The 144,179-nt window shown below is 42.2% G+C and overlaps 1 protein-coding gene across 1 annotated transcript; it reads left to right on the forward strand.

Annotated features, from left to right (window-relative positions):
• Nucleotides 1-2,909: 2,909 nt before the first annotated feature.
• Nucleotides 2,910-79,547, forward strand: LSM8 (LSM8 homolog, U6 small nuclear RNA associated). The gene is made up of 4 exons (XM_044088726.1): nt 2,910-3,109; nt 4,972-5,012; nt 36,316-36,443; nt 77,780-79,547. The coding sequence occupies exons 1-4, from the start codon at nt 3,079-3,081 to the stop codon at nt 77,868-77,870; spliced, it is 291 nt and encodes a 96-aa protein (XP_043944661.1). The 5' UTR covers nt 2,910-3,078; the 3' UTR covers nt 77,871-79,547.
• Nucleotides 79,548-144,179: the final 64,632 nt, after the last annotated feature.

The raw sequence follows: 144,179 nt of genomic DNA on the forward strand, positions 1-144,179 counted from the left end.
GCATAGTTTCCATCATTAACAAATTCCCTCCATTTCCCTCTACCCTCTCTCATTCTCCTATTACCTGCCACTCCACATTTTCCCTTCATCCAGTTTCTACTTCCTTTATCAAATCCCTCCTGTGCAAGCTCAGGTCACGTTCCGCCTCTGCAGACAATCTTCCTAATGAGTTTCTAAAAATGTCTGCTGACTCAATTACCTACCCTGTCTCAATAATCATTAATAGATCTATCAAGGAGCCTTATGTCCCTTCCCTGTGGAAAAAATCCTTCATCTTGCCTTTTCACAAAGGTGGCACCTGCACAGAAATCTCTAGCTATAGGCCAATTGCTATTATTTCACCACTATCAAAAATTCTAGAAAAATGTATCCATAAGCAAATTTTTCAATACCTGCTTGACAATGATCTTCTCTCTTCCACCCAACATGGATTCAGACCAGCACACAGCACTATCACTGCTCTACTATCCTTTACTGACACTGTCAACAAAGTTCGTGACTCAGGAAATGTTGTCTCTTCTCTGTTCTGAGATCTAGCCAAAGCCTTTGATACTGTCTCCCACCCCCAACTGTTATCCCAGGTATGTCTTCTGGGCTTGACCACAACATCCTTACAATGGTTCACTAGCTATCTCTCTAACAGATATCAATCTGTCAAATGGAACTCTAACTTCTCTCCTTACTTACCAGTTAGCACTGGGGTACCCAAGGCTCAATACTAGGTCCACTTCTCTTCAACATTTTTATTAACCATCTTAATACTGCCAGCAAACAAGCCACCCTAATTCAATATGCTCATGACTCTACATTAATCTGCTCTGCCAGGACTCTCTCTCATCTACAGAGTTTAATGTAAGAAACATTCAGTTCCATTGAGTCTTGGCTCCCCAACAACCATTTACCATTTAACCCCTAAAAACTACACTTCTATTTTTACCAAAACACTTTTCTCCAGATGCCTCTAACTTTGCTATTACCTCTTGGAACAGTACTTCAATTAATGTGATGTCACATACAAAACTGTTAGGTGTAACTATTGACAACAATCGTAAGTTTGACCTACATATCAGCAACATCATAAAAAAAAAAAAAAAAAAATCAAAAATTGGCATGATGTATAGGGCTATGAAATTCATCTCCAACTCCACAAGAGTAACCGTTGCCACCACCTATCTCTTACCCTCCCTTCTATACGCTTCACCTATCCTAACCAGTCTTCACTCTTCCCTCAAAGCAAAACTTAGTCAATGTTATAATAAAGTAGCTAAATTTGCCACAGGGCAGTCCCACTACTCTCACCATTGCTCTCAAGTGCATAAATTGGCTCGAACTACCCCACCTTCTCACCTTTAATCAACTAACATTAACTCACAAATTACTGTACAGCTCCTCATTTTCACAGACTACATAATCACTGCTACAACACTATATTCCATCTCGTGACCTACGCTCCTGTCACAGGTATCTACTATCTATTTACAAACCTCAAAGATCTAACAGGGTTAATCTGTACTTTCACTGTGTTGCCATATCATGGAATAACATTCCAGAAGTAATCAGACTTATACCGTACTACTATTCCTTCAAGTCTAGTCTGAAAGAACATCTAACCAATAATTGGATCTGCCCATGCTCCCTGCCATCTTAGTGCTCCGTTCTATTCCCTTCTTCCACACTCTTAATAGACTTTCTCTTGATGTAGCCTACTTCTCTTCCTGCTTTACCTACTTTCTAGCGTCACCTCACTTTAATTCCTTAACATTCTAATGTCTTTTCTTTATTCTTAAATTAAGCTTTCTCTATCCCAGTATTTGACTGAAATTTATTACCTAGTTCTCCTGCAACAAAAAGTATATGGCTTTTATGGCGTGCACATTAGGAATTCACTTCCACCTTGCATATAATGTATGGTCAAGTTTATCGCTTGCCTTTATATTTTGCTTATTACCTTGTATATAATGTATAGTCAACTTTATTGTTTGCCTTTATATTTTGTTTATTTTGTATTTCACATATTGTAATACTTTATTATTGTCTTAATATTTGTAACCATTCTTTAATTTAATTCTCTTTATGTGTACTGTGGAGCTTTTCTCCCCGGGTCACCACTGAAAATGGGCTCATACCCAGTCGGACTTTCCCAGTAAACAAATGTTAAATAAATAAGTCGGTCCACCCTGTACTTGTCGCACTTGCAGCTACACTTGCAGTGCCTTTCCTTACATTGCTTCACATCTTTCATAATGTAATACTATTCAACAGAGCCTTTTTCTGTTTTAGTAATAACAAACATGTCAGCTATTAACCTCTTAGCTCAAGAAATCTGGACAAAGCTTAAAATACAGGTGGACAAAGACTCAAAAATAGGGATAAAATGTTAAATACTGCTCTGATAAATGTAGAAAGTTAACAGGTTTTGTGTCTGCATATATTTAGTCTGAAAATCAAATCTATGTCAATATTTACTGACTTCAAACCTCTGTGACTTGCCAGAAAATCGCAACTTTTATGAGCAACAGACCAAAAACAGGCAGAAATCTGTACAGTTGAGGGGTATGAGCGTGATCATACCTCTCAACCATTTAGTGCAAGAAATGTGTACAATGCCAGACAAACTTGGGGGACAAAGGCATGTTTGCTTTAACATACATTTTCTGAAGGATCCGAAGTCTTAAACACATGGCATTACTTATGGACTTCAATCTTCAAATCATCCTAGTGATATACCAGAAAACCACAAATGTTAAGAGGCACAAACTAAAAATATGAGCCAAAAAATCTGGACATTCTGCGAAAATCTGGACAGTTAAGAGGCGAGCAAGCACACGTCACTCCACATAAAAATTGTCATATCTCTCTTCCACGGACTCGTCAAATCAGCCCTTAGCGTATCTCGGAAGTCGGAAATCATTTACTTTTGCCTGCAAACGAGCTAATCCTCTGCTAGTGTAGTCTGTGATTACCGGAAGTCCCTGAGTAAAAGCTTGTGTCAAGTCGTGTTGAAATCGTTGTCGGTGTTTCAGCGTCAGTAGTTACTATACTGTGGATGAATAATTGTAGGCGGCATTACAATATAGCATGGCATCTGCTTTGGAAAGTTATATAAATCGTATCCTTTTTATAAATGTGGATTTCTAGTGTTTTACAGTAAAAGAGCTTGCTTAAATTTGAATAGTGTATATGTTTTACTTTATGTATATAGTGGATGTTTCTTTCCTCGTCATTTTATAGTATGGTTTCTGTAAAACTTCTCATAAAAACGTTTGCTGTTTTGTTCTTAAAAATTAAAAGAAAAAAAACAGTAAAGCTGGCCTTTTGAAAGAAAGTTTACTTTTCTGCATTTCGTGCATTTAACACAAATGCATTCATTTGTATCACTTTGTGGCTTGGCTTATTTGCAGGGTTGCATTGTTTTGTCAGTAAGTGCAGTTTCTCTTTAAGCAGTATACATTTCAAGCATATGTTGGAGTAAGAGTATCAGCTGACAGTAGCTGTAGTTTACAGCCTCGTAGCTTTGTGGTAAGAGCTCACAACTCCGTAGTTCAGTATTTATCTCTGGGGGCTGTCTGTGTACAGCATGCATATTTATCCCATTTGCGTGATGTGAGTTTTCCTCTACCTTCCAAAAAACACTGACAGGTTGCACTAAATTATCATTGTATGTTGTGTTTGCCATTTACCTTGTGTCACGTCTGAAGGGGTGCCAAGAACGCAATTTAGCTTGTTTAATTAACAGTAAATAAACTAAAAATTAATGTCAAATTCTCCACTTTGGTGAAAGAAGATGGATGCATAGTCTTCAAAATCAGTGTGTCATTGCCATATAAGTTTTCCTTTCAGATTATTATTGGCGTCTTATGAATTCAGTTTTCAGTTCTGTGTTATTTGACTTCAAATGGAAATCAAAGCATTTGTGCAAGTCTCTTTACATGAAGTCATTTTCATATTCATAAATAAGTATAAGCTGTATCTAAAAAAAACTTACAAAAATTTGGAGTGTGTGCAAATAAGACTATATTTCTTCTTAAAAGTAATGTTTGTGATACTTTTGTTCATCACATATTCTAATGGAAGGCCTTGTTTGGGACAGACAGACCAAATGCCCATTGATCTTGTATCCTTTTAAGTATGTTTGTCCTCCCAGAATGCTGGTTGAACTGTTGTGGTCTAAGTTGCTCACAATAACCTGTTGCTGTAGAAACACTCCCTGCTGAGGCCCCCACCCCCACAGTCGTGGTAGCAAGTGTTTATTTAAAAAGAAAAAAAAACTTGGATTCCAGTACAATGTATAGGGTTATATTTTTAATACTGTAGCCCATGGTTATTCTCTGACCATCTGTATATTACTGTGATGCTTTACTGCAGCATGCAGTCAACATTATTGTGGTGGTGTCTGAGTAGCAGCACTACCTCCACATCAGGCTTGGCATGAAGTTCTCTCTGCATTTCCTTCTTGCCAGAAATGTTACTTGAGTCAAATCACCTTCCCCTTGCAGTCTATTACTCCTCTTTCCCTTTTAATTTTCTCTGCAAAACCACACTTTGTATGCCTGCGTGTTTAGGTAACTTGCGTTCATGTATTGCCATGTACATTTCTCCTTTATCGTGCTATACTATTTCACTAACAGCATATTTTGTGGTATCCTTTGCTCGTATGTCTTAGATCAGCTTCGTTTTTTTTATCACTACACATTTTGTCTGTTGTTTATATTTTTGTCACATGGGGATTCATTCTTTTGTACCTACCCGACTTTTTCTGAGTGTGTGGTGTATGTATGTGTTTGTGTATATAATTTTCTAACCATTTCTTTTTTGTCTTTTACCTGTGTGATGTTTATTACAAAAAAAAATTTTTTTAAGTAACTTAAAAAATTGCGTTGTAAATGCATAGAGCTTCGGCATTTATAGTTTTAAACAAAAGCATGTATTGCTGATGCTGGTGTGTTATGTTCCTTAACTCGACAATTTCAGGCACTGTTGCTGTAATTACATCAGATGGGAGAATGATTGTGGTAAGTTTAAAAAAAGTTGGTTCATTACAGAATGAATACCACTGTTTTTGCTGATTTGAACTTTGAATAACTCCAGTTTATCCATTCAGAATGGAAGGAAATTTATAGTATGCTTTGTTTTAAAATGTAGCTCTGATATTACAAAAGGTTTATTTTTATTCCCACACATGGTAAAAGGCTGATTTCTTACCCTATCTAGACCACCTGGTCACTAATACATATTCTTGTTTAATAGTGTGCTTCTATAATCATGGAAGCTCCCAAACGCCCACGAGCTGCTATCATGCGGTCACTCTACTATTTCTATATTCATGGCACCCCTCCTTGCTGTCAGTGCAGCTGTTTTTTGAAATTGTTTCATAATTACTTCACAGTTGTTTTGAAGTAACTTTTTTTGGTTAATGTGCTGTGTAAGAATTGTAGGAAGTGTTTGTGTTTCATAAAATATTACTGCTGTTGATATATTTTGCAGTTATTGCCTTTGGTAATTTGTTATGCATGGTCTGTTCTGATAAAGAATTGCGAATTCCAGGAGCCAAACTATTTACTAGACGGGTATACAGTTAAAAATAATGAAGCTGTTTTCTGGACTTCAATGATTTGTAGGTAGTCATTGACTTTGGAATGCAAAGTGAGAGTGTAGAAGTGTTTGACTCGTAATGGAGTTTGATTGCAGATGCTGGATGTCTGTGCAGATAAATAAGTTGTAAAGCAAAGTAATAGCTGTAATCTGCTTAAGATTCAGAAGTAAAGTTAGAGCAAGTGATGCCAGTGTTGCAGGATAGGAGAATGGTGTATAATTCTGTTAAGCTCAAAGCCCTGCACTTTACTCTCCATTGACAGAGTTTAGACAAGTTAAACAGGATTGAATCCATGTGATGCAGATGGAGCTGAGTATAGGGAATATGGAGAAAGCTTAGTTTAAATTCTCATTCTGATGCTTTAATATCCTTTCAAAGGGATGCAAAGGAATCCTTTACTTGAGTAAAAGATAATAAGGTTCTCATCGAATCCTTTACTTGAGTAAAAGATAATAAGGTTCTCATCGTGCAGTTGGAGACCCACATAACTGGTTTAGAAGACGGAGTGCAGGAAGAATGTTTTCTTTATGGGGATATCAGAAGGACCGGAAGATCAAGCTCTTGCAGTTTATAGGAGAGCATTGCTAAGTTAGTGGGCAGAATTGTTAGAATCTGAATTCTCTTTTGAGCATGCGCACAGGATTTTTATCCTGAGGTCGCTGGCCATTTAAAAAAAAAAGCCTATACAGATGGTTGTATATTTTGCTACTTGTACATTAGAAGGGTTTTAGCACTTCTTTGGAAACCTGGATTGTTGCACTTAGAATGATCGTAGCACTACCTTGGAAATTATTTGTTTAATTATTTGTCTTTGTTGATCAGGGAAAGTCAAACTGGGAAAAACTCATTTCAGCAGAGGTCTGGGGAGAAAAGCTCCATGTTTAAGTTACACATGATGTACATTTTATAATTGCAAGGTAAAACATCTGTTCATGAGCTTATTTACATGATTTTTAAGTACTTCTTAAAACATTTTAACACAAAAACAAGGGAAAAATTAACAAATTGGCTAATTATTGAATAAACAATGTAGTTATAACATGGTGGCTGCAGGGAAAAGATCAAATTGGGGTGTTTTGTAGTTTTGTAATAATTTGCAGACATATGAGTAGAATAGCTTAAAAAATGATGAGAGGTATGAAACTTGGTAAGTTTTCAGAGTGATGAAATGTGTATTTATAAACTGGATGGTTGCACCTAAGAGACAAGAACTTTTGTGCCTTCACTCTGGAATAAAATCCCAGTCCAGGTTAGGCAGAGTCCCTCATTTCCTCTCTTCAAGAGGAATCTTGATGAGTGGATGGGAGATCGTAGGTTTACCCCGGGTATCACTTCTGTGTCACTGTTAGACAGAGGCACAGTATACTAACCTCGAAAAAGGGCATAGCAAAATAAATTTAATATGGGTGGCGAAAGCCATACACACTCTGGCTAGGCTTATAAATGCCCTAGGGCAGATAGCCTAGTATGAACCTATGAACCTATTATGCCAGTCTAGAAAGATTCTGTTGGATTTATCCAAGTCTTTTTACTACTGGTGCACAGATCATTTGTTGATCCAATGGAAACAAAGGAGATGGTGGGGAAGTGGAAGGGTCAGACAGATGGATCTCGGAAAAAGTTTAATCAGAAGGTCAAGACGGCAATCCTGTTAGTTTTGAAGCAAAAACTGAGAAAATGTCTGTCATACCAGGAGAGAAGAAAGTAGACTGACAATAAGAAGGCAGGCTTTTCTGCGCAACTTAATGTTTATTTTTTTATGTCTTTTGATGATGTTAACTGGGTTTAGTCTGGTCATCTGTGGTGTACCAAAGACACTTGGCTGGTGTTATGGGGTAGCCTCCAGTCCTGTAGTCTTTAAAGTTTGTCCACTGTTGAAGCAGGTATGTGACCTCAATATGGTTGTAATGTAGTGGTAGCTGGATCAATCACTTGTAGTTTGAATGGAAACTTTATATTCTGCACTGAATGGTGTGGACATTCTGATGGCTTTTGAAGACCATGTATTCAGGATTTTGAGCAGTGATGGTGAACTATCTGGAATTGTGTGTGGGCAAGAGACATAAAAATCAAAGGAAAAAAAAAGGCAGTAAAAGGTACCTGGCTTCTTTGTTTTCTTTTACAAAGTTGGTCAGCTCCTGATTTTTTTTTTTCTTTTTTCCCACAGGCTGGGATTTTTGCCAGTTTCTCCCAGTTGTGGGGAGGGGCTGTACTTTGGCATGGGATCCATCTTCCCGCCTTTTATTATTATTATTTTTTTTTTAATGTGCTAAACCATAGACCTTGAAGATTTGGTGTAGGAGTAGTAGATCTGAGAAGCTCAAATATTGATTTAAACAGTCTGGAGTTACTGCATGTGTTTTTATGATGGTTCTTGACATCCAAGGAATACACAGTAGAGGGAGAGGATCAGGGATGATGATCATTGGAAATAACGAGTGGTTTATAAGAGATTGCAGTCTGTGCAAGTTTTAGTTTAAAAAGTTTATTAAAACTTTCCAACTGCAGTACATTTAAAGGGACAGTCACTCCTATCCTGAATGATGAGCCATGGATTATGGTCGGCGAGTAGGGTTTGTTTAGCTGTGGGTCGAGTAACTCAGAAGAGCAAGAGCTTGGATACTCCTGCTGTAAGAAACACGCTCATCAGCCCAAAAACATGAACATGTGTTGAAGGTCAGATTTATTCCTAATCAATTGATGGTGCCAGGAGGCAGGGTGTGATTTTTGATAGCTCACAGAGTCCTGTGTTTCCAGTTATAAATCTTTTTATCAGACCAACAAAGTAGCTTTATGACCATCAAGGAGTCATTGGTGGGAATGCCTGATGAATGCTGTTCCACGTGACCCTAATTCTCAGGGAAATATTGTTACAAGTTGCACAGTTTCTTTTTGTGTCTGTGTGTGTCTACACCTTGGATCTATGAGACTTCCTGAGCTGGAGAAATATTTTACGAATTTCTGTTCCCTGATGGTATATGTCTACATGGAAGACTCTACTATTTTCCTGTTTATACCAAGTTTTCCAGAAGAGGTAAGATGGTAACATCAGTTGAATCAGATCACTTGGAGTTCTTTTAGGACATTGATGATCGTGATATCTAATCAAACACCTTTTAAGTTGATCATTATCTGTGGTGGTCTGCCCCCTGTTAGACACTGGATTTAATAAACATTTCTGCAATGTTTCCTTATCTAAAAGGGTGGTTTGCCCCTCAAGAATAGCCGTGATTTAAAAAAAATAAAGAACAGCAGTGACTTAGATGTGCTGCATGGAGAATAGTGAGAGTCCGTGTGGTGGTGAAATGCTTTTAAAGGCTCTCTAAGGAAATGGTATACCTACTCTGTTCATTGTTTTAGGCAAGTGTCAGGATCGGCTAGGCCTACTTCAGACACACCATGGGAGAAGGCTTAAAGGGACTGGATGATGATTTAGAAAAAGGCTAGAAAATACAGTGTAATAAACTTACCATAACAGTAGATGTTGAGGTAATCACTGCTGCATTAGTCTTGGCTATATAACAACTAGCTAGTTTCAAAGCACCTTACATGCACTCAAACTTTCAGGCAGCTCAAGGTAACCTGACTAAAAAAGTTTTGGTGCCAAGCCCTTCAGAGATTTCCTACCAACAGAGAGAGGGAGGCAGAGGCCTGAAAGGGCAAAGCTAGAAACAACAGCAACAAAAAATAAATGTCCACACCCTGGCATAAAAAGTTCACCAAAAAACAAGGGAGATGGAGTGAAGGTTGGATCATTTGATCATCTACTGTTCCGGTAAATTCACTTACACAGCTGTACTATGTTCTTTGTATTCATCGTTGCTTCACTGGCCTTAGCTATATGGGCAGATTACCCTATTTAACTACATCTGGGAGGTGGAAGGTAAGAGTCCAGGAGCCCCTAGAAAATAGTCCTTGCAAAATCTGATCTGGACCCAGAGAAGGAGTCGAGCTTATGTAGGCACAGATGCCCATGTAGAAGCTTCTAGGATACTTTTAAAATCTTAACCCTTTCCAAAAAGTATGGGTGAAGTCAAGGCCCTGGTACTGTGGGCCTTGAACGCTGCTGGAATAGTTTGCATAGCAGAAGGTAATAGCCTTAGACAATCATTTTGAAATGGTCTGTTTTGACAGATGATGTGCCTTCTTATCTTCACAAGAAAGGAACAATTGATTCGATGATCTGAAAGATTTAGTTCTGTCAAGATGGTACCGGAGTGTCCTTTCTCCATTTTTAGATTCAGGAAAGAAAATGGGGAGCTGTATAGTTTTGGCTTAAAGTAAAATCTGATACCACTTTAGACATAAAAGAAACATTAGTTCTCAAAGAAAGCCTGTTCTTATAGAAAACTAGATCGGGTTAAGTCACCTTAAGAGCTTGCAGTTCAAATCTGTAAAACTTATTTTCATAAGAGCCTCAAGTCATCTAGGTTAACTGGTTCAAATGGAGCAGATGTTAGCTTCTCTAACACAAAATTAAGAGCCTAAGGAGGAGCCACTGGTTTTCTCGGAGGCCTGTTATACAAGTCCCCTTTCAAGAACAACAAGCCAGTCTATTTCTTTGTGCCAGACCCAAGCCATGATAAATGGGGAGGGTTGCGTCAGGAAGGGCATCTGGTGTAAAACTTCACCAAATCATTCATGCGGACAGCAGTAAATATTTACATTCTGGATTGGTCGAGGCCTGGGTTAACGACCACCACCAGTACTGTTAGCCAACAGGGTGCTGGTGGAAATTGGGCTACTTTTGACCGAAGGAGGAGAAGAGGAGGAAGGCATGGCCGAAGGCTGGAAGAGAGGAGAAAGGCTAGGATTGTGGTAGTGAGGGTCGGAACTTTGAATGTTGGCAGTATGGCTGGTATAGGGAGAGACATGATGGACAGAAGGAAGGTTGGTATATTGTGTGTGCAAGAGACTAGATGGAAGGGGAGTAAGGCTAGGTGTATCGGAGGTGGATTCAAATTGTTTTATGGTGTGGCTGGGAGGAGAAATGGCATAGGAGTTATCCTAAGGAACAGTATGCTAAGAGTTTTTTGGAGGTGAAAAGCGTGTCGGATAGAGTGGTGTTTATGAAGCTGGAAATTGATGGTGTAATGATGGATGTTAGTGCATATGCCCCACAAGTTGGGTGTGCGATGGATGAGAGAGAAAAATTTTGGAGTGAGTTGGATGAAGTGGTGATGACTGATGACTGTACCCAAGGGTGAGAGAGTGGTGTTTGGAGCAGATTTCATCGTGCATGTTGGTGAAGGGAACAGGGGGGATGAGGAAGTGATGGGTAGGTGGTGTTAAACAAAGGAATGCAGAAGGTCCGATGGTAGTAGATTTTGCAAATAGGATGGACATGGCTGTGGTGAAAACATATTTTAACAAGGGGGAGGAGCATAGGGAGACATACAAGAGTGAAGGAAGATGCACACAGGTGGATTATATCTTATGTAGGAGGGCTAGTTTGAAGAAGATTGGAGACTGTAAAGTGGTGACTGGGGAAAGTGTAGTTAGGCAGCATAGGATGGTGGTTTGTAGGATGATGATGGTGATCAAGAAGAGGAGGAGGAGTGCGAGGGCAGCACCAAGGATCAAATGGTGGAAATTTGAAAAAAGGAGAATTGTGAGGTGGAGTTTAGTGAAGAGTTAAGACAGGCGCTGGGTGGCAGTGAAGAGTTCCCAAATAGCTGGGTAACTACAGCAGAGCTAGCATGGCAGACGGCAAGAAAGGTGCTTAGTGTGACATCTGGACAGAGGAAGGACAACAAGGAGACATGGTGGTGGAATGAGAAAGTACAGGAGAGTATACAGAGAAAGAGGTTGGCAGAGAAGCGAGATTGTCAGAGAGATGAAGAAAGTAGACAGGAGTATAAGGATATGAGGTGCATGGCAAAGGCTAAGGATAAGGCATATGAAGAGTTGTATGAAAGGTTGGACACTAAGGAGGGAGAAAAGGACCTGTACCAATTTGCTAGACAGAGGGACCGAGCTAGAAAAGATGTGCAGCAGGTAAAGGTGATCAAGGATAATGAGGGAAACATACTCGCAAGCGAGGAGAGTGTGTTGAGCAGATGGAAAGAGTACTTTGAGGGGTTGATGAATGAAGAGAATGAGAGGGAGAGAAGGATGGAGTTGGCTTTTGCAGTTACAAGTTGAGGTGTGTTGGCTTTTGCAGTTACAAGTTGAGGTGTCCAAGAAGGTATTGTTTGAGTGCTTTTTAGAATTAATGTGTAGTGGTTATTTTCTGCTCTCCTGTGGAAACTTGTTCCAGTTTGGAGCAGGGGAGTAGCTGTATAAGTTTTGGCCAGTGGATTTTTTGGTCTTAAAAATTTAAAGGTGGTATTGGTTGGAGCTCCTGAGGTTTTTAGCTGGAATATACAGAGAGACAAGAAGGAGGTGCTAGGACAGGTGGTGGGTTTGTAGAGGATAGAGTGAATGATGGATAGTTGAGAGAGTTGTAGTTGATGGGGGAACTGTAGCCAATTTAAAGTAGAGAGTGAGAAACCATGATATGAGTTAGGTGATTGATGAGCAGCAAACCAGGCAACTTTGTTGTGTAGGTGCTTTAGAGTTTGGTTTGTAGAGTGGTCTGTAGCTTAGTTAGGCTTTTTGAACCATAGAGGAAACTTCGGGAAAAGATAGGCATGAGCTAGTGAGACTCTGGAGTGTTGAGTGAGGAACTTATTATTTCTATAGAGTACTCCAAGATTCTGGTGTGTGTTTTTTTTTGTTTTTTTTTTTTTGTTTTTTTTTAATGCAGTGGTGGATATGGAGGTGGAATTTGATTATCTATAGAAGTTTTGTGTGGGGTTCTGCATTGATGGTGTTTAGTGAGGTGATAGAGAGGGTAGATTTGAGGTGGGAGAGAGATTTATGGGAAAATAATAGGTTTGGTCTTTTTGGGATTGAGGATGAGTTGGTTGTTGGCCACTTTTCAATGAAGTTGAATGAGTTTTGGGTAAGAGTGTGCAGGTCAGAGAGGGTATCGAAAATTAGAGATGATAGAGTTGTCAGCATATTATATGAGTATAGTGAGGACAGGATGTAATGAGGTGATTAGTGAAGTTGTTGAAAAGCAAGGGACCAAGGAATAGACCCTTGTGGGGCTCCCATCGGGTTGGGTAAGAAGGGATGTTGTGCTTTGGAAAGATAAGCTAACCACAATGCTTAATGAAGCACTTATTAGTGAAAGCTTTTTTTGAGTATTTGAGCACTCCTCGCCCTAGGTTAACCTTGTTTTTTTTTTCTGGATTCCCAAACCCCATAAGAATAGGGAAGATCCACCTTACAGACCTGTTATTGCAAGTGGAGGTTCCATATCAGAGGCCACTGCCATGTACTTGGATTTTATTATTCAGCCTCTTGCTGAAAAGAACTTGTCTTTTTATTTTAGATTCACTTCATTTTTTAAGAAAAATAAAGAAAAGTATGTATGAATGAATAAAGCATTTGGGTAACTATTGTAGTTGAAGCCCTACACACTGTTACACCTGTACTGTTTTGAAGCAGCTACAGAGGCTTATAGTAGAAATAATGCTACACAAGGGCAAACTGAATGCTTGGGAAAGCTAATAAACTTGCTGTTAAAAATTTTTTCAGTTTCAGTGGCCAGGCTTACAAACAGATGAGGGGGAGAGCCATGGGTGCAGCTATGGCCTCCAGCCTGGCCAGTGTAGCCTTAGGCAAGTGGGATGAGGAATGTGTACTGCAAAGTGAATACTGCAGTTTTATGACCAAGCTACCTTTGCTTTAGTGACTATGTATTCATAGTTTGGCAAGGTGAGAAATCTTCTCGCCAAGTTTATCCATTACATCAGTAACTCCACCTCCTTCCTGAAATTTACCACTTCCATCAGCTTGGAATCAGTGCTGTTCCTTGATATTGATATTGTCTGTCAGTATTGATAAAGACAGAGGAAAATTAACTTTTAACTTGTACAGGAAACCAACCGAAATGAACTGCTTACTAAGAAGAGATAGTATGCATCCAGTCAAAGCTAAGCACAATATAATAAAATCACAAGGCTACAGATTAGCAAGCATTACCACAGATTTGGCCCCTTTTCTCAAAAATGTGTGTGAAGTCCCCTCTCTGAGCCAATAATTAAGGAGCCTTAATCCTTACCACTGACACTAGAGAGGGTTGTGTACTTGGAACAAAAATAGATACACACGGTATTTCCAGATGCAGCTTGTCTGCATCAAGTATAATTTCCCTTAAGAGCACACAGGGAACACACTCAATCCGGCATCTGGAGTTCACTCTGTCTCCCTCCAGGTCCCCAGTAAGACTCCTCAGTGGCACAGCTATAGAGTTGAGTCCTCAGCGGAGTGTCCAAGCCAAGTTCTCTATAGCACCCTGTCCGTGAAACTAGTGCTTCATGTCCCTGCACCAAACAGTTGACGCACGCACTCTTTGAGATTTGATCTTCTCTCACACACACACACAGCTGTGAAAGGCTGGCACAGATTACTAGCTATGTCCCTTCTGCACAGTATATAAGGTAGTTACTGCCACCAGACACTCCAAAGCCACAAGGGTACCCAATTGTACCGAGCAAAATGTAATATCAGTGCAAATGGTAGTATTTTGACCAGTGCAGTAAGGTTATCAGGAGTGGCCAGAGTCACCAAATAGATATGAGTACTCTCAAAGGTTAAAATATTCTTCAAAGGACCAGCCGCAATAAAAAGTTAGTGATAAAAATTCTTCAAAGGACCAGCCGCAATAAAAAGTTAGTGATAAAAAATAAAAGAACATCTATGTATAATAAACACCAGATTTTCAGTCGCAGGAAATATTACAATAATGCAGACAAATAGATTCACACAGCTATAGAAAAACAGTACTTAACTAATCTCCCTGTATTTTCCTGACTGATCTAAAGAATTACTATCCCCTGGTCACTTTCTAGAGCAAGGCAAGATGAAATAGATGAGTGATCCTTCTTTGTCAGGTTCCAAAAACTGAGTGCCTTGAGACTCAGAATCATCTAGTATTAAAATGCCGTTACAGTGCTGGCTTAAAGAATGATTTCACACACCTGGTCATATGACTTCTGGTTCTCATACTACCCCCGTTTTTAGCATGTGTCAATAATACACACAGACACACACACACCTTTGCTAAGATCTGTTGCAGCTTCTGGAAGTTATAAAGTAATAAACACTTCCACTCTTTCTACAGGAGCTAATAAACCATTCTCTGGCACAGACATTTCGTCTTTGGCTGCAGTCAAAACTGTAAGATACTTAATTTAGACCATGAAGATGTAATTTAATCTCTTACTGTTTTTCAAAGTTAGCTGGGCTGAGATTAACCTCTTCTCTTTCAGTATCCTCTGTTAAAATATATACATTTAATGATTTTACAGTACAGTCAGGGCCCACTGTTATTACATTTTTAACACGAGCAGCTTTACACATGCATTGTTCAACACAAGCATTTGTACAAATCAGTTTGATATACAAATGGCATACAATTCTTTACAAAATTCCAGCTAGCTGTGCTGGATATGTTGCACTGCACTACTCTTGGCATAACTGGCAATACCTTACATTGTCACAATGTGAATGATCTTGAAAATGATTTCTTAACCAAAGGATATGAATCAAACATGTTACATATCCTGTATCCCATTAGCGGTTCTAAAATTAACAATGACCCTATGTGGAAAAGGTCTTTTGGTAGAATTATACAAGCAGGACATCTAACCCAAAAGAAGAGAAAAGGAAGGACAGTTGCATTTTAAGTTACACTTGGGATTTCAGTACAACTAAAGCCATTGTTAAGGAAAGCTGGGCCAGCCTTACTGACAGTCAGCAGCTTGTAAGGGTTTTAGGAGATTATCCCACTCTTGTATCTAAAAAGAGCAGAAGCATATGTAGCTATATGGAAAAGAAAAATAAGGAACCAGGATAACGAACGCCAAACTCTGTAGGCCACTTAACTGCACTTTCTGTGAATACTTGGAGTGTGACTCATGAGTGTCCCTGTCTGAAACAGATGGTGAAATCGTCAGCACGTGGTAACTGTAATACTGAAGAAGTTGTATATAGGTTAATATGTAATGACTTCCCTGCACTATATGTGGATAAGACTGTGAATAAACTGAAATGGAGGACTTCAGGTCATCTTTCTGACATCATACATAAATGCCAGAGGAACACGTTATCCAAACACTTATTAGAACACCCCAGACATTCTGGTTTTCATTATTCTGGACTGTGTGGAGATGGATGAGAGGACATCAGTGGTGTGTTGGAGAAAAAAGAATTATGCTGGCAATTGAAATTAAATGCATTCAGAAAACCGGGACTTGACTATTATTGCTGTATTAAGAGTGTGTTGAATTTACATAAACTGACACACAGTCTGTAAAGGTTTATTAGAGAATTTTTTCAGGAATATTTTTATGTACTAGAAATATTGTGTAGAATATGTGTGTTTATTGCATCACACTAGAGATTTAAACTGTAAGTTCAAAACACAACATTTTTTCATGCCGTTATTACCATGTAGTATAATTCCCCCATCTGCCATACTGGTAGATGCTCATGCTCACACTAGCACACTTTTATGTACATTACTAGTTTACTTTGTCCACTGTTTTCTGTATTGTTTTGTGTTTTTTCTACTAGTTTTCATTGTATAAACATGTTTTTGAGGCTGTAAACATGAGAACTATGAAACTTGCAAAGCACTGGCATTTTTTATGAGCTGTTGTTAACTTAGTTTGCAAATACACGTGGATGGATATTTACTAGGTAATGTTAGATGTATTTTTATGTTTATAGTGTTTTAGTTTAATTGTATTTATAATGTTTTAGTGTTTTTAGTTTAATTATGTTTATGGTTAGCTATGTGTTTTTTTTTTTTCCTTATTTTAGTTTTTGTCACAGACCTGATGAAGGCTTTATTACATTAGTTAGCCAAAAGTGATTTTAGTTAAAAAGTCTTTTTATGTATGTGATAGGCTTTTGTTAATACCTGATCTTGGAATGTGGGTTGTAAATAGTGTTTTTCTTAAGTAGGATTTAGTTTGTTCTAATTAGTAGCAGTGTGTGGTGGTGGGTACTTGCTGTTCTAAAATGTACTTTTACAGTCCTGTTTATATTGTTTGCCATGAATTCTGGTTTAAAATTAAACAATACATATTTCCACACCTACTTCTAAGTATATAAAAGCCAATATGTTTAACATTAATATATTTCTGATTTTTTGTTACTGAGGATCGCTTTTCTGTGAAGAATAAAGGCTTGTTGCTTTGGAACACTACCTAGGATTCATGATTTTTGGAAATTATTGTGACTGAGCTCATAAAAAAAGTTGTAAGACCACTAGTTTCTCATTTTATTATTATTCATTTTTCCCCCCATACCCGACAAGAATTTTCCCATTCTTATCAGAAAGAGTAAGATTGGAATTGACCAAGTGCTTAGAAGCAGTGGGATCAACTAGAGCTATAGCTGCTGGGTCAGATTTGGGAATAGTGTAATAAAAATGTAAAAGACTAAGCAACTTTATACAGCTTTAGCTGCCTTTTTTTTGGGACAGCTGGCTGACTATCAGTAAAATTGCAGAAAGTAGTACATGAACACACACACACACACACACACACACCTGGAGAAATGGGTGTAGGATCTGGAAATTCCTTCTGTAACAGCTTTTCTGAGCGACTGATAAACCTCAGTGTTCTCCCACTGAAAACCCTTGCAGATTCTAACAGTCTGAGACAGAGAATCCCCCACAGGGAGAATCAGAAACTGAGCTCACCTGGTATCCATCCCTGCATCTTCCTATTCAGAATCTTGAATCTCCTCAGAAAAGAGGGTACCCCCTTTTTTTTTACCAGAAACTACTTTGAGAAGGATCAATAGCCTGAATTAGACCCTGAGCCAGACTTTGTGAAATGCTCCTACCACAGAGATTTGAGGAGGAGTAAATACATGCTTGGTTTTCTGTTTCGTCTTGATGGGAACATTGGGCCACGTGTGTTACTGATGGCAGCAGCTTCCCCACAAATGGACAGCAATTTGACACTACAGGGAAGCCTTCTCTGTTCCATACCCAGGACTGATGACTGGTTTTCCTTTGGCCACTGAGGAGACCTCAACGGCCACAGATGTGGCTAACCCCTCTCCACAGTGGCTGTAAGTGCTACGCCAGGGGGATCTGGGGTAAAAGTTGAGTGGTCTGAGGTACAACAAGTGGCCACAGCAGAGTCACCCACATGGGGCTGAGGCAAATAGCTAGCCTGCTTTAGTAGCAAATGCTGTTTGCTTAATTTTTTCTTTTTGTGGCTGGAGGAAGAGCCAACCATTGGGGCAGTAGTTGTTCCATGGTCAAGAGGAAAATGGTACCCTTTTCCTAGGTAAGATCAGCAGCAAATGCCGGTAAACACTACCAGTCTACAAAAGTTAATTTTTTGAAAGAAAAGCACAGTAAAATGCACTTAAACACTATGCCAGCCCCACAAAAGTATGTTTGTTTTCAGGTACTTTTACACCACTTTTAAAATGACAGGAGAATTAGCATTCCATTTAAGAGTACATAACTGTTTTGGGACATCTGTTAAAATAACTTTTCTGAAGAGGAAAGTGTTAAAATAGCAACACAGATAAGAATACTGAACTTTTTTCTCCAAAGGGAATATCTTCCCAGCAAAGGAATAGCGCAGGCCTACTGTTAATCCTTGAAAGCATCAGAGGAGCGTACTGTTCAGTAAAGCTCTGAAGGGCTTCATTCCCAAACTTGGATTTTAGTCCGCTCTGCTCAAGCTACCTGACAGTTTTGCTGTATAAAAAGGTGCCCTGAAGCTTTGGAAACTATCTGGCTGTTGTATCCTTGGTAGGATATAACCCATATAGTTAAGGCTACTGCAGTAGAGATCAATATGATGAACATGAATTAAAACTACTGGCTACATCCTTTAAATGTTAGGAAGTATTGCATTGCAGTAAAGGGATTTTGATTACTCTGCTAAAGTCTGGAGAGAGAGGGCAGTCTGACTGCATCAGCTAAAGGCTAAGCAAGTGGCTGAGGAGATATGAAGTGAAAAACAGCAGCAGAAGTTTTTGTGCCCATTTAAAATTTAGAAGCTGCTAAGGGTTTTGTTAACCTGTATGCACAAGTAGTAGGGGCAAAATCCCGGGTTCTGCAGATTCACAGTTTTTTTTTCTGTCCCATTGATAAGTTCTGATCATGCAGTTAATTTTATCTCCTTTGCCTGCCAACCATCCGTCCTCCCAATGGTATATGGGCCCATTCAGTTTCTGGTGGTGAGGATCGTTCTCAGGTCTGCCAAGGTGAGAGGATGTATGGGGGAGGGGAACCATCATACTGGCAAGACATCAGGAACATTTGTGCTCTTGCAGGCATCTCAGTAATGAGTATATTTTGAAGTAAGGCCGTATCCCCTCCCCTTGTCGTCAGTTATGCACCCACATCACCATAGGGACTGCCAGTGTTCCCTCTTTGTCCACAAATGTGTGCTCCCTCACATGTGCGACCAAGAGTTTACCGTCACCAACTTGGGCGGTAACAGTACATACCCCTTCCTACACAGGTTCCTGCTTTCCATTCTTTGAGATGTCTGTAGTGCCACTTTCCCTTTTAAAAGATGAGAAAGGCTCATCCTGAGCTTATTGCTTTGCTCGAGTGTGTGCCAAGGAGGAAGTTACTAGGCCTAGATTACATATCCCTTGGCATTTGAGTTGCAGGAGGGAAAGAAAACTTGGGTGTTTTAAATGACATTTTAAAAGCCCTGGAGATAACCACCTCTTGGCAAGATGCTCTAATTTCCATAATCTGTAAAGCGAGGCAGGTAAGGCACCCATGTGTTGGTCAAGACTGTAACAATTTCATGTTTTAGTGTCCTGACTTGCAGCATTGCTGGCTGGGTTCATTCATATAGATCACTGCAGAGTTGTCACAAGTTGGCAAAGATTTGATAACATCCTTAAAGCTGTTCTGATACAAGAAGCAGAATATACTGGTACACCTTTAGTGGTAAGACTGCATGTCAAAAAGGCACTTCATAGAGTGGGGAATGGAGTACCTCTTTAATGCATTAAAAATGTATGTGTTTAGATAAATTAATTCTCCTGTTGCAAGCTGTCAGTACTAGGTCCTCAGTTTGAATTAAGGTGAGTGTAGGCCAGTTGACACCTTTTTTCATTGTTCAGGGGAGCAAGACTGTTCTGTCTGTTCTCCCTATTTATATTTGGAGCCTTTTGCCAAGTCCCTAAAAAAATGCAGAGAACATGGGTTTTTCATTGGGCTGGTCAGGAAATGAAGCTGTCCCTCGAGGCCTGTATGAAGCAGTTTTGTTAGCCTATGTCACAGAGCCAAGCAAAGGTTGTCTGAATTGTTTACTTTGTTGAATCAGTTGAGGAAACTTCCAGGATGTCAATTCAATTATTTGTGCCTAGTGCCTTGATGGAAAACACTGGGTAAACTTATGGAGGAGCCTGTGTCAATCCATGGAGCAGGCCATTTGGCAAGTTTTTGAAAGAGAAGAAATTATCATTGAAAATGTGGTTTTCTGTTTAGGAGGCCTTTACATGGGAAATAAAATCATTAACGTGAGCCCTGTATAGATGTGATGGCCTCTGCAGTGTTTAAATTTAATGCCTGCACTTGATCACGATTATTTGAGATGGTTGGCTAGGCACCTGCAAGTCATATATTGGATCATTTGCAGGATGGCATCTTCTGTCATGCGACCACTGTCAGCAGGTATTTGCTCTGACTGGAACAGTGTGGTTTGTAGAGGTTTAAACAATGTTTTTATTGAGAGAAAGAGAACTTACAAAGGATAATGGTATCGCCAAGACCAGTTTTATTTGTGATCTTAAAATCAAGGTTGGAATGCTGAAAGGTTAGTGATTTCTACTGCATAGAAGCAAATGTTGATCTATGAAAGGTGAGACCCAGCTAGATGATGGGGAGACCATTTGCTCACCTCAGTAAAACTTTGCTCTGCCTTGCAATGTCACAGATTTACAGTATTCTTTTATACTCCATACAACAAAAGTAAATAAAAAGTTCCCAGAAGACACAAAGTGCAAATAAAATGAATTAGAAATAAAAAAGATAAAAAGCACAACACAGCAGAAAAAGGCAACTCATTTAATCACAACAGGTTAGCGCTTTCACAGTCACTCAAACAACCGCTTCATCAGACAAACATTTCATAAAACAGTCAATATTTAAAAAACTATGCACCAATGAGAATGCCATACTAATTAACTATCTTATTAAATTTAAAGCAAGACAACACACACGCACATATATATATATATATATATATATATATATATATATATATATATATATATATACCATGACCCCCCCCCCCATTAATATTCCAAAACGTGCACACTGATTGGGCAGCGTGCACGTTGTAAATCGACTTATACTAATGGAAAAAGGTCCGGTCGCCCGGACTTTTTCCATTAGTACAAGTCTTTTTTTAAAACACTGTCTCGCTATGTTAAAGGAGTTTAACATAGTGAGACAGGTTTAAAAAAAGCAACGGAGATCTCCGTTGCTTTTTTTAAAGCTGTCTCGCTATGTTAAACTTATTTAACATAGCGAGACAGTGTGTAAAAAGCAATGGAGATCTTGTTTTCTCCGTTGCTTTTTTTTAAACCTGTCTCGCTATGTTAAATGGCTTTAACATAGCCAGACAGCTTTAAAATAAGCAACGGAGATTCTCCATTGCTTTTTTTATGTCTCGCTGTGTTAAACCCATTTAACATAGCGAAACAGTAAAAAGCAACAGAGATCTTGCTTTCTCCGTTGCTTTTGCCCACAGCTCTGATGTACTGCGTAGGCATACGCATGCGCAGTATATCAGAACTGCCGCAGAATACCAGACAGATGCGGAAGGGCAGCAAAGAGGCATAATACAATGCCATTATTTAAGAAAAGTAATTTTTTTTTTTTCTTAAATAATGTCATTGTATAATAGCAATAACCCACTTCTGGGTGTGGGAAATGCTGGATTTACCCACGGTTAGCTTTGTTTGGCCACTCGGGCTTCGCCCTCGTGACCAAACCACGCCAACCGTGGGTAAATCCAGCATTACCCACACACACCCAGGCATGGGTTATTGCTATATATATATAAAAACCTGTATTAAAAACTATAAATCAGTAAGTTAATGTTTCAAACATCTCTGACATAAAAATCCTATTTTAGTGTAAATAATCCAAATATCCCCTTAATATATGGTTTGCCTAAACTACACAAAAGTCTAGTAGATCCACCTACGCGTCCGATTGTGTCCGGAAGAGGGTGGGTCACTGAACCTCTCTCTCTTTTTGTAGAGAAGATGCTGCGACCTATTGTTGATCAACTACCTATTATTTTAAGGGACACAAAAAAATTTTCTAGAATAACTGTATTAGAGGGACTGCAGGACTGGATAGCACTAGAGAGCTATTACTTGCTACCCTGGACAGGCTCATTGTTTACTGTCATCTCCAATGAATGGGGTATTGAAACTATCATGACTATGCTCAATGGTATGAAATGTTACTCGAATTATAAGGTTTTTCTTATCTGTGAGTTACTTGGTATCATCCTTGATAACAATGTGTTTATGTTTGGTAATGACTATTACTTGCAGAAAGTTGGCATGGCTATGGGTATGTCTTGTGCCAATAGGTACGCCAACTTAGCTTTAGCTCAATAGGAGTCTGAAATAGGGATTTTAGCTCATCCTAGGGTGCTTTGGTATAGACGTTTTGTTGACTTATGTTTTTTTGTTATGGGAAGGTGATGGAACTAGTCTCTGAATTTATAGAGTGGTTGCATTCTACCACTTCATTTTTGAGATTTACCTATGAATATTCAGTGGAAAAGGTAAGCTTTTTAGATGTTTATATTAATAGGAAAGACATAGGTGGCTTTAAAACATCTCTATATAGGAAAAAGATTAGAAAAAATACTTTACTACCTAAAGGTAGTATGCATCCACGGCATGTGTCCAGGAATGTGCTTAAAGGTCAATTCCTTAGGATGATGAGAATACATAGTGATGAACGTGAATTGTTACAAGCTTTTAATACTTTGAAAATAGACTTTCTCAGCAGGGGGTATTTTGAGAGAGAAGTTAATAACTACATAGACCAAGTTATGAAAGAAAGGCACAGCATAGGTAAACCTTATTTTTTAGAAAAATCATACCCAGATGTTGTCATCTGATAGTAACAATATGAATATGAGGTGTTTGTTAACCTATGCAAGTGATGTCAGTATATTCTGTGATGTTAATTAGGAAACATTGGAATATTCTATACTCAGATAAGCTAAGAGAATGCATCTCTGACTCCACTTTTCTCTTTTAGGAATAACTTGACTTTAAAGAAACAACTTTGTGGTAATAAAGATGATGACGTAGTACTAGAATCACAACGTAAGGGTACATATCCATGCAGACATTGCCATGTCTGTAAATTTCTATATAGAGCCCCCCAGTTTAGACATCCCTTTCATGACTGCTTTGTTGAGTTTCCTTTTTATGCTGACTGCACCAGTCGTAATTTAGTTTATTACTGTTTCTGTACATCTTGTTTTCTGTTGGTAAGACCAACGGGTCCCTTGGAGAACGTGTGTTAGAGCATCTTAGGGACATCGGTAATAAGAAGAATACTAATGCATTAGCTAAACATGTAGAATGCAGTGGCAGAAGTCATGAATTTAAGTTTTTTGTATTGGAACTAATAAATGAAGGCAAGAGAGGTGGTGACATTTGTAATAAGACCAAAGCCATTGAGCAAAAATGTATTATCTTTGTTTAAAGCGGATACTTATCCAGGTATTAATGATATGGTTTCTTTGATACCATTTTTACTTCAGAGATGTTTGAAACATTAACATGTTAAGTTGTCTATCTCGCCTTCATTCTTGCTGGTTGGGTTCGGAGCCGATCTTCGGCTCCGACTCGGCCATCTACTAAAGCTCAAGAGTTATTTACTGGCTCGAGGCCTCCCCTTATCCCACAATGCTTGGCACTAGATACCCAGATCTCGTTTGCCGCTTCAGCTACAAGGTTGCGCTTTTACTGACTCAGGTCGTATTAATCCTTTTTTTTGTATTACTAGCTAATATTTACCTTGTATTTTTCTTAGATATAGATTGTCTTTCCCTTGTAGTGTAGTTAGACTGTGTATCCCGTAGTTTGTCCCACTAAGGAAACTCGTTTTCTGTTAGTTCCCCCCCCCTTGTTTCTCTCTATTAGTGGCTAACCCCACCCTTGTTGTACTTACAGGAGTAGTGTTTAGCGTTGCAGTATTTGTATATTTTTATTAAGGATAGTTGTTAAGTGTGTGTGTGAGTTTTTTGTGGTGGTTATTATCTTAACTAGTGCGGGTGTGTGATGATTCTGTGTGCCTTGTTTAAGCACTAGTTTAATTTTTCTCTCTTTAGTATCCCTGGGCCAGTATGTCCAAGGATACTAAAGTTTCACGCTTCAAGAAGTGTGACTCGTGCTGTCAGAAGATGTCTCTGACAGACGGTCACACTTCATGTGTTTATTGCTTGGGTTCCCTACACCTGCAGGATTCCTGCTCGGTCTGTCATGCCTTCAGCCTGAGAGTTCTGCAGGAGCGTAGGAACAAGCTTATTTTGAGAGGCTTACTTAAGCCAGAGGGATCCCCGGCGAAGCCTCAGTCAGGGAAATCCTCAAAGCCCGCCAAGCCGTCAGCTCCCAGTTCGGAGCCGTCACCAGGCGCAGCATCTGCCTCCTCTTCGGCTCCGGCTGGAGCAGACATCCCTAGACCTCAATCGGCTCTGACTTTAGTGTCGGAACCGTCGTTGGGCCAAAAACATTCCAGGTCCTCTTCCCTAGAATCCGTTCGTTCGGCTGCGAGGTCACCGTTGCTTCAGTCGGAATGAAGCCATAGGTCCCACTCCTCTCAGTCCTCCAGGTTATCCGATCATGACTTGGAGAGGGTGGTCAGTAGACTCCTTAAATCGCAGGCCCTGGCCAAAATGTTAACCAGCCCTTCTCAAAAGACTGTGGCTGTCCCGGTGTCTTCATCAGTTCCTCCTCCGACTCCCCTTTTGTGTTCGGAGCCGAAGCTGGTTGGGGCTCGAATCTTGGAAACGTCGGAGCCGATACCACATCTTTCGGCTCTGATCTCTTCATTGGTTCCTTCCTTGGAGGGATCTCTGCACCGGGACTCCCTCATCTGCTCCGAGGGGGTGAGTGGCATCGGACCCTTGTCCGACCCCGTTCCCCCTCTCGGGGCTTCGGCGCAGGTGAGCTCGGCCCCGACATCAGCCTCGGAGCCGTCCCTCTTGGTGCCGGGAGGGTTTCATGTCTCTTCGGAGCGGGGACCCTCTGCTCTGCCTGATAGGGGTGCCTTCGAGGTCATGAGGAGCATGCTGACACCTGAGTCGGCTCCTTCCCCCATGGTGCCTGCATCGGTCTCTGTCCACCCTCCTGACACCAAGCGTGGAGAACACATGCTCCAGGTCGCCCCATTGGGCGTATCTTCTGTGGCTTCCCCTGATCATTCAGAGGAGCCCCCTCAGAAGAGAAAATGTAAGAGGAAACATGTTGACTCCCCTGAGTCAGTCACGTCTGATACAGACTTGGAGGATTTGGAAGGGTCCCCAAGATCCCCCTCTGAGGATGTCTCTTTTTCAGACATCCTAGAGATCCTTAAGCAGAGGGGGAACTGGACTGCCCTTAACCCTTCTGAGGATGAGTCTGTATACCTAGACGCGTTGGTTCTTGCTCTTTCTCCACCCTTCGACCCGCTCATGGAAGTAGTGGCTCGAAGGGCATGGTCAGCCCCGGACACAGTGGAACCAACTCCCCACAGGCCAACTAAGTTCATTACAGCCCCACCCAACAAACAATTTTTGACAAAAGGTATCCCTGTTGATGCCATGGTGGCAGCAGCCACTAAGAAGGAGTTGGCTGACCCTTCGGTGCCTGTCCATCCACCTAATAAAGAGTCTAGGACAGATACGGGAAGCGGATGTTTTCCTCAGCGACCTTTTCCATGTGGTCGCTGAATTATCTGTGCCATTTCACCCGCCTTCAAAGGGATCTTCTCAAGGAACTGGGTGATACCCTTCAGGATCCATGAGCTGCGGGGGCTCAGGATAAGATTAACTCCCAGCTGGCGACCCTTAACTTTTATCGTCAACTCCTCCATACGGCTCATTTCTTATGCAGCCGATGGGGCGAGTAGGGCTGCAGGTACAGGCGTGGCTTTCAGAAAACATGCCTGGATGCGGTTATGTAACTTTGCTGACCCCTTTAAGGCGTCCGTCACCAATACCCCCTTCAGTGGTTCGGCTCTGTTTGGACCACAGGTGAAGGATACCCTTACCAGGTGTGAGCAGGAAGGCAAGACTCTCTCTGCCATGGGAGTCCGTTTTTCTACTCCCTCTAGACCATACCCTAAGGGTCAGAAGATTGGGAAAATGTGGTTTCGGAAACCCCAGGGAGTCGTGCCTGACACACGTGGTGAGTTTCCCTCCAGGGGCAGGGGAGGGAACAATAATAGACACCGCCCGAGGGGCAGAGGGGGTCCGCAAAATCAGGGTAGCGGAGAATCTTTCTCTAACAAACCCTTTCAGCACCCCTGAGGGGCTGCCCGACTGTCCACCTTCGAAGGCAGTCGGGGGAAGATTGTCACTGTACCCTGGCATCTCCTCACACAAGACAAATGGGTACGGTCCATCATATCAGAGGGTTACAAAATTCCCTTTGTCCACACCCCTGTACTAACAACCATGTCCCTTCCAGATGTTCCACCCAGTCTAAGGGAACAAGCAGTGCTAAAAATTTCAAAACTGCTAGAAAAAAGGGCCATCCAGGCAGTCCCAGCAGACCAGCAAGGATCCGGAATTTCCTCCAATTTCTTTTTGATACCAAAAAAGACAGGGGACTGGAGACCTATTTTGGATCTCAGCAGGTTAAACAAATCTGTTCAAAGAACAAAGTTCCGGATGGTCACGCTTCAGTCCATTCTACCCTTTTTGAGTCAGGACAATTGGATGTGCTCCATAGACCTTCAGGATGCGTACTACCATATCAAAATAGACAGGCGCTCCAGAAGGTTTCTCCGCTTCCGGCTGGGAGCCAGTCACTATCAATTCAGAGCCCTGCCCTTTGGTCTCACCCCAGGGTGTTCACCAAATGCATGGCAGTGGTTACGGCAAACCTGAGACAGCGAGGATTCCAGGTGTTTCCATATCTAGACAACTGGCTCCTTACTGCTTCCACCAGGCATCAGCTACTGTGACCCATGGATTATACCATCCAAACTTGCTCCGAGCTAGGTATTTCAATAAATTTCGAAAAGTCTGCATTGTTGCCTTGTCAGTCTATAACCTTTATAGGCGCAAGATTAAATACAAAAGAGCTGTCTGCAAAACTTCCTCTAGACAGTGTGTCAGACATTCGCCGACATGTGCAGGTCTTACTACAGTGCAAGAGGATTCAGGCCAGATTTGTACTAAAAACTTTGGGTCTCATGGCAGCAGCAATCATACTAGTTCCCCTGGCTCGTTTTCACATGCGGTTTCTTCAGTGGATGCTCTTTACCTAATGGTCTTTTCAACAACTTCCGATGTCTCAACATAATCACTCAATCATGCAAAGACCACCTGGCTTGGTGGATGGTCTCCCCTCTAGTACTCCAGGGCAGACCGTTTGTTCTTCCTCCTCCTCCTGTTGCCACGGTGACCACGTATGTCTCCCTGATCGGGTGGGGGGCATTTTCAGGGCAGGACTGTCCAGGGCACTTGGCAACCTCTAGAGTACCACCTGCACATAAACGTCTTTGAGATGAGAGCAGTGCTTTTAGCATTGCAAGCTCTTCAGGACTCTCTACCCACCGGGACTATTGCAATTCAAACAGACAGTATGTCTGTAATGTGGTACATCAACAAGCGGGGCGGTACCAAGTCCTATCCCTTATGTCGAGAAGCACTCAGACTCTGGCAGTGGGTGATCTCCTCTCAACGGTTTCTGATAGCAGCGCACATCCCCAGGAAGTCCCAACGTCATAGTGGACAGGCTAAGCAGAGCTATTCTCATGCCTCATGAGTGGTCTCTCAGTCAGTAGCGGACAAAATTTTCCGCAGATGGGGTCAACCTTGCTGCGACCTTTTCGCAACTCCTCTGAACAGCAAGTGCGACGATTTCTTCACTCTCTTCCCCCTTCCCGGGCACTCCCCCAGAGACGCTGTAGTTCACGATGGGCCCCGGGGCCTTCTCTATGCATTCCCACCCTTTCCCCTAATTCCCAAACTAATTCAGAAGGCGACTGCATTGGGATCCAGGATATTCCTCATTGCCCCTTACTGGCCTCGATATGTTTGGTTCCCATTCCTGCATCATCACCTACTGGAGCAGCCTTGGAATCTGGACCCAGTGCCAGACCTCTTGGTCCATCAGTCGGGCGGGCTGCACCAATCCCTTCAGTCTCTCAACCTCACAGCTTGGTTGCTCCACTTCCAACCTTAGCCAGGCTTCCACATATTTCTCAGCCGGTGCATGAAATCATCCTTCCTTCGCACAAATCTACCACCAGGAAGACTTATGCTAGTAAGTGGAAACGTTTCTCTTTCTGGGCAGAGGTTAGGAATATAGACCCCTTTACAGCCCCTGTCCATCACGTTCTAGATTTTATTAGCAGAACTTTTTCAAGCTGGTTCCTTGTCTGCCACCATTAGGGTCCAATTAACTGCTATCGCAGATTTCCACACTGGCCTGTCAGAAACCAGCATCATGTCCCACAAACTTTGCAAGGCCTTTCTTAACGGGACTATTTTGCTTAGGTCCCCGGTCAGAGATTCCCCGCCTCCGTGGGATTTAAACTTGATATTGGCTTCCTTGATTCTCCCTCCTTTTGAACCTGCGGCTTCCTGTTCCTTAAAATTACTCTCCTGGAAGACTCTCTCTTTTTAGTAGCCATCACCTCAGCTAGGAGAGTTTCGGAACTTCAAGCCCTCTGTATATGTCCTCCTTACCTTGTGTTTCACAAGGATAGTCTCACTCAGGACTAATCCTTCTTTTCTGCCCAAGATACCTTCTGAAACAAACCTGAATCAAGCTATTGATCTACCTGTCTTTTTTCCTAACTATTCGAACAAAGCTGAACAAAAGTTGCACCAATTGGACGTTCATAGGCAATTACATTTTTATTTGGATAGGAATAAGCATACAAGAAAATCAGACCAACTCTTCCTGTCCTATGCTGAGGGCAAACAGGGCCTGCCAGTTTATAAAGTAATCTTATCCAGGTGGTTGTCCTCTATTATTACTTTGATTTATCAGCTGAGACATAAAGAACTCCCTACTAAACCTAAAGGTCATTCCACCAGAGCGTTAGCTACTTCGGTAGCTTTTCATGCTAGACTACCAATAGAATCTGTTTGTGCTGCAACCACATGGACCACTCCTCATACCTTCATTTCACATTATAAGTTGGATATGGCCTCTAGGAGTAGAGCTGATTTTGGTTCCACTGTGCTCAAGAGTCTGTTCCGATGAGCCACCCAGGACTAAGGTGCTAGGGACGCTGTCCCAACCAGCAAGAATGAAGGCGAGATAGACAACTTAACATTTAGAAGTTATGTACCTACCATAACGTTCCATGTTAGTTGTCTTCTTCTCGCCTTCTTTCTTGCGTCCCACCCTCCATCCCCCTAGCCTGGACAGACCGAAAAGAGTCCCTTTTTGAGGCCTTCTTCCTCTGGCTGAGTCTTATCTGGGTTACTTCCTCCTCTGTTTTAGTACTGTAGGTAAACCTTGTAGTTTGGACAAGTGTCCTTAAAATTTTTTCTATGGTGTTAGCTCTGCCAAACGAGATCTGGGTATCTAGCACCAAGCATTGTGGGATAAGGAGAGGCCTCGAGCCAGTAAATAGCTCTTGAGCTTTAGTAGATGGCCGAGTCGGAGCCGAGGATCGGCTCCGAACCCAACCAGCAAGAAAGAAGGCGAGAAGAAGACAACTAACATGGAACATTATGGTAGGTACATAACTTCTTAATACTGATTTATAGTTTTTTATATATATTTTTTTTATATAGATGATGTTTTGCTTAAATGTAATAAGATAGTTAATTAGTATGGCATTCTCATTGGTGCATAGTTTTTTAAATATTGACTGTTTTATGAAATGTTTGTCTGATGAAGTGGTTGTTTGAGTGACCATGAAAGCGCTAACCTGTTGTGATTAAATTAGTTGCCTTTTTCTGCTGTGTCAAAGTGCTTTTTCTCTTTTTTTACTTTTATACTCCATGCCAGTTACAGCATATATGTCCTAAAGCATCATGTCCTGTGTTGGAGACTGATAGCCTAGTATTTACATATGAAAAAGACCTGTGGTTGACCAAGTTTGTGGTGCTGGCATTGACTTCCCAGATGATGATAACATATTGCAAGAGGGTCTTGCAGCAACAAATAACTGATGCCAAAGTCATGGCCTTAAGTTAAATGCAAAAAAAATATATATATTGTCATACCATTCAGCAAAAACACAGCCCCTACTGATTATCACATCAACAGCAACCCCCTAAGCACACAACCTGTGATGAGAGACCTAGGTACTCGGTTTACAACAATCTCACAATTGACATCATGTAGCGACAGTGATCAGAAATGGATTTTACTAGTTATTTCTCATAAGTAAAGTGATTGCATCCAGAAAAACGAGGTTATTACCTCTCTGCACTCTCTCTCATTAGACCAACAATTGAGTATAACACCCCATTTGATATGTACCTCTCCAAACACCTATGCCAACTGGAAAAGCCACAGAAATACTTCACAAAGAGATTTTATGGCCTCCAACACCTGTCCTATGTGGACAGGTTGAAATCACTATCACTGTACTCGGTCTCATACAGATTGTTCAGAGGTGGCCTGTGTCTCGCCTACAAGTCAATATTGGACCCTGCCCTATTAGAGATGCTCCATATCCATAAGTCTTAACTTCTCGCGCATTACCTAAATCTAATGTGTGACCTCAACAGAACCTGCTGGAGAGACAGGTTTGTCTCCCAGAGGCTGCCTCATCTGTGGAATAAAATTTCCATACATGTCAAACACATAGTACCTTGCTGAACCTCTTCAGGCGCAACCTTGATAAGTGGATGGGAAACCACAAATTTGTCCCAGGGGTTCCACCTGTGTCCCTCATTGATAGGGGTGAGAGGTGCTGACTGGGGTTTCTTTTTTGGGGATAAACTCTTGGCTAGGCTTGTAAGGGCCCCAAGGCCATTAGCCAAGTAACCTCCTATGAACTGTGTGTGTGTGTGTGTGTGTGTGTGTGTGTGTGTGTGTGTGTGTGTGTGTGTGTGTGTGTGTGTGTATGTAATGTAAATATACAGTACGGTGGTCCTGATTTTGGTCTAAATGCAGGTTTGTTGAAATCTGTTTGACAGCATTTGGCCGATATATGCAGATGTCTGACAGGTATGTGAGATTGACCATCCCCATGTAGGGAAATATTCCCTTTCCCCAGGCATTTTGTAATCTCACAGTTAGTATATATAATTTACAGGGGATGTAGGAGGCGCAGGTGGACTTGCCCCCCTGCAAAAAAGTTGTGTGTGTATGTGTGTCTGAATTGTATGCATTGAGGTTCTTCCTCTGTACATGCGTGGTAACGTCTCAACCTTTTGCTATTGACATTTCTGCCGTTGACATATGGGCTACTCGACTAAAGTGAGTAGACCCATATATGTGAACCTAAGATTACTTTATGCCAGATCCATTTATTCTGGAATTCCACCACTGTTTTGATTTACATCATTCTTGAGGAAAACTTTTAAATTGTCTCTGTGGGAAAAAAAATGCATTTCGAAACTTCTTCCCTGAAATGTCCTTACCCTTTTTATACTTTTACCCCTTTGCTACTGACTCCTCTGAACAAGGTTTCCTTTGCAGACTTCTCTTTTCCAGTAATTGTTGTGCCTCCTTTCCCTTGAATTATTTTGTGCCTTAAACACACTAATCCTGATCCTTGTATTGAGGCAAGGATTAAGTTTGGGAAATATGGATCCCCTCTAAAGTTGGAAGGATAATAATTATGAATTTTCAACATTATGAAACTCAGGATTTTTGATCTGGCTATTTTGTCCTTGGCCTGAGATGCTGTGATCCCAGAGCTGTTTAAGGTGGGGGTGGGGTATGGTGAGAAGGGGAATTCAATGCTGTTGTCAAAAAAAATAAAGAAAGAAATAAGGGCCTTACTGCTTATCAAAGGAGTAAGTTCATGCTTGCCCATCTAGTTGTCAAGGCAGAAATTGAAGGAAGCTGAAGTATTCCTACTTGTAATGCAAAGGGCGGTTGTTCAATAGGTAGGGGATTCTTTGGGTGACAAGCCTATATCTGCAAGAGGTCCTGTTTATATCGCCATATTTCTAAGATTGAAGACTCCTAGTAGACAGGATCTCTTATTATTTGGAAGATGAAGCTTGGAGTGAGGCTGCCATTGTCAGCTCAGCTGGCATAGCTTCTGCCTTAAAGGAGGAGCCTTTAGAAGTGAGCCTAGTGTTCCACCCCTGCTGAGGAATCTCTGGTGGTAAACTACATTGGTAAGCTTGTATATGCTTCAGACACTTTTGTGTTCAAGCCCTCCATTGTCTGATGGCTGCACCCTGTTTTCAGCATAACCTGGCAGATATGCTAAACAAAGATGTCGCATGGTAACCTAGAGCACAAGTTAAAGTCCCAGGTGGCAACTTTAGTGAATATTGGCACGTATATGCAAATGTTACATTAAATAGTAGACAAAGCAGCCTGTGTGGCCAGGTCCAGGATCAGTCTCCCACATTCTGCACAACTCTGGCACTGTAGCTTTGTGGAAAACTTCAAGGCAAATTTCATTAATGCCCCTTGTCGTGGATCGTCTTGAGCCCCAAGTGAAAGAGAATTTACAAAAGAGTGAGCAGAACAGATAGCTGCTGTCAGCTATTGGAGTAGTTTTCCGCCCTCTCAAAGAAACTTCTTTTCTAATCAGAGGGGGTGTGCTTTTGTGTTTGAGATTCATTGTTCAAGAAAGCCTGACAGAAACCAGAACAGGAACCATCTTAGAGGTATGGATGGTCTGCAGAATGTGGTACTAAGAAAGTAGAACAAAAAACAACTAAAAAATCCAAAAGGAGAGCCAAACTGTAGGTAGACCAACGCACTGTCCAAACACAAAAGTGTTAAAGTGATAAACCAGCAACGGCCAAGCAGTGAACCACAAAAAATATATCCAAAATACGTTTAATTGAAGCGCTTTTCGTTTGCAACAATGTGCAAACTTCATCAGAATGAATGTGTGGTAGCAACAGTACAGGTTTTATACAGTCAGCTTAATTGTTCATATCAACATAATTGAAAACAATTAATAATAATTAATAGTAATTATTGACTTCCAATGGACGCATTGCTGTTAAAGGTACAAAACCTGAGAAATAATTACTATTAAATGCTAAAAAAATGTATATATACATATATTCAAAAGAACCACTAATGATCCTGAAAAGAAACTAAACTCAAGTAAATTTCAAAAATATTTAAAAATATTCAACATATATATGTCTAAATATTAAAATATAAAAAATATATATATTATTATTTAAATCAAACTGTCATTCACGAATTATACAAACAATTGCATGAAGTAGCATTTACCTAAAAAAAAAACATTAAAAACACCCATGTTCTGTGTACATAAGGAATTTAAAAGCTAATGTACTTAATACTGCTTACTATCTTTTAAGACTAAGAATACTTAAAAGACAGGCTATAGAGCATGCCTCATTTAGACCAGGGGAATGGTAGGATTCTAGCCTAATTTGCCACTGAAGTTCTAATGTTAGTAGTTTTAACGCAGTCTGACCACCTCTAATGTCATTGTATACCTGGTCAATTGCTATAAATTTGAAGTGGTGCGTAGGATAATCCAAAATGTGCTTAGCCAGTGCATTAGTAGTTTTTGCTTTCCTAATGGCGTATTGGTGTTCGTAGATGCGTTCTCTAAACTTCCGTTCAGTTTTCCCCACATAGTGGGCCTGGCATGACTGACACTGCGCTAAATACACCACCATCTTAGAGTTGCAAGTGAATCTATGCTTAAGTTTAAATAATTCATTGCTAACCACAAATCTATTAGATTCTACAATGAATTTACAGTAGTTACAGTTGTGGCATTTAAACATCCCTGGGCTCCTAGTTTGTAATGGTTTCATCTCAAACCATGATTTAAGATTCCTACCTTTTTTATACACTACCAGGGGGAAAACTCCCAGTTTCGAGGATACTAATGAGTCTGTTTTGAAGAGATGCCAGTTTTTCTTAACAATGGACCACACAATAGAGCTGTCTACTGCAAACGTTGTGATAAACCTAGGAGGATTTTCCACTGCTGCACAATTAACATCATCATTCTGTTGGTCAAGAATCATGGTAGAAGATGTTACTTCACTACTCCCCTTCAACTGTAGTAGTGGTACATATATGTTAAGATTTCTTTTCGTTTCGATTTCACTTATAAGTTCTTCAACAAGCTGGATGGGATAACCTCTACTGAGAAACATCTTTTTTAGTGTACCACATTCTACATGGAAATCTTCATCCTTACTGGTGATCCTTGCCGCTCTGACTAACTGACCTTTCACCACGGTCCGTTTCTGCTTAAAAGGATGACAACTGGTAAAATGAAGACATGTGTTGGAGTGTGTCGGTTTTCTATAAATTCTAGATGAAAAACAGGAAGCGTTCACATCCTTAGATAGCAAGATGTCAAGGTAAGCTAGTATACTATGCCGAAGGCAGAGCAGATCGGGAGAATGTCCAAAGTTACTTTTTCAATGGGTCTTTCATGCTACATTACCTTTAGTTATGATAAATGTAGCAAAACCCACTGTATGACCAGTTGCATCAAAAGCTATATTTAAATCCTTTTTTGTTTTCAGGAGGCCATCTGCTGAAATGAAGCTTGTTTGCATAGGTTCGTAAAATGCTGTAAGTTTGATGTGATTTCAACAAAACCCACTGTATGACCAGTTGCATCAAAAGCTATATTTAAATCCTTTTTTGTTTTCAGGAGGCCATCTGCTGAAATGAAGCTTGTTTGCATAGGTTCGTAAAATGCTGTAAGTTTGATGTGATTTCAAGGTCCAGGACAACTTTTTGAGACTCAGTTGTTGTTAATATTCTTTCATAATGTAAACAAAAGGCAGCAGCAGGGATTTACTTTTTTGAAATGAATGAACTGAATTGTGTGAGATACAAAAGTCTTGTACTTATTTAAATACCATTAGATTTTCATTATTCATGTCTGTTCATTTCAACATACCCACCATCATCATCACTAGACAAAAGTTCACGTGTGAGGGCATCTGAAAGGGTATGCCCTTAAACTATAAAGTATATAAAGATTTCCAGTTATGCTGATAAAAGGGCAGGGTCAGTGTGGGGAGACAGGAAAGTGTGGTGCATTATGAGAGATAGAGGAGGAGAAGGAATAGACTTTGAGCCTAGGAGAATATGAAAGGTACCAAGTGACTGTTGCCTGAAGCATACCAGTCCTGCTGCTGAATTGAACAGGCATGGATTTTGAATTTCTAATACTGTGATACGTACATAACCTTTATATCTGTATAGGTAGTTTCATCTCCATTAACACCCCCCCCCAATAGCACTTGTTATTGGAGAGTTCTGAGTGGAGAGAAACATTTTCTGGCTTAATGTTTTAATTTTCTTTGCTATTTGAAATATAGAGATGGACTCCATAGATGCCAAGCATTATGGGTGAAGCATAATAGCTAAGATGTCCAGGGAAAGTTTTAGGTTCTGAGTGAAATCCTGATGATCATAGTCCTGTTGGTGACCGAATTGAAATTGACAATGCAGATTAGTTTTTGTGGTAAGAAAAGTAACTTTTCTAAGAGTTATGTTAGAGGTTCCTGCCTTTAGATATGCAGGATATGGTTTCTACATGGAAGCTTGACAGTTTAGTAGAAGTAACCTGAAATGTAAGGCTGCAGTAGAAACGTTATTTGCATTTAGGTTGTTGTGAAGGCAAGATGATGGCATAAGAATTATTTTTGTATCGATTGCTGTTCTAGATAAAGGATATAACATACGACTAGTTGGTATGAGGGAAAAACTCTGTAAAATTATGAGATGTAAAAGATGAAGTAATACCTAAAGCATGATTTTGTGACAGGTGAGGATTGCATGTTTTCCGAAAGAAAGATTAGAAATGTGGAGTGCATTATTTTTTATGATGGAGGAAGTTTGTTCTTTTTAACTGAAAAAAGGAATGTAATTCCATGAAGCAAAATATTATAGAATTTTGTATTGTGTTTTTAATGTGTTTATCTTTTAGAAAAAATATTACCATAATTTTGTGGAATTTTTAACATCAACCTAAACTGCCTCCACCTTGGGCAGTCGGTCGGCACTTCTGTTTCACGACTCTTCCATGGGAGGCCCCTAGGAAGTGCTGCAATATTACCAGCAGCAAAAATGCAATCCTATGAGCCACTGAAACTGTGCTCATTGCTTCTCAGTTGCGTTTTTATTTTTTTGTCAAACTGTTTTATGTAGTAAACATTTTTTCTAGTAGTAGTATTAGAATTTAGTGGTATACTTTGTCTAGTTTAGACTTCTGTTTGGTAATAGCTTGCATACCCCTCAGTGTAATAAAATACATTATTGTTTATGTATTAAATACATTTTCTGTTTTTCAGGGAACATTGAAAGGATTTGATCAGACTATTAATCTAATTCTGGACGAAAGCCATGAACGAGTATTCAGTTCAACACAAGGTGTGGAACAAGTCGTATTAGGATTATATATTGTAAGAGGTGATAATGTGTAAGTACCTATCTTGCTGAAATGCTTCTAAATTGTTTCATGACTTCTGTGACCTGGTAAGAAGCAGGTATTTAACTTTGGTCTAAGGCATTATACATCTGTAGTTTTATGAATGGTCATAAGAGTGTAACACAAATGTGTGTAGAAGGGAAAGTTGTACGTTGATTTTTTGAAAGCAGAGGAGTGCTGTTCTTTCTGTAGTATGATCAGGACTATAAAACAATGTGAACACTTTTTCCAATGTTAAACACTTCAGGGTCAGTTTGTTAAAACATTGTTGCCAATTTATCGTCTACATTTTCATTTTAGATAACTTAAGCAGAAATGTTTAACATTTTTGCCACCTGGAATTGAGGTATGACAGCTTCATAAGCCTAATTTTAGATAAGAAAAAGCTAATGTGCAGCATCGAAAAAACACAACATTATCAGCATTTGTGAAACTTTACTAAGACGACCATTCTAAAGGCTAAGCAAAACTACTGTACCAGTCTCCAGGAAAACCATAGTAAAACTTTTCAGCCAGATAAAATAAATCACAAGTAGGAACACAAAAGAAAGATAAAGGATGCGCAGTGAGCCAAATGTAAAACGGTCCAAAATAAGAGAAAACAAAAGCTCGCTACTCCATGCATTAGAAACCTTTAATGTAATCCAAAAGCAATGTCAAAATACAAATGTGTTTTCACCTCTGCTTCATCAGGTAAATTAAAAAATGTACTGCAACACCCTCACGCATAGATGTGGAAAGTAGTCCCATGTTAACTGATGTCACAATCTCTTCAAAAGCTTTCAAAACTCAATGTCTCAGAACCTTTTTTCTAAGTACAGGTTATAGGGCGCAAGAATAGCATTTAAAGTTGGAGGTTTATGTTCCTCAGGTTCAAGAATCCATTTAAATTCTACTTTTTCCATATGTTTTGTAATATCACCACCTCTAGGGGTCTGATATACAACATCTAAAACTTGAAAATTAAACCTGTTAATTACCTTGCTTTTCCACATGACAAGCCAAAATACTGGTCTGTCTACCTTTATTTATATCCAGTCGTGCATCCACTCTCTGAATGTGCGATTTCTCTTTCCCACATAACATCACATTTTTTACATACTAAGTAAACTAAATGGTTTGTGCTACACTCAGCATAATGCCTAAAGTGATATGTCCTGATTTTAAATTGACATAATCTGTGGTCTTTAAACAAGAAACATATTTGTTAAATTAATCATGCATGACATAGGCAATCATACATTTATATAAACTAAACTATACTGACAATTTTAGTTTCAAACATTATATATCACTTAAAATCTATCCAGCCATTGTCATTCAAACCCTGCTTTCTTTTAAACCTCTTCCCTCCTGTGCATGTATTGGTCCCACAATTCCCATGTTTTTCTGTGTAATTTGCTCCTACCTCTTCTAAAGATCCGAATTCTAGTTGTTTTATCTCTGTTACTATATTCACTACTTCTAGAACAGTTGGTTTAGACTTTGATTTCCATTTTCTAGTAACTGCTTTTTTGGCAGCCACCATAATTAGACTCGGCAAGGCATTATTATATCCAGACAGTTCCGATTCTGTATCAGAGCTCAAAAAATCATTTCCTTAGTTGCACCAATTTGCTTACCCAATATCTCTGACAGAGTAGTCTGTAGGGAATCTAAAGTCTGCCAACTCATTGCCTTCCCAGAAAATATGTTCCCTATTACCTCTTTCTTCCTCATCACACCTCCAACATCTGCTGTCTGCCTGAAGAAAAATTATTTGGAGTCTACTTGGGGCATAAAAATACCTGTGTAAACACTTCCAAGCAAAGATCCTAAATCTTTAGACTGTATTGCATATTTGGGAGACGTACATACATTCCCCCTTGTTTATTTATGAATTGCTTGTCCAGTCTTTCTTCCCAATCTTTTCTAGCCTCCTCTAATTCTTATAGTTACGGTGCAATGTTTTGTATGCTCTACTAGTTATTCCTTTCTTTAACAGCATCTTCTCTTCTAGATTCTACTAAACACTTTACCCATGCTATTTGATAGAGTAAGCTGGGAGTTTGAGCAGGGCAGTGGAAGCATTTGCATACAATGATAAAATCTTAATGTTGATTAGGAGAATATACGAAGGAATGGAGGCAACAAGTGGGTGGGTATCTCTCTGATAATATCTGTTTGTGCACAGTAGCCAGGCAGGGGTGTCCTCTTTCCTCTTTATTTGTGCTTTATTTAGAACTATCTGCAAGGAAAAAATGAGACTGAGAAATTCAAGGATATAATTGGTATGGTGTTCAGGAAAATTTGTCTCTAATTGCAGATGATATTAGTTTATACCTGATAAAACCAGAAGTGGACATTTCAATGTTGTGGAATATTTTGAGGCAGTTTAGAATATTTTCGGTTTACAAAATTAATGAAGCTAAAACACAGGCAATTGCTGTAAATTATGTACGCAAACACGAATTGGTTCAGCAATATCCATATTTATGTGGACATAGTAAAATGAAGTACTTATGAGTATGGATTAAAAAGGATTCTGGAGTGGCAGCTAATGATATGTGGGAAGAGACTAAAAAAATAATAAACTGAGAAACTGGAAGCTCTGTTAAACCTGTTATACCTGGACCTCGCAAAAGCCTTCGATACAATACCCCACTCGTGCATTATAGATAAGCTCACCAGCTTAAATATAAACCCCTATGTCACTAGATAGGTTGCAAACTGGCTCAAGGACAGAACCCACATAGTTAGACTTGCTGGAGCCATGTCAGACTCCAAACCAGTTACAAGTGGCGTCCCACAAGGCTCAGTCCTGGGACCTCTCTTGTTCAGTATATATTTCTCGGAGGTACAGGCCAACACGGAAGGACTGTGGCTGACCAAGTTCGCAGATGACTGCAAACTAGGCGCCATAATTGACTCTCCAGCCGACACAAGCATCCTACAAAAGGGCCTCATAGAAACAGACAACTGGTGCCAGAGCCATGGCCTCAAGCTAAACGCCAAAAAGTGTATAGTCACCCCCTTTGGCAAAAACAAAGTGCCCACAAATTACCACATAGGTGGTAATCCATTAAGTACAGAAGAAGTAATTAGGGACCTGGGGACCCAAGTTGATAGCAATCTCTCATTTGAAAACCACGTGGCCAAAGTGGTTAGAAATACATTTTATATAGCCCACCTAATCATGAAGGGATTCACATCTAGATCAGGGGAGGTCATCGTGCTTCTTTACTCATCCCTCATCAGGCCCATAATTGAGTACAATGCCCCTTTTGGGATGTACCTTACCAGACACCTGCAGCAACTGGAAAGACCCCAAAAGATCTCACCAAGAGGATCAAAGGGCTCAAACAGATGCCATATGCTGCCCGGTTAAAGAAACTCCAGCTCTACTCAGTGGCATACCGCCTGCTCAGAGATGATCTGTGCCTGACGTATAAAGCCATGTCCAACCCGGAATTAATGGACATGCTGCACCTCAGAAAATCCAAATCCCATCGAGCTACGCGCTCGAGAGACTTGAACCTCAGCACTGAAATAAATAGGACATGCTGGAGGGACAGATTCGTAACCCAGAGGCTCCCTTCACTCTGGAATAAAATCCCAGTCCAGGTTAGGCAGAGTCCCTCATTGACTCTCTTCAAGAGGAATCTTGATGAGTGGATGGGGGATCGTAGGTTTACCCCGGGTATCACTTCTGTGTCACTGTTAGACAGAGGCACAGTATACTAACCTCAAAAAAAGGCATAGCAAAATTAATTTAAAATGGGTGGCGAAAGCCAAACACACTCTGGCTAGGCTTATAAATGCCGCAGGGGCAGATAGCCTAGTATGAACCTCTGAATAGTAAGATACAAGCAGTTAAAATGTTTTTAGTTCCTTTAGTTTTATGCACAGGTCAGGCGTATTGTTATCAACCAGATGAGAAGTTGTGGATAGCAATTACTAAAGAGCTGAATGATTTTATTTGGGGAGGGGAAGACAGCAAGAGTCAAATGGGATAAGCTGATTCTTCTAGTTGAACAAGGCGTTTTGGGATTACCCGATTTGAAGGGGTATTTCAGAGATGCACAGTTAAGGTTCCTATATACAACACAATAGCTCAAAGTGGAAAGGGATGATGATGCAATGGGGGAGCTCAAGAAACAAGGAGAGACTGGGATTTTGGATGCAGATCCTTAAGGAGAATAACAGTAACCATACAGAATATTATATTCATAAAGTAGCAGAAGGTCTTCTAAGAACTAAGCCATCACAGAATGGAGAAAGGAGATTCTGCCGATTTATGGATGACTGCAATTAGGGATACAGACAGCCAAGAGGGGGCTGGAATTTATTGGAGAAAACTGGCAAAAGAAACGAGGTATTGGAAGCAGATAACTAGAGAGGGAAAGATGATAGAGAATGGGAACACGCCAAGAATTTATTTGGACTGCATGTTAGAGATTGCTTTCCCTGTCAAGGATTGATATCGTATAGAATTATATAAAATTCTACAGAACGAACTAGCCCCCCACCTAAACACGCTGTTCAACCTCCACCTCTCCACAGGCTACGTGCCCATAGAATGGCGCGCAGCAACGGTTCTTCCTCTCCACAAAGGAGGGGCCACAACTGACCCTGGTAACTATCTCCCCAGAAGCCTGACTAGCCTGGTCTGCAAGGCTATGGAGCGCATCATCATGGAACTCATTAACAAAGGCATTAGGAACCTCCAAGCCCAGCCAAAAATGTACCCTGGCTTTTGCCACCCAAGAAAACTATTTTCCTGTGCCACTGTCGAGCAGAGCCACAGAGGTGATCCCCGAGGTGAATTTCCTATTTCCCCATCCAATCATCAAGATTTTTCTTGAGAGCTAATGAGCTTTGTTTGATATAGATAGGTAGTTTATTCCAGGATATGGGAAGTCTCTGGGACGGGAATCTATCCCTCCGGCACGTTCTGTTTATTGTGGTGACAAGGTTTAGGTCCCTAGACAGTGTAGCTCGGAGGAATTGGGATTTCTTTAAGTGGAGCATGTCCAACAGCTCTGGGTTTGACATAGCTTTCACCTCTGAGTAGGCAATATGTGACGGAGTAAAGCTGGAGTTTTTTGAGATGGTCTGAGTAGGCAATATGTGACGGAGTAAAGCTGGAGTTTTTTGAGACGGTCTGCGTAGGGCATCTGTCTGAGGCCAGTAATCCTCTTTGTGAGGTATTTCTGCAGCCTGTCCAGTTTTTGTAGATGTCTTGTGAGGTACATACTAAAAGGGGCGTTGTACTCTATAGTGGGTCTAATGAGTGATGAGTAGTGGGGAACAATGACCTCTTTTTTTTTTTTTTTTGGATGAGAAACCTTTTGTGATGAGGTGTGCCACGTAGAAGGATTTCCTGACTACTGTGGTAATGTGATTATCAAAGGAGAGACTACTGTCCACCTGTGTCCCAAGGTCTTTTATCACACTTTCGGTGTTAAGTATACTATCGCCTATGTTGTAGTTCACGGGTACAGAGTTTTTACCAAAGGGGATGACAATGCACTTTTTGGCATTGAGCTTGATGCCATGGATTTGACACCAGGCATCTGTCTTAGTGAGGCCCTTTTGTAGGATGTCCACATCGTTAGGAGTTTCGATTATGGCTTGTAGTTTGCAGTCATCTGCGAACTTCGTTAGCCAAAGACCTTCTGTGTTAGCCTGTACTTCAGAGAAGTAGATACCAAACAGGAGAGGACCCAGGACTGAACCCTGTGGTACTCCCACTTGTCACTGGTCTGAAGTCGCATTTGGAGTCTGCTACTTTCACAGTGTGGGTTCTGTCAGTGAGCCAGTTGGCAACCCATCTTGTGACACAGGGATTTATACCTAGTTTAGTGAGTTTATCTATAATTCCCAGAGTGGGGGATGGTGTCAAAAGCCTTGGCAAGATCTAGATAGGCTGTGTGAACCACCTTACCCTTGTCTACAGCTTTGGTGACTGCTTCAAAGAAGTCTGTCAGGTTTAGGAGACATGATCTGCCTTTTACAAACCCAAACTGGGTGGGGTCCAGAGTTTGGAGATTACCAATGTCTTTGTTTATAAGTTCCATGATGATACGTTCCATGGCCTTGCAGACCAGGCTCGTCAGGCTAATGGGGCGGTAGTTCCCGGGTTCTGTGGTGGCTCCCCCCTTGTGGAGTGAGATAACCATCACTGTGCGCCATTCAGCAGGCGCAAAGCCTGAGGTGAGGCTATGATTGAACATGGTACTTAGGTGGGGTGCCACTTCATTCTGTAGTTCGTGTAGAATGCAGCTTGAGATGTCTGGTCCCATGGATGCTGTGTTCTTGGCTTTGGAGAGTGTGGTTTTTACCTGTGCAGCTATGATTACAGGAACTTTGCATTCTTCCGGTATAGAGATGGGCTCTTTAGGTTGTGAGAGGGGGGTAAAGTTAGCACTGAACCTATCTGCCAGGATGTTGGCAATATCAGTTTGTATATTTAGTGCCATTGTGCTGTAACTCAGAGCAGATCTGAGTGTTGCCATTGAGGTTCTTGATATAGCTATAGAATGCTTTGTGGTTGTCTTTAGAATCCATGGCGATTTTTGTTTTCGTAACTAGCTTTGGAGGATTTTATCAGGGATAGCAGCTTCTTACTGAGGCCGACCAGGGAGCTCCTCCACTCATGGGATTTTACTCTCTTGCAACAGTTTCTTCCTTCTGTTGTACAGTTTGTTTATGGCAGGGAACCACCAGATTGGCTTCCTTTTTTTGGAGGATAGAGTCTTGGTTCTGTATGGGATAGCACGATCCATGCACTCATGTAAGTGCTTAAAAAGTGCAATTGTGTAGGATTCAGTAGACGTAACTGTGTTGTCCATCTGTATGGGTGTCATGAAGTTCACCACTTCTGTCTTAACAAGCATGAAGTTGGCTTTGGAGAAATTTTTTACCATGGTTTCCTTAATGGGGGGGGGGGCGGGGCAGGATGTGGATATCTAGGGTAATTAGCATATGGTCGGATCGGACCAATGAGGCGTTGACTTCAGGTGTGGAACACCAGTCACTCATGTTGGTAATGACTAGATCTAGAATATTGTTGCCCCTGGTGGGGGTGTGGTTAAGTTGATCTAGGGCATTGGCGTTTATGAATTCCAGAAAGCGTTGAGCAAAGGAGTTGGTACATGAGTAGTTTTCCCAGTTAATGGTGGGATAGTTGAAATTGCCCATTATTAGGGTGTTTGTTTGAACCCTAATATTTTCCAGTACATCAAGAAAAGAGGATTGGGAATCCTGGGGCATGGTGGGTGGTGTGTAGCAAGCTACAATTTGGATTGCAGTTTTGCCCAGAGTTAGTTGCACTTGGATAACGTCAGCTGCATTATGCTGAGCAACTAGCCTGGAGGTGTGGATATCCTTAATGAATATGGACACACCTCCACCTTTGGTTTTCCAGTCCAGGTTATATGGCCGAAAAGTGTGGTATGAGTTATATCCTGGTAGTGCAGGGGTGCTCTCTGGAGCCTTGAACCAGGTCTCGGTCACTGCACAGATATCGATGTTCTTCATTTTAAGGAGTGCCTCGAGTTAGTGCATTTTGAGATTTAGACTTCTAGCATTGAGTAGCATCACCCTCAGTTTTTGCTTGCCTGTTCCTGTTACGGTGGTGAATTTGTCATTTGAACCTTGCCTAAAAAAGGCACTATAGGGCCGGCAAGAACCTTAGCCAGTATCCGGAATCCCAGGGGTGACAGGTGCAGGCCATCTCTGGCAAAGCATCATGGTCTATCGACCATGTCATCCCAGGCAGACAGATACTGGATCCCTTTAGAATGGCACCAGAACCTTAGCCAATATATATATATAAGCTTTGTTAAGGGCAGATCATGCCTACTAAACCTGGTTGACTGCTTCCAGACAGTCACCAAGGCCATAGACGAGGGAAAGGTGGCTCACACAGCCTACCTTTACCTCGCCAAGGTTTTCGACACCATTCCCCACTCGGGTATTACAGAAAAACTCGCCAGCCTGAGCATAAACCCCTACTCCATGAGATGGGTTGCCAACTGGCTTACAGACAGAACTCACATGGTAAGAATAGCGGGCTCCAGGTCCGACTCTAAACCAGTCACAAGTGTTGTCCCGCAAGGCTCGGTCCTGGGACCCATACTGTTCGGCATATACTTCTCAGAAGTACAGGCAAACACAGGAGGACTATGGCTAACCAAGTTCGCCGATGACTGCAAACTGTGAGCCATAATTGACTCTCCGGCTGATACTGACATCCTCCAAAAAGGCCTTACTGAGACAGACACCTGGTGTCAAAGTCATGGCCTCAAGCTAAATGCCAAAAAATTCATAGTCATCCCATTTGGGAAAAACAAAACATCCACAAATTGCCACATAGGTGACAGCCCCCTTAATACAGAAGAGGTAAAGAGATCTGGGGACCCGGGTAGATAGTAATCTCTCCTTTGACAATCATATTGCCAAAGTAGTTAGGAAATCCTTCTATGTGGGCCATCTAATTTCTAAAGGGTTCGCATCTAGAAATAAAGAGGTTATAGTGCCCCTCTACTCGTCACTCATTAGACCCATCATAGAGTACAATGCCCCATTTGGGATGCACCTCACAAGATACTTCCAACAGCTCGAAAGACCACAAAAGTACCTCACCAAGAGGATTACTGGTCGCAGACATATGTCCTATGCAGCCCGACTGAAAAAACTCCGGCTGTACTCAGTGGCATATCGCTTACTCAGAGGTGGTCTCTGCCTGAGTTACAAAGCCATGTCCAACTCAGAATTGATGGACGTGCTCCACCTAAAGAAATCCAAGTCACTGCGAGCCACGCGCTTTAGTGAGCTAAACCTTGCCACAACAATAAATAGAACATGCTGGAGGGGTAGATTCCTGTCAGAGACTCCCCATGCTTTGGAACAAAATTCCAAATTACGTCAGGCAGAGCCCCTCACTGACGCTCTTCAAGAGAAACCTTGACGAGTGGATGGGTAACAGAAAATACACCCCTGGGATCACTTCATTGGCTCTGCTTGACAGAGGATCAGTTAATTAATCAATGGGGCAGCGAAAGCCGACACACTCTGGCTAGGCTTATAAATGCCCTCGGGCAGATAGCCTAGTACATATATATATATATATATATATATATATATATATATATATATATATATATATATATATATATATACACACATAGCTAATGCCAAGCTTCAGGAAGTTACTTGTCATGTGGTACACATACTGTACAGTATGTGTGTGTGGCTAATGCTAAGCTTCAGGAAGTTGTCATGTGGTACACATAATGTACAGTACGTGTGTGTGTGCGTATATAACAGGAAGTTACTTCCCATGTGGTACACACACTGTTTAGTGTGTGTTGTGTATGTATAACAGGAGGTTATTTCCCATGTGATACACATACTGTACTCTATAGTGTGTTTGTATATGTATGACAGGAAGTTACGTATTATGCGGTACACTTTTTTTTTCTCCACAAGCAGAGTAAAGACTTTGTGTAGACTGTAAGCTTGTCTGTTGCTTCTCTGTTCGAAAAGCCTGATGAACATCCAAATGTTAAGTGATGTCAGACGTGAAATATATTTGCAGAACTGAAGAACTGTGTTTTTGGCAGATGAAAACGTTAGACGTACCAAATTCTAGTTAATTTAGAAAACAATGCAGCTGCAGCTAGCAGGAATTCTGTTCCCTTCAATACAATTTAGCAGGATACTGAAAGCTTTGGAACCAGAAGTTTGAACCCCCCCCCCCCCAAACTTACGGTGGAATAGACAAGAAACCAGGGAAAGGTATACTATGGCACATTCTTCATTCCACCAGAAAAGAAGTTTTAAAGATATTTAGAAGTTACAAATTTCAGAAAAGAATAGGACAAAGTACCAGCAATTACAGAGGGGTTAAGAAATTATTATGAACCAGAAAAGACCTTGGTGTTTTATTCACTCTTTGTTCTTTACAAGGGCAAAATATCCTGCAGAATCTTTAGATGCTTATTATATTGAGATGAAAATCAAGCCAGAGTTTGAGTTGCATGATTTAGAAGAGCTAGAGTAGTTTTATGATATAAGAAATAAGGAAACAAGCAGCAGGCTGTTACGAGAAGCAGACCTGTTTTTATCGAAAGTTGTTGATATTTACAGTGATTGCCGTTACGAGAGCGTACTCAAAGGAATTGAGGATTGAGTTCATACAAGATAAACTGCGAGTCAGAAAGGTGAAAGTGACAAGGAATAAAACCATAACTGTGAACCAGAATGACCAAAGTTCGATTTGTGGCTCTGACAAGAGTCTGGGAGGAGAGGTAGAGTCTCAGCTTCTGCCATTGTGCCAAGCCAGGTTGAGGAATTTGTCACTATTGAAATAAGGCAGTAATGGATCATACCTGTAGCAACTCATAGGCTGGGAGAAGCATGGGCCTGACCCAGTGATAGTCACTCTTGTGCGAGTATGCATGCTCCATAGAAGTAAAGAGGTGGTCCTGCAGTGATGCAGTTGCTGCTGTCAGCATCAATGAGATACTACAAACTCCCCCTAATGGCTGCCTGCAAAATAGCCATGCCCTGGTTAGTACTCCCCTGATTTGGGGAAGTAATGGGCTCCAGTTACTCATGCCCAAGAGGGAATAAGTGGGCTCTAAAGCTCCTACCATAGAAGAGACTAAATGGGTAGCCACAGCAGTGGCTCGATGGTTGTTAGGCAAAGGGGATAAAAATATACACTAGCCCTGGCCTTGTGGCAGAGAGAGAGATTAGTAGCATGAAGAGCCTGGAACATTCCATGCTGCATTTGGTATACTGCTTGAACTGGAGGTCATGCATGCATGGAAGAGTGCATACATTTCCTATAGGCAGACATAATGGAGCTCGCAGCGGTTCCATAAAGTGGTGAGTTTGAGCATGCTCCCTGGCAGCAGTATGATTCTGTAGCAGCATCCTTTAGCTTTTTGCCACCTCTGAATGTGGGTTGAGTAGAACAGGGAGAAGTTAAGGCAAATCCAGTAGACCTGGTGGATGAGGAGAGGTGTTGGAGGCAGATGATGGATAGTTCTGGGAGCTAGGGAAAAAATTAGACAAAGTGAAAGTGAGTTTTAATGAAAAAAAGCCCCATGAGGTGCACTGGAATTCTGGTACCGCTGAAGGTCAAATGTTGTTTAATGGGTGTGGCTGCTACCACAAGAGAAAGAAATAACCTGCATTTGATCAGTGTTGTAGAAGCTATAGTAGAAATGATTCATTTCCAAAGGTGTATATAAGGAAAGACCAGCATTGAGAAGCATATGCAAGTTGTTTATTGTTGCTATTAAAATCCAAAAAAAATTGAGGGCACCACATAATGAGTAGTAAAGTAAAAACTTTTATTCCAGTGCCTTTTCCTTACTAGGAGGAAGTCTACCCGAGTTGCATGTTGGCCACTCTTGTATGTCGTTTTGTGAATCTTGTGACTTGTCTCTTTCTGAACCATGCATTGGCTACTATCCAGCCATTTGCCAGAAGAAGACCAGTGGCGTTTAAAGATCAACCTGAACTCAGATTTCAAGAGATTTTATACAATTATTTGGTAATTAAATATCCTCTCTTTCCCGTAATGTATGGGCTCCCTAAAGTTAATAAAGAACCTTATAGACCACCTATGAGACCAGTAGTTTCAGTTAGACGTTGGTTGACCAAACTCCTCTCCCTGTATGTTGAGAAACAACTTAGACCAGTTCTCGATTCTGCATTGACTGTTCTTAGGGATACAAAACACTTTTTTACAAGGTTTGTTTTAAGTAACTTTTTCCTTAAGAGTTGATGATGAGTTATATATGGTCAAAGTCGATATTACTTCACTTTTTACTGTGGTACCTAACAGTTTATGTCAAGACGTATTTAAATGAAAATAGTGAATACACTGGCAATCGTATCAGTCTGATTTGTTAATGCTTAAACACAATTTGTTTGTTTGGTAATTATTATTTACAGAGGTCAGGCATAGCGATGGACACTTCGTGTATGAACAGCTATACCAACCTAGTTTTAGGTCAATGGGAGACCGTGTACATTCTGTCAAATGTCCATTTTGTAGATTATATAGCATACTTATAAATATTTTGTAGATTGTTTTTATTTTGTGGGAAAGTTCCAAAAAGAGATTGTTGAATTTATTAATTCTTGGAATAGTTTGCTTAAATTTATCATGACCTCTTCCACTAGCAAGATAGATTTCTTGGACATTTCTGTAAGTAGGACTCAGAATGGTCATTTTTGGAAAGCATGTAGAAAGAACAACAAACTTCATAGAAAAAGCATGCATCCGAGTCGCATTTACCATAGTATAGTGAAAGGACAAAGTTTGAGAATTTCTAGATTGAATTGTAACAATGAAGACTTGGGTTATTAGCGTAAAGAAGTCGATGAGCAGTTGAATTCCACTGTTTTTGACAGAGGGGGAGAGCAAGGCTGTATTTTTTTCTGACTTTGAGGCATTAACAGCATCCTCTTGTAAAATTGATAATAATTTGATAAAGAGGAATGTGGGTAAATGTTTATCTTGCTCTTCTGATGTCAGGTTGATCTTTAAACACCACTTGTGGTCTTCTGGCCAATGGCTTGATAGTAGCCAATATATGGTTCAGAAAGAAAGACAGTCACAAGATCACATACAAGAGTCGCCAACATGCAACTCGGGTAGACTTCCTCCTACTAAGGAAAAGGAGTGTTTTTTTTTTCAGGGAAAATTTGTCTAAGTTTTCAGTTGCATTTTTTTTTTTTTGTTTATTTATAGTAGTTTATTCTTTCTCTCTTTCATCCGCTTCCTTTTTTAGCTGCCAGTAGTGTTAGGGTTTGTATAGTTTTGCCCTCCCTTCCTTTCAATACGTTTGGTGCCTTTTTTTTATTTCTTTTTGAGCTCCTCTTTTTCAGTTTTCTTTTGTCTGTCTGTTAATTTTGGTAGTGTGTGTGTAACTGTGTGAAAAGGGCAAGCATACGGGTTTTAAAAGATGCTGCTGTTGTGGATGCAAGATGCAGAACTCTGACGCTACACAAGAAGTGTGTGTATTGTCTGGGATACAACCACCTCTGTTTGTGCTGCTTTCAACGCTCTGGCATTGGCGGATCACCAGAACAAATTTATTGCTGAAAGGTGTGGCCTAAGAGAGTCCCTTTTGTTTTGGGCTCCCCTTCTTTTGGTGGCCACAAAGAATCCGAGGAAAGCCCCTTCTGCCTCCCTGGGTGCTTCTCTGGCAACACCAAAATGGTATAGGCATTCATATCGGAGATCTCCGGATCTGAAGCTCCGTTTTGGATCCATTGTCTCAAAATCCACCCTTGGGTGCCGAGGTCTCCTCAAATTGGAGACCCTTGGGTCCTGTCACTGTTACCTGAGCTCCATTGGCTCCCTCAGATCCAAGGCAGGTCAGCCAGTGGTTGAGCCGACATGTTCGTCTGATCCAGTGTTAATTATTGAGGACTCCCCAGCAGAATCTTCATGGGATCCAAAGCATCCGGCTCCCAGGCATATAGGGGTCATTCCCTGGATCGGGTACAGCATTTCAGGCTTGTTGGCTGTTGGTGAAGCACCCACCAAGAGGAGAAAACGCTGAAAGAAGAAAGGAGCCACTTTTGAGATTTTAAGTATTTTTCCTCTGTTTATTTGCTACGTTTTTCTGCATAGCCGCCTATTTTGAGCATTTTCTGGCTTGTTAAATTTGATTTCTGCATTAGTAACTGTAATAGGGAGGCAAGAAGCTCTGGTTCCAGAAGTCTCAGGGTTCCTTCTACGGTGCTCCAGAAGATTCCTGTTTCAGAGGCAGGAGCAGAGGATTCAATGGCATATGCAGCCCTAGAGGCAAAGGGGGTCCTCAGACACGGGGAACCCTTCTCTGAGAAGCCATTTCAGCACCCCTGAGATGTTGCCCAACTGTTCTGCCCTGAAGGCAGTCTGGGATCGTTTTTCGTTGCACCCAAACACCTGGGCCATCTATAACAAATGATCAGTGGGTGCTCAAGATCATATCCAGGGTTTATTACATTCCATTTTCCCAACCTCCTCCATATCCTAAGAGAGTTCTTCTGACGTGTCACCCAGTCAGAGAGAACTGGCCCAGATAGAAGTTTTAGCACTTCTAGAAAAAATAGCCATCCAGGAGGACCCAGCAGGACAAAAAGGATCCAGAATTTATTCTCGCTTCTTTTTGGTGCCAGAAAAGACTGGGGACTTGCGTCCAATTCTAAACCTCAGCAATTTGAACTTATTCATCAAGAAGTCAAAGTTCTGGATGGTCACTGTTTAGTCCACGCTGCCACTGTTGCAGAAGGCCGAATGGATGTGCTCCATAGACCTCCAGGACACCTACTATCCTATCAAAACAGACAAGTGTTCCAGGAGGCATTTGTTCTTCTGGACCAGAACCAGTCATTTCCAGTTCAGAGCCCTACCATTTGGACTTGGCACAGTCCCCAGGAGGTTCCATCGCCTCAGGTGCACCTCATCCTCAAAGCCTTGGGGTCCATGTCAGTGGCCATTCCTCTCGTTTTACTAGCAAGATATATGTGAGTGCTTCAGTGGACACTGGCAGTGCAGTGGTCCATTCTGTGTCATCTGATGTCCATGCCAATTCCATTGACACTTGTTTGCAGATGGCACCTGTAGTGGTGGCTTCGTTCAGAGGATCTGTTATGAGGTCGATCATTTTCTCTTCTCCTGCCCACGGTGACCATGGACGCTTCCCTGCCGGAGTGTGGGGGTCATTTTCAAGGCAGAACCGTCCAAGGCACATAATCCCCCACGGAGACCAAATTGCACATAAATGTTCTAGAGATGATGGCAGTCCTTTTTCATATTGCAAGCCTTTCAGGATTGCCTTCCTTTGGGAATGGTGGCTGTTCATAAAGACATGTCAGTGGTCTAGTACATCAACAAGCAAGGGGGGAACACATTCTTACCCATTGTCCAGAGAGGCCATGAGAGTGTGTGAGTGGGCAATCTCTTCCATTCAGTTTCTTCTTGCAATGCACATACCTGGGGGAGTCCAACCTCTTGGCAGACAGGCTCAACAAGTTTGTCTTGACCCCGCACAAGTGGTCCCTTAATCTGTCAGTGGCATCTGCAATATTCAGCCGATGGGGAGCCAACCTTGCTGCGGCCATTTTGTATCCCCAGTGAAAACAAATGTAGCAGGTACTTGTCCTGATCCCCCGCAGAGGGACAGTCCCCGAGGCATGCTGTTGTCCACGATTGGCCTCCAAGTCTCCTCTTGCATACCTGCCTCTTCCATTGATGCCCACATACCTGCCTCTTCCATTGATGCCCAAAGTGCTTCAGAAAGCCCACAGACTGAAGAGTTCTATGATTCTCATTGCCCCCTTCTAGCCTCATCAGGTGTGGTTCCCCTTCCTGCGGTCTCATCTGAAGTATCCTCCTTGGATACTGGATCCTGTTTTGGATCTCATCTCTCACCCATCAGAACAACCTCCCAACCTTTGATCCCTTCGTCTAACCGCATGGTTTCTACACTCATGATAGTAACACAGTCCAGGCTGGCTTCTCCTGTCAGAAGAATTATATTAGCTTCCAAGAAACTGTCTACTCAGAAGATCTGTCATAGTAAGTGGAAACATTTTTCCTTTTGGGCTGTGGAAAGGAATCTCTCCTCTTATCGCTTTTTCCAAGAAGGGGCCAGCTTCTCTACTATAAAACTGCAATTGGCGTCCATTTCTAATTTTCATGTCAGTGACAAACCCACTTTTTTCCTCTAGATTATGTAAGGTGTTCTTGAAAAATCCTGTCAGACTCTGCCCTTCCTTGGGATCTGACCTTGATGCTGCAAACACTCACTCAAAGTCCCTTTGAGCCAGCTCATTCATGTGATCTCAAATTTCTGTCTTCGAAGACTGCCTTTCTTGTGGCCATAAGTTCAGCCAAGAGGGTTTCTGAATTACAGGCCTTGTCTTCCAAGCCACCGTATATTATTTTGAATAAGGACAGGGTGGCTTTGTGAAGTAATCCCTCTTTCATGCCCAAGGTAGCCACTGAAATTAATATCAACCAGAATATTCAGTTACCCGTCTTTTTTTTTCTCCTCCATACCTTAGATGTGCATAGGCAGTTGAGATATTTATTTGCAGAGGATTAAACCGTTTAGAAAATCTGGCCAGTTGTTCATAGCCTTCTCCTTGAACAGTCGCAGCCAAGCAATGTCTAAAGTGACAATCTCTAAATGGATTTCTAACTGCATTTCCACTGTTTACTCTCAGAAATTTGGAGTTGCTTCGTCCACCTAAGGCTTATTCTCATAGGTCAGTTGCTACCTCATCAGCCTTCTCTGCTAGGATGTCCATAGATGTTTGTGCTGCGGCCACTTAGTCCACTCCTCACAGCTTTGTTGCTCAGTGTAAGCTGGATATGACCTCCGCAAACAGAGCATCCTTTGGTCCCACGGTGCTCGAGCACATCCTTCTTTAGGGCTGCCCAGGATTCATTTGTTGCTGGTGATTTCCCCCAGTCATGATAAATAATGAAATGGATTACATCAAATCAGATCCGTAGTTATGTACTTACCATAACTTATCTGTTATCCTAGTTCATTATTCATCACCCCCCCCCCCACACCTTCCCCGTTTCTGGAGAGGCTGAGATTTTTGGCTATTAAACTTCTGCCCCTCTATGTATGCCTGGTAGTTTTATGTAAGGGTAGATACATAGTCATATATTTGGGCATTCTTTAGCTTTCCAACAGCAAACTCGTTCTGAAGGGTAGAGTGTAGAAAGAGATTATGGGAAAGGGAGGAGCTTGAGCCTTTAATCCAAGTCTGTGAAGTGCCGGATTAGATCAGACATTTGATCCAAGACCCAGTCATGATGAATATTGAAATAGGATAACGGAGATACCAACTTATAGTAAGTACATAACTATTGTTTAAAAGCTTCTGACATAAGAATATAAAAGTAAGAAATACAGGACACTGTTTCAAATTGTATCACTTAAAGTAGCTAGTTCATGTAATACTTTGGATATTCTGGCTTCTGAGAAGTTAGGAATGGCAAAACGAATTCACAGATTGGTAGAAAAGAGTGGATATGTTCCTGTAAATATACAGGAACATCCATGCAGTTGCGGAGACATAGCAGATACTGCATAGAGTCATAGCAGGGATCCGAGTGGAGAGAGAAGTTGGCAAGCAAAGGAGAGTTGTTTTGTTGGAATTTAATTAATCCTGAAGTCTTGGTGAGTACCTTTATGAGGTGGACCCTGTTTTTCACAAAATCTCACCAAGACAACATTGATATGAGGACTATCTTTTATATAGCATATATTATGGACAGAAGTAGGTAAAAAAATAAAAAAAGATAGCTGGTGCACAAGACCTAGAATAAAAAGTGCCCAATCCTGGTGGGTGCACTGGTGCCAGGACTAGAAAAAAATGACAGTGTAGAATCCTCAAGACATTAAAGCATTCCTACAATGGAGCTAGGCCAGGCCCAGGGGGAGGATCCTCCTGTTGTAGAAAGAAGTAGCAGTCCATAAAAACTGATGGGCTAAAAAAAGAGAGCCATAAATATGATAGTGAACTATTAAGAATAGGAAAGAAATTATATATTGTTACTATTATGCAGGAAGCCCAGAATTTCCAGACAGAAAAATTAGAAGAAAGAAAATTACTTCCACAAGAAGATCTGCCAGAAGCTTCAAATAAAAATGTGTGTTCATTAATACAACGGATTTATGAAAAATATTATATAGAACAAGAAAGCTTGGGCCGTTTGGAAAAGGATGCGATTGAGGAAGTGCAAAAATATAAAAAACAAAATCAAGAGACTTTTGAAAGGTATAAAAAAGAAATATGGACACGGGAAAGAGAGATTTAATATGGTGCAATTTTATGCAAAGGAGAAAGCAAAATGCATCAATACAAAAAGAGCAGCACCAAAGATATTTGAAGAGAAGTACAGGCAAAGTTATGGATTGCCTGCAAAGTGAAGGATTTAGTGTAGAAAATCTAACTCAGATAACATCACAGCAGGATAGATCAATGGATCCCCAAATTAAGGAGAAAGCAGCGGAGCACAAAACATCTTAGTTGCCATATGAAGATACTGTGGAGCCTTTCATAGGAAACCAGTACAAATGTTCAGTTGGAGTTGCACAGCAAGAGAAGGAACAGGAAACTGAGCCATCTCTGATACGGTCAATGTTGTAGAGTGATAGGCCAGTGAGTTCCCATGTGAAAGAGCAATGGATGACACTTTATGAAACAAGAGAATGCGGCACAGGAAGATGCTCTTGAACTTTCTATAGAATGCCTGCCGGACGTGGATAACAAAGAATGTGCCCTCAGTTTAGAAGAAAATGATCTAAGAGAATAGTTGCTTGATTTAATAGAGGTGGAGAGACATATTAAGATCATTGAAAGAAATAGACTACAGAAAGCCAATAAAACCCAGAAAGTTAGAAGTTTGGTAAAGCAAATGAACACAGTAATTAGGACTATCCATAGAGATTCATGCGATATAACAGATGTAGACAGGATATAGTACTGTGCAGCTAAATTAATAACAGTCTTGCCACAAAACACAGGCCATTAAGGGAAAGGAAGGGGAGAAATTGAATGCAGTCATGGAAGTATCAAATAGAGAACACTGTAAAGCAATTAAGACAAAGTATTACTGCTGAAGAGTATAAAAGAGGGAACAGATCAACAAAAATACTCAAAAATAGACATGATAAAAGCAATGCACAGTATCAGAACAGCTCATGATCCGTCTTGCAGTATCACAAATAATAAACTAAAAATATCAGCACAGACAGAAAAGCTTAGAAGATATGCATATAAATATAAAAGAAATGTACAAAATAAACAGTTTGATAACCCAAAAAAAGTTTTATAGAGTACTGGGAAACAAAGCAAAAGGAATTGAAACACCACTAGAAAAAGAAGAAATAGATACATTTTGGAGAAATATCTTTGAAGATCCCATGGAACATAAAGATGCTAAATGGATAGAAGAAATAAAGTAAAGAATAAGACGTTCAAATGTACAGGATATGAAATGAGATTAAGTAGTGTCCAGAGAGATTGAAACAAAGTTAATAAAAGTTCCTAATGGGAAAACCCCAAGCTTAGATGTAGTGCTTAACCTCTGGTTAAAAGTATTAACATCTTTACATGAAGATTTAGCCATCAGTAAGAACTATTTATATGCACACCCCGAACAGACACGAGCCTGGTTAACAACACGAAAAACAAAACTCCTACTTAACAGTGAACCTGCAAGCTGTTGCCCTTAATCTGTTAAGCGGTCTACATAACAGATCAGGTCATGGCTGCAGTTTGGCTCCCAGAGAAGTGTAAAGACTTCCCATATTTTTGTAGATGATTTAAAACTGTATAGTTCGTCAGATGAGGAACTGAAAGCACAACTGCAAGTGGTCAAAACTTTTTCAGGTGATATAAGAATGTCATTTGGTCTTGGTAAATGTGCAAAAGCAACCGTTAAAGCATGAAAGCTCCAGCACCAAGAAAACATCAGTTTGGGTCAGGAATGTGATGTAAAAGAACTTTAACAAGAGGGATTATGTAAATATTTGGGGATTGATGAAGGATCAATAATAAAACATGAACAAACATGAATAAAACTTAGTAAGGAGTATTTTAGAAGACTAAAATTAATACTGAAAACAGAGTTGACATCTACAAACAAAGTCCAAGCTATAAACCAGTTTGCTCTTCCTGTCCTAACTTAAGTTTTGAAGTGACTGACTGGCCCCAAAAGGTGTTGGATAGGTTGGACAGGAAAACAAGGATGCTTCATGCTCATCAAATGATTTATAAAAATCCGTGCATACCAAGACTGTATATTCCCTGTTCTGAAGGAGGTATGGGCCTCCTCGAAATTGATTACATGTATAGATCTGCAATTGTTGGGACTACATACATATCTGCTGACCTTATAAGATGCAAATGTAGTGAAAGTTTTGAAACATTCAAGATGACTTCCATGCTTAGTTTAGCAGAAGCTTATTGGCATCATTTGGGAATGGAAATCAAACCAGAAGGAGATAAAACCCAGGCAACAACCGCATGTGCCAAAAAACAATGAATATAAAGTGAAGGATTAGATGGGAAGGCAAGAAAATATGGAAAATGCATAAATATCATTGCGAGTATAGAAAACCCTTGGAACTACCTCATGTTGATCAGAATCGAATGCAGGAATGGTTAAGGGGAGGTGAATTTAAACCAAAAGGTTAATATTTGTGGCCCAGGATAGTTGTCTGTGTACACAATTGTTTACGAAGTCCATTGAACGTGGGAGAAACAGAAAATGTAGGTTTTGTAAAACAGAATTGGAAACAGTTGCATATCTTGTTGCTGGTTGTGATATAGTAATGGCAGAAGGACTGTATACTGAAAGGCACAGTAATGTGGCAAGACCGTTGCATTGGGGATTTTGCAAACATTATTTTACTGAAGTAGCTGAACAACATTGAAAACATGAGCCACAAAGCATTATAGAAAATGTTTATATCACACAGGATCACCCGTTACCAGCAGTTTAAAAAGTGGATGCGAGAAACCAGATATAGTAGTCCATGAAAAGAAGACAGAAGTAGCACTGATAATTGAAAATGCTGCACCCAGCGACTACAGTGTCTTACGAAGAGAAGGACACAAAGTCATAAAATACAAGGATTTGTAGGCAGAAACAAGGGCAATGGAAATGAAGGCTAACCAGACAGTTCCAATAGTAGTAGGCGCAACGAGTCTTATAGTTTCATAGTTTGTTTCATAGTTTAGTACTAGGCTATCTGCCCTGGGGCATTTATAAGCCTAGCCATAGTGATGTGGCTTTCGCCACCCCATGTAATGGTACAAAAGTGTACAGAATAGATTTAGAATACTGTGCCTCTGTCTAGTAGTGACACAGTGAAGACCCCCTTACATAATAGAATTAGTTTACTGTGCCTCTGTCTAGTAGTGACACAGAGATGACCCCCGGGGTAAACCTACGATCTCCCATCCACTCGTCAAGATTTCTCTTGAAGAGAGTCAGTGAGGGGCTCTGCCTAACATGAACTGGGATTCTGTTCCAGAGTATGGGAAGCCTCTGAGTTATGAATCTGTCCCTCCAGCATGTCCTATTCATATTTGTGCTGAGGTTTAAATCTTTAGCTCTCATGGTTCTGATGGATTTGGATTTTTTGAGGTGGAGCATGTCCATCAATTCCTGATTGGACATGGCCTTGTACGTCAGGCACAGATCACCTCTGAGTAGGCGGTATGCTAGTGAATAGAGCTGGAGTTTCTTTAGTCTGGCAGCATATGACATATGTTGGAGACCCTTGATCCTCTTGGTGAGGTACTTTTGGGGTCTCTCCAGTTGTTGCAAGTGCCGGGTGAGGTACATACCAAATGGGGCATTGTACTCAATCATGGGCCTGATAAGGGAGGAGTATAGGGGTACAATGACCTCCTTTGATCTGGATGTGAATCCCTTCATGATAAGGTGGGCAAGGTAGAAAGTCTTTCTAACCACTTTGGCAACGTGGGTGTCAAATGAGAGGTCACTATCGACTTGGGTCCCCAGGTCTCTGATTACTTTTCCGTACTCAGTGGGTTACTGTCTATGTGATAATTTGTGGGTACTTTGTTTTTCCCAAAGGGGATGACTATACATTTTTTGGCATTTAGTTTAAGGCCATGACTCCGGCACCAGTTGTCCGTTTCAGTGAGGCCTTTCTGTAGGATGTGTGTGTCAGCTGGTGTATCGACTATGGCGCCTAGTTTGCAGTCATCTGCGAACTTTGTCAGCCACAACCCTCCCATGTTTGTTTTCACATCTGAGAAATAAATGCCGAACAAGAGGGGTCCCAGGACAGAGCCCTGTGGGACACCACTTGTAACTGGCTTTGAGTCTGACATGGCTCCAGCGATTTTGACTTTATGGGTTCTATCCTTTAGCCAGTTTGCAACCCATCTTGTGACATATGGATTTACATTTAAGCTGTTGAGCATGTCTATGATGCCTGAGTGGGGTATTGTGTCGAAGGCTTTAGCCAAGTCCAGGTAGGCTGTATGGACTGCTTTGCCCTCGTCAATGGCTCTAGTGACTGTTTCGAAAAAGTCAACCAGGTTCAAAAGGCAGGATCTGCCCTTTACAAAGCCGAACTGGGTAGGATCAAGTGTCTGTATGTCCCCAATGTCTCTGTTTATGAGTTCAATAATGATTCTTTCCATAGCTTTGCCGACCAGGCTGGTTAAGCTTATGGGGCGGTAGTTACCAGGGTCTGTAGAGGTGCCTCCTTTGTGAAGTGGGACCACTGTCGCTGTACGCCAGTGTTCAGGTACATATCCTGTAGTAAGGCTAAGGTTAAATAGCATTTTTATGTGCAGGTTTAGCTCCTCTTCGAGTTCACGTAGCACGCAACCCGGGATACCGTCAGGTCCCATTGATGCTGTGTTTTTAGCTTTGCTGAGGGCGGTTCTCACCTGGGCATCTGAGATGACAGGGAGGTTACATTCAGCTGGGATAAGTATTTCTTCTTTTGGGGGTGAGGGAGGGGAGAAATTTGCACTGAACCTGTCTGCCAGAATGTTGGCAATATCTGTGGGTTCAGTGTATTTTTTGTCATTGTGAACTAACTCTGAGCATATCTGAGGGTTTCCGCCCAGGTTTCTAACATAGCAGAAGAAGGCCTTGTGGTTATCTTTAGTGTCCATAGCGATTTTTCTCTCAAAGTTGGCCTTGGATGTTTTTATGAGAGAACGTAGATTTCTACTAGTGCTGATCAGAGATGCCTTCTCTTTATGGGATTTTGCTCTGTCGTGCAGTAGCTTCCTTCTTTTGTTACACAATTTGTTTATGGCTGGGGTCCACCAGACAGGACGCCTGTCCTTGGTGGGAGAGGGTCTTGGTTTTATTTGGGATTGCATGATCCATGCATTCTTGGAGATGTCAGTAGAAAGCATTTGTGAAGGATTCATCATTGTGGGATGTGGTTTCCACTGGCCCAGTGGGCTTAAAGGATACCATCTCAGTCTTAAGAAGTGTAAAGTCGGCTTTTGAGAAGTTTTTCACTGTAGTCTTTTGTGTTGGGGGTGGAGGTGGGATATGTATATCCAGGGTGATTAGTTTGTGGTTAGATCTCACTAGTGAGGGGTATACTTCCGGTGTGGAGCACTTTGTCCCCATGTTTGTGATGATCAGGTCTAGTATATTATCTCCCCTTGTGGGAGAGGTGACTAGCTGTTCCATTGCATTTGAATTTATGAATTCCAGGACCCTTTGGGCTAGGGTGTTAGGGCTAGAATAATAATTTACAGTAATACTTGGATATGTTAGTGATACAGGTAACTCCATACAAATTGTAGAAGTCATTACTGGGCACTTTGCAGGTGCTGCGAAGAGCACTCGAAACAATACAAATTTCATGGACTTTAATAATACTTTGACTTGGGAATCTGGTCCCTTCCCACCAAGGTATTGTTGCTGATTTATTTACAGGTTAAGGAATAGTCATGAGGAGATCATTTACTGATGAAGGTTGATGATAGACCGGTGACTCTCCATGGAGGGTACTAGAATTGGGCAGGAATTGAAGCAAATGCAAAACTTCAGTGTTAAGAAGCATTATAACCATCATGATAAGTTACTAGTATGATTACTGTTGCAAAACGAGACAAAAATTACATTTGTATCAAGCTGCAAGTTCTAAAACATTGTCCATTGCTCAACAGTTCCAAATGCTGCATTTTTTTCAGTAGTGAATGCAAATTAGGGATACTGGCAGATTAAAGATAGATGAAAGCAAGTGTTGTACATTTAACATGTAAATTAGAAGATACAGATTTATTAAGCTTCCATTTGTTATTTTGTTAGCACCAGTGGTTTTCCAGGTGCTTTTGCATAAGTGAACATATTTAGAAGGTATTGTAAACATAATTGCTGTTAGTTTAGGTTTGGCAAGAAACTGATCTGCTAATAGATTGCTAGCATATATTCAACTTAAACAAGAGTATAATTCAGAACTACACATCTCGTACTCAACATCAGAATGGTAAAGGCTTCATGCATAGGAAGTCGGAGCAGTTGTGAGAAAGTTGCATCCTGGGGATGGAACTTGAACATAAGACCTTTGAAATGCATAAGTAACTAGTTCAGAGTGTCAGTGATGCAAATGAACCAGTCATGTGGCATAAAGGTGCCCCTTGGAACAATATAGGAGCTGCAGTCCGTGCAGGAGAATAGATGGCTTGTTTATGGATCAAATGGATGAAAGCAATTTAGAGATACATATAGAAAATATATGTTCCACTGGAAAAGTAGCTATTGAATATAGTGCAGTCATGCAAGGAATTCCACAGATGTGCCTGTGGTAAAGAAGTTCATGTGGCAGTGACCATAAAACCTTGCAAAGCACTTAAGAAAATCTTTTGAATGTTACTTAATATATAGAAGTATGATTTGAAAGAGAAATACTAGCCAGGAAAGGACTCGGCCTTATAGTCTGATACAAGTGAGGCAGTTGATGTGGAAGATTAAACTAGCAAGCTCTTAACAAGCAGCTTCATGTGGTACAAGGTGCAGTGTTTGAGTCTTTCCATCTCCGTTTGTCTGCTGGTGACTCTAAGCAAGTCACTTAGCCAGACAGTGCTCCCTGTTTGTCTGTGAAAACAGTTGCTTAGTGGGGCTACCCTGTTAACGAATGTAATAATAATAATAAAATATATATATATATATATATATATATATATAAAACTAACATAATGATGCGCACACACACACACACACACACATATATATATATATATATATATATATATATATATATATATATATATATATATATATATATATATATATATATATATATAATGTATGTAATAATATATATCAAATATGTTGCATAGAGGATAACTACCAAAGAAGCTAGAAGATGTTTTAGAAAAATAAACTGACAATTCTTTGTACATATTTTGCAATTATTGCTGATGGAAGTAAAAGAATTCCAGAGATGCGCAGCTAGGCCTGGAAATGCAGTCAGGCTAACCTGTCCCTATACATTCTTTAATCAAGTAAAAAAATCATTGTTAAAGGAAGAAGTTCAGACATACTTTTTTATTTACTGGAAGAAATAACCTTTGTGTCTTAATTTCTCAGTTCAGTTGGTATTATTATTTTGTCAACTTTGAATATTAAGTGTGTACAGTGAAACATGAATCATAATATGAGAATATTAAGGTGCAAAGAAAGAGCAAGAAATATATTAATCAAGAATACAGACTCTAATAGACCAAATAGTACACAGTTGTGCCACATGCAGTTCATGCTATGATAGCATTACAGAGTGATTTTTTCAAGTAAGTTCATCAGCAAGACAGCAGAGTCAAGTGCACAGAGATTTCATTTTAAGGAATCCATATACCTCACATGTAGACTGTTGCTCCATTTGCCCTGAAGTAATCAAATTGACACAAGGGCAGCTGTGTTTAGTGCATTGAAGTTTAAATTCTCAAAGCAAGGAATTTCTAATGTTATACCTGAGAGTGACTGCTGTACAGAAGTCAGAATACAGATTTTATGTAAAATGGGAATTCAGACATGTAAAGTCCAGTCCTCACTGTCCACACCATAATGGACATGTAGAGACGATTGTCCGATGAAAATTACACAAGAAATCGCAGTAAGAATGGCAAAGATAGTTCTCATCTTGAGTTTTAGAATGTAGAAATGCCCCACTGCAGTGATGCCACCTCTCATTGATTTAACTGTTGTGGGCAAAGAGTAGGTTAGCAAATTCCCTACGTCCTCTCTACTACCAATGCCAGAAAATCCATGCAAAGTAAAGGAAATGCTGAAGAATTAGTGGGGACAGAAGTAGTGTTATAGAAGCTCCATAAGTTTACAGCCAGAAGCTGGAACAGTTGGTCAAACAGCTAGACCATGTCTTATTCAAGAGGTCGAAGAGAAGGAAATTTGTGTAGATTAAATCTCAGACCTTTTGTGCAAGACAAATGTTCCAAAGTCAAGGGAATAGAATTGTTACAAGAGGGGTGTCAAGCATGTGAGAGGCAAGAGTTGCAAACAGAGGTTTCTTTATGTTTTGCCTCCATTAAAACCTGTAATGCAATAAGAACTCTCTTAAAAGGTATATATGTACAGTGAGAACTTTCGTAAATTTGGATAACTGTTAAAGAAACCAGCCCGGCATGTGAACAAATTGAGAACTGATCACAATATTAACGACTGAAGTCGTGCATTTACTGATAAGATTTCATTTTGCTACAAATAATTAGAGACATACTTAGTATAATAAGGATAGTTTAGATGATTAGATCATGAAAGGCATCCCACCTTCTAAATTATGTATTAAATACCATGTTTTATAAATAGAAAAGGGGTGCAGCACACTTCCTATATAGCTATAGGAAGTGGCTTTTCATAGGGTACACCTCTATCTAGAAGCAGTAAGGGCCTTGTGGAGCCTGGAAGCACATCCACAGTGTTTGTGTTGTTTACTAAGCATTTTGACAAACATCCAGATTTGTCATTCATAGCATCTCTGAGTATAGTCACCTAAGCAGTAATAGACTTTCTTGCTTCAGGTCTCAGGCCGCATTCAGCCTTTCCCAAGAGCATTGCTTGACACCATACCTGCATGCCAGTTTGGTGCACCAAAGGAATAATAGCAGCCATGCAGTCCTCGAGATGTCCGACTACTGAAAAGATGCACCAAAAGGAATAATAGCAGCCATGCAGTCCTCGAGATGTCCGACTACTGAAAAGATGCACCAAAGGAATAATAGCAGCCATGCAGTCCTCGAGATGTCCGACTACTGAAAAGGTGCACCAAAGGAATAATAGCAGCCATGCAGTCCTCGAGATGTCCGACTACTGAAAAGGTGCACCAAAGGAATAATAGCAGCCATGCAGTCCTCGAGATGTCCGACTACTGAAAAGATGCACCAAAGGAATAATAGCAGCCATGCAGTCCTCGAGATGTCCGACTACTGAAAAGATGCACCAAAGGAATAATAGCAGCCATGCAGTCCTTGAGATGTCCGACTACTGAAAAGATGCACCAAAGGAATAATAGCAGCTATGCAGTCCTCGAGATGTCCGACTACTGAAAAGGTGCACCAAAGGAATAATAGCAGCCATGCAGTCCTCGAGATGTCCGACTACTGAAAAGATGCACCAACGGAATAATAGCAGCCATGCAGTCCTCGAGATGTCCGACTACTGAAAAGATGCACCAAAGGAATAATAGCAGCCATGCAGTCCTCGAGATGTCCGACTACTGAAAAGATGCACCAAAGGAATAATAGCAGCCATGCAGTCCTCGAGATGTCTGACTACTGAAAAGATGCACCAAAGGAATAATAGCAGCCATGCAGTCCTCGAGATGTCCGACTACTGAAAAGGTGCGAGAGTCGAGATGAATGCATTCACACAAATGTATGTTTGTTAGGCTGTGGTTTAACAGACTGTTCTGTTACTTCGAATAAGATGATTTAATTGCTGAAAAGCACTCCGTATCTGAGTAGACTGATTTCCATTTGATGACTGCAATGTCAAGTACTAAAGAGTGATCATAATTCTTAAATAATCTAAAAATGCTTTCTGTTAAGGTGGTGTAGTAAGCAACACTTTCCACTTATGTTCTGCCTACCTGTTTATCCATATTCTGCTTTATGGTGATGGCCTGTCATTTTTGGTTCACTGATCACCAACGATCCATCAGCATCTTCAGCAACCAGGCAAATGTTCTCTGGTTCTTCAGCTAAAAGTTAGATGATAAATGTAAACATGTCTCAGGCAATATTCTTTGATGTTCCAAAATGTACCAAGTTCAACTTCAGCAAAGTGAACTGTGCTTGCATACCTGGAAGCACATTAAGGCCTTCCTCAGGGATATTATGGCTGGATCTTTTTCACAGATCACAGGCTTAGTATTGAAACTACTTACATCGCTCAAAGAAGTGCCTTTCCTGACACTGGAGTAGCATTACCACCTATCCGGTATTTTTCCTCACTACCCAGAAATTAGAATGTTAGTCCACTAGTCCAGAAGGCACTTTACAAACTCTGGTATTCTGTTTTCTGTTTATCTGCACAAACAGAATGCCAGAGTTTGCATTAAAAAAAAAAATAACACAGCCTCAATAACTTTAATGGAAAAGCATCACTAATGCAATATGTTGAAAACTGGCACTTGACTTCCTAAAAATAGTATGTGGGGGGGGGGCAGTAGAAAGCATTCCACTTCACAATGACATATGCGTTAAAATCATAAAATGAGTAGGAAAGTGGATGGAGAGAGATGGGTTGTGGGTAGAGCAAGGGGTGCGGTTTTGATTCAGTTTTCAGCACATTGAAAGGTGGCACCCTACACTGGGAGTGCATATTATCTGTTGTTTCCTCTAACTCCCTGACCAGTTGTAAAGTTCAGTTAAACAAATTTGAAGATTTATGGTGTACTTGCTCAGTGATGCTATTTTTTGTGTAAGGTTGAATGGCATCCTAACCACAGGCAAATTGGCTACCCATAGCCAGTAAAACTATTTTGCATGCTTGCCGTCTTATGTAGAAGCTCTTGCATCTTGAACAGTGCTCACCAGTTCTCAGGATAATTAATTCAAAACATACTTATTTTGCAGTTTCCTTTTTATTTTATATATTCCATAAGGTCTTATGAACACAGGATATCCTGTATAAATATTCATATCCTTAATGTGTTTTCTTGCATAGGAGAGTGTAATTTGGTTAATTGCCAAATTTATGTGAGTTTTACCAGGAAAAAATGGAGAAGTGTGGAGATAGTTTTGTCAGCATGGTTGGTGCCTAAAAGATTGGAAGCCATGATGCAAGCAACCAAGCATTCATCCTCACAATCAGAGTCCCTTTCCCCTAAGAAGGTGCCCAAAATGAGTACCACTAAAAGACTGAGAGAGAAAAGACCTTCAAAAATAAACACTAAACAGAAAGCCTATCTTCTGCCATCTTGTATTCCTGATAATGTCACTATTGGTGAGAAAATCATTCAGTCCAAGGTGGCAGTGTCTAAGTGTCTAAAATTCCTGTCAGACCATTATAGAGGCAGGCACACAGACTATGGCTAGCACGTTTTCCTTGCACTGAATGGTTCTACAGTCCAGTGAGCCTCCAAATATTTTTACAAGAATCTGATTGCAGACCTTGCAGTTATCTCTTTGGATGGGGAATAGTGTCTTGCTGGTTCCAGGCCTGAATACTTCTGAATAATGACAAGGAAAGTTGAATCCTTATCAGATGTGGAAAGAACATAGGTCTTCAGGGCTGTTGTCCAGCACACATGGCCAAATATCAGGGTGAAATCCTTAAACAGATAGTGGACTACAAATGTGGAATTGAAGACAAGAGTCTGAAAGAACAAATGTTGTGGTTTGCCAGAATGACTCTGAGTGGAGAAGTGCATGATCAGGTTTGACTGCTATGCAATCGATACAGCATCCAGGATAGCCACTGCAACATCAGTTATTAGAAAGCATGATTGGCTGAGGATTCAGCCATTACCAGAAGTCATGAGGGGGGAACTGCTCAGTGCTTCTCTGACAATAAATTATTTGATCCTCAAGAAAATGGATGAAAAATGTAAATGTATGGAAATGGAAAAACAGCTTTTTCATACTCTCTACCCAGTATAGTAGCTTTATAGGCTGATGTTAAACGTATGGCCAAAGACCATCAAAAAGCAAAACCACACCACCCACAAAACAATCAGATCCTGCACAGCCAACTCAGGACTTAGTCATACAAAATAAACCTCTCAGTAAAGCTATGATGGATGTCATTTTGGAGGCCAGAAGGCCTAGTACCAGAAAGTCTTATGCTGGAAAATGGAAGAGATTCTGTGCTTGGAACCAAGCACAAGGAACTGATACAGCGGTGCCAAATATTCCTCAGATTTTGCAATACTTAACTGAGATGCTGGACAAAGTCCTATCTTTTTCATCTATTAAAATTCATGCCTGTGCCATTTCGGCTCATTACAATACAGAGCCACCAATCTTTTCTCATCCCTTATTAAAACAGTACCTCAGAGGAGCCAGAAATGTAAGGCCTCCAAGGAGATCACCAATTCCTGCATGGGACCTCAACTATGTCTTGGAAAAACTCACCCTGCCGCCTTTTGAGCCAGCTGCTATTGCTGATATAAAGTTTTTATCTTTGAAAACAGCTCTGCTCCTAGCAATAACTTCTGCAAGACGAGTTTCAGAGCTACAGGCACTCATGGCTGTGGAACCTTTTATCATTTTTTATCCAGACAGGGTCTCTCTAAGGACAAACCCAACATTTATGCCTAAGGTGGCTCTTAACCAAAACTATTCACCTGCCAACTTTTTATCCAAATCCACAGAACAAGGGGGAGAGAATTCTGCATTCTTTGGACATACACAGACAGCTTAGATTCTACTTGAACAGAACCAAAGTTTTCAGAAAGAGCAATTACTAGTGGCATATGCTGCAGGATCACAAGGAAAGTCTATCTCAAAGCAGACTATTTCAAAGTGGATAGGCCACTGCATTCGTTTCTGCTACTTACACCATGGCAAGCCAGTGCCTAAGGGCATTAGGCCACATTCATCCAGAGCTGCAGCCACTTCAGCAGCCTTTCTCAGGGGAGTACCAACCAAGGACATTTTAGAGGCTGCTACTTGGAGTTCAGTGCACACCTTTACAAAGCACTATCATCTGCCACTCTACTCTAAATCCAGGGCAGGCTTTGCCACTGCAGTCCTGCATGGCCTCATAGCCACTCCTAATGCTGTTTAGCTCCAGCCTCCCATCCATAGCTTTGGGACTCTACCCAAATGTAATGACCGCAACAGTGAAACACGAAGAACATAGTACAGTTGTGTACACTTACCATAAATGTAGATGTTAGTGTATTCACTGTTGCAGTCCAGGTTACCCACCCGCCATTCCCCTTTCTTCTGATGGAACCTATGTGGTATATGTGCTTGTAGATGAAGGTAAAGTTTATATTGGTGCATGCATATATATATATATATATATATATATATATATATATATATATATTTTGGCTACCCTTTTAGGGGGCACCTGACATCTGGGGCAAGAAAAACTAAAGCAAATGGCGTCTGCCGCATCTTTTATACCCCTGATGACCTGACGTCAGGGAAGGGGTGACAGCAGCCGACACAGGACCCAGGACTTTGGAATTCAGGCTGACTGAGGGCAACCTGCCAGCAGGATTACCCAAATGTAATGACTGCAACAGTGAATACACTCTAATATCTACATTTATGGTAAGTGTACACAACTGCACTTTCCCCTTAGAGAATTGGGGAGGGGGGTTTTCTCTGCATCTCCTGATGGGTGGAGTGCCTAAGTATGTTTTCTGTCACATGGTCAGCACAAAATCATGTTCATATGTAGGTGAGTGTCAGGTCCTGAGGGCCCATGTAATATCCCTAATCCTAGTATCAGAGAGAGGCAACTTAGTGTACCATCACCCAGTGCCATTCCCACCCATACTGGAAAACCACCTACAGGCATTTACCTTTCACCCTACCCGTACTGCTAATATATTAAAGCCATTAAGCAAACTAAAACCAACAACTCTGGCTGCTAACAATTTTTACATAGAAAAAGTCACTGCAGATGTATTAGCCTTCCCTGTCGCCATTGAAATCAGCTGATCAGTACTGAAAAAAAAATAGGTAGCTCCCATTTGGTTCATAGATTGGTACTAGGCTGTCAGCCCTAGGGCCTATACAAGCCTAGCCATAACAATTCCCTGGCTATTTCTTCCCACACTATTTACTTCCCTGGACCCCTGTGTAGATTGGTACTAGGCTGTCAGCCCTAGGGCCTATACAAGCCTAGCCATAACAATTCCCTGGCTATTTCTTCCCACACTATTTACTTCCCTGGACCCCTGTGTAGCAGGGCGACTGACATGATCCCCGGGGTGAATTTCCTTTCTCCCATCCAATCGTCAAGGTTCCTTTTGAAGAGGACCAAAGAGGCACTCTGCTTGACATGTATGGACAATCTCTTCCAGAGTCTGGGGAGTCTCTGGGTCAGGAACCTATCCCTCCAGCATGTTTTGTTTATTGTGATGACAAGGTTTAGATCCCTGGAGCGTGTGGCTCTGATGGATTGGGATTTCTTTAAGTGTAGCATGTCCAACAGCTCTGGGTTTGACATGGCCTTGTATGTTAAGCAAAGATCGCCTCTGAGTAGACAATATGCAACAGAGTATAGCTGGAGTTTTTTAAGACGGTCAGCGTAGGGCATCTGCTTTAGGCCTGTGATTCTTTTAGTGAGGTATTTCTGTGGCCTTTCCAGTTGTTGCAGATGTCTTGAGATGTACATTCCAAACTGGGCATTGTATTCTATAATGGGTCTAATGAGGGATGAGTACAGTGGGACAATGACCTCCTTTTTTCTGGATGAAAAGCCCTTAGTGATGAGGTGTGCCACATAGAAGGATTTCCTGACTGTTGTGGCGATGTGATTATCGAAGGTGAGATCACTGTCCACCTGTGTCCCTAAGTCTCTTATCAAACTTTCAGTGTTTAGTGTACTGCCACCTATATGGTAATTCACGGATACATGTTTTTTTCCCAAAGGGGATAACTATACATTTCTTGGCATTGAGCTTGAGCCCATGGCTCTGGCATCAAGCATCTGTTTCTGTAAGGCCCTTTTGTAGAGTATCCACATCATTTGGGGATTCAATAATGGCTCCCAGTTTGCAGTCCTCTGCAAACTTTGTTATCCAGAGTCCCTTAGTGTTGGCCTGTACTTCAGAGAAGTAGATGCCAAACAAGAGCGGTCCCAGGACTGAACCCTGAGGTACTCCACTTGTCACTTGTCTGGAGCTGGATTTGGAGTCGGCTACTTTTACAGTGTGGGTTCTATCAGTAAGCCAGTTAGCAACCCATTGGGTGACGTAGGGATTAATGCCCAGCTTAGTAAGTTTATCTATGATTCCAGAGTGGGGGATGGTGTCAAAGGCCTTGGCAAGGTCTAGATAGGCTATGTGGACTACCTTACCCTTGTCCATGGCTCTGGAGACTGATTCGAAGAAGTCAGTCAAGTTCAGGAGACAAGATCGGCCCTTCACGAACCCAAACTGGGTGGGGTCCAGTGTTTGAAGGTTGCCAATGTCTTTGTTTATAAGTTCCATGATAATACACTCCATGGCCTTGCAGATAAGGCTTGTCAGACTGATGGGATGGTAGTTTCCGGGATCCAAGGTGGATCCCCCCCTTCTGGAGTGGGATAACTGTAGCTGTGCGCCACTCAGTGGGCACGAAACCTGAGGTGAGGCTATGATTAAACATGACACTTAGGTGAGGTGCCAGTTCATATTGTAGTTCATGTAGTACACAGCCCGGGATGTCATCTGGTCCCATGGATGCTGTATTCTTAGCTTTGGAGAGTGCGTTTTTTACCTGTGTGGCCGTTATTACCGGAATTTGGCAATCTTCGGTATTGAGATGGGCCATTTAGGGGGTGAGAGGGGGGTGAAGTTGGCACTAAATCGATCTGCCAGGATACTGGTAATATCCTTGGGATTAGTATATTTAATGCCATTCTGTTTTAGCTCAGAGCAGATCTGTGCATTGCCATTTAGATTCTTGACATAATTATAGAATGCCTTGTTGTTGTCTTTGGAATCTTTGGCAATTTTATTTTCGTATTTATTTTTTATTTGGAGGATTTTATGAGGGATCTCAGTTTCTTACTGAGGCTGGTATGGAAGTTTTTTGCATCCTGGGATTTTCCTCTTTTCTGCAGCAGTTTCTTCCTTTTGTTGTAAAGTTTGTTAATGGCAGGGGACCACCAGATTGGCTTCTTTTTTTTGGATGAGAGCATCTTGGTTCTGTTTGGGATGGCACGATTTATGCATGAGTGGATGTGCTCATACAGTGCCTTAGTGTAGGATTCAGCAGTTGAACTTTCAGCTCCCGTCTGCATGGGTGTCATGAAGTTTGTCACTTCTGACTTGAGTAGCATGAAGTTGGCTTTGGAGAAGTTTTTTATGGAGGTTTCCTTACTGGGGGGTGGGGGTGGGATGTGGATGTTAAGGGTGATCAGCTTATGGTCAGATGTGACTAACGAGGGGGTGACCATAGGTGTGGAGCATCAATTTCCCATGTTGGTAATGACCAGGTCTAGGATATTGGAGCCCCTGGTGGGACTATAGATTAGTTGATCCAGGGCGTTGGAATTTATGAATTCCAAGAACCATTGGGCAAAGGTGTTGGTACATGAGTAGCTTTCCCATTTAATGGCAGGGTAGTTAAAATCACCCAGTATTAGGGTGTTTGGTTCTATCTTAATATTTTCCAGTATGTTTAGAAAGGTGTAGTGAGAATCTTGGGGTATGGTGGGGGATCTGTAGCAAGCTACAATTTGGATTGCAGTCTTACCTAGTGTTAGTTGCACCTGGAGAATTTCAGACACATTGTGTTGGGCAACTAGCCTGGTGGTGTGAATATCCTTGGTGAATATTGACACTCCTCCACCTTTAGTGTTTCGGTCCTGCTTTGGTGACCGAAAAGTGTGGTAAGAGTTGTAGCCTGGTATTGCAGGGGTGGTCTCTGGACCCTTGAACCAGGTCTCCGTTACTGCACAGATATCGATGTTCTCCATTTTTAGGAGTGCCTCGAGAGAGTGCATTTTGAGGTTTAGACTTCTAGCATTGAGTAGCATTACCTTCAGATTTTGCATGCTTGTACGTGTTACGGTGGTGGTTGTGTTCTTTGAACTTTGCCTAAAAAAGGCACTATAGGGGTGGCAAGAGCCTTGGCCAGTAATCTGAATCCCAGAGGTGACAGGTGCAGACCATCTCTGGCAAAGCATCGTGGTCTGTCAATCATGTCGTCCCAGGCAGACAGATACTGGATCCCCTTTGAATAACACCAGAAGCTTAGCCAATTGTTGAAGTCAATCATTTTGTCCTTATATTGTGGTATCATTCTGGGCGAAGGCAGGATGCTACTCAGGGCTAGGGTCATACCTGCCTGGGCCACATGATCTGAGAGCTCTTCCATGTCTCTTTTCATGTAGTCCAGGGAGGTACGTCTCAAGTCATTCACTCCAACATGGACAGTGACAGAGTCATATTTGTACTTGTTGTGGAGTGACTGGAGTGCATGCGTTATGTGGCGGATCCTGGCACCCGACAGGCAGCTGACTGTAATTTTCTCCTTGTTCAACCTGGTGAGAGGGACATCAGTGTGCCGGACTATAGACTCACCTATGACTAAAGTGTTGGGTACATTGTCTTGCCTTAGGGGCTGTTTCTGGGTGGCACACAGGTGTTTTGAACTATGTGACACTTTGGTTGTGATTGGTGTTTGTTTGCGTTTCAGCTTCAGAGGTCCTTGTTGCTTGGGCAGGTTACAGTTAAGGGCCTCTGCATATGTGGATTTAGTGTTGCTATATGTGGGTGTTGGTGGTGTGGGTTTAGAAGGGCTATGTGTTGCTTGAGGTGTAGTGTGGGTGTTGACCTTCTCCTCTTGACTGTCTAGCACAATCTTGGGTGGAGAGAGCTTTGCTTCCATTTTGGCTATGTAAGTGCATCTCTCACAGGTTGTAGTGTTGGGTGGTAGGAGGAGAGGGTTGTTTGTGTACATGAGGCAATTGCTGCATTGCCCCAGTATGCCCAGATTCACCAGGTGGACAGGAAAAATCACCGGAAGCTGACCCTTGGACATGCCTGGTTTGATGCTTTTTTTTTTTTTTTTTGTAAAGTACAGGAGCTGTTTTCCCTTACCTTAGCAAGGTATTTTGCAATTATAGGCTGTTTAGTGCCTACTATTAATTTCTCCTTATTAACAAGAAGAGTTGAGTGCTTGTATCAGTTTAAGGCTTCCTAGTGCTTTCCAGCAGGTATTAGAGAAAGTGCTAGTCAAAGGGATGCTTAAAAGTAAGATGAAAAAAATGCACACTGCAGTGTGCACTAAAGAAGGTAGACGTGAAAGTCGGTAACTTCAGATTTACCTGTTTAAAAAGTTAAGGTTTAGTGGAGAGTTATTTTTAAAACAGCAAGATGGGTTGAAAGGGGTGGTCACTTTTGTATTCTGGTACTATGGAATACAGTAGGATGGCCAATAAATTTAAATAGTTGAAGGGGAGGGGTTTTTGATTTAGTGATTACTCACACAAGCCACTGAAAGTAGAGAGGAAATGAGATATATGGTCAGATTAACATAAGAGGCAGGCAACTAGAAAGACAGTGGTATTTAACAAGACAACTATGACTGGGTGGGAGGGCAGGAAAAAAAATTATGCCTGACTCAGAAGAGAGAGAGAGAGCTGTGGTCTCTTTTGAAGTTTTAATATGCTGTTAAAGCAGAATGCAGGTAAAACACAAGGTAAAGAAAACAAACTACAGTATTTAAAATATACAAAATACAAAAAATAAAAGCAAACTAACCTTTCCTTCACAGCAAAGTGTAGCAGAGTCTGGATGAGCCTTTCTGGTAAAGCTTGGAAAAATACTTGATATGTACTGCCTTTGTAAAGTGGTATTATAAACTGAAACTATTGACTATAAACCCAATGCAGCCCTGTCATCTCTTTCAGAAGTTCTAGAGAAATGCATTCATTCAGAGCTCATGCAAGTTTTAACCCTCCTCTCCCAAAAAAAATACAGTTTCAGATCTACCCACAGTACTACAACTGTTCTTAATTTTGCTCACATTATTTCAAATAGAAATGAAGGCAACTGAATCTTCCCACTTTTCCTTAACTTATGGACTTTCCAGCAACTAGTGTTTTTTATGATGGAAGGCTGTTCACTGTGCAAGGTGTAGCATTAACTTTGACTGGCAAAGAGGAAAGGAAGATGTCTAACTGACTCTTAACCAAACCTTAAGTGTGTATCCTAGTTGAAGTAGGAGTTGGCATCTGATGATATGCCCATAGAGCTGTGGTTGTCGGGCCATTTGGGATAATGTCTGCTTGTTGCTGATATGTCAGAAATGCCACTGAAAGAGTTTCCTACTCAAACATCTGCGGTTATGGTGACTTTTTCACAGAACTGCACTATTGAATAACAACTGAGGACTACATAGCCTCCCTTGTATTTTCATTCCCTTGCATCATATCCTTCTTAAACAACATGTCTTCCTTCCTTTCTCTTGTCAGAATTACTTTCTGGCCCATGCTTTGTTGAATTCCAACACTGTTTTGACCTTGCTGCTTCTTAGAATGATAGACAACTGAAGTATCTTCCTTATGTCAAAAAGATGTTCTCATTCTTGCACTGCAGTTTTTGCCTTGCATGTTTAAACTGTGTTATTTTGTTCCTGCCTGTGTACCTCTTTTATTTGGGGGGGGGGGGGGCTGCTTTTACTGTGTCAATTTCCTTAAGGGATGAAAAGGTTTGTGTCACCCCCCTCCCCACTTTCTTCAAGATGGTGCATATAAGTCTTTTGCAGCCAGCCTTTATGATTTCTGGCACAGACTGTACACAAGTTACTTTTCAGTCTTTGGGTTCCCCATAGATCCATTGCCCTCCCAAGTGAATTGTGCATGGTCATCAGCCTTTTTGCCAGTGCTGTATTAAGATAAGAAATATTTGCTATTTATCTGTTTATTATTAATTTCAGTTATTAACCTTAGTTTTCATTATACACGCTCTGAGATAACTGCACTGAAAATGACTGAAAATAAGCGTCCCAGTTAGTGTGACATCCCTGCCAGGACTATCTCTGTGCTTTCTCTACTCATCTAAAAGTTTTGAAAAAGCATATTTCAAATGCTAATTTTTTTGAAAAGTGACATTTAGTGCAGCAGCAGCGTACACAAGGCATCTGTTCTGTGTGATTGTAGTAAAATTTGCATTGCAGTTTAATAATCCTTTTAAAATGAGGTGGTGCTTTTACTCCTGAGAAACGTGGACACCTGTCTGTACAATGAGATGGGGATTTGATGTTGCAGTATTTGCTATCCCAATGTCTGTGATATTGGTGCTGGGTGTGCAGTGGGAAGGAAGGTGCCATGAATAGATGGGTTAACATTTAACCCTGGCTGTCCGCACAGAAGGTTAAGGTAATGAGCTGCTTCCTCTGGTACAGGGTTTGAGTCCTTCAGCCTTCATTGGTCTACTGTGCGAGCTTGAGCAAGTCACCTAAACACACAGTACTTTGGAGCAGTTAGGAAATTGGGTTAGGCTCTTCAATGGTTTCTGAACTGCATGCCTAGTAACTACATGTGAATCTATTAGTATTTTGTCCTCCTACTCTTAGGGTGTTTGTTGTCATCTTTGATGTATTTGACATCTCCAGAACGATAATGATGGGTTATGGATGACTGCAACTAGAGGTAATAGGCAAGAGGGGGATGGAATTTACTGGTGAAAACTGGCAAAGGAGCCAAGGTATTGGTAGCAAATGATTAGAGAGGGAAGGGTGATAGAATGAGAAGAGGCCATGGAGAACTGTACTGCAGGCTAGAGATTGCCTTCCCTATTAAGGATTGATAGGATTCCCCTGTTCCTTTCTCTTTGGCTATACTCTAAATGAAAGGCAAGCACAGCTAGAGATTTTAGAAGAATGTAGAGCAGAAGCTGTTGTTAAAAAAGGGATAATTAGTAGGGGATATAAAATACAAGGGGATGCTGAAAAGTTCTAAGCCCGACCTAGAAGAGAACAACGTGGAGCCATGTAACTTGCAAGCTACTCAACATATTCACCCCACAGTTCAACACACTTGGCACATCGTGTCTGAAGTTTCTGTAATCCTGCCAAAAAAAGTCTGAAGTCTGGTCACTGAAATACTGCTCCCCTGCTGCAGTCACCTTTGAATCACTCAAAAATTGCCACCCTTTCAAACTATTTTTAAGGTTTGGAAACAGGAAATACTCAGATGGAGCAAGATCTGGTGAGTAGGGTGCATGGTCTATGAACTCAAATGCCAATTTTGTAAAACCATCCATTTTGCCAGCCTTGTGAACAGGTGCATTGTCTTGGAAAAAGAAAACTCCTTTCCACAGCTTCCCTCTCCTTTTTTCTTTCAATGCTTCCTTTAATGGGCATGGCAAGTTACAGTAGCATTCTGCAATAACTGTTTGGCCCCTTGGAAGATAGTCAGTCATTACAAAACCTTCCTGATCCCAAAACACTGTGGCCATGACCATTCCTGCTGACCTTTTAGGTCTTGAACTTCTTTAGCCTTGGTGAACCTGAGTGCTGCCATTGCATAGACTGTTGTTTTTGTCTCAGGATCATAATGGTGTAACCATGTTTCATTAACAGTAACTAGTCGTTTCAAAAAGTTGGCACCAGCTTGATGAAAATGCCACAAAATCAACTTGGAAGTGTCCACTCGACGTCTTTTCTCATTGACATTCAGACATTTGAACACTCACTTGGCTGACAACTTCTGCATACCCAGCTGTTCGTGGATTATAAACCCAACTTGTTCCCTGGATATCTGTAGTGTCTCAGCAATTGTTTTAGCCAATACTCACCGATCTACCAAAAGCAGGTCATGGACATGGTCAGCAATTTCGGCAGTTGGCACAGTTTGAGGCCTCCCAGACTGTGCTGCATCTTCAGTCTCAATCTCCACACTGAAAGTTTGCACACCACTTCTTCACAGTTGAGTAAGAAGGATACTTGGCAGTCAATGGTTGCATCATACATTCATGGATTTCCTTTTGGAGTTTTCTTCTGCAGGAATAGAACTTCATAACGGCTCAGAATTCCACACTTTTTTCATTGACATGATTCAATCAATGATCTGAACAAATGTCATAACATAGCATTACATTTCTTCAAATTGGCACTTTACAAGATGAAATAACCCTCTTTTTAGCTACAGAGGCAAAATAATGCTCAGAATTTAGAAAGTTGGTTGGGCTTAGAACTTTTCAGCACCCCCTCGTATTGCATGATAACTATTGGACTCAAGAGGAGGTTAGAAAGGATCGGGAAGAGAGGCTAACTAAGAATTCATAAAGAAACAATGGGAGAATATATTTATGGCTCCCATATATGCTTCAAAGTCTAGAAAATTTAGGATTTTTGCATTTGCATAGGTATTTTTTATACCCCAGTACTCCAAAGAATTTTTCTCAGATTGAAAATGTTGAAGGTGTGATGGGGAAGAAAGAGGTAATTGTGAACATATTTTTGAGGAGTGTAATGAGTTGGCAGACTTGAAAAAATTTCCTGCAGAATTCATTGGGTGAGCAAATTGGTGTAACTAAGCAAATTATTTTGAGCTGTGATACAGAGTTGGAATTGCCTAGACATAGCAAGGCCTTGCTGAGTTTAATGCTGATGACTTCCCAAACAGTAGTTACTAGAAAATGAAAGTCAGTGTAAGCCAACCATACTAGAAATAGTGAATATAGTAACAGAAATAAAAGAAGTGGAAGTGGGATCTTTTGAAAAGGGAAAGAGCAGATTACATATAAAAAATAGGTTGAGATTTGTGGGAACAGTACATGCAGAATAGGATCATAAGTTAGTACTAGGCTAACTGCTCTCAGATCATTTTAAGCTTAGCCAGTTACCCTATGTGAGAATCAAACCCTGCACCTTATGTCTGTAAGGTAAACACCTTAACAATTATGCCAACCACTTTTGGAAGAGGAATGAGGTTCAAGGGAAGGCTGGAATTGAGTAGGCTGTGTAATGTTCGATTGACTATGACTGTATAGAAGATTATATGTGATGTAATATGGCAATATGGTTTGTTTTCATTTATATAAAATTATGATTGCCTGTGTCATAAATGGTAATTCAGTAATGATGTTTCTTGTTTTAAAAAAAAAAAGACATAGTGAATGGGGGTCTTTTCCTACGATATAACATGCACCCTCCAATATCACAGTCATGCTAGCAGTAAGTATGGTGAGAGAAAGTGTTATGAGTAAGAGTAAGCATTTTTCCCAGTTCTTTATAGAATTTAAAGAAAAGATGGAATGCTTTTTTGTCAGGGACCATGAGTTTCCTATAGCTGAAGTAACTGGCAGCAAATACTTTCCATCTTGTGCAGTAAATTGCATCATCATTCAGATGTGGATGAAGGCTTTACTAGTGCCCCGCTCAGGGCAGTGAGACAGTGCCAGGCTTCTTGCATGTCCTTTTCAATAAGCCCTTGTAATTAAAGATTGCTCGTGCATGAAGAATAACTTCAGGAATTAGTGTAAAATGTGCATTAATCATTTAGAAGTCAACATATAGGAAAAAAATTTCTAATGTAAATCTCACGTTGTTCTGGAAACATCAAGAATAATCTTGTCAACATTTGTGCACTAAGTTCTTAATGTTTATTTAGATTTAGAAAGAATCAATATTCTGTTTCTCTTTTTCAGTGCTGTAGTTGGAGAAATAGATGATGAAACAGATTCTGCCCTCGATCTGGGAAGCATTCGAGCAGAGCCTCTGAATTCTGTTGTACATTAACTAACGTGGTGGACACACTGCTTCATTTGGACATTTATCTCATAGCTGAATATGAAGTATTGATCTGCTGTGACAAAATGAGTATAGGATGCATAGTTTTTATCGATGTATCCAAACAGCAGTATCGAGATTTTTAACTGTGGCCATTTTTCTTCCTATTGAGATGTTTACATTTATAATTTTTTCAAGATATTTGACATTATTTCAAAGGAATAGATAATACATAATGAAATTCAGCCCATTTTAGTGCTGAAAGAGTGAAAGAATGTCTTCTACTTCAGTTTTTTACTAGACAGTATCTGGTTTAATGAGACAGAAGGAAAAAATAGTACAATCCATACCATAACTGGAGTGTATGTCTGCTCATTCTTCATACACATGAGTTTAGCAAATTTAAGTATAACTGTTTGCCACCTGTTTTTACTTGTCTTAATATCTACAGCTCAAAAAATTCTGCCCGATTTTGCTTTGTCCTGTCGTGTAGGTTACTGCTAACTGGTGGGATGTTTTCACAAGGTGGGGTAGGCTGTATTCCCAGATTTTGAAAGTTGTGTAAAGTTAACTAGTATCCTGTAGTCTGTGATGCTTTTAAATTTCATGTTCCTTAAATCTTCAAATATATTGCTTGCCTGTGTCTTGCTTAGTTGTTGATTAGTTTACGAGTCCTTCTGCTTTGGATTTGTACCCCACATTGTCAGGTTTGTGAAGAGGGATTACTAGAGGCTGGAATAGGCTCCCCCTGGACTGACACATTGTTTGCAAAATTTGCAGTCCAGGGATTCTCTCTCTGCTGAGAACTGTAGAGATTCTGTTGCATTTATATACTGGTAAATGTCCAGCATTGTCGTTACTACACTTCAATACATCTCATTTTCTGGCTCCCTAGCTTCACCTTTGGCTACTCTAGCCTGTCTAGTGATATGAAGTGTCACTGTCCCCAAAGCGAGCAAGTAGGAAAGTCTGTCTATGGGAGGAGGTGGGCAGTATAATGTGCTGCAGGGAAGCTGCACAGGAGTAGAAAAATAGCTCTGCAGATGACCTTTGTGTTGGTCCTTCAGTCTGATCTACACCTTGACCTCTGAAGTTGCCACCAATGATTGATTGCACCCTTTACAGTTTTCTGTTCTTGCAAAATGCAAAAGTGTTCATCTATTGAATGGAAGTTGTTTTCGGCCATGGCCTTCTTTATGGTGGTCAGAATATGTGACTGTGTAGAAATGGGCAGAAGCAGTATGACAATCTGTGGCCCCCACTTCATGGACATTGTCAGTCTGTGCAGAGTACTGGTCTCCCAGATAAAAGGATTAACATAATTTTCTGTAAAGTGTATTATGGTTTGTATGTCCTGAATTAAACAGTATTCACAGCCTCATCCAGTTGGGCCATTCTGCATTTAACATTCTCCAACGCTATCTCAAGTATATTCCTTATAGTCTGATGTTTATGTAATTGTCAGTTTTCCAACCAATATAATCCAGTAGACTTCCATCCACCTTTTAATTTATAGTGAATTAATAGGGCGACATTTTGACTAGCACAAGGGTACTGGATGTCCCACCATCAAATATGTAAATGAAATTTAAATGGTATTAGTGAGCCATCAAACAAGACAACTGTGTTTAGAGTTATGTATGCTTATTATGTTCTTAGCTGTCCAATTAAAGGCTTTTAATGTAATTGTTCTAATGTATGTGCTGCATCCTTAATATTTGAATATATGCTAATGGGAGGGCATATGTCAAGTATGCCTGGGGAACTGTTAACACTACACTATGAAGTAAAAGTCATGAATTAATGGCCACATTGGAGCCCCACAGCTGATGTATAGCTTCAGAAATTCTTGTGACTGTCTTCCCTGCACTTATTTGTTTTTCATGAGGGTTATCTGGTGCTGAGAAACCTTTGCAAGACTACTGTTTATACATTACATATACACATGTATAGCAGAAACAGATGAAATAACTGTACGTCAGGGTGGGGTTTAGAATAGAGTTTGGGTTGATTAGTCTTGTTAACCAGTATCCCTGAAGCAGTTTATAATTACTTGATTTATGTATCCATGGATTTATAGCATTTTAGTCCCATATAGAAAGTATATCTTGCTTGCTGAAAAATGTGTACAGCTTACTGTATGTGCTTGAAAAAACTACTGTGGAAATGGCTATTTAGAACTCTTGCTGCTTCATTTCGGTTTGTGTTTTATTCAGACAGTTACAATTTTCAGGATCATAGAAGGTTACCAGGCTAACAACCCCAGGGTCCATACAAGCCTAGCCAAGTTCAACCCGTGTTCCCAAGAGTGTCTGGTTCAAGCAGACACTAAAATCAGCACCTGTTGCCCCTTTCCAAGTGGGACACAGGTGGAGCCCCTGGGGTGAATTTCCGATTACTCATCCAATCATCTAAATTGTGCTTAAATAGGGCCAATGATGGACTTTGGGACAAGCTTCCTGTCCGTGTTAAACAAAGGTGGGGCAACCTGTGTGAGACAAGTCTGTCTGTCCAGCAAGTTCTGTTGATGTTACATCAGCTCCTCCTTTATTGGCATTGTATATAATTTTTGAAAGTTGAGAAAAGAAGCTGTTAAGAACTCTAATAAAGAAATTACTTACCCAGAAAAAAAAAGTATGCATAGTAAACAAGCAACAGCTTTTATTAGAAAGGATGGATTAGACTTAAAAATATACACTTAGACAAATGCATTTGATTTTGCTCATGTGCTGAGGGCTTTATTTGTGGTTTGATAACCAGGTGAGTGAGCTCGTACAAAGACCCTTTTTAGCCACAGGCCAGGTTCATAAGGCACATGCAGAAATGCCAATTGATATCAGTTGCACACTTGTTTAAATAACATATTTTGTTTGAATAAAGTTGTACAGTTTGAGTAAGATAAGCTTAGTGAAGTAAAAGTGAAGATAAGGCATCTGTTAGTCAAACACTGTCTTAATATAATGGAGGTAATCTCACTGACAATAAGGTCAAAATTAATAATCGCATTGGCATATAATTGTATAGTGTAAGTTTAACAAGGAGATATGTTACTTGAGATAAAGTGCGGGCTATTGTTTGGTACTGAGATCATCATTTGCTTGTGTGTATGTATGTATATATGTGTATTGTTACGTTTCAGAATTCAAAACGAAGACAGATACAGTTCTTTCTCTGTTTCAGTGGCTTTTATTAACTACAGTACACACGTGCGGGAGCCTCATAGAAAGCACCAGGAAGACTCCCAGAACAAAAGAATAAACAAGCTCATATACTGGTGATATTGCTGACAAGACAAAAAAAGAAATTAACCAATTAGACCGTCATACCGGGCAATTAACCAATCAAAGGTTTACCCGTAAACATAAGACAATTCACATCTCTAGGCAAGAAAAGGAAAAGCGGATGTATTTCCATATAAGGCACATTTCCTGCTTTCAGGCAGATTCTTGCCTTTAAGCATTTTCTCGTTGCTCAGAGTTCACTCAAAGTTCATAGTAAACAATACGATGTTCATCGTGCATACAGCTGCAGTAATCACAGATGGGTTTTCTGCTCAGGCAGATTCTTGCTTTTAAGCATTTTCTCGTTGCTCAGAGTTCACTTAAAGTTCATAGTAAACAATATGTTTTAATACATACAGACTGTCACATACTCAATTCCCTCAAACACATGCTTTGACTGTTCATATTTTACAATCCCCCATTTGATGCTGTGTAAGCATCATCACTTAACCTATCATACATTTGCCCCAAATCTCACATAACCATGCTACTGGTCTTTTCATTATGTGAGGACATTGTCATTTTATCATCTACATTCATAGTTGCAGGCATATAAAAATTAGGCACTTTTTTCACAGTTTTTGAAGACATTAATTTCAAGATCAGTACTTTGATTATCAATAAGACAAGAAAAGCAACAATTGCTAATACTGCAATTAATGAAATCAACTTCAACAGTCCACCTCCCCAACCTGAGAATAGGTTGGTTAACCATGCCCACGTTGAAGCATCGGCCTCCTTGGCCTTTGAAAGTTCAGAAATTCTTTGCATCAGTTCAAGTTGACTTTCAATTTTGTGCTGATTATCAGGGATAAACATACAGCATTCCTCCTGGATTAAAGCACAAGTTCCTCCTTTCGCTGCAAGGGTGAAATCGAGGGCCATGCGATTTTGAAGTACTACAGCCCTCATAGCAGTCAATTCATCAGTCACTAATTCTAAAGCAGAAAATGTAGCATTGCTTAGTATCTCAAGTAATTTAGATAGTTTTCTCAGTTCCCAAATTGATTTTACTGCTCCGTATGACGGAATTATACCAGCCCATGATATGACATCATCACCCAAGTCCATATGGGAAAGTCCTTTGGTACTAACATGGGCTAAATCATGATGATAGATCCAAGAAGCATCAATGCGACCTAAAGGATTAGCAGGCTTTTTAACCTCTCGAACATTTTGAATCTTTCCTTTAGGTAATGCAGATACATGCCGAATAGCTGGAACCAGATAGCCCAAGAAACGGCTACCAGACCAGTCTCCTGGTAGACATTTATATGCTTTTCTTCCACACACAAAATAACAATTCTCTACTTTAATGGTGATGTTGATAGGCTTAAAACGATCCCCGGTGTCCTGCAGTCCTTGGAATATCTTCGAATAAACGGTTTCTATTTTCTGGGAAAAGTTAGCTATAGAGTCCTTAACAAGTCTTTTTACAGGTGAAAAGTCCATTACACAGCCCAAATTGTCCATAGTGCAGTTATATACCACTGTTTTGTTAAAGTGGCTCCACCCAACTCTGGTTTTACCAAGTTTTTGAAAACACACAGTTCCATTTTGACGGAGGAACAACTGTAATGCTATTTTGTCTTTTGAAATGACATTTGATGCATCGTAGATCAAATTTGTCCAGGTTTCTTTAATTCCTAAAGGGTCTATATTTAGCATCAATCCCCCATGAACAGTAGGAATAGCTGTGCAGACCCAACAGTCTGAGACATTGAGGGATGATGCATATGCGTACTTGATTGCTTGATAAGTGTTGAAAGGTGGATGCCATACACCTCGTTTGGTATGAGTAGTTAAGGAAGCAGAAAATAGGAATGGCCACAGTAAAAATAGCAAAACAGGAAGAAGCACCAAAATTGTTGTGCAGTATTTTTGCGGAAATGTTGGTTGTGCCCGAGGAGTTTCATTTTCAGGCACTGGTACAGTATGACTGTGAGTAGCAATAGGTGGAGAATCTGGATCAACTAAACGTAGAGGTTGCTGATCTTCAGACGGAATTACCTTCTTGACATGTGATATATGAATGCAGGTGGGTGAGCCTTGTAGCCGAACTGTTGAAGAAGTGGTCAGTAAAACCAGGAATGGACCATTCCACTGTGGTTGAAGAGCTGTTTTTCGAGAAAATGACTTGACATATACCCAGTCTCCTGGTTGTAGTGCTGAGGACAAGAAAGGATCAGGAGTTTGTTGAGCTGCTGCTACCTGTCGATGATGAAACTGTAAAAAAGAAACAAGAGAAGTGCAATACAAGAGAATGTTATGATCAAATTCATCATATTCAGAAAAGGGTGGTGGTGGAGTCATGGGCATTCACATAGGGCGGCCCATGAGGATTTCATGAGGAGAAAGACCTTTAGTAGGATGTGCTTGAGCTCTCATCGAAAGCAAGGCTAGAGGTAGTGCCTGCACCCAAGTTAAGCCTGTTTCAGTAGTAATTTTAGCCAGTCTTGTTTTGAGTGTCTGATTCATGCGTTCGATAAGGCCAGATGCTTATGGTCTATAGGGACAATGAAACTTGAGAGTGATGCCTAACATTTTACAAATTGAATCAGTTGAGCAGTAAAATGTGTTCCATGATCCGAATATATTTGACAGGGAACAGCAAAATGAGGTATTAAATCATAACAAAGTTTCTTAGCAACAGAAATAGCATCGTTCTTAGCACATGGGTAGGCTTCTAACCACCCAGAAAAAACATCAACAACAGTTAAAACATACTTAAAACGAGTACAAGGTGGAAGTTCAATAAAATCTCATTGCAAAGCGCAGAATGGTCCCAATGGTTTAGTTATGGGTTGTGTGGGAGCCATGGTGCCCTTTGAAATGTACTGTAAACAAGTGGAGCATGTGCTCAAGAAATGTTGTATAGAAGCTGAAAGACCTGGAGCAAACCAATCTTTTTGGATTTGTTTTATTAATGCTTGTACCCCAACATGAGCTGGCAAGTGATATGCTTTAATAAAAGAATTTAACATGGACGTGGGCAGACCAGTCTGCCATCTGAATATTGCCAAATGAGATCAGAGCGTTTAAAGCAACCTTGGGCCAGCCATGATTTTCTTTCTGATTCTGGGGCTTCAGTTTGTAATGCTTTTAACACTGTAGTATCAAAAGTAGTTATTGACTGTAGAGGCTGCAAAAATTGTCCCTGAACAGTTTGTGAAAGAGCCGCCTGTTTTGCAGCCCAGTCATCAAAGTTATTGCCTTTGGTTTCAAGAGTCATTGGATTGATGGGCTGCACCAGTGATTTGAAATGGTAACAATGTTGTAATAAGTTATTTATATAAAAATGATTCTTAACGGGAGACCCAGAGGAAGTTAAAAAATCTGTGTTCCTTCCATAGGATACCAAAATCATGAACAACCCCATGGGCATAGCGGGAGTCAGTATATATAGTGCCAGATTTGTCCTTGGCTATTTTGCATGCATGCGATAGGGCTACCAATTCCGCAGCCTGTGTGGAAGTTCCTGGGGGTAATCGTGCTGATTTTAAAACTTCAGTCGGTGTACAGACTGACCAAGCTGCTTGGAATTCTCTGGAGTTTGTTCGTAAATAGGATCCATCAACAAAAAGAATCAAATCCGGATTCTGCAAAGGAGTATCATACAAATGTAACCTAGGAGAAAGAGCAGAGTTAACTACAAGCACACAATCATGTGGTTCGCCCCCATCCAATGTCGGCATTAAAGAGGCAGGGTTCAGTGGTGGGCAGCATATTACTTGCAGGGAGGGATTATTGATTAAACTCAATTCGTATTTAGTAAGACGTGCGTTGGAGAGATACTGTGTTTTGGTTTTTAACAGTATAACTGATCAATACTGTGTGTTTTGTTAATTTAAACTATGACCACAGTAGCCTACTGATACAAGGTTATCCTGTTTTTCCACCTGAGAAATTAAGAAATGACTTGGTTTCAGAGCAGTCCTTGGTCAATTGTGATTGTTTCTTAACACATACTTGTCTTTGCTTTGTGATTATTTCCAGCCCCCTCATACGAGCAACTAACAGGGTCTCTACCCGCTTCGCTCCCCACCCTGCCCCCTATTCCCTCCCGCCCCCAGTGGTCCCACCTTTATTGCACTCAAACCCCTCCCATCTTTCCAGTAGCCCAACACTACCTCCTCCATCTTCCCACTACTATCACACCTCCTCAACTAACATGTACAAGCATACCTTTCCTATGCTCACTACATGCAATCTCCTTGCATATCTTACATCCTACCAAAGCTCCTTCATTCCCCCACTCAACCACTACCACTGTACTACTACTCACACCACCACTCCTGTCTCACCCACACTCAGCTCCCCTCCCACCAGCTCAAGAACCGTCCCTATGCACCCCCTCCACATATTCTACCAACTATATTAATCAAACATAAAGCATCCCTACAATTTAACATAGTAACCCTCCCACCATACCTATTACCTACAGAGCACAATCATAAAGTTTCCCTTTTAAACAAACACATTCAAAAACTGAGAAAACTAATAATCTCATGCATATCAAAACTAGCCCTAAGTGGAGACATCCACCCCAACCCTGGCCCTACCATCTCCAACCCTAATCCTCATAATCCGACTAGAAACCACAACTTATCCCATATTACAGCCAATAGAAAACCAAGTGACTTCCTTCTACTAATCCTAAATATTAGAAGTATATCAGTCCATGAACTCCATGCCACCATAGACTTGTACTCCCCAGATATAGTTATCCTGACAGAAACCTGGCTAAAACCTCACATTAACAGTGAGCAAATACTCCCTACAGGTTACAGCATACTAAGAGTAGACCGGCTAAACAAAAAAGGAGGTGGTGTAGCTATAATATTTAAACAGCATCTAAACATCCAGATCTTAAAATCATCAGCTCCACAAGTAGGCAATGAAGAAATAATATATACCAACCTCAAAATTAACCAAAACAAAACCATCAACATAATTGGATGCTACTTCCCACCTGGCCAAAACATCCCTCCACTAGAAAACCTCCTCAGCTGGTCTACCCATCTCCCCCAAGAAACTATCATCCTAGGTGATTTCAATATTGACTGGCAATCCTGTTCTGGCAACAATCCAACCCATCATGTACACCTTCATGGCTTCACCCACCTAGTCCAGTCACCAACCAGGATAAATAAAAACTCCAGCAAACACACTACCCTGGATTGGATACTAGTCCGTAAGAGCCCCCAGTCATATATAACAGGCTGCTTATCAGATAGCCTCAGTGATCACTCCCCAACATTCCTACTCAAAAAATACCTATACCAAGCTAAACCTGTCATCTACAGTCAAATACGTAAACAACTAAACTTTAACCCACTCACATTCATCTCATCCCTCAAAGAATGTAACTGGCATCCTCTAAAGTACCTCAGTCTAGATGATGCAGCTGAATTTTTTAATACTACCTTCCTGAACATCCTTAATTACCATGCCCCCATAAGATTTTCCATAACCAAAGCACAGCCCTCCCCATAGCTACAGAAAACCACTAAGTCAGAAATGAAAAATAGGGATAAAGCCTGGGAGCACTGGCACAAAACTAAAACCCCCTCAGCTAGACAGAAATTCCTAGAACTACGCAATAGAGTCAAAAAGGTAATAAAACAGGACAAATTTCAATACTACCAGTCTGCCCTAGACTCCTCACAACACAGCCCCAAACAATTCTGGTCCTTCATAAACTCCATCCTCCACCCAGGTAAAGTCAGTACCCCTCCTCCTAACATCCCTCACTCCTCAGAAAATATCGCTACCTCATTCAACACACACTTCACCCAAACCATACTATCACTAGCTAAACAACACAACCCCCCTCCCCTCCAACCCACATCTTCAACTAGTAATCTCCCCACTGCCTTCTCTTTTTCTCCTGTACCTACCTCCAACATAAAAAAAAAAACTCTTAACTAAACTTAAACCCACCAAATTAGCAGCAGACAACCTCCCAAGTGAATACCTACAAATCGCAGCTGATGCTCTGGCCTACCCAGTATCCATCTTGATTAATCAATCTCTGTCAGAAAGTTATGTTCCCACACTGTGGAAAGTATCACATATAATTCCCCTCCACAAAGGCGGACACTCCACAGAACTAACCAATTACCGCCCCATAGCTATTCTCTCTCCACTCTCCAAAATACTAGAGAGATGCATACACTCTCAGGTCTCAGACTACCTCCTTACTAACAATCTCCTTTCCAGTACTCAGCATGTTTTCTGACCAAACAATAGCACCACCACTGCCTTACTCTCCTTTACTAACACTATCCTTCAGCATAAAAACAATGGCCATCTCTCCTCTGCTACTTTCCTAGACCTATCTAAAGCATTTGACATGGTCCCACACAAACAACTTATCTCTGTCCTCAATAACCTATCCTTCTCACAATCAGTCACCAACTGGTTTCAGAGTTAGCTTTCTGACCGCCAACAATCCGTTGTATGGCAGAATGACATATTTCCCCAACTACCTGTCTCCATAGGGGTTCCCCAAGGATCCATCCTTGGACCCCTACTCTTCTCTGTTTACACCAATAATCTAGCCTCTGCCACCAAACATGGCACACACTCATACAATACGCAGATGACTCGACCATCATCTGCTCAGCCCAGTCCCTACCCAAACTGCAAAAAGTCACACACACAGCCTTTTCCTCTGTTGAAACATGGTTATCCAATGCCCAATTAATACTCAACCCAAACAAAACTAAACTACTACTCTTCCAACCCACCAAACATACTCAAAATAACTCTCACTTTAACATCACAGCAAAAGACAACACCGCTATATACCCAACTGAACACACCAAATTGCTAGGAGTGGAAATAGACAATAAACTAAAATTTGACATTCACATATCCATGACCATAAAAAAAGTCCACAAAAAACTAGGAGCATTATACAGAAATAAGCAATTTCTCACCAAAGCAGCAAAGATTTCAGTAGCAAATTCCCACCTTATCTCCACCCTACTTTATGCCTCTCCAATATATACCAACCTAAGGCAATGTAATCTAAACAAGCTAGAGACTTGCTACAACAAAATCGCCAAATTCGCCACAGGGGCATCCTACCGTAGTCACCACTGTCTCTCACTTGCTGAACTGGGCTGGCTTGAACTCCCTCACCTCCTTCAGTGGTATCAACTCTCACTCACCCACAAACTAGTAAACCATCCACTAAATGTCCCATCCCTCCAGAATCTACTCCAACCCTATCGCACCACCAGACCACTAAGATCCAGCAACAAAAATCACTTGCAGATCACTAAACCCAATAACTCTGCTGGTGAAGCACTATTCTCTTGCGCCATAGACAAATTATGGAACTCACTCCCACCCACAATTACCTCCGTACCATCATGCACCCACTTCAAAACTTTTACTAAAAGCGCACCTAAAAACATGCTGGCTATGCCCTTACAACTCCCACTCTAATATCATCCACCCCATCCAACCACTGCCTTTCTTTCCACTCCACTAACTACCTTGATTATAGCAAGCTCAGATGCTCATAAGCCTAGTACTTATTATACAGCAGGAACTTCTCATTGTAACATTTGTTAATGTCTGTTATGTACTTCACAGATAAAGATTCTAGTTGTCTACTGCTGTACTATGTTCTTCATCTGTAAATATGTTGTAAGTAATTGCTATGTTAAATTGTTAGTCGCTATGTAATCCAATGTAACTGCTGTCTGTTTATTTTACTGTGGAGCTTTTCTCCCCGGGCCTCCGCTGAAAATGGACCTACGTCCAGTCGGACACTCCCGGTCAACAAATTTAAATAAATAAACAGTAATGCCTGAACTGCATGGGGGGCTGCTAAAATTGTTTGGTGTCCCAGAGTCAGTGGAGCTGCCATATCAATCAACATAGCAGCAGCTGCCACTGCTCGCAAGCAAGCTGGGTAACCAGAGGCAACCGGATCTAGTTTTGTGCTATAATAAGAAATAGGCTGGTAGCCTCCAGTGCATTGCTGGGCCAGGAGACCCAAGGCAGTTTTGTTTCATTCACAGCAAAAGAAAATAAATGGTTTTGAATAATCAGGCAATCCTAGTGCTGGAGGATTTACTAAGGCTGTCTTTATAGCCTGAAAAGCGTCCTCATGGTGTGACATCCAAGGTAAACGGTCTGTGATTTCTTTCTTTAAAAGTTGTAATAGTGGAGCTGAAAGTTCTGAAAAATTAGGTACCTATTGTCTACAATATCCCGCTAGGCCTAGGAATCCTCGAAGTTGTCTCTGTTACAGGTCTTGGGGATTTTTGAATAGAAATTATGCGATTCGGGAGTATTTGTCAAGAACCCATTAAGATGATATGTCCCAAATATTGCACCTTGTCCTGACAAAATTGTAATTTGGATTTATTTACTTTGAATCTGCGTGCAGCTAAAAAATTCAACACCAAAAAGGAATCTTCCCTACATGAATCACAGTCCGGTGAAGCTATCAGGATATCGTCCACATATTGAACTAGAACAGAACGTGACGGTAGTCTGAGATCCTGTAACTGTCTGTGCATCTCTCTAGAGAATAAGGTTGGGGATTCTACATATCCTTGCATCAAACGAGTCCAAGTATAATGTTGGCCCTTATATGTAAATGCAAATGCAAATAAATACTGACTAACAGGATGTACTGGAATAGAGAAAAAAGCTGACGAGATATCTATCACCGTGAAACATTGTGCGTTAGGTGGGATACAGCTTAGGATAGTAGCTGGGTTTGGTACAATCGGGAAGACTGGTAAAACAGCTTTATTAACTTTCTGCAAGTCTTGAACAAATCTATAAACTTGTTTTCCGGGTTTCTTCACTGGCAATATTGGGTATTACATGGACTTATAGTAGGTACTATGATCCCTTGTCGTTCTAATGCAGAAATAACAGGGGCAATACCAGTGATAGCCTCATTCGTCAAAGAGTATTGAGGCACTCGTGGTAACTTTGCTCCCGGTCGTAGGGTTATTTTAACAGGAGTAGCTGAGGGCAAAAATCTGACATCATTGTCATGAGTAGTCCACAAGTGAGAGGGTAGGGAATGTAAACATTCATCTCTGCCAGAATGTGGCTGGGTGTACATCATCTGTAAAATGGCTGAGTCATCCAGGGCTGCTAGGGTACTATCTTGTTGGTCTAAAGGTACTTGGAGATGAACTCCCATCTGCTGTGCAAAAAATGGTAGCCCCCATTTTGCAAAGCAAATCCCTCCCTAAAAGGTTTAACGGTGCTGAAGGTCCTACTAGGAATGCATGATTATCCTGTAGGGGGTCCCAAGATAACTGGGACTGGAATAGATGTTCGTGTTACCCTGCTGCAGTCATCACAGTTGGGTTATCCTGCCATCAGGCAGTCCCGCAGTCGGCCCGAATTCCAAAGTCTTGGTCTGGCGTCGGTTGCTGTCACTTCTTCCCCGACGTCAGTGCACCAGGGGTATATAAGAGGCATCCAACGCCATTTTCTTCAGTCTTTCTTGCAACGCGGTGCCCGAAGCAGAATCAGTTCGCAAGTGCCTGTTGGCCGACACCTGAGATTTTCGATTTGAATTGCAGTCCGAAGTCTTCAATAAAGCTAAGTGCCCTGTTGGAGAACATTTTCTTGCCTCAGTCCGATGTCAGAAAAAGTTAATTGTATTTCTTGTGGGAAACAAATACCTCATAAGGACTTCCATTCCTATTGTATTCCTTGCCTAGACCCACACCATGACGTCACAGGTTGTCAGTTTTGCGCTAGGTTTAATAAACGCACTATCAAATGCCGTTTTGACTTCGCACGGCATTATTTTGGTAGGAAATTTAATTATATCATGCCGTCTGAGCAGTCGATGACCGCAATTAATAAAAAACGCAAGGATAAGGACAGGCAGCCTAGGAATAAGCCAGACCCCGGGGCCTCAGCTGGGCCTGTCGCCAGTTCTCCAGTTTTCAGTGAGGCGCCTACGCAGCCCCTGACGACTGCAGAGCTGGAACCCCAGACAGCTGCCAACTCCAAGTGAAGTCTACTAGGCCAACACAGCCATCTACCAACACCAGAGCAGAATTAGACACCGGTGCAGAGGAAACACCTTCGGTTGCAGGTGTCTTCTGACAGACTACACTCACCATTAAATCTTATGCTAAGCTTAAAACTCCTTTAAAGCCTAAGAAAACTGTTCATCAGTCTACAGGTCAAGGCCCCATGCCTAAGAAACAGATGCTTAAGATGGCTGAAGATTTAATTACCCTTATCAGGGGTTCCCATCCCCCTCCTGATAAAAGGCCAAGACAAGAGGAGGATTATGCATCCTCTGACCAGGTTTCCCTCTCTTCAGATTCTTCTGAGGAACAGGATTACACTTTTCCACCTTATGAGGATTCTGATGCTGAAGACTCTATTCCCTCAGCATCTCCCCTGAAGACTACTCCTTTGGGGAAACATTACATACCATGAGGGAACATTTCCACTGGGAAGGCCAGGATTACTCAGATTCTAAGAAAAGGCTACGAGAGTTCCTTTTATTACCCCAGCACAGACCTCTTGCTATCCCTCCTGTTTTAGATATTGTGGATGATGTCTACTTGGAGTCTAGTTTAAATCCAGACTGTCTACCTCCTGCTCCAGCCAAACCAGACGGATACTACAGAGTACCTGACTCTCACAAATTCCTTTATAAAAGTCCTATAGCTGACCCAGAAACCATATCCCAGGGTCCTAAGGGAGCAAAAGCTTCTATGGCTAAAAATCCTGTGCCCTCTGAAAGAGATTCCAGAGCCCTAGATCGATGGGGAAAGAAAATATACACCTCTGCATCTCTGGCTATGAGAGCATTAAATTTCCAGTTTCACATGTTGAAATATCAACAATTCCTGATGTCTCAGTTAAAACAAAAAATGAGCACACATTCAGAACAGCCTGAATTCAAGGAAATGCAGGATCTGTTGCATGCAGCTGAACAGGTGGGTAAGCATACTTTACAATGCGGATTTGATTCATTGGAAGCATCCTGTAGAGCAGCTGTTACTGGCTCTGCCATTCGTAGACATGCTTGGTTAAAAGAGCAAACCCTTCCTGACCATGTTAAAGCAAAATTATTAGATGCACCTTTACAACAAGATGTATTATTTGGTGTCAAAGCAGAAGAGGTTTTAAAGAAAATGGAGGATAAGGCTAAATCTATGCAAACGGTAAAGGATTTCTTGCAGGTACAACCTCCTCGCTTCAGCAGAAATTGGCCAACAAAAAAATTGGTCCTTTCCAGCTTCAGACAGATCACAGAGGGGCAAATACAGATGCCCAAGGGGAAGAGGTCAGTCACAGGGCCCTTACAAACCTTGCCAATGGGGTTCTGCTACCCAGAAAGGAGGGGAAGACAGGCCCCAAGCTAGAATAAGGCAGACACAATGACTCTATCCTCAAACTACCAAGCAGATCTCTCCTGGCAACACCCTTGGGAGGAAAACTAGCATTTTTTGCAGACAACTGGCACATCATCACAAAAGACAAATGGGTTCTAAACATTGTCTCTCAAGGATACAGATTCCACTTTCTTAACCTTACCAAGGATCAAAGGAATCAAACCTGCCACCAAATCAATGGGCAGAGAGAGGCACAAAGACAAATTACAGCCCTCATGAACATGAGAGCCATTCAACATGTACCTACACAGGAGCAAGGACAAGGATTTTACTCAAGACTCTTCCTAGTTCCAAGAAAGGACAAAGCATGGAGACACATTCTGGATCTTTCAATTCTGAACACCTTTCTGCAAGTGCCAAAATTCAAGATGCTAACACTACAGCAGCTTCTTCCCATGCTGGGCAAGAATGCTTGGCTAGTCACTTTGGACCTCAAGGAGACATACCTGCATGTCCCTATCAGACAAAATTGCAGAAGATACCTCCGTTTCATTGCAGGTTCAACGCATTATCAATTCTCTGCACTGCCCTTTGGCTTATCTACTGCACCCAGGGTCTTCACAAAATGCCTGGCACCAGCAATTGCATACTGCAGACAAAGAGGAATTCAAATATACCCATACCTGGACGACTGTCTTATTCAAGCAGAAAGCAAGGACATTCTTGTACAGCATCTGGCATTTGTCAAACACATTTTAAGTTGCCTAGGGTACACAGTAAACGAAAAGAAATCAAAACTAGTGCCCTCACAAAGCATAATATTCCTGGGTGCCAGCTTGAATACAACGGCCCAGATGGCTTATCTCACGCCAGACAAACGACAGCTGTTTCAATATTTCAAAATAATGGCAACAAAGACCCAACTCCCTGCAAGAAAAATTCTGCAGGCCTTGGGATTCATGGCATCTTGCATACTACTAATACCATTTGAAAAACTGCATATGAGGAAATTACAATGGTACCTGAAAAGTGTATGGACTCAGTATAGCCACAGCTTGGAAACAATAATTCCACTCCTTCCCTGCCTTCAACAGGAGTTTCTATGGTGGGCACAGGCATGTCACCTCAACAAGGGTCAGCCTTTCACCTTACCCACAGCCAGGCAAACTATGACAACGGATGTATCGGACTATGCCTGGGGAGCACACATGGCAGGACAGTGCATTCAAGGCAAATGGACTACAGATCAGAGACATCTGCATATCAATCAAAAAGAAATGCTAGCAGTGCGGAATGCCCTAACAGCTTTCAAGGACCTTCTACACCCAGGACAACTACTAATAAGGACAAGACAACACCACAGTTATGTGGTACATAAACAAGCAAGGGGGCACACATTCCTACCCTCTATGCAGGCAAGCAATGACCTTGTGGAACACTGCACTGTCTTACCAGGTTCAATTACAAGCACAATTCCTACCAGGAAAGAAAAACACATTGGCAGACGACCTAAGCAGAAACATCATGGATCCACACGAATGGAAACTAGATCCACAATTTGCAATGAGAGCTCAAAAATGGGGACGCCCAGACATAGATCTGTTTGCAAGCCCCCACAACCACCAACTTCAAAAATTTTGCACAAGGACCTTCCATCCACTAGCTTGGAAAGTGGACGCCCTCTCATTCAGTTGGAAAACATTAACAGTGTATGCCTTCCCTCCACTGCCTCTTCTAGCAAAGGTACTGCTGAAAGTCAGATTAGAGATGCCACAAATGATTCTCGTTGCACCAGACTGGCCATGCCAACATTGGTATCCAATTTTAAGGAACATGGCCCAGGGCCCACCATGGATTTTGCCATAAATTCCTCACCTGCTCACCCAGCGAGACAATCTGATTCTACACAGCCAGCTCAAGACTTTAAACCTTGCTGCATGGCAAATTACCTAAACAATCAGCCAACACCTTTATCCAAAGCTGTTATGGATGTCATTCTGGATGCCAGGAGGCCCAGCACCAGGAAAAGCTATTCAGACAAATGGAAAAGATTTTGCGCCTGGAACCAGGCTAAAGGCCTAAATCCCCTGGAGCCGAACATTCCTCAGATTCTACAGTATTTAACTGAGATGTTACACAAAGGACTTTCCTTTTCATCTATTAAGATCCATGCCTCAGCAATTTCAGCTCATTACAGCACGGATCCTCCCTTATTTTCACATCCACTCCTAAGATAGTAGCTCAGAGGGGCTAAGAACTTAAGATCACCAAGGAGAGCTCCAACACCTACTTGGGATCTCAACTTTGTCCTGGAAAAGCTTACACTGCCGCCCTTTGAACCAGCTTTTTCAACTGATTTAAAATTTCTTTCATGGAAAACTGCCCTACTACTAGCAATAACCTCAGCTAGAAGAGTCTCAGAGTTACAGGCATTATTGGCAGTGGAACCTTTCCTCATTTTTCATCAAGACAGAGTTTCTCTACGAACTAATCCTTCCTTTATGCCAAAGGTGGTATCCAGTGTGGCCTTAAACCAAACCATTCACTTGCCCACCTTCTTCCCAAATCCCCAGAACAAAGGAGGAAGACTCCTGCACTCTTTGGACATTCACAGGCAATTACGTTACTACTTCGATAAAACTAAGGCTTTCAGAAAAACTGACCAGCTCTTTGTAGCCTATGCTACAGGATCACAAGGAAAAGCTATCTCAAAACAGACCATTTCTAAATGGATAGGACATTGCATACATTTCTGCTACACACATCATGGGAAACAAGTACCTGCTAACATTAGGTCCCACTCCACCAGGGCTACAGCTACATTAGCAGCCTTTCTCAGGGGAATGCCAACCAAGGACATTCTGGAAGCTGCTACTTGGAGTTCAGTGCGCACCTTCACCAAACACTATCACTTACCTCTTTACTCTATGGCTAGAGCTGGTTTTGCCACGGCTGTTTTGCAGGGCCTACTAGCTTCCTCTAACCCTGTTTGACTCCACCTCCCCTCCTTAGCTTTGGGAGTTTGAGTGTTCACCCTGCTGCAGTCCAGGTTACCCTCCCTCCATCCCCTCTGAACTAGCTGAACTTATCTCTACCACTTTATCCTATTCTACCTCTGTGGTGTATTTGCTTGTACCTAAGGTTTTTTTTTTTATTTTTATATAGCCATATGTGTGTGTGTGTGTGTGTGTGTGTGTGTGTGTATATATATGTGTGTGATATATATATATATATATATATATATATATATATATATATATATATATATATATATATTTTTTTTTTTTTTTTTTGCCTACCTTTTGGGGGCACCTGACATCTGGGGCAAGAAAATGGCGTTGAATGCCTTTTATATACCCCTGGTGCACTGACGTCAGGGAAGAAGTGACAGCAACCGACGCCGGACCAAGACTTTGGAATTCGGGCCGACTGCGGGACCGCCTGATGGCAGTATAACCCAAGTGTGATGACTGCAGCAGGGTGAACACTCGAACATCTACATTTATGGTAGGTACAAAACGGTACTTTTCAGAGTATTCGATAGGTATACCAGAGACGCCCACTCCTCTAGTTATTTTTCAGAGAGGGGAACAGTCATGGCTGCTTTGCCAGCTAACATGGATTTAGTTGCTCCGGTATCAATTAAACATGGGTAGGGTTTATTCTTAACTAGTAACATTACATGCAGTCCATTCTGATCCACAGGAATGAAAGGACATAATTGCTGTTGCTTCTGTTCAGGGAACCTTCATTGAGGTTGCTGCCGATTGGACGGTGTCCAAGTAGAATTCCATTGTTATGTCATATCAATGTACGGTGCTGGTTGCTCAGCCAAATATGGGCATTCGTTTTTCCAATGGCCTGATTGGCCACAGTTGAAACATTCCGTCTGATTAGTAAAATTTTGGGGTGGAGCCGACTGTGTGCTCTGCCAATTTTGTCTATTCTGATTCCCGGGTCCTTGGCGTCCACCCCTTCCTCTTCCCCTACCCCGTTGACCAAAAACATTATACATTTGTATTTGTGCTTTTGCTAATTTCTACTGTAAATCCTTCTGCTCTTTAGCTAAATGGTCAGAGAGGTATTGTACCTGTTGGACTAACTCATGCAGGCCTAAACTTGGCCAGTTTAAACGCACTTCTTTTAATTTGTCCCTTACTTGAGGGCGTAGCCTATCCACAAAGGCGGCTGACAATCCGCTTTGTGCTGGTCCTTCGGTGGGTTCAGGGTACCCAGAATATGCCTCAAATGCATCAGTGAGTCGATGTAAGTATTTGTCTATAGGCTCATCCTCTTTCTGTATGATTGATTTGATTTTTGACCATTTGGGGGTAGGTGGTACAATTACAGTAATAGAATCAACTATACATTGTCTAACCATTTCAAATCCATTTTCCCCTTGCGTGTTGTGTTTTGGTATTGGTGTAGGAACATTAGCATGATCCCAGATACGTTTCATAAGATCGGCTGGTACAGCGTACTGTAGGACAGCTCTAACCTCTTCTATGGTAGGATTTTGCAAGCAGATATGTCCTGCCAGCACTCGTTGAAACTTTGCTGGGTTATTGCGAATAGGCGGAAGTGATTTGGTAATGGCTTGAAAATCAACTGCCGACCACGCCCTAGGCACTACTACTGTGGCCGGTTGCCCTGCATCCCTAGCATGGGCTGGATTTGGGACTTCTCTTAACTGGAATATTCTCTCCATCTGATGGTCTGGTGCCCGATTCAGAGTCAGAGTCTGGATTAGATTTATCCAGTCTACTGTGATCATCGTTGCCTTCAATCAGAATTGGACATTGTTTATAAATCTTACCCTTATGTAAATATACGGCTTTCTTATCATAATATTTCTTCAACTGGCTAGGCCTAGGGTCAAAAAGCATTTGTGCCTTTTTCTTATGTTTTTTGTTTTTGAGCGGGTTAATCTAGGTGGTGATTTATTAGAGGGTTCTGTTTGTTCAAGTTGCTCTATAAGCTGTCTACTAGATTGACTGTCTAATACCTGGATTCCACTTCCAGACTCGAGTGCGGTGTATTCTTTTCCCTGCCGACCCCCGCCCTCTGTTGTAGAGCTTGCTGCTGCGTCTTGAACTTGTGAGGGCTGGTATAACGGTGGAGGAGTTGTTAGGGGGTGGGGGAAACCAGGGGTTATCATCTTCAGACGATTCAGTTATTTGTAATTTATTTAGTTCTTGTACAGGATATAAACCCTTAAAGGGGCAGTTCCTTTAAATGTTTCCCTTTGGAATATCTAGATTAGTTGCAGTATGTCGCAGTTCCTTTATCTGCTCTTTTAGTTTCTTTTGATTATCTTTAAGACTACTAATGACCAAATCCTTTTCCATTTCTTTGGCTTCGCACATCCAGTCATTAAATGCTGCCCAACACAACCCTGGTAATCTTCCTTTCTTTTTTAACCTCTTTTGTAAATTAATCAATACATCTTTATTAAAACTACCGTTTTCAGGAAAGGCAAGATTACCGTCATTTTTAGTTAGGGCGATGCACTGGTTTAAATACATAAAACTGTCCCGGGACACCCGATAAAACATATAACCAGCTGGTGTACCTCTTTCTGGCTCATTTATTTTTCCCGCACTTACTCCCATTTTCACACAATAAAGCTATACTTGTTTAACACAAGTTTAGCTAAGGCGTTATATAAACTTCTTTTTACCCCTTTTCATTCCTCCTTTCATACTTATGACGCCAGTATTTCCGTATTATCCCACTCTCATACTGCACATTTAGTATTTCCATATTACTCCACTCTCATACTGCACATTTAATATTTCTGTATTACCCCACTCTCATACTGCACATTTCGAAGCAGAAAAAAAATGCATGTCACTTACCTTAAAATCACTGAATGAGAGAAATGATATCTTTTTCACTGCACAAAAAATTTTCAAATCTTTAAGACAGACAGAGAGATGAAGAAAACACTGCAAAAACAGAAAAATCTGTTGTGGGCCCTTTCATTAGCAGTATTTCTTTCACTTCCTGACTGCTGCAGCTTGTTCCCAATTCAGATCCGAGTAAACGGCACCAATTGTTACGTTTCAGAATTTAAAATGAAAACAGATACAGTTCTTTCTCTCTTTCAGTGGCTTTTATTAACTACAGTACACACGTGCGGGAGCCTCATGGAAAGCACCAGGGAGACTCCCAGAACAAAAGCTTATATACTGGTGATATTGCTGACCAGACAAAAATAAAGAAATTAACCAATTAGACCATCATACAGGGCAATTAACCAATCAAAGGTTTACCCGTAAACATAATACAATTCACATCATCACATCTCTAGGCAAGAAAAGGAAAATCGGATGTATTTCCATATAAGGCACATTTCCTGCTTTCAGGCAGATTCTTGCTTTTAAGCATTTTCTCGTTGCTCAGAGTTCACTCAAAGTTCATAGTAAACAATATGTTTTAATACATGCTGACTGTCACATACTCAATTCCCTCAAACACATGCTTTGACTTCATATTTTACAGTATATATATATATATATATATATATATATATATATATATATATATATATATACACGCACACACACACACAAAAGTGTACGATTTAAATAACTGGTTATACTTCAGAATCGAGGTTTCGGAACAGAGTCTGGCTTGAGTAATCTTGCTAACTAGTATCCCTGAAGCCATTGCATGATATTGGACTGTGAAGATTTCAGCCAGGGATGACTTGCACCCTTTGAGAGAATCTTGGCCTTTTGTCTCTGTTGGGAGTTTGTTCCACAGGAAGGACCCTATCTGAGAAAGGTGTACTTTCCTGTAACTATTTTGGTAGGGGGTCTACTCAAGGAAGTAACATTTTCTTGACTGTTTGTTTCTTATTGAGTGTGACTGCTTTCTGAGTGGTAGGTCCCTCCACAGTGGGACGCAGTATTTTTTATTTAATACTTTGATTGTACTTAGGAGGACAAGCACTGGCTTCTCTACAGTCTTGAATTGGATTAAATGGATAATCAGAAAATGAATGAATGCATATAATATCACATTTTGCCTTTTTTAAATCAAGGCCGTCTCCATGCCTTCTTTACTCCATGTTGTAAGTCTGCTTCTGCCTCAACCATCTGCAAGAGTCTGCTCTCTTTAGCTAGTAACTGCACCACAGAACATGTAAACACAGAGCTATAGTGATTAATTTAACTTGATGATACTATATAATACCTCTACCTTTGCCGTGAATCATCCGTTTGCTCTTTTTAGAACTATCTTTCTTTAATAATATTGTGCTTTCACAACTGTGTGCTTCAGGGAGAGGGGGATTTGAATAGTTCATACATGAAGGAAAGATTTTAGCAGCTTTCCTCAGGTAAAGTTTTCTCTGATCTCCTTCCTTGCTTGCAAGGTCAGTAGATGTTCACATTTTCACCTGAGAAATACCTCCTTATTCATCATCTGGTGTTTCTGTGGTAGCAGTTTCTTCACCCATCTTTTAATGCCTATCTAAAAGGAGCATCAAGTAATGGGTACACAGACATATAACTTGGTGCTTTTTTCGTCATGTGTGTATGCTTTCTTGCTAACAGTAATGAAGAAAATAGATATGCTAACAAGCAATTTTCTTTCATTAATAAACCATTAAAAAATCCTCTTCATATCCTCTGCTTTATAAGAGAGTTTGTCTTCTTTGGATCCTTACAACAACTCTGCAGTTACCCCAGCCTTACACACATTCTGTCTTTATCACCTAATTTGCTCTTTTGCTTTGCTTTAAAAGTTAGTGTTCTTTCTAAAAAGTATAGTCCCAGTTTCATAGTCACCAAAAAAGGAATTTCTTTGTGAAATGTTGCAAGTCTCCACGTAGGCAGTGACACTTCCCACACTTCATAGCACGTTTCTAGTGTTTTATCAAATCTAAGTTAAATTCTTCCTCTAAGGCAAAGCAGATTAGATCATATTTTCTCTTTTCTCTGTCAGTCCTTGAAACTTCACTCATTCCCCTACTGTGCTGCACTTCAACTTCCAACGTCTGCAACCTGAATCTTTTGACAAAATGAAGTCATAGCCTCACATTTCAAACAAATATTTTATCTCGAGAACCAAAACTTCAGACTTCCTAATGAAGTGTAACTGGCAAACTGTTAAGCTCAAACTTGTTTTACAGTAGTAACATAAATTACGATACGGATAAGTAGTGTATGAACAGCACTATCCCTAGAATTACACATAATTCGTATACCAATGTATTTGTGTTGCCTGTCATGGAAACTTTAAGGTGAAATCTTTCAGTTGCTTTTATGTAACATGCTTTTGCAGTTGTGACTGTAAATATAAAGGGACAATATTAGATAACTGCAAGTGTCACTTCGCTGATCCTAGAGAAATGCCTGGAGGTGTTAACTTTGCAAATCTCGGGCAGTCTTAAGACCAAGAGCAGTCCATTAGCCTCTGGGTTGATATTAGTAAGTTGACTGGTCATTACTGATTCTAGATATAAAAGAAGTTACCTCACCTTCCATATTATTGGCCAGTTGATATGCCATCTTCCATACCACTGAAATGTAGTCTGTCACTTTAGATATTTTAAACTCCAAAAACCATGCAAAGAACAAAGGTGTTATTCCAAACTCCACAAAACCAAAAAAAGGAAATGTAAAGAAAACCACAGTTTATTAAGTGCATCTGATGATGTCCCTCTCATTCTGCTTCACTGATGGGTTATGGATCCGATTCTTGGATCTGACTCTGACGACTTTACAGATTTCAGCTTCCAGGCATGAGCTTACCCACAATCCTCTGCCACTAATGCAACCTCCTCAGATCTCATTTGCCACCAGTACATCCAGACATGGTTACCAGTGCTCAAGCAGATGAGCTTGATATATCAAGCAGGTAATATTTTATAGTGATAACTTTAAACTTCTTTAGGTAATTTCTTTCTTGATATTATATTCTTTAACTCTCCTCCCTCTACTTTCAGTGTTTAAGAGGTGCGTTAGGGCTTCCCTTTCTCTTCCACCCTTTCCTTTCTTTTAGTCTTTGATCGTTCTTTTCCTTTAAAACAAATATATAATCTTCCTTCTCTGTAGTAATATTTCTGTAGAACTTTTTTTTTCAGCATGGAAAAACCTACAGGCTTTAAAAGGAGTGCCAAGTGTGAGAGGAAAATCCCTCATTTGGACACACAAGACAGATGTGTCTATTGTTTAGGAGTGGCTCACCTAGATTATCCATGTAGTATCTGTGAGGGGTTTAATCCTAGAGCCATTCAAGAGAAGAAGAACAAACTTATTCTAAAGGGTCTTATTTCGCTCCTTTGTCTCCTCCAGGGGCTTAAACCCCCTCTAAGGAATCAATCAGCTCAAAAGCTAGGAAACCACCATCATAAGGAGTCCAGGGCATCTTCTGAGCCTCCAACCAAGATTCCTAAAGGTTCAGATCAGAGGATGTCAGTGCCGAGACCAATGTCTCCTCCCTCGGATCCCATAGATTTGACTGTTCCGAGTGAGACATCTACTGGTTCAAAGTCTCCGATCCCTTCTACTTTGTTGCATCCTAAGAATTTAGATCCAAGTACTCATGCAGCTCATTGGATCCACAGATCCCTGGATCTGCAGAATACCTTTCCTTCTGGGAGATCCATTAGATCTGTTTCTCCCATAGTTCTGTCAAAAATTTTACAAACCTCCAGACACTCGCATCCTTCTTAAATGGCTACTTCCAGGTCCTCTAAAAGCCTGTATGATGATGTGAACAAGATAGTAAGGTCTGGTATCAAGGCTCAGATCCAGATGGGGGAACTTCCATCTCCATCACCCTCGTGGATCCGAGAGTATTCATCTCACTTCTTTTTCTCCTTTTCCAATTCATGTTTTGGTATCTGTGCCACAGGACAGTAGTCTTTTGAGGGATTTGGGGTCTGATCAGAGGACTTTTGTTTCCTCAGTGCTGACTGTGACCTTGATTACCTCTGCTCCGAGGTCTTCAGAGCGAGTCCTGGATCTGCGATGTCATGGCTGGATCTGAGGGGCAGGGTTCAGCTCCAGTATTTTCAGATATTTCCCTTCCTGTTTGAGCTTTGACCCTTGACAGTGTGGGTCCGGTTCTGTCTGGGAGTCAAGGTTCCAGTGAGCTCCTGCCTTGTTCTTCAGGAGTTTCAGCTCCTAGGGAGTTAGGTAGAGTGTCCCCAGGACCTTTGCCTTTTGGGCTCTAGAAAAGGCTTTCTCTGCAGGCAGAGCACCGGACCATTCGGCTTCTGCTCCTCTAAGTGTTCCTGCATTGGATCTGAGTCTTCGACCATCAGTTTCTGTCCAGGGTCAGCCTTCCTCCAAGGACCTCCAGACCATCCCACCTGGGGTGGCTCCTTCCTCTTCCAACTCCTCCCCTGAGTATCCCATGGAGGAGATCCCATGAAAGAAGATGTGCAAGAGGAGGCACTTGGACTCCCTTACCAAGGATATGGACTATAATGAAGGAGAGGGGTTTCCCAAATCACCACAGGACGATGTCTCCTTTTCAGGCATCTTCGACATTTTAAAGCAAAGAGGTGGCTGGTCATCCAAAAACCCTTCTTTGGAGGAATCCATATTCCTACGGACCTTCGCCAGGGGAACTACCCAAGATGTCGATGGTCCTGCCCCAAATGCACTTATAGATCTTGTCCCCCAGCAGGCCTAGCAGGAGCCAGACACCATTGAGCCTGTACCAAATCCATCAGACAAAATACTTTTCCCTTCTGAGGACCAAAGCTTTTGGAGTAAGGGAATTCCTGTTGACACTATGGTGGTGGCAGCAGCTACCAAGAAAGAGCTCGCCCTACTGTCCATCCACCAAACAAGGGAGTCCCAAGGGCTGGACAGGTTCAGGAAGCATGCCTTTGCTTCAGCGACTTTTTTGCTTAGAGCACTTAATTACCCAACGCATTTTATTCACCTTTAGAGAGGCCCTGGTTAAGGATCTCTCTGAATCCTTGGTGGAGTGCATGCCTAAGGAAGAACTAGATAAGACTTCTCCAAAGCTAACCACTCTTCCCTCCCTAGCAAATTCTTCCATGAGGCTTGATTCCCACAGCGAAAGGATCTTCAAGGGCAGCCGGCACCAGCGTTGTGATACATTGACATGCATGGATGAAGCTTTGATTTCGCAAAGCCCTTTAAGGCATCTTTTGTCAGTGCCACCTTTGATAGTTCTTTATTGTTTGGACCATCAGTTAAGGGCACCCTTACCCACAGTGAGCAAGAAGGTAAGACCTTGTCTGCCATGGGGATCAAGTTTTCCACTCCTCAATGAACCTACTAAAGGAATCAGAGGGTCTAAGAAGACTTGGTTCTGTAAATCTCAAGACTCATTTCCTGATCAAAGAAGAGAGTTCTCCTCCAGAGGCTATAATGGGAGATGCCGCACTAGAGGCAGAAGGGGCCCACAAAACCAGGGCTTCAGGGAACCTTTTTCCTGACGAGCGCTTTCAGTGCTCCTGAAGCACTGTCCGACTCTCGAGGCAGTCGGGGGCCATTTTTCTCAGTGCCCAAAAGCCTGGGCCCAAATAAATGTTTTGGTGCAAACCATAATATCCAGAGGCTACTCTCATTGACAGGGGCAAAAGGTGCTGACTGAGGTTTCTTTTTGAGGATAAACTCTTGGCTAGGCTTGTAAGGGCCCCAGGGCCATTAGCCTAGTCACCTCCTATGATCCTACTACATTCCTTTTTCTCTACCCCCCTCTCGGATGTTCCCAGCCAGCCAGAGGGAGTTTGCAGTTGTAGAAATCAAAACAATTACTGCAAGAGAGAGTCATCTAAGAGGTCCCAGCTGATCAGAGAGGATCCGGAACTTACTCCCATTTCTTTTTAGTGCCAAAGAAAACAGGGGACCTGAGGCCTGTCTTTGACCTAAGCAAACTCAATTTATATGTAAAGAAAGAAAAGTTCTGGATGGTGACAGTTCAGTCTATCCTTGCGTTACTAAAGAAAGACGATTGGATGTGCTCTGTGGACTTAGATACGTACTGTCACATAAAAATAGACAGGTAGTCCAGAAGTCATCTGCGCTTCCTTCCACCTGGTGGCCAATCACTTCTAATTCAGAGCCCTGCCTTTTGGTCTCACCATAGCCCCCCAGGTGTTCAATAAGTGTATGGCAGTGGTTGCAGCTCATCTCTGACTGCAAGGGTTTCAGGTATTCCCATATCTAGATGATTGGCTCCTGACTGCCTCCACCCAGTGTCAACTATCTCAGGCCAGGGACTATCTTTATCAGATATCCCACTTCCTAGGCATCACCATAAACACAGACTGGACTACATGAAAAGAGATATGGAAGAGCTCTCCGATCTTGTAGCCCAGACAGGTATGACCCTAGCCCTGAGTAGCATCCTGTCATCACCCATAATGATACCGCAGTACAAGGACAAAATGCTTGACTTCAACACTTGACTAAGCTTCTGGTGTCATTCTAAGGGAATCCAATATCTGTCTGCCTGGGACGACATGGTCGACAGACCATGATGCTTTGCCAGAGATGGCCTGCACCTGTTACCCCTGGGATTCTGGGTACTGGCTAAGGCTCTTGCCGCCCCTATAGTGCCTTTTTTTAGGCAAGGTTCAAATGACAAATTCACCACCATAACAGGAACAGGTAAGCAAAAACTGAGGGTGATGCTTCTCAATGCTAAATCTCTAAATGCACTCCCTCAAGGCACTCCTTAAAATGGAGAACATCGATATCTGTGCAGTGACTGAGACCTGGTTCAAGGTTCCAGAGAGCACCCCTACATTACCAAGCTATAACTCATACCACACTTTTCGGCCACCTAACCTGGACTGGAACACCAAAGGCGGAGGTATGTCCATATTCATTAAGGAGATCCACACTTCCATGCTAGTTGCCCAGCATAATGCATCCGAGGTTATCCAAGTGCAACTAACTCTGAGCAAAATGGCAATCCAAATTGTAGCTTGCTAGATATCCCCCACCATGCACTAGGATTTCCACTCCTCTTTTCTTGCTATACTGGAAAATATTAGGGTTCAACCAAACACCCAAATAATGGGCGATTTCAACTATCCCACCATTAACTGGGAAAACTACTATGTACCAACTCTTTCTCTCAATGCTTCCTGGAATTCATAAATTCCCAATGTCCTGGATCAACTTATTCACACTCCCACCAGGGGTAACAATATCCTAGACCTAGTCATTACCAGCATGAGTGACCGGTGTTCCACACCTGAAGTCAACTCTTCGTTGGTCAGATCCGACCATAAGCTAACCACCCTAGATATCCACATCCGGCCCCCACCCCCCATTAAGGAAACCATGGTAAAAAATTTCTCCAAAGCCAACTTCATGCTTCTGAAGACAGAAGTGGCGAACTTCATGACACCCATGCAGATGGACAATACAGTTACGACTGCAGAATCCTACACAAATACACTCTATAAGCACTTACACAGTGTATGGCTCTTGCTATCCCAAACAGAACCAAAAAAAGGAAGCCAATCTGGTGGTCCCCTGCCATAAACAAACTACAACAGAAGGAAGAAACTGTTGCAAAAGAGAGTAAAATGCCATGAGTGGAGGAGCTCCCGGGTCAGCCTCAGTAAGAAGCTGAGATCTCTTATAAGATCCTCCAAAGCTAGCTATGAAAACAAAATCTCCACTGATTTCAAGGGACAACCACAAAGCATTCTTATAGCTATGTCAAGAATCTCAATGGCAACACCCAGATCTGCTCTGAGTTACAGCACAATGGCACAAAAATTACAGAACCAACTGATATTGCCAACATCCTGGCAGATAGGTTCAATGCTAACTTTAGCCCCCTCTCACCCGCTAAAGGGCCCTTATCTATACAGGAAGAATGCAGAGTCCCTGTAATCACAACTACACAGGTAAAAGATGCATTCTCTAAACCCAAAAACACAGCATCCATGGGACCAGACAACATCCCAGGCTGCATTTTACATGAACTTCAGAACGAACTGGCTCCCCAACTAAGCACCATGTTCAATTATAGCCTCACGTCAGGCTTTGTGCCCACTGAATGATGCACAGCAACAGTTATCCCACTTCACAAAGGGGGAGCCACCACTGATCCCGGGAACTAGCCTGGTCTGTAAGGCCATGAAACGTATCATCATGGAACTGCTAAACAAAGACATCGGTAACCTCCAAACTCTGGACCCCACCCAGTTCTGGTTTGTGAAAGGCAGACCATGCCTCCTGAGGCAGTCATCAAAGCCATAGACAACGGTAAGGTGGTTCACATAAGCCTATCTTGACCTCCCCAAGGCTTTCAACATCATCCCCCATTCTGGAATTATTGCTAAACTCACTAAACTAGGTATAAATCCCTACATCACAAGATGGGTTGCCAAGTGGCTCACTGACAGAACCCACACTATAAAAGTTGCAGACTCCAAATCTGACTTCAAACCAGTGACAAGTGGAGTTCCACAGAGTTCAGTCCTGGGACCTCTCCTGTTTGGTATCTATTTCTCTGAAGTACAGGCTAACACAGAAGGCCTTTGGCTAATGAAGTTCGCAGATGACTGCAAACTAGGAGCCATAGTAGAGTCCCCAAATGATGTGGACATCTTACAGAAGGGCCTCAATGAGACAGATGCCTGGTGTTGGAGCCTGGCCTCAAGCTCAATGCCAAAAAGTGCATTGTCATCCCCTTTGCTACAAACTCTGTACCCATGAACTACCACATAGGCGGCAGTCTACTTAATGCCAAATGTGTGATGAGACCTTGGGACCCAGGTGAACATTAGTCTCTCCTTTGATAATCACATCGCCACAGTAGTCAGGAAATTCTTCTACATGGCACACCTCATCACAAAAGGGTTTTCATCCAGGAAAAAAAAAGAGGTCATTGTTCCCCTCTACTCGACACTCATTAGACCCATTATAGAGTACAGTGCCCCTTTTGGAATGCACCTCACAAGACATTTGCAGCAGCTGGAAAGGCCACAGAAGTACCTCATAAAGAGGATTACTGGCCTCAAACAGATGCCCTATACTGACTGTCTCAAATAAACTCCAGCTTTACTCCATAGCATATCACCTACTCCGAAGTGATCTTTGCTTAACATATAAAGCTATGTCAAACCCAGAGCTGTTGGACATGCTACACCTTAAGAAATCCCAATCCCTCCGAGCTACATGCTGTAGGGACCTAAACCTTGTCACCACAATAAACAGGACATGCTGGAGGGATAGATTTCTGTCCCACAGACTTCCCATACTCTGGAACAAGCTACCCATCTATGTCAAGCAAAGTTCTTCATTAGCTCTCTTCAAGAAAAATCTTGATGAGTGGATGGGAAATACACCCTGGGATCACTTCTGTGGCTCTGCTCATCAGAGGCACAGGAAAATAACTTTCTTGGGTGGCGTAAGTCAGGGAACCTTGTTGGCTAGGCTTAGCTAGGACTTTGGGCCAATAGCCAAGTATCTACCTATGAATAAGTCACAACCATTGCCAGTACAAACTCTGGAATTCACTGGGGCTGAGCTAAACACTACCATGCAGATAGCTTTCTTGCCTCAGCACCGTATCAACACCTTGACTCTTCAAGTACAAGCCATTCTGTCTCATCCCTCTCCTCCTGCCAGATGGATTCTATGAGCCCTAGGGTCTGTGTCAGCTGCTATAATATTGGTTCCTGTAGCCAGGTACTGTATGCACATTCTTCAGTGGACTCTGTTCAGTGGTCAGTTCTACAGCAATCTTATTTGTTCCTGTCAGGTTTACCAACATTTGCAGGACTCCTCTACAGTGATGGATTCACTCGGACCGATCGGCAGACCTTTCATTCTCCCTCACCCCCCCCCCCAACAGCCACAGTGACCACATTTGCTTCCCACCTAGGGTGGAAGGGCATTTCGACAGGAAGATGGTCCAAGACACATGGACTCAGAGACCAGATTGCATATCAGTGTACTTGAGATGAGAGCTATCCTGTAATTGTTGCAAGCCTTTCAGGAGGCTCTCCCTCTGTGGATCATTGCAATTCACACAGACATGTCAGTGGTGTGGTATATCAACAAGCAAGGAGGAACCCATTCATACCCTCTCTGCAGAGAGGTCATGAGGGTTTGGGAATGGGTGATCTCCTTGAACCACTTTCTACTTGCAGCACATGTGCCAGGGAAATCCAACGTATTGGCAGACAGGCTCAGCAGATCTATTCTAATGCCCCATGAGTGGTTGTTCAGTCATTCAGTAACAAACAAGATGTTCAAATGTTGGAGTGTCCCCTTACAACAGCAAGTGCAGCAGTTACTTCACTCTGAGCTCTCCAGCAGGAAGCTCCCCGAGAGACACTCTGGTCAACAATTGGTTCCCCCAGTCTCCTTTATGCTTATCCTCCTCTTCCACTGATCCCAAAAATTCTTCAGAAAGCCAAACATTTAAAAAGCACAATGATCCTCATTGCCCCCTTTTGCCCTCATCAGATTTGGCTCCCCTTCCTCTGGTCTGACCTCAAACATTCTCCATGGATACTGGAACCCGAATTGGACCTCCTCTCTTCCCCTATGCTAGGACTCCACCCAGATCTACCTACACTCCAGTTAACTGCATGGTTTCTCTAGTTTCCTTGATTGTCAGAGGGTCCAGGTTCTCTTCGCCAGTAAAGCTATCAATGTGAAGTTGTTCTGTCTCGCTGTTCATTCTTTACTGATGGGTTCGGAGGCGATCCCTTGGCTCCAAGTCAGCACCTACTGCAAAGCTTGAGGATTTCAAGTAGCTCGAGGCCAAGTCCCTGTCCCATGATGCACTTTGAGTTATGTCAAATCTAGTTTGCTGATGCAACTGATCAGAAGTTCTTGCTAGCTTGGGCCAGTAGAAACTTTAATACTTTTCTGTTTACAAAAATTATTGTTAGTTTATTGTTAGAATAGTTAGTTTATTGTTAGAATAGTTAGATATTTTGTTTAGATAAGCTCTTAAAGCTATATCTGCAGTGTTCCCTTCCCTGTGTGCTTTCTTAGCTATATATTTGTCCTCATTTTTCTTCTTAGGCCTCTTTAAATTTTCTGACTACAAATTGTTTATTCAGTGACCTTTGTCACATATGTTATTAGTATAGTATTGTGTGATTACTTGGTGACTAGTAAGTGTTTATTCAGTGTTAACTTGTTAAGATTATCTGCTTAGTTAATTTGTGTGTCTGTGCTTATAGTTAGCCTGTTTTTTATTAGAAGGCTAACTTATATTTACTATTGTTGGGTGTGTCCATTTCTGTCATGGCTGATGACAAAGACAAACACCCTAAGTCAGGGTTTAAAAAATGGCCTAAATGTGGGCAGAAGATGTCTGTTACTGACTGCCATGTGAAATGTTCATCGTGTTTCACTGTTGCAGTCATTACTCTTGGGTTATCCTGCTGGCAGGCTACCCACAGTCAGCCTGAATTCCAAAGTCTAGGTCCAGCATCGGTTGCTGTCGCCTCTTCCCTGACGTCAGTGCGTCAGGGGTATAAAAAATGCAGCCGACACCATTTTCTTCAGTCTTTCTTGCCACACGGTGCCCGAAGCAAAAGCAGTTTGCAAGTGCCGGTTGGCCGACTCCTGAGATTTTCAATTCCGAATTTCAGAACCGAAGTCTTCATTAAAGCTAAGTACCCCGTTGGGGAAACTTTTTTTTCTTGCTCCAGACCGATGTCAGAAAAAGTTAACAATTGTATTTCTTGTGGGAAGCAAATACGTCATAAGGATTTTCACTCTTACTGTATTCCTTGCCTAGGCCCTGATCATAACGTTGCTAGCTGTCGGTTTTGTGCTAGATTTAACCAACGCACTATTAAGTGTCGATTTGATTTTGCATTTCATTACTTTGGCCGAAGATTTAATTACATAATGCCGTCAGAACAGCCGACGACCAGAGTTTACAAAAAACGCAAGGACAAGGAAAAGGATAGGCATCCAAGGTCCAAAACTGACGATGAGGCCTCTGTTAGGCCAGTCGCCGGTTCTCAGTGAGGCACTTTTGCAGCCCCTGGCGCCCGCTACCTCAGAGTCACAGGCCGCTCCTGACTCCCACGTGGAGCTGACTGGACCTCTGGATACTCAAGGTATTGGACACTCTGAAATCATTCCCTCAGATGGGTCCAGAGCTGCTGAGCAGGTATCGGCTTCTGAGGGTGTCTTCAGACCTACACAGTTATATGTTAAACCATCTTCAGCTTCAAAGACCAAAGCAGCTCTAAAGACAAAGAAACAGCATTATCCTACTCAGACTTCCATGCCTAAAAAACAGATGCTTAAAATGGCCGAAGACCTAATTACTTTGATCAGAAGCTCCCAACCCCCTCCTGATAAGAGGCCTAGGCAAGAGACAGAATATGATTCTTCTGATCAGGTTTCTATTTCCTCTGATTCCTCTTCTGAACAGGATTATTCTATGCCTCCCTATGAGGACTCTGATGCTGAAGAATCCATTCGTTCAGCCTCTCCTCCTGAGGATTATTCTTTTGGGGAAACCCTGCATACCATGAGGGAGCATTTCCACTGGGAGAGCCAAGATTACTCTGAATCTAAGAAAAGGCTCAGAGACTTTCTGCTACTTCCTCAGCACAGGCCCCTTGCTATTCCACCTGTTCTAGACATTGTAGATGATGTATTTTCAGAGTCCGGCCTGTCCCCTGACTCTTTACCCCCTGCACCGGCTAAGCTAGACAGATACTACAGGGTCCCGGATTCTCATAAATTCCTATATAAAAACCCTACTGCAGACCCAGAAACTATATCTCAGGGTCCCAAAGGGGTCAAAGCTTCCACTGCAAAAAACCCTGTCCCCTCTGATAGGGATTCTAGGGCACTAGACAGATGGTGAAAAAAGTTTACACTTCTGCTACCTTGGCTGTAAAGGCTTTAAATTGTCAGTTTCATATGCTTAAATATCAGCAATACTTAATGTCACTGCTTAAGCAGAAAATGTTGACAAATACTGAATGTTCAGAGAACAAAGAAATGCAGGACTTATTGCATGCAGCAGAACAAGTGAGAAAGCATACTTTGCAATGTGGTTATGATTCACTGGAGGCTCTTGCAGGGCTGCTGTTACAGGTTCTGTTATTAAAAGGCATGCTTGGTTAAAGGAACAGAATCTGCTTGATCATGATAAAGCAAAATTATTAGATGCCCCATTACAGCATGATACTTTGTTTGGTGCTAAAGTAGAGGAGGTGTTGAAGAAAATGGAGGATAAAGTGAAATCCATGCAGACAGTTAAGGATTTCTTACAGGTACAGACACCCAGGTTTAGCAGGAACTGGCCTTCTAAAAATTGGTCCTTTCCAATGTCAGACAGACCACGAAGAGGCAGATATAGATGTCCCAGAGGCAGATCTCAGCCCCAAGGCTCATACAGGCCTAAACAATGGGGTGCTACTACCTCCAAAAGTGGAGAAGACAAATCACAACCTTACAGGAAACAAGTCACAATGACTTTCCACTGCCAGATCCAAGCACTTTCCTTTTGACAGCCCCCTTAGGGGGAAAAGTAGCACTTTTTTCATCAAATTGGCAAAAGGTTACCCAAGACAAATGGGCCTTGAACATAGTGTCCCAAGGCTACAGGTTTCATTTTCCCACCCTACCAAGGGCAAAGAGTATGCCAGACCTGCCACACAATCAATGGGCAGAGGCACAAAAGCAAATTTCAGCCCTCATTGACATGAGAGCCATTCAACAAGTACCACAACAAGAGCAGGGGCAAGGATTTTACTCCACACTTTTCTTAGTACCCAGAAAGGACGAAACCTGGAGACCTATACTGGACCTGTCTATACTAAACACGTTTCTGGAAGTTCCAAAATTCAAGATGTTGACTTTACAGCAGCTACTGCCCATGCTGGGCAAGAAGGCTTGGCTCGTAACTTTGGACCTAAGAGGCATACCTGCATGTCCCAATCCGACAATCTTGCAGAAGATACCTCAGATTCATAGCTGGATCAATGCACTATGAATTCTCTGCACTGCCCTTTGGCTTATCTACTGCGCCCAGGGTCTTCACAAAATGCTTGGCACCAGTAATTGCATTCTGCAGACAAAGAGGAATTCAAATATACCCCTACTTGGACAACTGCCTTATTCAAGCAGAGAACAAAGACATTCTTCTAAAGCATCTGGAGTTTGTAAAAAAAAGATTACTAATTTGCCTAGGGTACACAGTAAACAAAAAAGAAATCAAAATTAGTACCCTCTCAAGTGATAATATTCCTGGGTGCAAGCTTAAATACAACTGCTCAGATGGCTTATCTCACACCAGGCAAACAAAAGCAACTGACTTATTACTTCAAAAAATTGGCAACAAAAACCCAGTTATCTGCAAGGAAAATCCTGCAGGCCTTGGATTTCATGGCATCCTGCATTCTACTAATTCCATATGCCAGACTGCATATGAGAAAACTTCAGTGGTACCTAAAAAGTGTTTGGACTCAGCATTGCCACAACCTGGAGACAGTAATTGCACTCATTCCCTGCCTGCAACAGGAGTTTCGATGGTGGGCAGAGGCCTGTCAACACAACAAGGGTCTGCCATTCACTTTGCCCACAGCCAGACAGACACTGACAACGGATACTTCAGATTATGCCTGGGGGGCCCATATGGCAGGAAAATGTATTCAGGGCACATGACCTGCAAGCCAGATGCATCTTCACATCAATCAGAAAGAGATGCTAGCTGTTCAGAATGCCCTGACAGCTTTCAAGGATCTACTTCATCCAGGACAACTACTGATAAAGACAGACAATACTACGGTCATGTGGTACATAAGCAGGGAGGCACACATTCCTACCCCCTCTGCAGACAAGCAATGACCTTATGGGACACAGCATTGACTTATCAAGTTCACCTGCAAGCACAATTCCTGCCAGGAAAAACAAATACTCTGGCAGACGAACTAAGCAGAAACCTCATGGATCCCCACGAGTGGAAACTGGATCCACAAGTCTTCAAAATGATAACAAGGAAATGAGGATGCCCAGACATAGATCTATTTGCCTCCCCTCACAACTGCCAATTACAAAGATTTTGCAGAAGGATTTATCACAAACAAGCATGGAGAGTGGATGCCCTATCCTTCAGCTGGAAAAAAACTAACAGTATATGCCTTTCCTCCACTGCCTCTCTTTCCCAGGGTACTCCTAAAGGTTAGACAAGAGAAGCCAAAAATTATACTTATTGCACCAGACTGGCCACACCAGCACTGGTACCCAATCCTAAAGAGCTTGTCTCAAGGTCCAGCATGGATATTGCCTCAAACTTCTCATTTGCTGACCCAACAAAACAATCAGATCCTACACAGCCAACTCAGGAAAGCTGTTATGGATGTTATCTTGGAGGCCAGGAGGCCCAGTACCAGAAAATCTTATGCAGAAAAATGGAAGAGATTCTGTGTTTGGAACCAGGAGCAAGGCATTGACACGTATGTACCAAATATCCCTCAAATATTACAATACCTAACTGAGATGTTGGACAAAGGCCTTTCTTTTTCATCAATTAAGATTCATGCCTCTGCCATTTCAGCCCATTACAATATGGAACCACCTATCTTTTCTCATCCTTTAATAAGGCAGTACCTCAGTGGGGCCAAAAACATCAGGCCTCCAAGGAGAGCACCAATTCCGGCATGGGACCTCAATTATGTCTTGGAAAAACTCACACTGCCTCCTTTTGAGCCAGCCTCAACAGCGGATATAAAGTTCTTATCCTGGAAAACAGCTCTGCTCCTAGCAATAACCTCTGCAAGACGAGTCTCAGAGTTACAAGCACTCATGGCTGTGGAACCTTTTATCATTTTTCATCCAGACAGGGTTTCTCTGAGGACAAACCCAACATTTATGCCTAAAGTGGTGTCCAGTGCGGTCCTCAACCAAACCATTCACTTGCCTACCTTTTATCCAAATCCACAGAACAAGGATGAGAAAATTCTGCATTCTTTGGGCATATACAGGCAGCTAAGCTTCTACTTGGACAGAACTAAAGCTTTCAGAAAGACTGAACAACTTTTAGTGTCATATGCTGCAGGATCACAAGGAAAGGCTATCTCAAAACAGACCATTTCTAAATGGATAGGCCATTGCATCCATTTCTGCTATTCTCAACATGGCAAATCAGTGCCTAAGGGCATTAGGCCTCATTCTACCAGAGCAGCAGCCACTTCAGCAGCCTTCCTCAGAGGAGTACCAACCAAAGACATTTTAGAAGCTGCAACTTGGAGTTCAGTGCACACCTTTACGAAACACTATCACTTACCACTTTACTCTAAATCCAGAGCAGGCTTTGCCACTGCAGTTCTGCAGGGCCTCATAACCTCTCCTAATCCTATTTAGCCCAGCCACCCATCCTCTGCTTTGGGATTCAACCCAAGAGTAATGACTGCAACAGTGAAACACGATGAACATAGTACAGTTGTGTACCTACCATAAATGTAGATGTTCAAGTGTATTCACTGTTGCAGTCCAGGTTACCCACCCACCATCCCCCTTTTTCTTTGCTGGGACTTATCTGTACTTCTCTATCCTATACTATCTATGTGGTGTATTTGCTTGTAGATGAAGGAAATGTTTATTTTTGTGCATGCATACTTATTGGTATAATTTTCAGCCCACCAATTTGGGGGCACCTGACATCTGGGGCAAGAAAAACTGAAGACAATGGCATCGGCTGCATCTTTTATACCCCTGGCGCACTGACATCAGGGAAGAGGTGACAGCAACCGACGCCGGACCAAGACTTTGGAATTCAGGCCGACTGTGGGTAGCCTGCCAGCAGGATAACCCAAGAGTAATGACTGCAACAGTGAATACACTCGAACATCTACATTTATGGTAGGTACACAACTGTACTTTGTGTCTACTGCTCGGGTGCTTTAAACAAGAAACATGTTCCATATGCCATTCTTTTTCCTCTCAAGTCCTCCAAGAGAGAAAAAGGAAGCTCAGTGACTGGTTTGTTGAAACCTTCTTTTCAGGAGGTTTTGAGTGACCAGGATGGATTAGTAAGTCCTCAAAGTCCTCCAAGACTTCCGTGGATTCGAAAAAGTCAAAAAAATCAAGAGAGTCTGTGACATCGGCTCCACAGATCTCTGAGTCATCTGTCTTTTCTTTTCGGAACCGGTTATCAGAAATTCCCAAATCTCCACTTCTTCAGTCGGTACCATCGGTCCGTTCATCTAGGTATTCTGTTAGCCTCTCAGATTTGGATGTGGATCGGGTGGTGTAGAAGCTTCTTCAGGCACCGGCCTTTGCAAAATTATTGGCTCCAAGCCAGGTGGCTTTGGAGCCGAAGACCCTTATGCCAGCTATGTCTCTTCCTCCGAGCAATACCTGTCCTTCGCAGCCAGAGGAGTCGGACTTGCTGATTGTGGAGCCTTCAAAGCCGACACCTGCACCAGTGTCTTCAGCTCCTTTCACTCTGACATCCTCGGCACCAATCGAGGACTCTAGGAGCAGACACTGTCTGGTCAGGTCCTGGGAGGATAGTCAGACTGACTTGTCTGTTCCGACTTTGCCTCTTGGGGCTTTGGCTCGGATGAGCTCGGCTCCTACCTCAGGCTAGGAGCTTACTGTCCTGGTGCTGGGGGTATCGACGGTTTCCTCGGATCCTTCAGTCCCTTTGCACCAGAGCAGGGGTGCCTTCGAGGCCATGAGGAGAGTTATGTCTCCCAAGATATTCTCAGTTTCAGGTCCAGCTTCTTCATCCCCTAAAGCGCCCGTGTCTGCTTCCACCTCACAGATCCTAGCTAAGAGCAGAGATCCAGAGACTCAGGAAGCCCCACTGAGTGGCCCATACTCTTCCGAGACCTCTCCAGACGTTCCCAGGAAGAGTGTGTGTAAGAGGAAATGTTTGGACTCCCCTCAGGAGTCATTAACATCTGATACTGACTTGGATGAATCCTTGGATGAATCAGAAGGATCTCCATGGTCCCCCTCTGAGGATATCTCATTTACAAGAGATACTGGAAATCCTTAGGCAGAGGGGTGACTGGCAGTCCACCAACCCTACTGAGGATGAGTCAGTCCTCCTGAAGGATTTTGGGTCTCAGCCCTCCACCTCTTGGGTGTCTCTGCCCTTTGTTGAGCTTATACAGCTGGTCTCATGAAATGCGTGGGAGTCTCCGGACACCATGGAACCTGTCCCTACGAGGACTAATAAATTCATATCTGCCCAACTAGATAAATCCTTCTTGACCAAAGGTGTGCCAGTTAATGCCATGGTGGTGGTGGCAGCAGCCATCAAAAAGGAAATGTCCGAAACGTCCTCGTCTCTCCATCCTCCTAACAGAGACTCCAGGATCATGGATAGATATGGGAAGTGCATGTTTAGTTCAGCGACTTTTGCACTTCATTCGCTTAACTATTTAACCCATTCTACGAGATTGCAAAGAGATCTCCTTAAAGAGCTGGGAGATGCTCTTTGGGGTACAGTAGCTGCAAGAGCTACAGACAAAGTTGCCTCCCAGCTTGATACCCTCAGTTCCATAGTGAACTCATCCATGCCCCTCATTTCATATGCAGCTGATGGAACGAGTAGGGCAGCGGGTACAGGAGTTGCTCTTAGACACTCCTGGATGCGCTTGTGTTACTTTGTGGAGCCCTTCAAGTCATCCTTCGTGAATACCCCCTTTGATGGCTCGTCCCTTTTCAGGCCAAAAGTTATGGAAACTTTAACCAGGTGTGAGTAGGACAGAAAGACTCTGTCTGCCATTGGAGTCCATTTTTTCACCCCTACTAGACCCTACCCTCAAGGGTCAAAAGGGAGGGAAAATGTGGTTCCTAACATCCCAAGGAGCCTTTCAGGGCACATGTGGTGAACCCCCCTCCAGGGGCAGAGGAAGGAGAAATAATGGAAGAAGCCTCCCTCATGGCAGAGGGGGTCCGCAAAACCAGGGTGACAGAGATCACTTCTTTGGAACGCCCTACCAGCGGTCCTGAAAGGAGACCTGACTGTCCTGCTCTGGAGGAAGTTGGGGGTCACTTATCTTTGTACCAAGATGCCTGGCTCAAAATAACAAATGACAACTGGGTACAAAGTATCATTTCCAGAGGATACTTCATCCCATTCGCCACACCCCCTCCACTGACAAGGAAAATCCCGAACATTCCACCCAGTTACAGGGAACAAGCAACAGTAGAGCTCCAAATGTTGCTAAGAAAAAGAGTCCTCCAACTAGTCCCAGCAGACCAGACAGGATCCGGAACTTACTCAAGATTCTTTTTAGTTCCAAAAAAGATAGGGGACTGGAGACCTATATTGGACCTCAGCAGACTAAACAAATCTGTAAAGAAAGAAGTTTTGGATGGTCACGCTTCAGTCAATACTTCCCTTCTTAGGGAAAGACAATTGGATGTGCTCTGTAGATCTCCAGGATGTATACTACCACAAAAAAATGGCCAGGCCATCCAGGGATCATCTGCACTTCTAGCTGGGAACCAGTCTTTACCAGTTTTGAGCCTTGCCCTTTGGTCTCACTACAGCCCCCAGAGTGTTCACCAAATGCATGGCAGTGGTCACGGCTCACCTGAGACATTTAGGATTCCAGGTGTTTCCGTACCTAGACATTGGCTTCTTACCGCCACCACCAGGTATCAACTCATTCAGGCCAGGGAGCCCACTCTGTCATTCTGCAATCACCTGGGCATTACAATAAACTCAGAAAAATCTGCCTGGTCACCATCGCAGCATATCGTCTTTATCGGAGCAAAACTGGACACCACCACCACCACGCTAAGACTTCCAGTAGAAAGAGTCTTACTTCTCTGTCAGCATGTCTGCATTCTAATATCCAAAAACAAAGCACCAGCATCAAAAGTTCTGAATTTTTAGGAATGATGGCAGCAGTAATTCTGGCCATACCACTGGGCCATATGCACACATGGATACTGCAATGGCTGCTGTTCACTTAATGATCTTACCAAGAGCTACCCATGTCTCACATAATGATCACAAATTCCTGCAAAAAGGATCTTTAGCGGTGGTTGGCCTCACTTCATGTTATGATAGGATGCCCATTTGTGTTACCCCCTCCAGCAGCCACAGTGACCACAGAAACTTCCCTCATAGGGTGAGGGAGGTATTTTCAGGGAAAGACAGCCCAAGGCACATGGACCGTTCAAGAGACACATCTGCATATCAATGTCCTAGAGATGAGAGCAGTACTTTTGACAATGCAGTACTTCTAGGACTCTCTCCCTCTGGGTACGATCGCAGTCCAGACGGACAACATGCCAGTGGTCTGGTATTTGAACAAATAAGGAGGAACCAGATCATACCCCCTTTGTCACGAGGCCCTCAGAGTATGTCAGTGGGTTATTTCCACCCAGCGCTTTCTGTTAGCAACGCACATCCCGGGGAAATCCAACGTGATAGCAGACAAGCTGAGCAGAGCAATTTTTGTTGTCCCATGAGTGGTCCCTCAAGACGGAAATGGAGGACAGGATATTCCGCAGGTGGGGCCAGCCTTGCTGTGACCTTTTTGCCAATCACATGAACATGAAATGCAGAAACTACTTTGCCCTGATTTTTCCTCTGGGAGAAAACCCAAGGGACACACTCGTTCATGATTGGCCCCGGGTCTCCTCTATGCATTCCCAGCAATCCCGTTGATACCCAAGATATTACAGAAAGCAAAAGCCCTGGGAAGGACCATTATTCTAATAGCTCCTCATTGGCCTAGTCAGATTTCGTTCCCCTTCCTTTGACTTCATCTTTTGGAGGACCCCTGGATTCTGGTCCCAGTTCCAGATCTTCTGATGCACTCAGGGGAACTTCATCCCTCTCTGCAGTCAATGAAGCTGACAGCTTGGCTGCTCCAATTCCCATCATAGCCAGGTTCCACGTCTTTCCAGTGAGACAAAGCAAATTCTCCTATCCTCTCATAAATCCTCTATGCGGACACTATACCTCAGCAAATGGAAAAAATTCTCTATATGGGCCTCCAAAAACAAGATTGATCCTTACCAAGCCCCTATGGCCTCTATTCTAGAATTCTTAAACACGATATGCAATAAAGGAGCTGCTGCAGCAGCAGCAGTCTGTGTTCAACTTGCTGCCATTTCTAACTTTCATCTGGGATTTGAAGGATTGAATGTTATGTCATACAAATTATCCAAAGCCTTTCTCAAAGGGACGTTTCATATTAGACCACCTGTGAAATATCCCTATTCTCCATGGAATCTGAATGTTATGCTTTCCTGTATAATTCGTCCGCCATTTGAACCAGCGTCCTCATGCGACCTCAGAATTTTGTCATGGAAAACCATCTTTTTAGTGGCTATTACTTCTGCCCGCAGAGTGTTAGAGCTTCAAGCCTTGTCCATCAAGCCTCCTCATTTGATTTTCCATGCTGACAGTCTCACTTCAAACAAACCCCTCTTTCTTGCCCAAAGTTTGCACTGAAACTAATCTCAACCAAATTATTGATTTGCCAGTTTTCTTCCCCAACCATTCCAACAACCTGCACATGCTGCACAAACTTGATGTTCACAGACAACTCAGATTTTATTTGGATAGAACAAAAGATTTCAGGAACTCAGACCAGGTGTTTGTTTCATTTTCAGATTCTAGGAAGGGTATGCCAGTGGCCAAAACAACTCTGTCTAAATGGTTATCTGATTGTATCACCTTTGCTTATTCAGCTGCCAATATGCCCTTACAGCATAAAATTAAAGCTCACTTAACCAGAGCAGTTTCTACATACTCTGCTTTTTCTGCCAGACTTCCTATTGATAACATTTGCGCAGCAACCACTTGGTGAAAACCTCATACCTTTATCACTCATTACAAAGTTGACAGGGCCTCCTTTGGATCCATGGTCCTGAGAAATATACTCCTGTGAGCCACCCAAGGTAGATGGTGATTGAGATGCTACCCATCAGTAAAGAATAAACGGCGAGATAGAACAACTTCACATAAAGAAGTTATGTGCTTACCATAACGTTCCGTGTGAGTTGTTCATCTCACCTTCATTCTTACATCCCTCTCTCCTACCCCCTCCTGAGCTCTGAGAAGACCTAGATGCTAGATCCTTCCTGGTCACTCAACCCTTCTACACTCTCTCTTTCTTATGGAGTTATAAAATTATATATGGTATTATACGCAGCAAACAAGATCTGAGGTAACTCATGGTGCATCATGGGATAGGGACTTGGCCTCGAGCTACTTGAAATCCTCGAGCTTTGTAGAAGGTGCCGACTCAGAGCTGAGGGATCGGCTCTGAACCCATCAGTAAAGAATGAAGTCAAGATGAACAACTCGCATGCAACATTATGGTAAGTAACTTACTACTACTAGCTTCTTATAAAGCTTCCATGAAGAAAATATATGCGTAAGTGGAAAAGATTTTCTATTTGTGCTGCTGATAATCACATTAATCCCTTTTCAGCTTCTATGCCCTCAATCCTTTCCTTTTTTCTGGAATCTTTATTTAAGTAAGGTTCTAGTTTTGTGAACATTAAGCTCCAGTTAGCAGCTATATCCAATTTTCATTCAGGATCTATTGCTTCAGCCAGGTTATGTAAAGCCTTTATGAAAAGTATTTTTCTTCTTAGACCTTCAGTCAGGGACCCAACTCCTCCGTGGGATCTCACTGTCATCCTACAACCTTTGACCCAAAGTCCTTTTGAACTGGCTAATGATTGTTAACTTTAAGTATTTATCCTGGAAGTCTGCTATACTTGTTGCAATTACTTCAGCAAAAAGAGTTTCTGAGTTGCAGGCATTTTCATCCAAGCCTCCTACATTATTTTTCACAAGGATAGGGTTTCCGTCCATACTAATCCCTTATTCATGCCAAGCATAGCTACAGAGGCTAATATAAATCAGTGCATTCAGTTGCCAGTGTTCTTTCCTAACTATTCAAAAAAAAAAAGAATGCATGTTACATTCCTTGGATGTTCAGACGGTTACGTTTCTACTTTCTTAGTACGAAACAATTCAGGAAATCAGAGCAGTAGTTTGTTTCTTTTTCATCTAATCGTAAGGATCAAGCAGTTTTGAAAGTAACAATAGCAAAGCGAATAACCAGTTGTATATCCTTTGTTTATTAGAAAATGGTCTAGTTGCATACTCCTCCAAAAGCCCATTCAACAAGATCCATAGCAGCGTCAGTGGCTTTTTCTTCTAGAATTCCTATTGATGACATTTGTGCTGCAGCTACCTGGTCCAAGTCTCATACCTTCATGCCCCATTATAAGTTGGATATGGTTTCCAGGAGCAGAATGTCCTTTGGCTTCTCAGTGCTCTGGCATATCCTTCCTTGAGGCCACCCAAGAAATGTAGCTGGGGACTCTGACCCATCAGTGAAGCAGAATGAGAGGGACAACATCAGATTTATTAGTTATGTACTTACCATAACTTGGTATCTGTGTTGACCTTCTCTCATTCTGCTTCACCTTCCTGCCCAGCCATCCCCCTCCAAAAACATTTTGGTTCTAGAGGATCTGGAAAAGCTTTTGTTGGAACCCAAGTTCCTGGTTGAGACCTTGATTCCTTTTTCTCCAGCCTTCTTTCAATAGGGGCAGCAAACTCGATCTGAGGAAGTTGGGCTAGGGCAGAGGATTGTGGGTAAGAGAGGAGCTCAAGCTTGGAAGCTGAGGTCTGTGGAAGGCGGCAGAGTCAAATCTGAAACCCATCAGTGAAGCAGAATGAGAAGAGGACAACACAGATAATAAGTTATGGTAAGTACATATAGATTTTACCTGTAGAAAGAGCTTCATCAGAATGAAGTTAAGCAACATACTCACCCCCTTTAAATAAGTTCATGACATGATAGGCTACATGTTCAGACTACTATCCCTTGCTTTTAAAATAGGTACAATAGACAAATGCTCATTCAAACCAGGGGTGGACATCATTCAGTAAAATCTGTTAGTGCAATTCTCTGTTTAAATGTAAAATTTCCCAATCTACACCCGTACTGCATTTGTTTACCCTCTCAAGTATAAAAGATAAAAACTTTTTAAAATATTTGCACATGAGGGAGTGCTTAAATTGTCCATTGGTGTTGTCACCCTTCCTGATACTTTCAATATAATCATGTAAGCATTTGTTCAGTTTGCACTCTGTTTTATCAGCAGAAAATACTGGACAATGTAAACAGGGCAATATAGACAACACCACTGGTATTACAATTAAGGTTCGCTGCACAGGGTACTACTTTGTGCACAGTTATCCTAATAATGGTTGGTCTTTCAAATATAATTGACTATAGGAATAGGAACAAGCATCACACTTAAGTCATTCTTCTATTATTGTTACACTCAAAAATGCCTTTAACGTCGAGTCAGTTGTCTCATAATCAGTCTTGAATCAGTAAAATTTGCATTTTTGTATTAAAAGATGTCTATAAAAAAAGGCAATACCAAAATCTCCCAGTTTGCTTGTAAATTCCAAAAAGTGGAAATCTCCAGGTATTCCATTAACTCTGAGAATGTCCCTAAGCCTCTGCCAAGCAAAAAAAAAAGTCATCCAAAAACCTAGTGCAAGTTTTGAGAAATGGTTTGTATTTGCTCTCAAAAATGTGGACTTTTTCCCAAAAGCATAACGATATTAGCAATAATGGGGGTGCAAGCTGCCTCCATCGCAATCCTAGACATTTGTTTAAGATATTCACCCTCAAAGGTGAAGAGGAAGATGTGTTCTTTCAGTACAAGTTCCATAAACAGAGGTTGTTGATCCCAATATTGCTTTTTTAGACATTTTTTTTTATACAAGAATGTGTATTTTATTGACTCAAGGGGCTGCAGGACATTATAGTAATGAACTGGGACTTGGTTATTAAACAACCCTGATCTCAAGGAACTGGGGCCAACTCTGTTTCACTTGCAAAGCTACCTGTAATATTAAAAGCATTTTAAGTGTAACAGTACTAAGTATACCAACAATTGAAGGCCGATCAGGTATGCTGCTTGTTCCTCCTGCCCTCATATTTAAAGGACCAAATGTGATTAGTACCCTATGTAGGTAATTTCAATTTTAATACTAGTGGTGCTGTCCGTATTCCCCTATGTTCATATTAGGCATTTCATCAGTAAAACAGGGCATAGCCTGAACAAATGCTTATATGAGCAATCTGAAGTAGCAGACTTAATTTGATCATCAACCTGTGGGTTGTCTGATCCGAGATGGCAATTTCACCCGCATCTAATCTGAGCTTCAAGTTCCTCCCCTTACCCATAATATTCCTCCATCTCCTTCCTTCCCTCAGATCTCATTTGCCGTGGCTTTGCCGAACAGCATGGTCTAGAGCTCCAGGCATGGTAGGCACTTTTTCTGCTTTTTTCGTGGGTGTTTGAGTTGCTGTAAGTATAGGTAGGTTTCCTGTCCTTTGCCTTCCCTCCCTTTGTTTCGTGTCACGTTTCTCATTCAAAAAAAAAAAAGTTGTTTTATGTGTTGTAGGTAGAGCAGGCCTTATCTCCCTTACCCCTCCTTGTGAGTGAGTGAATGTGTGTGTGTGTGTGAGTGAGTGAGTGTTGGGCTCGGACAGTTAAGTTTAAACTTTTTGGTACATTGTACCTTCTGTGTTGGCATGGCAGATCAGCAGGCTAAGCTGGTCTTTAGAAAGTGTACAGAGTTTGGCCATAAATTGTCCCTGGCAGATGGCCACACTGTGCATTGTGTGTCTGGGGGTAGCCCATCTTTCTTCAGATTGCCCTATTTGTGCAGGGTTCAACCCCAGAACCCTAAAGGATCATAGGGCAAAATTGATCCTCAAGAGACTTCTCCCTTCTACGGAGGCAGCTGCCTCTTCTTCCATTGCGGTCACAGCCATGACCACCCCTTCAAATTTGACCATTGTCTCTTCCTCTCCCTCTCAGGCTGTGACTCAACCTCCTGGACAGAGGCCTGTGGATAGGAAGTCAAAAAAAGAGAGGAGCAAAGACAGAGAGAAACAAAGGGAGGAAGAGATCCCCCAGACCAGTTGGATTTGGTGGGTCCTCCTCCTAAACAGCCAGATTTTTCCAGGCCAGTTTCTCCTCGGCTCTGATTGCTGAGATTTTCTCTGGAGCCATAGGAGTTTAGACTTCTTTCCAGGGCCTCTGTACACTGACCCTCCTGGCCATCATCGTTGGGCTCATCACGGTCTACCAGAAGTCTATCTGAAGCGGACATGGACAAACTGATGTGAAGATTTATTCACACCCAGATTCAGATGGGGATCTTAGCCCCTCTCCCTCTGGAGGGTGAGCTCGCTTCCCTTTTTTGCCCTAATATCGCCTTTTCTGGTTCAATCCTTGGTATCAGAGTTCATGGATCCGAGGGGTCCCAGAGTCAGAGGGTTGGCACCGATGGTACCGTGTACCTCGACGCCGGCCATTACCTTGAGCACATTGGATCCGACTGGTTCGGACCTGAGCGGCTCTCGGAGCCGAAGCCTGGGTGTCGGACTTGAGGGTTTGGGTCTTTCTCCTTTGGCTTTGATGCTGTCGGGTCAAGGCCTACCCCTCAGTATCTCTGATCCGGGCTCCGATCCTCATGCCGGATCCGGGGAGAGCAGTTTCCTTGCCAGTTTCTCAGGAGCCTCATTCTCCCACGGCTTTTGACATGGTGGAGAGGGTTCTGTCCAAGGGATCGAGGCCCCTGACCATCTCATTGGAGTCCACCCCGACTCCCTCACCTTTGGTTGTGTCTTCAGCCATTTTGCCCATGCAGGGACAGCCCGTGCTCGATGTGCCCCAGATGGTTTCCCTTGATGAACCACAAGTAGTTTGCGAGCCCTTTCCAGAGAGTCCCACCACAGAGATCCCTTGCAAGGGAACGTGCAAAAGGAGGCACCTGGACTCCTCTCCAGAGTTCCTCACTGAGGATACCGATTTGGAGGAAGGAGAAGCTTCCCCCAGATCACCACCGACGATGTCTCCTTTGGAGACCTCATGGAAATCCTGTGCCAGCGGGGGGGAGGGGGGGTTCTTCCACTCCCAAACCTTTCTCGGACGAGTTGGTGTTCCTGGAGGCCTTCAACATGGGCCTGTCTACCTCCTGGGTGTCACCCCACTGCCGTTCCCTTGGTGGACCTTATTGCCACCAGGGCATGGAAGGAACTGGACACAGTGGAGCCAAACCCCAGGTGCCCTGATAAAATCCTGATCCCTCCAGTAGACAGAGTTGGAACAAGGGGTCCCCAGTGAACGCCATGGGGGTAGCAGCTGCCACTAAAAAATTAACTAGCCCAGGAAAGTTCTATGGTCCATCCCCCTCCGACCGAGAGTGCAGGACGATGGATCGTCTGGGAAAGTGGACATATGCTTCAGCCACCTTTACTATAAGGGAGCTGAATTTATTTGGCCCACATCACTAGACTACATCGAGACCTGGTCAAGGAGTACACTGCGTTACCCCAGTCCATCACCAGAGGCTAAACTCACATTCTCCACGTTGATGGCCACTCTCAAAGCGGTTACTAATACGTCCATGCGCCTCCTCTCACATGCTACTGAAGGAGTAGCAAGGGCTGCCGGGTCCGGTGTTGCCATGAGGTGACATGCCTGGCTTAGGCTTTGTCAATTCACGGAACCCTTTAAGGTATCCTTTGCTAATGCCCCTTACAATGGTTCTTCCATGCTTGGGAAGACAGTTCGTGAGATGTTAGTCCTGAGTGAGAAGGACAGGAAGACACTGTCTGCCATCAAAATCTACTTCTCTAACTCCCAAAGATCCTTCTCCAGGAATCAGAGGGGGCAAAAGAGGATGTGGTTCCGGAAGTCTCAGTATTCCCAGGACACTCGGGACTCACCTTCCTCTAGAAGCAGAGGGGGTCAGGACAGATGCCAGCCCAGAGGCGGGGGATCCGAGAAATTTTGGGTCTCGAAAAATCATTCTCAGACAGGCCTGCATAGCAGCCCTGAGGGGTTGCCCGACTGCTCTGCTCTAGAGGTAGTCAGGGGTCACCTTCCCATGCACCTGACGGGCATGGGAGTCCATGTCATCAGACCATTGGGTGCTTCAAATAATACCCAGAGGGTATACCATCCCCTTTCTGACTCCTTCCGTTCCACCAAAACACCTCTTGGACATTCTACCCATGCAAAGGGAGGCAGCAGCAGCACTTGAAATAAAAAAGCTGCTAAGGAAATGAGTCATCCAGCCCATCCCCCCAGATCAGTCCAGATCCAGCATCTAGTCCAGGTTCTTTTTGGTGCCAAAAAAGACAGGGGACCTAAGGCCTATTCTGGACCTTTCCACTCTAAACCTGTCAGTTGCCAAAGAGAAGTTCTGGATGGCCACTCTACAATGCATACTGCCTTACCTGCAGGAGAACAACTGGATCTGCCCAATAGATCTCCAAGAAGCATACTACCACATCAAAATGCACAGACATTCCAGGAGATTCCTCCACTTTCGGCTAGGGGCCAATCAATATCAATTCCGAGCCCTACCCTTCGGTCTCACCACAGCCACCAGGGTGTTCACCAAGGTCATGGCAGTAGTAGTGGCTCACCTGAGGCTTCAGGGGATACAGGTCTACCCGTACCTGGACGACTGGCTCCTTGCTGCTCCCACCAGGCATCTACTTTCAGGCCAGAGACTATTTCCTGAAATTGTCAGACTTGCATTACCATCAACATATCCATGTCTTCTCTAGACCCAGTTCAGGTCTTAGACTACATAGGAGTGAGAATCGATACATTACAAATGAAGGTCTTTCTAACTCTAGAGAGAGTCCAGAACTTATGACTTCATGTGTTTGTGATCCTTCAGTCTCATCTTCCTCCAGCCAAGGTGGTTTTAGGAGCCCTAGGTTCCATGGCAGCCACCATTACTCTTCTCCACTGTGCTCGTCTTCATATGTGGGTTTTGCAGTGGACACTAGCAGTCCAGTGGTGCTTATTGGATCTGCCGTTGACATATCCTAGTCACATAAGCAATGCATACAGGAAGTTCCTCCTCTGGTGGATACGCTCCCCGGAGCTACTTGAGGGATGAACTTTTGTTGCAGCCCCTCCCCAAGCCACAGTGACCACAGATGCCTCCTAATTAGGGTAGGGGGCATTGTTTGGGCAGGACAGTCCAAGGCACGTGGTCCCTGAGTGAGACCAAATTGCATATCAGTGTTCTAGACTGTCTTATTAGCTTTACAGGCCCTTTATGCCTTTCTTCCTCAGGGAATGATTGATATTGAAAAGAAGGATCCATTGTCATCTGCATGTCCCCTGTGGCTGTCTTATTGTTGACACCTTAACGAACATCAGGGATTACTGTACTGTAGGAGGTTTCAGATACCCAGAAAGGATATACTGACCTAGCTTTAGATACCCTGAAGCCCTTGGCCATTCCTCTAGTCTTAGATGCTTTGCACAGTGACTTTTCTCGCTGCATCCCTAGAGCTGATCAGCATCCCTGCACACATGAAGCCATACAATTTTATAGGGTCCAGGATTCCTGCAACTATCATAAGAATCTCATTGTAGAGTCATAATGTTCCTGGATAGTGATAAAAAGATTAACCTGGGTCCAGTCCATCTTATACCTCTGCGACTAGTAGAACAGAGTTTTGAACTGATTGGGGAAGAAAATTACAGCAGCATCTCTGGTCTGATGGCTGAGAGATTTCAAGCAAAGCACCTTAATCAACTGAAGGAGTAAGCAATGGAAATTGCTGAAAATACTCAGAAGATAAATATTCTTGAATAACCTAGTTGGTTTTCAAGTGAGTAAGCATGCCAGTTAGCATAGGTGTAAAGCTGTTGATGCAGCAGCTAGAGCTGTAACCATTGGGTCACCATCATTAGGAGACATGCCTGATTGACATTCTTTTGCAGGGGCTGTATTCTCAAAGTGCAACTTCTTAATTCCTTCTTAGATAAAGAATTTGTATTTTGGGCTTCATCCTCGAAATATTCAAAAAGCTGGAGAAACATGGCAAAATTACACAAATTTTATAAGCAACTGTTTCATCTTCTAGATCTGAGAGAAATTTCCTGGCAAAGGGTTGGCCCTTCTGCTATCATGTAGGTAGCGGTAAGCAGGTGAAGGGGAAGAAGAGTACACAAAAGAAAACGTATCAAGCCGTCTAAAAAGGGAAGCATCTGAGCCAGGAAGGCTGAAGACCAGGCAGGGAGCAGCAATGGCTATTTATGCTTCTTCCCCTCTCCCTCCCCTACACCCTGTCCCTGCCATCCAAATACCCCTGTCCCAACAACTACAAGAAAATAATTGGCTAGATTGCACAATAGTGGAAAGAAGTAGCAGCAGACAGATGGTCTCAAGAGGGCACAAGCTGCAGTTTCTTTGAGGTTCAGGGTTATAAGAGCTTCCACCAGTGTCAAAAGATCAAAGACATCTGGTTTAACTTCTTTTGGTGGACTTACTAAATCAACAGGCAGTAAAGTGCCAAACAGAGAAAAGAGCACAGGCTTCTATTCAGAATTTTTTCTGATGCCTACAAAGGGTGGCCTTGGAAGACCATTCCAGACTTATCACACGTACTTGAAATTGCTAGAATTCAAGATACTAACCTTACATGCACTCCTGCCCGTCATGGATTCATAGACTGTTACTAGGCTAATGACCCAAGGAGCCTTTCTAAGCCTAGCCAAGTTTTTTCCTGAAGGAGTAATTATGTCCTGCAGCCAAATAGGACATTGAGGGCCAGGCATTTATAAGCTACTTCTGTCCATAAGGGACATAGGTGCCAGGCCTGGATGGCGCAGTGGTAATGTTGTTGCCTCACAGCAAGAGGTTCTCCAGTTCGATTCTTGACTGGGGTGCCTTCTGTGCAGAGTCTGCATGTCCTCCCTGCATCTGTGTGGGTTTCCTCCCATGTTACAAATACCTGCATCTGGAGCATTTCTCCCCAGGCCTTCACTGAAATTGGCTTGTTCCAAATCAGACTTTCCCAGATAACAAATGTAAAATAAAAATAAATAAATAAATTTGCAGATTCCCTAGGTTGAGCTTAAACTGGGTAATAGACGAACTAAGCTTCACATGGATGAGAGACCTGTTCCATAGGAGGAGCAGTCTCTGGGATGCATATCTTTCTCTCCAGCATGTTCTGTTTGTCACAGACAAAATTTAGGGACCTAGACCTTGTATTTCTGGTATGCATTGACTGAATATATAGGAGATTCATAAGTTTAGGGTTTGTCGATGACTTGTAAGCAAAGCATAGATCACCACTCAGCAATCGGGTCTATATTGATTCAGCAAACTCTTAAAAAATACTTTTTTTTTTCGTGGAACAGCGATTTTTATTCCCTGGGAAAAAAATCGCTCTTCTGAGTGTTCGTGATTGTAAGCTTTCACTTATATAGGGTCGATGAATCAGTGTTCACTGATTCAATATAGACCCCAGCAATCTATAGGAGACTGGGGAGAGGGGAAAAGGCTTTAAAGTGCTTTGCATAAGGCAGGTTTGTTACGCCATGTATTAATTTTGTGAGGAACCTTTGAGGTTGCTCTAGTTGAATATGCCTGGTCAGGTACATACCAAAGGGATCATTGTACTCTATGATTGGTCTGATAATGGTGGAATACAGTGGGATAATGACCTCTTTGGACCTAGATGCCATGCCCTTATAACATAAAAAGATTTCCTTACAACTGTGGCCATGTGGTGGTCGAAGGTAAGGCTACTATCTATATGCATGTGTCGACTCTTAAGAACTGTCTATGTGCATGGGTCAACTCTTAGGGGTGTATTATCAATATGGTAATTAGCCAGGATAGTTGATTTTCCAAAGGGTACAATTTTGCATTGTTAGCATTGAGCTTAATACCATGACTTTGGCACCATTTATTAGTCAAAGATAGATCTTTGACAAGGTCAAGAGTGTTCCTACCCATGGTAGGAGAATGGACCAATTCCAGGATGTTGGTATTGTGATGCCCCATCACTGGACCAGTAATCAAGGAGCCTCAGTCCTCACCACTGTCACCTGTGGGGGGACATTCACTGAGAGGATGGCAGGTACACACAGTATTTTCAGATGCAGCTCTTTGCATCAAGTGCAGTTTCCCTTAAGAGTACACAGAGACCACAGTTAGTCCGGGGCAGGTTTCTCCCTCTTTCTACAGATCCCCAATAAGACTCCCCACTACCACAGCTATAGAGTTGAGTCCTTAGCCAGGATTCTAAGCTAAGTCCTCCAAAACTCTCTCTCCAACCAGTGCTTCGTGTCCCTGCCCAAGTAGCTGATATGCATGCCTGGGAAAGGCTGGTACAGGTCTACTAGCTATGCGCCCTTCTATCCAGACTATAAGGTAGTTACCACTGCCACCAGAATCCCTTATTAGCTACTTTAAGGTCCTTAACAACAGTTGTCCAATTTCATTGTGCAATATTGATAGTAATACAAATGGTAGTTTGACCGAGACTAAGGCTGTTAGGAGTGGCCCAGTGTCACCATATAAACATGCAGGTGCTCTCAAAACTTAAATATCTCTATACAGATCATCCACAATGAAAGGTTTATATATATTTAATAATAATAATAAAAAAACAAAACTAAATATATATTTAAAGTGACATCAGAGTTCAAAACCACAGGAAATATTTAAAACAACATTGCAGGACAGTCTCAAAGAAAACATCTAAACTAAGCTTTACTATGTTCCTGACTGTATCTAAGAGAATTACTATCCTCTTGTAACTTGCATATGTAGTGAATAGATATTCTGGTTGTTTCCAGGTCCAAGACAGAATGCTCTGTCACACTAAGATACTTCTCAAAATAATATCTCAAATATTACTGCTGGGATAGCTTTCAGGATGGCATCTGACTTCTACTAGTTCCCAGGCCGAAACCTCCATTACTAGAAGCTGGCAGCATGTAGCATCTACCTGTAAAAAGGATGACACAGGATTTTCCTCAGATCTTTGGCAGATGCTGGAAGTCATAAAGCAATTGCATTCCTTCATGATTTCAAGATTAGTTCACCCTAAAGACAATACAAAAAGTTTCCTAGTACAGACATGGTGTCTCTTGCTGCATTGAAAACTGAAAGATACCATCTTTTATGGCCTAGCTATAAAGTAATTTTAATTTCAGTTATTTTTCTGAAGTTTGCTGGACTGAAGTTAACAACTTGTATTTCTGGTTTCCATTGTTAAAACAGTTACAATAGTCCATATACATTTCTGTTCTCTTTCAGTATGGTTTCCTTTCAACAATTTTCATTCACTCCAAATTATATAAATTGTTCAATTCCTGCACTTCCTCAAACCACCTCTAGAACATTATTCTGCATGTATTTTCCCTTGATTTCTATTTATTTATATGTAATGTGCATCCTCCCTTTTCTAAAGATACCACCTCCATTTTTTAAATCTCCTTTACAATACTCAGTATGTCAATTGTGTCTCTCAGCCTATTAGAGCAAAAATTCTGGACAAAGCCAAAAATAATGGGAGGCAGTCTCAAAATCAGGAAAACATCTAAGTATTGCTTTTTATAAACTTAAGTTGCTAAAAATAACAGATTTTGCTTTAAAATATATTTTCTGAAAGATATTTAGTCTGAAACTCAAATATGTCTTTACTTAGTACGTTTAATCCTTAATAACTTGCCAGAAGACCACAAGTTTTAAGAGGAGCAGACCAAAATATGAGGAAAAATCTGGACATTGTGAAATTCTGAAGTGTTGAGAGGCATGATTTAGAATACAGTTGATCATTTCCATTTTCAGGTAATTATTTTTTTCCTCACAGCTCAAAAGAATGATTTCTTTAGATAGCGCAATTTACTGTCCCAACATTTCTAACAAAGTACTTGATAGACATTTTTTTTCCAGGCTGTGACTCCTTGTGAGTGAGTGAATGTGTGTGTGTGTGTGTGAGTGAGTGAGTGTTGGGCTCGGACAGTTAAGTTTAAACTTTTTGGTACATTGTACCTTCTGTGTTGGCATGGCAGATCAGTAGGCTAAGCTGGTCTTTAGAAAGTGTACAGAGTTTGGCCATAAATTGTCCCTGGCAGATGGCCACACTGTGCATTGTGTGTCTGGGGGTAGCCCATCTTTCTTCAGATTGCCCTATTTGTGCAGGGTTCGACCCCAGAACAGTAAAGGATCATAGGGCAAAATTGATCCTCAAGGGACTTCTCCCTTCTACGGAGGCAGCTGCCTCTTCTTCCATTGCGGTCACAGCCATGACCACCCCTTCAAATTTAGCCATTGTCTCTTCCTCTCCCTCTCAGGCTGTGACTCAACCTCCTGGACAGAGGCCTGTGGATAGGAAGTCAAAAAAAGAGAGGAGCAAAGACAGAGAGAAACAAAGGGAGGAAGAGATCCCCCAGACCAGTTGGATTTGGTGGGTCCTCCTCCTAAACAGCCAGATTTTTCCAGGCCAGTTTCTCCTCGGCTCTGATTGCTGAGATTTTCTCTGGAGCCATAGGAGTTTAGACTTCTTTCCAGGGCCTCTGTACACTGACCCTCCTGGCCATCATCGTTGGGCTCATCACGGTCTACCAGAAGTCTATCTGAAGCGGACATGGACAAACTGATGTGAAGATTTATTCACACCCAGATTCAGATGGGGGATCTTAGCCCCTCTCCCTCTGGAGGGGTGAGCTCGCTTCCCTTTTTTGCCCTAATATCGCCTTTTCTGGTTCAATCCTTGGTATCAGAGTTCATGGATCCGAGGGGTCCCAGAGTCAGAGGGTTGGCACCGATGGTACCATGTACCTCGACGCCGGCCATTACCTTGAGCACATTGGATCCGACTGGTTCGGACCTGAGCGGCTCTCGGAGCCGAAGCCTGGGTGTCGGACTTGAGGGTTTGGGTCTTTCTCCTTTGGCTTTGATGCTGTCGGGTCAAGGCCTACCCCTCAGTATCTCTGATCCGGGCTCCGATCCTCATGCCGGATCCGGGGAGAGCAGTTTCCTTGCCAGTTTCTCAGGAGCCTCATTCTCCCTCGGCTTTTGACATGGTGGAGAGGGTTCTGTCCAAGGGATCGAGGCCCCTGACCATCTCATTGGAGTCCACCCCGACTCCCTCACCTTTGGTTGTGTCTTCAGCCATTTTGCCCATGCAGGGACAGCCCGTGCTCGATGTGCCCCAGATGGTTTCCCTTGATGAACCACAAGTAGTTTGCGAGCCCTTTCCAGAGAGTCCCACCACAGAGATCCCTTGCAAGGGAACGTGCAAAAGGAGGCACTTGGACTCCTCTCCAGAGTTCCTCACTGAGGATACCGATTTGGAGGAAGGGGAAGCTTCCCCCAGATCACCACCGACGATGTCTCCTTTGGAGACCTCATGGAAATCCTGTGCCAGCGGGGGGGGGGGGTTCTTCCACTCCCAAACCTTTCTCGGACGAGTTGGTGTTCCTGGAGGCCTTCAACATGGGCCTGTCTACCTCCTGGGATAGCTTTCAGGATGGCATCTGACTTCTACTAGTTCCCAGGCCACCAGGGCATGGAAGGAACTGGACACAGTGGAGCCAAACCCCAGGTGCCCTGATAAAATCCTGATCCCTCCAGTAGACAGAGTTGGAACAAGGGGTCCCCAGTGAACGCCATGGGGGTAGCAGCTGCCACTAAAAAATTAACTAGCCCAGGAAAGTTCTATGGTCCATCCCCCTCCGACCGAGAGTGCAGGACGATGGATCGTCTGGGAAAGTGGACATATGCTTCAGCCACCTTTACTATAAGGGAGCTGAATTTATTTGGCCCACATCACTAGACTACATCGAGACCTGGTCAAGGAGTACACTGCGTTACCCCAGTCCATCACCAGAGGCTAAACTCACATTCTCCACGTTGATGGCCACTCTCAAAGCGGTTACTAATACGTCCATGCGCCTCCTCTCACATGCTACTGAAGGAGTAGCAAGGGCTGCCGGGTCCGGTGTTGCCATGAGGTGACATGCCTGGCTTAGGCTTTGTCAATTCACGGAACCCTTTAAGGTATCCTTTGCTAATGCCCCTTACAATGGTTCTTCCATGCTTGGGAAGACAGTTCGTGAGATGTTAGTCCTGAGTGAGAAGGACAGGAAGACACTGTCTGCCATCAAAATCTACTTCTCTAACTCCCAAAGATCCTTCTCCAGGAATCAGAGGGGGCAAAAGAGGATGTGGTTCCGGAAGTCTCAGTATTCCCGGGACACTCAGGACTCACCTTCCTCTAGAAGCAGAGGGGGTCAGGACAGATGCCAGCCCAGAGGCGGGGGATCCGAGAAATTTTGGGTCTCGAAAAATCATTCTCAGACAGGCCTGCATAGCAGCCCTGAGGGGTTGCCCGACTGCTCTGCTCTAGAGGTAGTCAGGGGTCACCTTCCCATGCACCTGATGGGCATGGGAGTCCATGTCATCAGACCGTTGGGTGCTTCAAATAATACCCAGAGGGTATACCATCCCCTTTCTGACTCCTTCCATTCCACCAAAACACCTCTTGGACATTCTACCCATGCAAAGGGAGGCAGCAGCAGCACTTGAAATAAAAAAGCTGCTAAGGAAATGAGTCATCCAGCCCATCCCCCCAGATCAGTCCAGATCCAGCATCTAGTCCAGGTTCTTTTTGGTGCCAAAAAAGACAGGGGACCTAAGGCCTATTCTGGACCTTTCCACTCTAAACCTGTCAGTTGCCAAAGAGAAGTTCTGGATGGCCACTCTACAATGCATCCTGCCTTACCTGCAGGAGAACAACTGGATCTGCCCAATAGATCTCCAAGAAGCATACTACCACATCAAAATGCACAGACATTCCAGGAGATTCCTCCACTTTCGGCTAGGGGCCAATCAATATCAATTCCGAGCCCTACACTTCGGTCTCACCACAGCCACCAGGGTGTTCACCAAGGTCATGGCAGTAGTAGTGGCTCACCTGAGGCTTCAGGGGATACAGGTCTACCCGTACCTGGACGACTGGCTCCTTGCTGCTCCCACCAGGCATCTACTTTCAGGCCAGAGACTATTTCCTGAAAGTGTCAGACTTGCATTACCATCAACATATCCATGTCTTCTCTAGACCCAGTTCAGGTCTTAGACTACATAGGAGTGAGAATCGATACATTACAAATGAAGGTCTTTCTAACTCTAGAGAGAGTCCAGAACTTATGACTTCATGTGTTTGTGATCCTTCAGTCTCATCTTCCTCCAGCCGAGGTGGTTTTAGGAGCCCTAGGTTCCATGGCAGCCACCATTACTCTTCTCCACTGTGCTCGTCTTCATATGTGGGTTTTGCAGTGGACACTAGCAGTCCAGTGGTGCTTATTGGATCTGCCGTTGACATATCCTAGTCACATAAGCAATGCATGCAGGAAGTTCCTCCTCTGGTGGATACGCTCCCCAGAGCTAGTTGAGGGATAAACTTTTGTTGCAGCCCCTCCCCAAGCCACAGTGACCACAGATGCCTCCTAATTAGGGTAGGGGGCATTGTTTGGGCAGGACAGTCCAAGGCACGTGGTCCCTGAGTGAGACCAAATTGCATATCAGTGTTCTAGGCTGTCTTATTAGCTTTACAGGCCCTTCATGCCTTTCTTCCTCAGGGAATGATTGATATTGAAAAGAAGGATCCATTGTCATCTGCATGTCCCCTGTGGCTGTCTTATTGTTGACACCTTAACGAACATCAGGGATTACTGTACTGTAGGAGGTTTCAGATACCCAGAAAGGATATACTGACCTAGCTTTAGATACCCTGAAGCCCTTGGCCATTCCTCTAGTCTTAGATGCTTTGCACAGTGCCTTTTCTCGCTGCATCCCTAGAGCTGATCAGCATCCCTGCACACATGAAGCCATACAATTTTATAGGGTCCAGGATTCCTGCAACTATCATAAGAATCTCATTGTAGAGTCATAATGTTCCTGGATAGTGATAAAAAGATTAACCTGGGTCCAGCCCATCTTATACCTCTGCGACTAGTAGAACAGAGTTTTGAACTGATTGGGGAAGAAAATTACAGCAGCATCTCTGGTCTGATGGCTGAGAGATTTCAAGCAAAGCACCTTAATCAACTGAAGGAGTAAGCAATGGAAATTGCTGAAAATACTCAGAAGATAAATATTCTTGAATAACCTAGTTGGTTTTCAAGTGAGTAAGCATGCCAGTTAGCATAGCTGTAAAGCTGTTGATGCAGCAGCTAGAGCTGTAACCATTGGGTCACCATCATTAGGAGACATGCCTGATTGACATTCTTTTGCAGGGGCTGTATTCTCAAAGTGCAACTTCTTAATTCCTTCTTAGATAAAGAATTTGTATTTTGGGCTTCATCCTCGAAATATTCAAAAAGCTGGAGAAACATGGCAAAATTACACAAATTTTATAAGCAACTGTTTCATCTTCTAGATCTGAGAGAAATTTCCTGGCAAAGGGTTGGCCCTTCTGCTATCATGTAGGTAGCGGTAAGCAGGTGAAGGGGAAGAAGAGTACACAAAGAAACGTATCAAGCCGTCTAAAAGGGAAGCATCTGAGCCAGGAAGGCTGAAGACCAGGCAGGGAGCAGCAATGGCTATTTATGCTTCTTCCCCTCTCCCTCCCCTACACCCTGTCCCTGCCATCCAAATACCCCTGTCCCAACAACTACAAGAAAATAATTGGCTAGATTGCACAATAGTGGAAAGAAGTAGCAGCAGACAGATGGTCTCAAGAGGGCACAAGCTGCAGTTTCTTTGAGGTTCAGGGTTATAAGAGCTTCCACCAGTGTCAAAAGATCAAAGACATCTGGTTTAACTTCTTTTGGTGGACTTACTAAATCAACAGGCAGTAAAGTGCCAAACAGAGAAAAGAGCACAGGCTTCTATTCAGAATTTTTTCTGATGCCTACAAAGGGTGGCCTTGGAAGACCATTCCAGACTTATCACACGTACTTGAAATTGCTAGAATTCAAGATACTAACCTTACATGCACTCCTGCCCGTCATGGATTCATAGACTGTTACTAGGCTAATGACCCAAGGAGCCTTTCTAAGCCTAGCCAAGTTTTTTCCTGAAGGAGTAATTATGTCCTGCAGCCAAATAGGACATTGAGGGCCAGGCATTTATAAGCTACTTCTGTCCATAAGGGACATAGGTGCCAGGCCTGGATGGCGCAGTGGTAATGTTGTTGCCTCACAGCAAGAGGTTCTCCAGTTCGATTCTTGACTGGGGTGCCTTCTGTGCAGAGTCTGCATGTCCTCCCTGCATCTGTGTGGGTTTCCTCCCATGTTACAAATACCTGCATCTGGAGCATTTCTCCCCAGGCCTTCACTGAAATTGGCTTGTTCCAAATCAGACTTTCCCAGATAACAAATGTAAAATAAAAATAAATAAATAAATTTGCAGATTCCCTAGGTTGAGCTTAAACTGGGTAATAGACGAACTAAGCTTCACATGGATGAGAGACCTGTTCCATAGGAGGAGCAGTCTCTGGGATGCATATCTTTCTCTCCAGTATGTTCTGTTTGTCACAGACAAAATTTAGGGACCTAGACCTTGTATTTCTGGTATGCATTGACTGAATATATAGGAGATTCATAAGTTTAGGGTTTGTCGATGACTTGTAAGCAAAGCATAGATCACCACTCAGCAATCGGGTCTATATTGATTCAGCAAACTCTTAAAAAATACTTTTTTTTTTTCGTGGAACAGCGATTTTTATTCCCTGGGAAAAAAATCGCTCTTCTGAGTGTTCGTGATTGTAAGCTTTCACTTATATAGGGTCGATGAATCAGTGTTCACTGATTCAATATAGACCCCAGCAATCTATAGGAGACTGGGGAGAGGGGAAAAGGCTTTAAAGTGCTTTGCATAAGGCAGGTTTGTTACGCCATGTATTAATTTTGTGAGGAACCTTTGAGGTTGCTCTAGTTGAATATGCCTGGTCAGGTACATACCAAAGGGATCATTGTACTCTATGATTGGTCTGATAATGGTGGAATACAGTGGGATAATGACCTCTTTGGACCTAGATGCCATGCCCTTATAACATAAAAAGATTTCCTTACAACTGTGGCCATGTGGTGGTCGAAGGTAAGGCTACTATCTATATGCATGTGTCGACTCTTAAGAACTGTCTATGTGCATGGGTCAACTCTTAGGGGTGTATTATCAATATGGTAATTAGCCAGGATAGTTGATTTTCCAAAGGGTACAATTTTGCATTGTTAGCATTGAGCTTAATACCATGACTTTGGCATCATTTATTAGTCAAAGATAGACCTTTGACAAGGTCAAGAGTGTTCCTACCCATGGTAGGAGAATGGACCAATTCCAGGATGTTGGTATTGTGATGCCCCATCACTGGACCAGTAATCAAGGAGCCTCAGTCCTCACCACTGTCACCTGTGGGGGGACATTCACTGAGAGGATGGCAGGTACACACAGTATTTTCAGATGCAGCTCTTTGCATCAAGTGCAGTTTCCCTTAAGAGTACACAGAGACCACAGTTAGTCCGGGGCAGGTTTCTCCCTCTTTCTACAGATCCCCAATAAGACTCCCCACTACCACAGCTATAGAGTTGAGTCCTTAGCCAGGATTCTAAGCTAAGTCCTCCAAAACTCTCTCTCCAACCAGTGCTTCGTGTCCCTGCCCAAGTAGCTGATATGCATGCCTGGGAAAGGCTGGTACAGGTCTACTAGCTATGCGCCCTTCTATCCAGACTATAATGTAGTTACCACTGCCACCAGAATCCCTTATTAGCTACTTTAAGGTCCTTAACAACAGTTGTCCAATTTCATTGTGCAATATTGATAGTAATACAAATGGTAGTTTGACCGAGACTAAGGCTGTTAGGAATGGCCCAGTGTCACCATATAAACATGCAGGTGCTCTCAAAACTTAAATATCTCTATACAGATCATCCACAATGAAAGGTTTATATATATTTAATAATAATAATAAAAAAACAAAACTAAATATATATTTAAAGTGACATCAGAGTTCAAAACCACAGGAAATATTTAAAACAACATTGCAGGACAGTCTCAAAGAAAACATCTAAACTAAGCTTTACTATGTTCCTGACTGTATCCTCTTGTAACTTGCATATGTAGTGAATAGATATTCTGGTTGTTTCCAGGTCCAAGACAGAATGCTCTGTCACACTAAGATACTTCTCAAAATAATATCTCAAATATTACTGCTGGGATAGCTTTCAGGATGGCATCTGACTTCTACTAGTTCCCAGGCCGAAACCTCCATTACTAGAAGCTGGCAGCATGTAGCATCTACCTGTAAAAAGGATGACACAGGATTTTCCTCAGATCTTTGGCAGATGCTGGAAGTCATAAAGCAATTGCATTCCTTCATGATTTCAAGATTAGTTCACCCTAAAGACAATACAAAAAGTTTCCTAGTACAGACATGGTGTCTCTTGCTGCATTGAAAACTGAAAGATACCATCTTTTATGGCCTAGCTATAAAGTAATTTTAATTTCAGTTATTTTTCTGAAGTTTGCTGGACTGAAGTTAACAACTTGTATTTCTGGTTTCCATTGTTAAAACAGTTACAATAGTCCATATACATTTCTGTTCTCTTTCAGTATGGTTTCCTTTCAACAATTTTCATTCACTCCAAATTATATAAATTGTTCAATTCCTGCACTTCCTCAAACCACCTCTAGAACATTATTCTGCATGTATTTTCCCTTGATTTCTATTTATTTATATGTAATGTGCATCCTCCCTTTTCTAAAGATACCACCTCCATTTTTTAAATCTCCTTTACAATACTCAGTATGTCAATTGTGTCTCTCAGCCTATTAGAGCAAAAATTCTGGACAAAGCCAAAAATAATGGGAGGCAGTCTCAAAATCAGGAAAACATCTAAGTATTGCTTTTTATAAACTTAAGTTGCTAAAAATAACAGATTTTGCTTTAAAATATATTTTCTGAAAGATATGGAGTCTGAAACTCAAATATGTCTTTACTTAGTACGTTTAATCCTTAATAACTTGCCAGAAGACCACAAGTTTTAAGAGGAGCAGACCAAAATATGAGGAAAAATCTGGACATTGTGAAATTCTGAAGTGTTGAGAGGCATGATTTAGAATACAGTTGATCATTTCCATTTTCAGGTAATTATTTTTTTCCTCACAGCTCAAAAGAATGATTTCTTTAGATAGCACAATTTACTGTCCCAACATTTCTAACAAAGTACTTGATAGACATTTTTTTTAAATCTGCCAACTCATTGCATTCCCAAAAACATGTTCCTAAATTACTTCCCTGTTTCCCATCACATCTCCAATATTAGTTATCTACAGCAGGACGTTTGCTTGGGGGTATAAAACTTACCCATCCAAGCACTTCCATGCAGAAACTTAAAACCTTCTGGACTTTGTGGTATACCTCAGAACTATACATATGTCCTCCAATTGTAAATTTCTTTTCTCCTTTCCCAATCATTTCTAACGTCAGCTGATTGATTGTTATAGTTACCATAATACTTCATGCACCTTACTAATTATCCCCTTTTAACAACAACGTCTGATCTAGAACTGGTCTCAATGAAAAACTCTACCAAAGTTGATCTTTCATTTAGTATATCCCCCTCACTTTCTCTTTGCCTGTACTCTATCAGTCTCTAGTAGCGAAAGCAGTTTGTGACATGCAGTCCAAACTTCTGCTTAACCTCATCCTGCTCTAATCTTTTCGTCTCTAATTATTAGTTCCTTTGCTAAGTTTCTCCAGTAAATTCTAGCCTCCTGCTGCCTGTTATCTGTACCCCTTCTTACAGTCACTCTTATTGGTAACATCTCCTTTCTCCATTCCTGTGTTGGTTTAGTTCTTATAACACTTTCTGCAGTTTTATGAGTATAATATACCCCATGGATGTTATTCTACTTAAGGACCTACATCCAAACTCCTATTCTCTCTTTATTTCTCGAACTCTCCCACCCCATTTCATCACCACTTTCCACTTTGATTTATAACCATCTTTTGCTATAGGGAGAATAATGTCACTCCACTTAATCTTTGCCCACTTCCCTTCTGAAATAAATTTATTTACCTCTTTGTTAATGATCTCTTCTGGTTGATAAAAAATATGCCTGACCTGTGCACAAGACTAAAACCGAAAGCATTTTCACTGCTTGTGTCTTATTATTCATACCCATAATCAAGTTTCCAGGTTTTCATTTTTTGTATTATCTTTTTAGTCTCTCTCAATGTATCCTTAAATGCCATAACATAATGTTTTAATCCAGACACCTTAATACTTCATCTTATGTCCCCATTTACCACTATAGTTAATTACCTGATCTGAAGTAGTTTACTTCATTTGGTCTTCAACCTGTGGGTATTCAGATCCGGATCGGATCAGAGATGACTGCATCACTAGCATCTGATCCAAGCTCCAAGCTCCTCCCCTTACCAATAATGCCCCTCTATCTCCTTCCTTACCTCAGATCTTGTTTGCTGCTGAAAAGCTATGCATCGTGGTCGCTGAGCTCCAGGCTTATCGTTGGGTAAGTGTCCATTTTCTCTACAGGTGTTTAGTGTAGGATTCCCCTACTTTCGTTTTCAACTTCCCCTACCTCGCACTTTAGTCGTCAGTTGTTTTAGAAAAAAAAAGTTTTATTGTGGTAGTTTCCTCTTCACCCCCCCCCCCACTACCCCTTCTTGTTAGTGAGTGGAGTGTGTGATTGTTGTGTGTATGTGTGGGCCTTACTTCCCAAGCATAACTGAAACCCCCTAGCCTGTTTTTCGGAACTGCATGGAGTATGGCCATAAGCTCTCCCCAGCTGATAGCCACACTGTATGCGTAGTGTGTTTAGGAGTGGCCCATCTACTCATGGCCTGCTCTATTTGTGCGGGCTTTAATCCTAGGGCCCTCAAGGATAGAAGGGCTAAGCTGATTATGAAAGGGCTTCTTCCCTCTTCGGGGACAACTGTCCCTGTTGCTTCTAGCCCAGCCACGTCAGTAACTGCCACTGCTTCATCCCCTTACCAGGCCTCTGGGACTCAACATCCTACCTCGAGGCCTGCGGACAGGAAGAACTCTAGAAAGGATACACCAAGGAAGTGATCCCCGGACCGCTGGTCTCTGGCGGGTCCTCCTCACAAGACAAAGACCACTTCTAGGCCTAGTACCCCCAGCTCTTTTCACCCAGATTCTCCCCGGAGCAGGAGGTGTCCCCATTATCTAAATGTTCTCTTCACTGGCACTCAAGGCTGGCATCGGTGGCTTCTTCTTCATGTTCTACAAGTAGTTTGAGCGAGGCAGAGATGGACCGAATGATGTGGAAATTTATCTGCACCCAGATCCAGTTGGGAGTCTTGCCAGCCCCCTCTCCCTCCAGAGCAGGGAGCTCGCAACCGTTTTTCACCCCCATAACTCTTTCTCCAATCCGACCTTCAGTTTTGGAGTCTTTGGATCTGAGAAGTCTCGGGTCGGGGGGGGTGGTCGGCATCGACAGTGCTTTGTACCTCAAAGCTGGCTGTTGCCTTGAGTGTGTCAGATCTGACTAGTTCGGATCCAAGCTTTCAGAGCTGTAACCTTGGCGTCAGCTCCAAGTCTGTCGGACCGCAGTTTCCCCCTTGACATCTCAACTCCTGTGGGCTCAGCTCCAACTTCTCCATTGGATCTGAGGAGAGCACCTCCCTTACTTGTTTTCCAGGATGCCTGCTCTCCTTCAGAATTTGACGTGGTGGAGAGGGTCTTCTTGAGTGGGTTGAGACCCCTGACCATTTCTTCTGGGAATGGCTTTAACTCTTCTGTCATCTCAGGGACAGCCTGTGCTTGGTTTGCCTCAGGAGGCTTCCACTCGGGAACAGCAGAAAGTTTGCAGGTCCTCCCCAGAGAGTCCCACTGAGGAGGTACCTCGCAAATGAACATGCAAAAGGAGGCAGCTGGACTCCTCTCCAGAGTCCCTCATGGATGACATTGACTTGGAGGAAGGGGAAGGCTCTCCAGATCACCCCCTAAGGATATCTCCTTCGGAGACATCATGAAATTCCTGCACCAAAGAGGAGGGTGGTCCAGCCAAAAATCAACCCCAGATGAGTCAGTGTTCCTAGAGGAATTTGGCACAGGCCCATGTACCTTCTGGGTGCCCCCCCCCCCCCCCCGTGGATCCACTTGTGGACCTGATCATCACCAGGGCATGGAAGGAACCTGACACCATGGAACCCATCCCAAGAAGCCCAGACAAGGAACTCAGCCCCCCCCCCACCGGACAGGAGTAGCTGGAGTAAGGGGTCCCCAGTAGACACTATGTTGGTGGCAACTGCCACCAAGAAAGAGCTCATGCAGGAGAGCTCTATTGTCTATCCTCCTGACCAGGAGTCGAGGACTATGGATTGTTTGGGGAAGCGAGTATATGCTTCAGCAACCTTTTCCATAAGGGAGCTGAATTATATGGTGCATGTCATCTGATTACAGTGAGACCTGGTCAAGGAAGTCGCTGAGTCACCCCAGAGTCCATGTCAGCGGAGGGGAAGAAAACGTTCTCTGCATGTATGGCCACTCTGAAAGCAGTCAAAAATATGTCCATGTATCTCCTCTCCCATGCCACTGTAGAAGCCACTAGGGCTGCCGGGTCCAGCGTAGTTATGAGGCAGCACACCTGGCTTCAGCTATGCCAGTTTTTGGAACATCCTTTGCCAACGCCCCATAATGGTTTTCCGTCTTTGGGAAGTATGTGTATGAGACCCTGGTCCAGAGTGAGAAGGACGGGAAGACACTGTCTGCCATCAGGATCTACTTCTCCACCCCTCAAAGATCCTTTTCAAGGAATCAGCGAGGGGCAAAGAAGATGTGGTTCCAGAAGTCTCAGTTCTCTCGGGACACATCTTCCTCTAGAGGGGGATACAATAGATGCCAGCCCAGAGGCAGAGGGGG

This window comes from Protopterus annectens, chromosome 11.part0, assembly GCF_019279795.1.
Source record: "Protopterus annectens isolate FY-2018-M chromosome 11.part0, PAN1.0, whole genome shotgun sequence".
NCBI classification, from domain to species: domain Eukaryota; kingdom Metazoa; phylum Chordata; order Ceratodontiformes; family Protopteridae; genus Protopterus; species Protopterus annectens.

Bases quoted from the DNA above. Each gene is read 5' to 3' on its own strand.
- LSM8 (XM_044088726.1), top strand. From the start codon at position 3,079: ATGGCATCTGCTTTGGAAAGTTATATAAATC. The intron at 5,013-36,315 runs GTAAGTTTAAAA...TCTGTTTTTCAG, and splicing joins CAGATGGGAGAATGATTGTG to GGAACATTGAAAGGATTTGA. The intron at 36,444-77,779 runs GTAAGTACCTAT...TCTCTTTTTCAG, and splicing joins ATTGTAAGAGGTGATAATGT to TGCTGTAGTTGGAGAAATAG.